General features: G+C 40.7%; 1 protein-coding gene across 3 annotated transcripts; it reads left to right on the forward strand.

Annotated features, from left to right (window-relative positions):
- Window positions 1–4,208: 4,208 nt before the first annotated feature.
- On the forward strand, window positions 4,209–88,455 carry HECTD2 (HECT domain E3 ubiquitin protein ligase 2). 3 transcript variants are annotated; one of them, XM_066239646.1, is made up of 21 exons: window positions 4,209–4,471; window positions 34,276–34,405; window positions 50,135–50,273; window positions 51,625–51,727; window positions 52,120–52,209; window positions 55,598–55,662; window positions 59,470–59,515; window positions 60,639–60,748; window positions 62,102–62,250; window positions 62,844–62,967; window positions 66,122–66,218; window positions 69,416–69,523; window positions 70,441–70,573; window positions 72,010–72,098; window positions 77,474–77,632; window positions 80,731–80,805; window positions 81,502–81,589; window positions 81,676–81,782; window positions 83,115–83,230; window positions 84,514–84,657; window positions 86,081–88,455. In XM_066239646.1, exons 1-21 carry the CDS (start codon window positions 4,328–4,330, stop codon window positions 86,199–86,201), a joined length of 2,337 nt encoding a protein of 778 aa, XP_066095743.1. In that variant the 5' UTR covers window positions 4,209–4,327; the 3' UTR covers window positions 86,202–88,455. The 3 variants fall into 3 exon arrangements, 2 of the variants coding, with proteins under 2 accessions (XP_066095743.1, XP_066095744.1); XM_066239647.1 differs by lacking the exons at window positions 80,731–80,805; window positions 81,502–81,589; window positions 81,676–81,782; ... (1 more) ...; window positions 84,514–84,657; window positions 86,081–88,455 and having other exon boundaries at window positions 77,465–77,578; XR_010726608.1 differs by lacking the exons at window positions 60,639–60,748; window positions 66,122–66,218; window positions 69,416–69,523; ... (7 more) ...; window positions 84,514–84,657; window positions 86,081–88,455 and having other exon boundaries at window positions 62,844–62,930.
- Window positions 88,456–144,179: the final 55,724 nt, after the last annotated feature.

A 144,179-nucleotide genomic window follows, 5' to 3' on the forward strand; every position in this document is an offset into this window, starting at 1 on the left:
GTGTGTTCTAGTTTCAGGCAGGACCAAGGCAGCAAAAACCAGACCAATCATCTCAGTAAGTGAAGCCCATCGTTTGAAGCATTTTTGTAACTCTCTTTAGAAACTGTCTTCAGGGACCCTAGCAAGCCACATCAAAACATCTTATTTCGTTTATTCTGAGCTTATCGAACGCCTTTCCTCAACAGCACACTCGAGTGTGTTATATGTGCAGATTCCAGAAGTAATCAGACATGGCCCTTCCTCTCTGGGCTAAGACCTATCCGTGTAACAAATGATTACAATGTAATGTAATAGGTGTATAAAAATAAGTATGTGCAATGTGCTTTGGCATCAGAACGAAAGGATTCTAATTAGGACACTAAGAAAATGGCTTTTTTTTTTTTTTTTTTTTTTTGGTAAAGAAGTCAAGTGGATGCTATACTAGGGATTTCAGAGTTTTACTTTGAAAGATCATTGTAATATTTTTAAACAAAGGACTGTCAGAAATTATGTATTTTGAAAAGGTCATTCTGGTAGCGATTGGAGCAGGTAGAATACTGAAGGCAAGACCCATTGGCAAGCTATGTAAATAACTTGGATTAGACATTTGAGGGCCTTGACTAGAAAAACGGTCAAGGGAATCCAGAGAAAAAGAATAGATTCAAGAGAGGTCTGATTCAAAATACAAAACTTGATGATCATCCGTTCTTCAGTCTTAGCTCTATATAACATTGTGCGATTAAAAAAAATAATTCATCCTCGTTAGATTTCCCACATACTGGAGGTTTTCTAATGAATAAGTTGCACAGATTCAAATAATAAGTCAGTATGCTGTTTTTTATCAAAACAAATCAAGAAGCATTATGTATGTGGATAGGTAGATTAGATGGATGACAGATAGATGCATGGATTTTGTAAAGATATAAACCAAGGTCTTAGTGATTATCTGATATTGGGTAGGATCCAGAGTTTATTTTCATTTTGCTAATCTGTATTTTCTTTTTCTATAATGACAATTTATTGTTTATGTAGTAAAGAAAAGCTCTTTTTAATAGTAAGTTCAAAAAGCTATAGTCATTAAACCTGAGGAGTTGTAACAATGTTTTGAATAATGTCAACATGGCTAAAATAAGTTTATTTCTCCAGATTTACTGCTTTGGGGCAATGCTTAAATTGAAATGTGAAAACAATGTTTTCTTTCTTTTTTTTTTTTTTTTTTTTTTTTTTTTGTATTTTTCTGAAGCTGGAAACGGGGAGAGACAGTCAGACAGACTCCCTCATGCGCCCGACCAGGATCCACCCGGCACGCCCACCAGGGGCGACGCTCTGCCCCTCCGGGGCGTTGCTCTGCCGCGACCAGAGCCACTCTAGCACCTGGGGCAGAGGCCAAGGAGCCATCCCCAGCGCCCGGGCCATCTTTGCTCCAATGGAGCCTTGGCTGCGGGAGGGGAAGAGAGAGACAGAGAGGAAGGGGGGGGGGGAGAAGCAAATGGGCGCTTCTCCTATGTGCCCTGGCCGGGAATCGAACCCCGGTCCCCCGCAAGCTCTACCGCTGAGCCAACCGGCCAGGGCCCAATGTTTTCTTTAAAAAAACCCCAACAAGGTCACTATTTCATAGCTATTCCTTTTATAATTAAGGAATTAGTTATAAAGTACTCCTAAATGCCCTGTCAGAACTTACTTTGCGATTGTTCACTAGACTGGTATTACTGTACATAATTACAATAGAATGTTACCTGTAATTTAGACCTTCCAAATACCTACTGATTTGGTCCTTCCTTTTTTTTCCATGGAAATAACCAGTTCTCTAACCTTCCCATCCCTCCTTCCCTTGAACTATTTCACACAGGTCTAGTTAACAAGGGCAGGTTTCCACGTGGACTTAGGAAGGTGCAATATTTCTCCAGCCTCACTCCCAGTTTACACTCGGATGCCATCACTATTGCACTTCTCACTGACACTTGGCATAGCTGAAAAGTATCTTCTCTACACTTTTGTAAATACTCTCTGTGCTGCTCCACAGCCCTCTCTCCCACGTGGGCTCCCAGAAACACGATGGCAGTAGCCGGGAATATGCCTCTCAAACCCACTGGTTCCCCGGGAGCCATCACTCTGCAGCTCTCCAGAGCCCCCTCCCCCCCTCCAACCCCCACCCTGGACCCAGCGTGTATGAAGGAGGGGTGCGGTGGTACATTGAGAACAACATATTTAATAGGAAGAAAACATCAACAAATTACTTATTTTTGAAATGTAACTCCAAGTGGACTTGTTTAGAAATGGATTATCTATCCTGGTTCAGTAGCAGAAATTAAAATTTCTGACTTGCTTTGTTTTGCTAATATTTAAGCATTTTTTTCTATTGAATGTACAGACAGACACGCTTTTATTTAGTCTCACACATGAAAAGAGCAAGCATAAGGCTTGGATAATTCTCATCCAAACATTTTAATCACAAATTACTAAATCTAGTTGAAAACAATAGGAAAAAGAATACTTTTCCCCCCTAGTATTCTATCAATCTAGCTTGACAGCACAGAACATCCTGAATTTTAGTTAAAGGCTTCTGTTTATAAAATAGCATGAGTTATTGTGGCAACTAAGGCTCAGAATACTGACTTGCTGAAAATGTGAAATAATTGTAGGTTTATCTGTAGAGGATGAGTATTTCAGAGGTTTAAGAAGAAAATTCTGAAAGAGAACTTAAAAAAAAAGTGAAGAGAATGCTTCCAAGTAACGTATGTGTACATAATTTCCCTCCAAGACTAATTAGCAGCGCAATAGTTTTTGCTGACTATATGGCACCTACTCCAAACCTTTTGCTAATTAACGTTTAAACAAGTGATCGCAACAACTACATTAAAACTAAAACCCCTTTATATAAATGAAAGTAAGAATTTATAATATATAAGGTAATCCTGAATACTAATTATTACATTCATTATATTGTTTGCTTCAGATCTGCTTGTTACAAATGCTGGGTTTGAAAAACATGCAACTTCATCTCATGATACATTATAATTAATACTTAGTTATGCTAATAACTGTTATAAACATCATCCTTCGGTTTGTTTCAGAGGTATTTTTGGTTCTTATATTTGGATCTACAGATCCTTGATCTGAAAGCTCACTCAACCTCAAATCGAATAACAAAACCACAACCTAAAAATCTGAAGACTTTGAATGTCTAGAAATTCCCTACTTTTAATAGGGGATACAGCACATTCTTAATCTCTCCCTTCCTTTATATCAGCAGGTGTCTCCGCCCCTCCAGTAGGCTGAGGAAAAGAAGGGGGCGATGAAAAAGGAAAGGAAATTGTCTTGATGACTTGGTGGTGATGGTGATGGTGGTGGGGGGTTGTTTTAATTTCGTGACTAAAAGCTTTCCTCTTCAGTTTTAAAGTCCTTACCCATATTAACGATCTGACATTAGGGATTATGTAGCCGAGTCTGGGTCTGTCCATCTGTAACTTTATTATAAAAAGAAAGGAACAAGGAAGGGATCGGAGGCAGCAAAGGGATGCGGGGAGAGTGAGACATAGGCGCGTGGGAACGGGAAGGGAGAGGCGGGCTTGGCAGTCACAGGGGTTCCAGAGGAACAGGAATGGAAAGTGTGGCCTGGCCGCCCGGCCCTGCGGTGGGGAAGGGGGCGCCCTCGACGTCTCCCACCTCCCCAGTCTTTTCCTTTGTCGAGGGGGCCCCTCAGAGCGTCTGGAAAGGGCCGGTCGACTGCTAAAGGAACGGCCGTCTCCGGAGGAGGTGCAGGCTGGCGGGCAGGGATGGCAGACTGGTGGGCGCGGGTGAGGACAGACCGCCAGCCCCGACCCCGCGGGTCCCGGGCGCCCAGCCCCCGGCGCCCGCTCTGGGGCGCGCTCCGCTCCCGTGCGGCCACGGCAGGCCTCGCCTCGTCGTCCCCGCGCCCCGAACCCGGACCCTCTAGGACGAGCCTTCCCCCCCGACAGACCGCAAACAACATGGCGGCCCGGCGTCGGCGGCGCCGCCTCCTCCCGGGGCGCTCGGGGTTGGCGAGGGCGGCGGCGGCCCGAGCCCCCGACCCACGAGCGCGGAGCCGGGAGCCGGGAGCCGGGAGCCGGGGAGCCGGCGGGGGCGGCGACGCGGTGGGGCCAGCGCGCCGGAGCGGCAGCGGCGTCGGCGGCCGGGCGCGCGCGGGGGCGGGGGCGGGCGGGGCATCCGGGCTCGCGCGCGGGGCCGGAGCGCGGCGGGGGCGGCGGTTGCGGGGGGAAGCGGCGGCCCAGAGCCCTCTCGCGGTCGCGGCGGCAGCAGCGCCAGCCCAGCCGCATCCCGGCCGCCGCCGCCGCCGCCGCCTCGCGCTCCCGCCGCCCGGCCCGACATGAGTGCAGCGGATCGGCTGCCCCTGCCCGCCGCGCCGCCGGCGGTGGCGGCGGCGGCGGCCGCGGCAGAGGACCGGAAAGGAAAGGAGCCGGAGCGCGAGAAGCTGCCGCCCAGCGTGTCAGCCGGCGCTGGGGCGACTGCGGTAGGTGCCGGGTGGGGGGCGCGGGGCGCCCCGACGGCGGACGACGGACGGAGGGCCAGGGGCGCCCAGGGGCCCGCGGCTAGTCCGGGAATCCCCGGGGACGCCCTTCCCGGGGCCGGAATGGGAGAGTTGTGTCTGGTGGACGGCCGCGATCACTTCTCCAGCTGCACCTTCCTCGCTCGGGAAATGGGGTGGCCGGGTCCGCTGGCTGCTTTCGGTTATTTTCTGGTTTTGGTGGGGGTTGCATTTTTTCTAAGGAAATGACCAGCATTTTGGAGTCGGCGTTATCTGTTGGATAGGATAACGTGTCCGGCAGGCGGGAGTGGGTTTTCCACTAAGCTGCCTGCCTGTCTACCTTTGGGGAGCAGAGATTATCCCTTTTTCTTCGCTTTTCTCTCCTTCCTCCTTTAGATTGAACGGACTCCGCGACGAGTTTTCGCTTAAATGTGACCTTCCGGTTGCTGTCAGAGTAGTGGGAGGTAGATAGATGCCTGGTGATGGTTTTATTACTCGTATGGTACAGACGTGTGACGTAAGGTGGGGAGGCTTCTTAAAAATCTTTTTATTTAAACTCAAGTTATTTAAGCTTGACAGGGATGATTTCCCGGCTGGATTTCCTTAAAGGATTATTTGCTGAGCGCTCTCAGGCTTCAAACTGCATAACTGCATACTGCCAGATGATGTAATGGTACAGCCCCCTTCCCTATTTTTACTGGTGGATGGCTCTGGTTACTTTGGAATACACACAAAAAAATCAACCTCTGGTTTTTGAGATAGTTTTATTTGAAATATTTAAATACTTTCTGAGAATTTGCTTCAGAACATTTAAAGACCATCACTTGTCATGCGGCCGAGGGACAAAAACAGTAAAAGTTTAGAGAGCATGATACATTTTCTTTATTCCGACTTGCAGTTCATTTCTTAAAACCTCCCTCTTAACTTAACTAAAATAACGCATACTTCTTTACAGTATTAGGAATAATGTTTTGATTAGGTAGGTTTTTCAAAAATATCTAAGGACTGTGATAACTGGAAATTGTTAGAACGAGTTCTTTATGTTAAATCAGTGCAGCAAAGTGGCCACTAATAAAATGATACATTCTAAAATAGAGGTATAGTTGATTGGTAAATTGGAGTGATGGTTCGGAATTACTTTGGGAAAAGCTCTGAAGGAATTTGTCACCCATCTTCTGGACAAACTGGTTCCTTGTGTTGGTTCCCTGTGCTTTCAGAGCTGATCTAGGGAGTTCTTAACTTGCACATAGCTACTGTTTTCAGAACAGCTATTCTAAATCAGTTGTTTAAAACAATGAATGGATGTGCTTTCAGAAACAGTTCTGTGAATGGGTTTAAGTCCCTCCCAAATACATTTATTTATTTCAATGTAACTGAAAATTTGAAGCTTTGGAATAAAAACTTGGAGACATTGGTACATTGTGGACAGAGGTCTACAGACTTTATGTGAAACCCTTGGGGCTTTGGAATTCAGAGTTTTTCAGTGTTAGAGAGGTAATTCAGTACATGTATGTAATATTCACAGTGGGGTCAGGGCTAGTTTTCCATAATCAAGCATATTAATACTTGTGTGTGCATGCTGAATGAAGTGAAGTTAGATTATAAGTAGTTTAATACCGGTTCAGATCAGGTTGGACTGTCAAAGAGCTCAAGTTAGGTCCATGTTCTGTCACCAAGTTGTTACAAAAACCTTTCAGTTTCAAAAGCTTATAGGATTTTGGAAGTGTGAATAAAGGTTTATGAACTTGTACTGCTAGTCAAACGGAAGGAGAGTTTAAAAACTTTTTTAAAATTTTGCCTTAAACCTTGAAAAGGACATAGGTTAAATTAGGAGAGCATGAGGATGAATAGTACCACGTGACATTCTGAAGACAATTTCTGGTACCTTATAAGGTCTTTCAGGATTGGTAGCGTTTTTGTTGTTACTGTTTTTTGGGGGTTTTTTTGTTTTTTTAAATGACATTCAGAATTTATGACTCTTTGAATTGACAGGTTTGTCATCAGCACTGATTTTTTTTTTTTTAATTTTTTGACAGAGAGAGTCAGAGAGAGGGACAGATAGGGACAGACAGCCAGGAAGGGAGAAAGATGAGAAGCATCAATTCTTCATTATGGCACCTTAATTGTTCACTAATTGCTTTCTCATATGTGCCATGACTTGGGAGGGGGGATTGGGAGGGGCTACAGCAGAGCTAGTAACCTCAAGCCAGCAACGTTGGGCTTCAAGCCAGTGACCATGGGGTCACGTCTACTATCCTACGGTCAAGCCAGCAACCCCTCACTCAGGCGGAATGAGCCCGCACTCAAGCTGGTGACCTCGGGGTTTCGAACTTGTGTCCTCTGCGTCCCAGTCTGACACTCTAGCCACTGCGCCACCACCATGTCGGACAGCACTGATGTTTTGAATCAGGACAGGAGGGAAATAGAATTTTTCTCAGTTTTTGCAGCAAGAGTTAGAAGAGCAAGGGGAAAATGAGGAATTTGATGATGATGATGAGTATATGTATATATGTGTATGTGTATATTGATCAAAGAAAGATTTCTAGAACTGGAATTCTGAGTTATAGCAGGAAAAAGACTAAGTCAAGAAAATATATGATTGATCCTCCAGAGGGCAAGAAAGCCAGGATACACGGATGACCACTGAGTCCACCGGTAGGTGAGGAAGGCCTTGGTGTGGGGGCAAGGAAAGACAGCTAATGATCTGTTTGGTTGTTCTTCAGCCTTCACATGGATTAAATAGAGCTTCTGAAGGTGTGCTTAGGAACATGATTGCCATCAATAGCTTTTTTCTTTAAGCCATATTAGTGATTTGTCCTTTTTACCCCAGGTTAACAAGTCTGTCTATATAGATTGAGTTTGTATCTCAAAGAATATAACCCTGCAATACTAGCTTTTTTACAAAATTTACTGTATCATTTTTTAGTGAGAGTTTAGAAAGAACTTAGAATAATAGCTCACTAAAATAAATAGAAGACCAGAGTGTGATGACCCTATTTAAACCTGAAGAGTTGGGACTATATCCTGGAAGGTCAAAGACAAGTGCAGAGGTAGAATGGAGGGTGCTGGAAAGCTGAAACCTAAAATGATTGGTCTGGAGATTACTAAGTGTGAAGGACGTCCATTCTAGCCAGGAAGTACCTAACATACTGGTGTTAATCTGACGGGTCACAGAATGACCTTGGTAGCATGTTGAAGTCCTAATTTACAGATTTCAGCCTAGAACACTGTTTTTTTCTACCTTGAATGCACAGTAGAATGACTTACAGGACCTTTTGAAGCCGTATTTGTCCAGGCCCAGATACACGCCAGTTATACCAATTTCTGGGCATGGGCTCACACACACACACACACACACACACACACACACGAAAAGCCAGGTGTAGCTAAGAATGAAAATTAACACTCTGTGTACTAAATTAGAAGCTCTGTGTAATCTGTATGTTAACCAGACTGCCCCAAGTCTACTTAGTTTATAGGGAGCAGCGTTTGAAATGGACTAGTGAAAGGTATGGAGGCCCAATGGATATCAGGTGTGGTGGGGGATGGAGAGAAACAGCAGCAGTTAATGTGGTTCTGTAGAGAGATGCCCGAGAGGCTCTAGAGCAGGCGTCCCCAAACTACGGCCCCGCAGGCCGCATGTGGCCCCCTGAGGCCATTTATCCGGCCCCCCGCCGCACTCCCGGAAGGGGCACCTCTTTCATTGGTGGTCAGTGAGAGGAGCACTGTATGTGGCGGCCCTCCAATGGTCTGAGGGACAGTGAACTGGCCCCCTGTGTAAAAAGTTTGGGGACCTCTGCCTAGAGCACTCAGAGGACTATCATTGTTTTGGTCTGGCCTTCCAGCTGTGGAAAGGTGAGGCAAGACCACAGAGTTAAGAATAAGGAATGGGAAGTCATGTTTGGGAATGAGGTCTAATGATGTAGAGTATTGACTCTGCTGAGGTTGACAGTGTACAGTGGAGCAGAGTATTATAAATTAGTTGCTGATGTAACATGAAATTTTAAAAGTTAGTGAATGGGGAACGAGAAAATGATCAAAGGAGGAACAGAAATAATAGAGACAAGAGAGAATGAGTTTGTCTGTTTCAACATTTACATCAGGTAAGCAGGAAAAGAGAGGTTTCCCATGGAATAGGGTAGCAAGGAATGAAGCTGGGTTCAGGAAAGAGCCCTCTCTTACTTAGGTCAGGGAGCTGAAGGGGAATGCAGAAAACCAGTTTTGAATTTTAAAGGGAAGTTGGCCCACCGTGAGGGCCAGGAGACTTGTCAAGTAGGTGGAAGGTGAGGGGAAGAGTGTGAGGGAACGCATAAGGTGTGTGAAGAGGGTTCGACAGGAAGTCAATAAAAAGAATGAGAAGTCTGCATGTGTTGTGTCAGTCAGGTACATATAAATGGGCTGTGGAGCCACTGTGCCCACATGTAACTACCAATTATCGAATGTCTATTATGTTTAGCCTTCCAGGTAGATGTTACAGAAAACACAAAGACAAGGGATTTTGTTTTTTGTTTATATTTTTTCGAAAAAGGTTCTAGCCTCAGAGTAGGCAGGGCTAACACATGAAAACATCACAAAGCAAAGCAGTGTGTAAAAGCCACAATGAGCCATAGAAACAATTTGTACTATAGAAGATTAGACAAAGGAAATCAGTGTGTGCAGAACTGTGCAGAAAGGCCTTGGAGGAAAGGTAGTTATTTAAGCTGGTTGGCCTTTGGAAGATGGTAGGACTCAGATGGGCGATAGAAAGGGGAAAAGCAGTTTGGTGGGGAGGCTGACCTGAACAAGGCTGAAAGGGAAGACGTGGGGAGCAATGAAGCAACCCCAGAGGAGCGTGCTGGGCATGTGTGGGAGGTGAGTAGGATTGCATGGGGGCTGGAGCCAGATCCCTAGGCAGAGAAATTTGGATATTTTCTTTCTGTGGTTAGTGGGAAGCCATTGGAGTTTCTTAAAAAAAGGAGCATCAATGGTAGTGATTAGAGGTACTGAGATGGGAGGAGGGAGAGGAAGAGTGTGAAGGAAGGAGCTTTGTAGTTCATTCCTGAGGTGACGGGTACATCCGTTGGGGTGGTGGCCAGGTGATACGGTGGAAGGGATGGGAGGGTGAAATCTAGCTAGACAACAGAAATGAAAGCCAACATCACTTCAGATAAACATATGCATGTGTGAACTTATTACATAAGCCATGCCCATCTAGGTGTCTGGAACAATCTCATCTATGGAAAATCTTGTGCCCTTTGTCCATTATATTCTAAACAAGAGGTGAGATGGCAAAGAATGAAAGCTATAGTAGCGAAGTGTTTTAAACAATTTAGTAACCACAGATATTACAAAAATACGTCTTATATACCATGGTGAGATTCAAATAATTTAACAGCTGGTTTTCTGCCCTAATGACTGTTGTTGTTTTTTCTCCAGAGAGAGTCAGAGAGAGGGATAGACAGGGACAGACAGGAATGGAAAGATGAGAAGCATCAATCATTAGTTTTTTGTTGCATATTGCGACACCTTAGTTGTTCATTGATTGCTTTCTCATATGTGCCTTGAGCGTGGGCCTTCAGCAGACTGAGTAACCCCCTGCTGGGGCCAGCGACCTTGGGTCCAAGCTGGTGAGCTTTTGCTCACACCAGATGAGCTCGTGCTCAAGCTGGTGACCTCGGGATCTTGAATCTGGGTCTTCAGCATCCCAGTCTGACACTCTATCCACTGCGCCACCGCCTGGTCAGGCCCTAATGACTGTTTTAAGTATAAAAAAATGATATGCCAAAAGGTAGTTTATTATTTCATGCATTTAGAACTTAAATAGGAACAAAGTACAGAAAACAAGATTGTTATAAGAAAGAGTTTTAAAATAGTAGTGAAAAAATATTTAATGCCTGACAAAAAACAGTAAAACTGTTATTCAAGATATTTCCATATCGCTTCTTGATTGGTGTCCTCACTTGCAATTTTTTTCACCTATGAATGGAATGAACATTACGGGTGCTTAGAATACGCTGTCGTGCAGATGAACGTTAAAAAAGAGTGAGGAATGTGAATTTGTGATTTCCACATTGGGTGGCTGCCCAGGTGCCCACCTTAGAGAGAGCCATAATTACAAGTGCCATTTTAACAACCAGTTTTCCGAACTCAACAAAAAATTAGGTATCGGTTCTGCTGAACTGGTGCGAACCAGCTGAATCCCACCACTGCATATATGTATATCTCCCTGCTTTTTCTCCTTAAAAATTTTTTTTTTATTTCTAGTGTTACAGTTTAGTTTATGGGTGAAGGACCCCTTGCATCGCAGAATTGTTAGACTCCTAAGCATTATCTGAATAACTAACTACCTGTTCCTAACTTGGTATTTGTAACTTGGTGACATTTTGTAAGCAGTCAGAAAAATACAGGGGGATTGAGTGTAATAAATGAACGTGCCTCGTAGAAATAGAAATTACTGAAATTTTACTAATCCAGTTGAATTGAAGTCAATATGAAGTTTGAGCCTAGTCATAAAGAAAGCTGGATCCCAAAATAACTTGTCTTTGATCTAGATGTTTTTATTAAAGAACAAGAAATTGATTAAGGAATTGTAACTACATCAAATCACACATTTTAAAAGTAGTATTTTACTGCATATGGAATTTATTGATATAGTTTCTTGTTTTTCTATGTTATAAATTATGTGAATAAAATCTTCCATGCCACCTTGCCTTCCTGATAAGTCTTGAAATTTCTGAGTTTCAGGACCAACATTTATTTGTTTTTTATTTATTATTATTTTTTTAAGTGAGAGGAGAGGAGATACTAAGACAGGCTCCTGCATGTGCCCCGATTGGAATCCATCTGGCAGCCCCGTCTGGGGCCAATGCTCAAATCAACCAAGCTATCCTCAGCACCTGTACGCATTGCTTGACCAGCTGAGCCACTGGCTGTGGGAGGAGAGAGAGAGAAGGGGGAGAAGGAGGGGGAAAGAAGCAGATGTGTGCCCTGACAGGGTTTGGAACCCGGGATGTCCTCAAGCTGGGCCAATGCTCTGTCCACTGAGCACACTGGCCAGGGCCCCAACATTTCTTTTATATTAAGTGAGGTTAATTTTCACTTATCTCTAAGATCAGTTGTATTGTGATTTTTTTTTATGTCAAAATTTTCTTTCAGAATCCACATCCTTATTTCCTGTTCTCCTGAGAAAGATGTGGTTTATATAACCTAAAGAAAGGAATTCTACTTGAGCTGGTGTTACTTAGTTTGGGAGGGAAGTTCTCACCTTGAAAGCAGTTAACTTTTCACATCTTACTAGCATGATGTAGAACAGTTAGCACTTCTGATTTTATAACCAAGTATGCTAATAGGAATAGGAAACTGTGAAAAAAAATACAGGAAAGGAAAACAAAATAACTTGACCCAGTAACAGGGCCTAAAATAGCGTCCTTTGTGGACTCTACGTACAATTGAGACTTCTAAGCTGATGTGGCCCTAAATGGTAGTTTAGGTCAGTTTATTGAAAAAGTTGGTAAAGCAGAGTATCTTAAATGCTTTTTATTTTCATTTAAAACATATAAATTTTTTTTTTTCACCAATTTTCTGCCACAATAACCTTTGCTCAGTATCTCAGGAAGCCACTCACTCTTTGTAAAGTACTTTTTCTGTGCATTATAGATAGTCCTTGGACTCACTGAAACTGAAGCAATGAACTTATTACCAAAATATTTATGTTTGGACTTGAAAACTAAGTTTCAGTGAAGTGTGGCTAAGTTGCCATTGTCCCTATATACACATCAGAAACACAGGAAACTCGGTTTTGATTCATTCAGACATCCTTTTTTTTTTTGTCTATAGAGGTTTGGTTTTGTTTTGTTTTCCATATTTAATTTTTTTTACCTTTCCAGCAAATCTCTTCCAAAAACGATGCAGGGAAATTGTGAGTCAGAAAAATAATTCTGTTCTTTTCCTCTAAGAGTGTATGTTGGGTTGGATCTAGTTTAGGAAATTCTAGCTAGATCACCTCTGTCCAGTTAGAAATATAATGTGAACCACATATGTAATTTAAGATTTTATAATAGTTACACTAAAAGGAATAACAAAGAGGTAAAGTTAATTTTAATAATATATTTTATATAATCCAACATATCCAGAAACTTACCATTTCAACATTTAATCAATATAGAGGCTTAATGCAATATTTTACCTCTTTTTATACTGTCTTTGAAAATTATATATTTTATACTTACTAGGTATCTTCACTCAATAGCCACATGTGGCTAATGGCTATATTACACAGTGAAGATTTAAATATCTTCTTGTCCTCCCAAGATTTCCTAAATTCATTCTTAGTTCTAATTACGCTTTATCCCAGTTGCGGCAGTACTCAAAGTGTGGTCCTTCACATGTTTTTAGAGGTCCATGAGGTCATAGACTATTTGTACAATGATACAGAGATGTTACCTGTCTTGTTTTATTCCTGCTCATTTTCTCATGAATCGACATTGTAGTTTTCTATAGGCTATACAACACATGACATTGCAGAACACTGAGTGCAGAGGTAGATATAAGAATCCAGCTGTCTTCTATTAAACCAGATATTATAAAATTGAGTTACAAAATAAAAAAAAATGCTGTTCTAATTTTTTTTTGTTTGCGAAAATACAGTTATGTTCCATAAATGGGGTTATTGTTATTTTAAAAAGAACTAGTACCAATATGCAGTTATTTTTAAGATTGTGAAGGAGTCCTGACACCAGAATGTTTAAGAATTCTGATATGTATGTTAAATTACCTTTGTATTATTACCATTACTGTTTTTAACTTTAACATTACAATTACTGGTAATTTGTATAAGTGAATTTTCCCATTAATCAAGTATGATTAGACATTTTAGAATGCCCAGTCATTATTGGTTCTATGGAACATTTTCTAAAATGCATTATGTACATTCTTCTCAAATTGAACATATTCTAGTGACTAGGTCTCTTGTGACACTTTGCATGCAGAACCAACCGAAGCAAAATGCCATCCCTCCACCTCTGCATTGTTGTGTCCTTTCCCTTTAGTAAATAAAACCTTTTCCAGTCTGACATGTCTAAATCAATAGCTAGAATGCAACATTAATTTTCACTTGGTATAATTTAAAATCCCAGCATTTCTAGCTTATATGCAAAGCTAATATTTTAAAATATGTTATGAATAGTGAATTTTGTAGATATAGGAATTCAGTTTAAAATATTTTAATTCAGAGACTCTAATACAGGGAGCTATTATGACTTTTAAAAGTTGCATTATGGAAGAGAACCAGCAATTATTCTTCTATAAAATTTGAGAGTGTAAACAGAAATGATTTATCTTCTAAAGCAGCTTTTGGGGATAGAAGACTAATAAAGTAAATTTTACCAGAATTTTGAGTATATAGAACTTGGTGTTCAATACAAAAACTATCACGGAAAACCAGGAATATCTTTCTTATTGGCATCTGATAGAAAAACAGGATATTGGCCCTGGCCGGTTGGCTCAGCAGTAGAGCGTCGGCCTGGCGTGCGGGGGACCCGGGTTCGATTCCCGGCCAGGGCACATAGGAGAAGCGCCCATTTGCTTCTCCACCTCTCCCCCTCCTTCCTCTCTGTCTCTCTCTTCCCCTCCCGCAGCCAAGGCTCCATTGGAGCAAAGATGGCCCTGGCGCTGGGGATGGCTCCTTGGCCTCTGCCCCAGGCGCTAGAGTGGCTCTGGTCGCGGCAGAGCGATGCCCCGGAGGGGCAGAGCATCGCCCCCTGGTGGGCAGAGCATCGCCCCTGGTGGGCGTGCCGGGTGGATCCCGGTCGGGCGCATGCAGGAGTCTGTCTCTCCCCATTTCCAGCTTCAGAAAAATAAAAAGAGAAAAGAAAAAAAAAAAAGAAAAAGATAAACAGGATAAAATTTAACTCAATCTTACTTAAAATTTAATTGAGAAATGGTCTGTTCCTCAATAAAAGTTGAAAGTAGAAACTCATGTATTAAAATAAAATTTTAGATAAGGTTGACAGTATTTAGTTGTATTAACAGGAGCTAAACACGTACTCCAAGTATTTGTCTAATTAATTTTGTAAAATTATTTTATATTATAATCTTAACCAATTATGTGTGTGATTATATAGTCAAAAAGACCATTGAGTTCTATGTTAGATACTTGTGAAATATGAACATTAAATTTTTCTGCTGTTTATTAAACTCATGGTCAGCTTTTGTTTAGAGAGTGGAGTCTGTTATTTATTATGCCAGGTTTAAATATTGAGTTTTTTCCCTCAATGAATTTTTAAAATGTTTCTCCCCCATGTTCCCTGGTTGTACTTATCTTCAATCTGTAATAGCTGGTTGAGTATCCTGCTACTCTATTCTTCAGCACATCCAGCCCGTATTTGTAGACAGGCCACATTCCTGGACTTTATCTGTAGTGTTCTGTGAGACTCATAGATAACACTTCCAACACTCCCAGGAAACCAGATATAATCACTGGGGTCGATACAGTTCTTAGAAGATGTAATATTCTCTAATCATTCATTTAGTCTAACGTTTGATGCCATGTTAATACCCATTAACTTCTTGATTTGATTCTCTAATTTTTAGTTAATTTACTGTTGCACAATATATTGCCTTGTTTTTACTCATAAAAATCTTAGGGTATGTATGTGTAAGTTCGTATGGGGCAACTGCTATTTTGAAGGTTTGCTCTTATTTTATAGTACACTGTTGACCCATGAAATTGTGCATGATTGATTTTATGTCATCTCAAGTATAAAGTATCAAGAGCATAGTCATTTTACAAAGAAGAAACCTACTAGACCAAGGATTTTATTTTATGTTGTTTAAGCTTTTTTGATTACAAGGAACAGAAAATCAGGCCATATATGCCTCCTGGTTGGTCATACTTTTCCATATTCCTCCATCTGAAATTTGGAACGACCTCCTCTAATTGACATCCTAAGAAAGATCAGTGTTTTTTATGCCAGGTCACCTAATGCGTGCCCTGCAGATGGCTGCCTCTCAGGTGAGTGCCCATCTCTGCCCCAATCCATGGCTATTCCTGCACAAAGAATAGCAGTGATGCCATGGGGACCACAGAAGCAAACACTGGATTTGGCGCTGTGTATCTTCTCTCAAACTGTTGTATCCTTCTGGCTGCTGGCCTTTCTCTGCTTCCGGAGCTTCTGGACAGAGCAACCCCTGCTCATTGCTTTCATCTTTTAAGTTCCTATTCATTTGCCATACATCTCATAATAGTTTCTGCCACCCCATTCCCCCGAATCTGTTGTCTCCACTGTCCCCATGATTTCATAGTCGCTCATTATTGTAGGCGCATTTGAGACCTAACAGCTCTTCATCATATAACATTGTTGACCGCTTTTTTTTCGTGAAACTTTATCTTTTCTTAGTTTTTAACACAGCACTTTCTTAGATCTTATCTCTTTGGCCATTTCACTCTTAAACTTTGTCAGCACAAATTATACATGGCAATATTTCCCATTGTTCTGACCTTATATTAGTTTTGCATAACAATTGCTACATAACCCTATCAATTAGAAAAATGTCAGAGGGAAATGACATTAGAGTAATGGTAGCATGAGAGATACCCTTGATCTCTCTTCTTGAAATTTCAACAACTACAACAGCTGTAACACAGCAAAAGAACCCCAGCTGGGCTTGCAGGCTTGCCTGAAAAGATCAATGTGTGGAATCAACTAAAGGTGGGAAGGGTTGAGAAGGGGGGCGAAAAATAAAACACACTTCAGAGAGGAGAGAAAGTCAGACTGCCTGGATTGTTATCATCAGTTGGGGCTTCAGATAAGAGAGTACCGGAGTGACTGGGTCTTCTGCGGGGAGGAACAGTGAGCTGAGGGGCAGAGAGGGATATACTAAACCAAAGCGTCAGCAAAAGGAAGGATCATGGCCAGTGTTTCTGCCATCTGCACTTGGTGTAGAGAAGGAGAAAAACAAAGTGCGGTCCCCCGCTCTCCCAGTTCATGCCTCCCTCACCTTGCAGGGTACAGGGAGTGGCAGAGACAGACTCCACAACTAGTTTCCAGATTTCCTCTCTCTCTAGAAGAACAGAGGTGCTCTGTTCTGATCTTAATGTTCTAGAACATTGAGATGTGGGGAGGAGTGTCCGGAGGCCTGAGATCGCCATTACTGAAAGCCTTAATGCCCTCAGAACATGCCCCACCCATCATCTGACTACAGTCCCACCTACATTGTTGCTACATCTCTGCCCAAGAATTTCACAGAGCTAAAACTTGTAATCCAGGGCTATCTACTGGAAGAAAACAGAAAACTTGCTCAAAACTGAAATCTCTTTTCTTTTGAATTTTATTTTCTTTAATTTTCATATTTCTTATTTTTGTGGGTTTCTTTGTTTTTGATTATTTTATGATTTCTTTTTGTTTTTTGTTTTTTTACTTTTCATTTTTAATTTTTCATTGTATTTTTTATTTTATTTACTTTTTAGTAGTTTTTTTTATTAGATTTCTTAACAATACCACTCTCAAATGCCATCAAAGAATAAGAAAACAAATACCATGGCTACACAAGAAAGAGACGTAGTTCAGAAAGAAAAAGAAAATCTCCAGAAAGCAATCTCTTTTTTTTTATTCATTTTAGAGAGGAGAGGGAGAGACAGAGAGGAGAGACAGAGAGAGAGAAGGGGGGGAGGAGCTGGAAGCATTAACTCCCATATGTGCCTTGACCAGGCAAACCCAGGGTTTTGAACCGGCGACCTCAGCATTTCCAGGTCGACGCTTTATCCACTGCGCCACTACAGGTCAGGCCGAAAGCAATCTCAATCACATGGAAATCTTGGAGTTACATAACTCAAAATTGAAGTTCTGAAAATACTCAATAAGATGCAAGAAAACATTGATCGACAATTTAATGAGCTCAAAAAACAAAATTAATGAACAAAATGATTACTTCAAGGAGGTTGAAAATTTAGAAACAGAGGTGAAGAACTCAATACATAAATTGAAAAATGAGGTAGCAGGTTTAGCTAATAGAACAGAACAGACAGAGGAGAGAATCAGTGATATCAGACAGGCAACTAGAGATACTACAGAAAGAAGAAGAGAGACTAACAAATTAAAAAAAAATGATAGAGCTCTACAAGAATTGTGTGGCTCCATCAGAAAGAGAATATAAGAATAATGGGTATATCAAAAGAAGAGAGGGAGAAGGGAATGGAGAGCCTATTCAAACAAATTATTGATGAGAACTTTGCAAGCCTATAGAAAGAGTTAGATCCTCGAATCCAAGAAGCAAACAGAATGCCAAGTTACCTCAGTCCAAATAGACCTTCTCCAAGGCACATAAAATTGTCAAAAATCAATGAGAAGGCCCTGGCCGGTTGGCTCAGTGGTAGAGCATCGGCCTGGCATGCAAGGGGTCCCGGGTTCGATTCCCGGCCAGGGCACACAGGAGAAGTGCCCATCTGCTTCTCCACCCCTCCCCCTCTCCTTCCTCTCTGTCTCTCTCTTCCCCTCCCGCAGCGAGGCTCCATTGGAGCAAAGATGGCCCAGGCGCTGGGGATGGCTCCTTGGCCTCTACCCAAGGCGCTGGAGTGGCTCTGGTCGCAACAGAGTGTCGCCCCCTGGTGGGCATGCCGGGTGGATCCTGGTCAGGCACATGCGGGAGTCTGTCTGACTGTCTCTCCCCGTTTCCAGCTTCAGAAAAATACAAAAAAATAAAAAATAAAAAAAATAAAGTAAACTTTTTTAATATTAAAAAAAAATCAATGAGAAAGAAAGAATCCTCAAGGCAGCTAGGGAAAAGAACATAACACATAAAGGAAGGCCCTTTAGACTATCATCAGACTTCTCAGCAGAAACTCTACAAGCCAGAAGAAAGTGGACCCAAACACTGAAAGTACTGAAAGAAAGGAATTACCAACCAAGAACACTATATCCAACAAAGTTATCCTTCAGTTATGAAAGAGAAATAAAAACTTTGCCAGACAAACAGATGCTGAGGGAATTGATTCCCAGAAAACCTCCACTGCAGTAAATACTTAAGGGAGTTATTCTACCAAATACAAAGAAGAAAACAAATCAAAACAAGTAAAATCTTCAACAAGGTTACAATAAAAACAAGGACAATCTGTCACAACAATAACACAAAAAGGGAGAGGATGAAGATCTTTAGTAGCAAAGGAGGATGGAGTTAGGAGCACTCATAAGACAAAGTACTCTTGTATATATGAAAAATTTTCTTTTAATAACTTAATAGTAACTATATATGAAAATTTTTCTTTTAATAATTAATAGTAACTACCCACAAAAAACCCTAATACTGAAACATGTAGCTATAAAAAGAAGAAACAGGGTAAAGAAGTATGGAATACCATAAAACAAGAACAACTGCCAGAAACACAGAAAAGAGGAACTAAAGGAGACACAGAGTTACCAGAAAACAAAACATAAAATGGCTATAGGAAATCCTCAAGCACTAGTAATTACCCTAAATTTAAATGGACTGAACTCACCAATAAAGAGGTTACAGAGTAGGGGGGGTGGCAAGATGGCAGTGGAGTAGGTGGACATTCCAACTTCCACCTCCCAGAATCAGAGAGGATTACAACTTAATTTTAAGAACAATCATCTGGAAAAACCAACTTTGGGCTAAACCAAAAGGAAACTATAACCAAAGATCACCAAAGAAGCCACATTGAGACTGGTAAGAAAAGTGGAAACGCAGAGAGGGCTGCCCAGCTCCCAGGAGTGAGTGGTCACCCAGAGGGACTCGTGTGGGAGGGGGGTTTCCCAGAGGGGGAGAACCTGGGCACCAGGACCAAAGCCCCAGTCTGCAGCCTCACAGCCTAGAAGAGGTGTACAGACAGTATTTAGCTGTGAAACAAGCCAGGATACTGTTTGTGAGAAAGAAACAGATTTCTTAGACCCAGGATTTGTCTTAAAGGGACTGCGAAGAAAACCTCTTTCACAGCCACTCACCCGGGGCTCCCAGGGATAGGGAGAGCTAAGGAGAGAACTGGAGTAGCAGGAAGAGAGTGTAAACTAGGAGGCACGGGGAAAACACTTTGAAGGACAGCCACCCTAACCCCTGGACTGAGTCACCCCCCAAATCTAAAGTGAATATTTTTCCCGGAACCAGCAACACCAGCAAAGGGAAGCAGATCACCAGCCAAACAGAAGCTCTCCTGCTGCAGTCAGAGCAAAGAATCTCTTAGAAGCAGGGAACCATCAGGGATACAGGATTGAGTACTGAGGTCTGAGCTACATCGCCACCCCCACATTGCTGAGTACCCATAGGAAGGTGGGCAGCAGCAGGACGCAGTCCCATTGGCGGAGGGGAGGAACTGGGCCAGCCACAGCTGCGGCCCAGGCAAGCCAGCACAGTCCTGTACATGGGGGCAGAAGCCCAGAGCATGCTGCAGCTGCAGACGGAGCATGCAAAAGCAGTCTGACCCGCGGCTGTGGGCCAGGCACGTGAGAGTGGTCCCTTCTGCAATCCTGCCCATGGGGCAAGGTGAAAGCCAGGAAACTGGCCAAGGCTTACAGCTGGCCACGCGAACCCAGTCCCACCTGTGGGAGTGGGATCGAAGCTGGGGAACCAGCCAAGGCTTGCAGCTGGGTGCATGGATGCCATCCTGCCCACGAGGGCAAGGCAGAAGTCAGGGCCAGCCAAGGCTTTCAGCCAGGGCAGGCAAGTGCATGCAGTCCAGCCTGTGGGGGCAGGGCGGAAGCTGAACCTGCGAAGGCACCAGGCGCGGGAAGCACAGTCCCGCCTGTGGGGGTGTTGCAGAGGCTGGGTGCAGGCCAAGGCTTGCAGCCCTGGCACATGAGCGCAGTCCCGCCCGCAGAGACAGGTGGAAGCCACAGCAATGGCAGCAGCATGCTGGCACCAGCAACGCCTGTGTCTGAAAACCCAAGGCAGTGGCAAGGGTGGCAGGACTGCAGACAGACCACACCTAGGGAACACAGAGGCCACAACCATTGGACTCCTGTGACCACACCCTTCTTATACATAGACAAAATGGAAAGCCAGAGAAATGCAACCCAAATGAATCAATAAGAGAAGTCCCCAGAAAAGATCTGAATGAGATGGAAATAACCAAATTATTGGATGCAGAGTTAAAAATAATGATTGTTAGGATGCTCAAAGATCTTAGAGCAACAATCGGACATAATGAGCACCTAAATAGATAGCAAGTATCATTGAAATAATAAAAAAGAACCAGTCACAAATGAAAAATACAATATCAGAAATGAAGACCACACTAGAAGGAATTAAAAGTAGGATGAATGAAGCTGAGGATCAAATCAGCAATTTATAGGACAAGATAAATGAAAGCAAAGAAGCAGAGCAACAAAAAGAAAAGAGGTTCAAAAAGTCTGAGGAAAGTCTAAGAGAGCTCTGTGACAACATGAAGAAAAACAACATCCTCATCATAGGGGTTCCTGAAGGAGAAGTGAAAGATCGAGGGATAGAGAATCTGATTGAAGAAATCATAGCTGAAAACTTCCCTAAATTGATGAAATAATAAGTCACACAAGTTCAAGAAGCACAGAGAGTCCCATTAAGGATGAACCCAAAGAGGCCTACACCAAAACACATCATAATTAAAATAAAATAAATTAAGAGATAAAGAATACTAAAAGCTGCAAGAAGAAACCATAAATTACCTACAGAGGATCCCCCATAAGGATGACATCTGACTTCTCAACAGAAACATTGGAGGCCAGAAGGGAATGGCAAGAAATATTCAAAGTAATGCAAAACAAGAGCCTACAACCAAGACTTCTCTATCCAGCAAGGCTATCAGTTAAAATTGAAGGAGAAATATAAAGCTTTCCAGACAAAAAACAAAAACAAAAACAAAACAAACAAACCTCAAGGAATTCATTATAACCAAACCAATGCTACAAGAAATGTTAAGGGTCCTGTTGTAAACAGAACAAAGGGGAGAAAAATCCAGTAAAAGAGGAATGTAGATTTAAAGAATAAAATGGCAATAAACAACTACATATCAATAATAACCTTAAATGTAAATGGATTAAAAGCTTCAATCAAGACACGGGGTAGCTGCGTGGATAAGAAAACAGGACCTATACATATGCTGTCTACAAGAGACCCACCTCAAAAAAAGAGATACACATAGACTGAAAGTAAAGGGATGGAAAAAAATATTTCATGCAAATGGAAATGAAAAAAAGCTGGAATAGTAATACTTATATCTGACAAAATAGACTTTAAAACAAAGGCTTTAGTAAGGACTAAAGATGGTTACTACATAATGATAAAGGGAGCAATCCAACAAGAAGATATAACCATTATAAATATCTATGCACCAAATATAGGAGCACCTAAATACGTAAAGCAGATTTTGATGGACATAAAGGGTGAAATCAACAGCAATATCATAATAGTAGAGGATTTTAATACCCCACTAACATCACTGGATAGATCCTCAAGAAAGAAAATTAACAAAGAAACAGCAAACTTAAAGGACATACTAGATCCACTGGATTTAATAGATATCTTCAGTACCTTTCACCCTAAAGCAGCAGAATATACATTCTTTTCAAGTGCTCATGGTACATTCTCTAGGATAGACCACACGTTAGGACACAAAATGAATCTCAATAAATTTAAGAAGACTGAAATCATATCAAGCATCTTCTCAGATCACAATGGCATGAAACTAGAAATCAACTACAATAGAAAAACTGTAAAACACTCAAACACTTGGAAACTAAATACCATGTTATTAAATAACGAATGCGTTAACAATGAGATCAAGGAAGAAATCAAAAACTTCCTGGAAACAAATGAAAACAAACATACAATAACTCAAAATTTATGGGAAACAGCAAAAGCAGTCCTGAGAGGGAAGTTCATAGCATTACAGGCATACCGTAAGAAGCTAGAAAAAGCTCAAATAATTTTACCCTGCATCTAAAAGAACTAGAAAAAGAAGAGCAAGTAAAACCAAGAGGAAGTACAAGGAAGGAAATAATAAAGATCAGAGCAAACATAAATGACATAGACGCTAAAAAAAAAAAAAAAAAAATACAGAGGATCAATGAAACCAAGAGCTGGTTCTTTAAAAAGGTAAACAAGATTGTGAACCTTTAACCAGATTCACAAAGAAAAAAAGAGCGAGGACTCAAAATTAGAAATGAGAGAGGAGAAGTAACAACTGACACAGCAGAAATACAGGATTATAAGAAAATACTATGAAGAACTGTATGCCAGAAAATTAGACAACCTAGGTTTTCAAATTCCTCAAAACATATAATCTTTCAAAAATCAATATGGAAGAATCAGAAAACCTAAACAGACAGATTTCACCAAATGAGATTGAAACAGTTATCAAAAAACTCCCAACAAACAAAAGTCCTGAGCCAGATGGCTTCACAAACTAATTTACCAAATATTCAAAGAAGAACTAACTCCTGTTCTTAAGCTATTTCAAAAAATTCAAGACGAGGGAAGATTTCTAAACTCCTTATATGAGGCAAGCATAATTCTGATTCCAAAACCAGGCAAAAATACTACAAAGAAAGAAAACTATAGACCAATATACTTGATGAACTTAGATGCTAAAATTCTCAGCAAAATATTAGCAAACCGGATCCAGCAATGCATGAAAAAATTCATTCATCATGATCAGGTGGGATTTATTCTGGGGAGGCAAGAGTAGAATATTTGTAAATCAGTGTGATTCATCACATAAACAAAAGGATAAAAAGCACATAATAATATCAATAGATGCAAAAGAAGCATTTGATAAATCCAGCACCCATTTATAATCAAAATTCTTGGCAAAGTGGGGATACAGGAATCATACCTCAACATGATAAAGACCATCTATGACAAACCCAAAGCCAACATCATAATCAATGGGCAAAAATTAAATGAAATCCTGTTAAGATCAGGAACAAGGTAGGGGTGCCTCCTTTCACCACTCTTATTTAACATAGTTCTGGAAGACCTAGCCACAGCCATCAGACAAGAAAAAGAAATGAAAGGCATCCAAATTGGAAAAGAAGAAGTAAAACTATCATTATTTGCTGATGATATGATGATATCGTACATAGAAAACCCTAAAGTCTCAGTCAGAAAACTACCTGACCTGAAAAGTGACATCAGCAGGGTGGCAGAATATAAAATCAATATTCAGATATCAGGGACATTTTTATACACCAACAATGAACTGTCTGAAAGAGAAATTAAGGAAACAATCCCCTTCACTATTGCAACAACAACAAAAAATAAAGCACCTAGGAGAAAATTTAACCAAAGAGGTTAAAGACTTGTACTCATAAAATTATAAAATATTGATAAAGGAAATCAAGGAAGATACAAACAAGTGGAAGCAAATACTGTGTTCATGGATAGGAAGAATAAAAATCATTAAAATGTCTATATTACCCAAAGCAATCTATAAATTCAATGCAATCTATTAAAATACCAATGACATACTTCAAAGACATAGAACAAACATTCCAAAAATTTATATGGAACCAGAAAAGAACATGAATAGCCTCAGGAATCCTGCAAAAGAAGAATAAAGTGGTGGGTATCACACTTCCTGATATCAAGTTATACTGCAAAGCCATTGTACTTAAAACAGCTTGGTACTGGCATAAAAACAGGCATACAGATCAATGTAACAGAACAGAGAACCCAGAAATAAACCTACACCTATATGGACAATTGATATTTGAAAAAGGAGTTAAGAGCATACAATGGAGTAAAGACAGTCTCTTTAACAAAAAGTGCTGGAAAAATTGGATGAGTACTTGCAAAAAAATGAAACTGGATCACCAACTTACACCATTCACAAAAATAAACTCAAAATGGATAAAAGACTTAAATGTAAGTCATGAAACCATAAACATCCTGGAAGAAAACATAAGCAGTAAACTCTCTGATATCTCTCATAGCAATATTTTTGCTGATTTATCTCCACAGGCAAGTGAAATAAAGGACAGGATGAACAGGATGAATAAATTGGAGTATATGAAACTAAAAAGCTTTTGCACAGCAAAAGACACCATTAACAAAATAAGAAGACAGCCTACACAATGGGAGAATATATTTGCCAATACGTCTGATAAGGGGTTAATAACCAAAATACATAAAGAACTTGTAAAACTCAACAGCAGGAAGGCAAACAATCCAATCAAAAAATGGGCAAAAGAAATGAATAGACTCTTCTCCAAAGAGGACATACAGATGGCCAATAGGCAGATGAAAAAATGTTCAACATCAGTAATCATTACAGAAATGCAAATTAAAACCACAAGGAGATACCACCTCACACCTTTCAGAATGACTCTTGTTAACAAAACAACACATAATAAGTGCTGGAAGGGCGGCAAGGGATATGTTGAGGGGAATATGGGGGAGAGAGGATGCAATCGGGGCAACACTAGAATTTACGTAAACAATAAATTAAATTAAAAAAATAAGTACTGGAGAGGGTGTGGAGAAAAGGGAACCCTCCTGCACTGCTAATGAGAATGCAGACTGGTGCAGCGACTGTGGAAAACAGTATGGAAATTCCTTAAAAAATTAAAAATGGAACAGCCCTTTGACCCAGCTATCCCACTTTTAGGAAAATATCCGATAAATACCAAATATCCGATTCAAAAGAAGAAATATACCCCCATATTTATTGCAGCATTGTTTACAATAGCCAAGATCTGGAAACAGCCCGAGTGTCTGTCAGTGGATGATTGGATTAAAAAGCTGTGGTACATATACACAATGGATTGCTACACGGCTGTGAGGAAGAAGAGAATTTTACCTTTTGCGACAACATGGATAGACCTGGAAACTGTCATGCTATGTGAAATAAGCCAGGCAGTGAAAGAAAAATACCATATGACCTCACTCATTTGTGGAATCTAATGAACAGTGTGAACTGAGGAACAGAACAGAGGCAGAGGTGGGATCAATGGGACCAGAGGGAAAGCAGTCAGAGGGAAAGTGAAAGAGAAGATGGGCCTGACCAGGCGGTGGCGCAGTAAATAGAGCATTGGACTGGGATACAGAGGACCCAAGTTCGAGACCCTGAGTTCGCTACTTGCTTGCGGGCTCATCTGGTTTGAGCAAAGGCTCACCAGTTTGGACCCAAGGTCTCTGGCTCGAGCAGGGGGTTGCTTGGTCTGCTGAAGGCCTGCAGTCAAGGCACATATGAGAAAGCAATCAATGAACAACTAAGGTGTCACAACGAAAAACTGATGATTGATGCTTCTCGTCTCTCAGTTCCTGTCTTGTCTGTCCCTATCTCTGACTCTCTCTCTCAGTCTCTGTAAAAAAAAAAAAAAAAAAAAAGGGAAAAGAAAAGAAAGAGAAGATGGGATCAGAGAAGGGTAAGAGATTAGTGAAATTATATAAGGTCTACTGGAAAGTTCTGTCCGTTTTTGGAATAAAACAAAATACAAATTTTTCTTACCATCAATAAACTTTATTAAATAATATAATTGCCATTATTATTAATGATTTCTTGCCAGTGTGAGGGCAATTTGTATATCCCATTTTTGAAAAATGTTTTATCTTTTGATGAGAAATAGAACCAGTGCTTGTTTGATATCTTCTTCATTTTTGAATTTTCTGCCCTTCAAAAAATTTTGTAAGGACAAAAACAAGTGATAGTTAGAGGGTGCTAAGTCCGGGAAATATGGTGGATGCGACAGACATGCTTCTGTAGCATTTCTTCCTTGTTGAAATTCGTAAAAGTTACCATGGCGTAAATGAACTTTTTCAGTAGCCATGGGTACACTATTGCTTCACACATAAGACTAACGTGAATCAACTTTGTTTTAGTTAATTTGCTACATCAGTATGTATACATTAAGTGATAAAAATAGAGAGGCACACATGCGTCAAATAAACATGCTTACGTTTCGAAACTTGTTGTGATAGAAACGGACAACTTTCTGGTAGACCTTATATATACATAACACAGCATTATAGAGAACAGGACAGCAAATCCTGGAGGGAAAGGGGAAGGCACTGGGCGGGGGGAATGAAGGAGGGTAAGGGGCACATGGGGGATGGGGGGAGATATATTCACTGGGACACTTGAATCTATGTAAACACAATAAATTAAATCATAAATTTTAAAAAAAAGAGGTTACAGAGTCACAGATTGGATCAAAAAGAAAAACCCAAGCATATGCTGCCTTCAAGAGACACATCTAAGCTGCAAGGACAAAAGTAGACACAAAGTGAAGGTTGGAAAATGATTCTCCAAGCAAATAATACCCAAAGAAAAGCCGCTGTAGCCATACTTATATCTGACAGTCTTGGCTTCAAGACATCCAAGGTAACAAGATACAAAGATTATTATTTCATAATAAAAGGGACACTATATCAAGAACACATAACATTTAATGTTTATACACCCAATCAGAAAGCACCAAATATATAAGACATCTATTACTGATCTAAAAATAGAAAGACAAAAACACAATCATACTTGGAGATAACAACACATCATTAATGACTTTAGATAGATTATCCAACAGAAAATCAATAGAGAAATATTGGCCTTAAATGACACAGTAGACCAAATGGACATTTACAGGACATTTCATCCAAGAACTTGAGATTATACATTTTTTTTTCTGTGTGCATGAAACATTCTCAAGGATAGGCCTTATGTTGGCCAATAAAACTAACCTCAACAAATTCAAGATGATTGAAAATTATACCAAGCAGATTCTCTGACCATAAGGCTTTGAAATTAGAATTCAACTCCAAAACAGAAGTAAAGAAACCCACAAAAATGTCAAAATTAACAACGTATTTTTTTAAAAAATGACTGAGTCAAAGAAGAAATAAAAGAAGAAATCAAAAGATATATTGAGACAAACAAGAATGACAACATGCCATATCAAATTTCTGGGATGCAGCAAAAGTAGTAATAAGAGGGGAGTATATATCATTGCAGGCTTATATCAAGAAATAAGAGAGAGCCCAAGTAAACAACCTAACATTGCATTTGAAAGAACTAAAAAAAAAACAACAGCAACCCAATTTCAGCAGAAGAAAGGAAATAGTAAAAATTAGAGCAGAAATAAATCAAATAGAGAACAAAAAACTATAGAAAAAATCAATACAACAAAGAGCTGGTTCTTTGAAGAGATCAATAAAATTGACAAACCTGTGGCTAGACTCACTAAGGAAAAAAGAGAAAAGACTCATATAAACAAAATCCAAAATGAAAGAGCTGAAATTACTACAGATATAGATATATAAAAGATCATACTAGAACACTATGAAAGATCATATGGCACCAAATTTAACAATTTAGAAGAAATGGAGAAGTTCCTAGAACTATACAATCTTTCTAGACTGAGTCATGAAGAAGTGGAAAACCTAAACCCATAAGCAGGTAGGAAATAGAAACAACTATCAGAAACCTCCCCAAAACAGAAGTCCAGGACCAGATGGCTATACTAGTGAATTTTACCAAACATTCAAAGAATATTTGGTACCTATCCTTCTCAAAGTCTTCCAAAAAATACAAGAAGAAGCAGCACTCCCTAACACATTTTATGAGGTCAACGTAACCCTGGTACCAAAACCTGGCAAGGACAACACAAAACAAGAAAACTATGGACTAATATCTCTAATGACTACAGATGCAAAAATCCTAAATAAAATACTAGCAAATTGAATGCAAAAATACATTAAAAAATAATACATCACAATCAAGAGGGATTTATTCCAGGAGCACAGGATGGTTCGACATATGTAAATTGGTAACATAATACACCATATCAACAAAACAAAAATCATAGGGTCCTATCAATAGATGCAGAAAGGGCATTCGATAAGATAATGCATCGATTTATGTTTAAAACACTCAATAAAATGCATATAGAAGAGAGTACCTCAACATAATAAAGGCCATATATGACAAAGCATCAGCCAATATCATACTAAATGTGAAAAACTGAAGGATTTTCCTCTAAAATCAGGAACAAGATAAGGTTTCCCACTCTCTCCACTCTTATTCAACATAGTTCTAGAAGTTTTAGCCAGCACAATGAAGCAAGAAAAAGAAATAAAAGGCATCCATATCAGGAAAGAAAAAGTACCACTTTTTGCAGATGACATGTTCCTGTACATAGAAAACCCCAAAGACTCCATCCTAAAGCTATTTAGATATGATAAACCAATACAGTAAGTCATAGGATACAAAAGTCAACAGCTTTCCTATATGCCAACAATGAAACTTCAGAAAATGAACTAAAAAAAAAAATCCCTTTTACAATTGCAACAAAAAAATAAAATACCTAGGAATAAACTTAAAGGATGTGAAGGACCTATATATGGAAAACTACAAAGCATTATTGAAAAAACATTGAAAAATAAAATACCTAGGAATAAACTTAAAGAATGTGAAGGACCTATATATGGAAAACTACAAAGCATTATTGAAAAAACATTGAAAAAGACACATGAAATGGAAAAATATTCCGAGTTCATGGATTGGAAAAATCAACATAGTTAAAATGGTCATGTTACCTAAAGCAATATACAAATTTAATGGAATCCCTATTAAAATCCCAATGTTATTTTTTGAAGAAATAGAACAAAAAAAAAATCACCAGATTTGTATGGAACCATAAGAAACCCCCGAGTAGCCAAAGCAATCCTGAGAAAAATGAATGAAGCCAGAGGTATCACACTATCTGACTTCAAATTATACTATAGAGCCACAATAATCAAAACAGCATGGTATAGGCAGAAAAACAGATATAGAGACCAATGGAATAGAATTGAGATCCCAGAAATAAAACCTCATATACTGTACATGGACAAATAATCTTTGATAAAGGAGCCAAAAACACAATGGAAAAAAGAAAACCTCTTCAGTAAATGGTGCAGGGAAAATTGGAAAGTCACATGCAAATGAATGAAACTTGACTACACCTTGTCCCCCTGCACAAAAATTAATTCAGAGTGGATCAAGATCTGAAACAATAAATTGCATAGAAAAATACATAGGTACTAAGCTTATAGACTTTGACTGCAGAGAACATTATATGAATTTGATCCCAAAGGCAAAGGAAGTAGAGGCAAAAATAAATGAACAGGACTATGTCAAAGAAAAAGCTTCTGCACAGCAAAAGAAACAACAAAACAAAATGCCAGCCAGCTAAATAGGAGATCTCTACAAACAACAGTTTTATTAAGGGGTCAATATCCAAAATATATAAAGAGCTCACAAAGTTCAACAACAAATAAGCAAACAGTCCAATTAAAAAATGGGAAGAGGACCTGAACAGACACTTCTCCGAAGAAGACATACAAATCACCAACAGATATATGAAAACATGCTCATCTTCTCTAGCTATTAGAGAAATGCTAACCGAAACTACAATGAGATGCCACCTCACACTTGTTAGACTAGCTATTTGGAGAGGGTGTGGAGAAAAATGAACCCTCGTTCACTGCCAGTGAGAATGTAAATTGGTACAACCATTGTGGAAAAAAGTATGGTGGTTCCTCAAAAACGTAAGAATACAGTGTGTCCGTAAAGTCATGGTGCACTTTTGACCGGTCACAGGAAAGCAACAAAAGATGATAGAAATGTGAAATCTGCACCAAATAAAAGGAAAACTCTCCCAGTTTCATACCTATTCAGTGCAGTTCGATGTGGGCTCACGCACAGATTTTTAGGGCTCCTTAGGTAGCTATCCCGTATAGCCCCTACAGACTCGTCACTGACTGATGGCCTACCAGAACGGGGTTTCTCCACCAAACTGCTGGTTTCCTTCAACTGCTTATCCCACTGAGTAATGTTATTCCTATGTGGTGGTGCTTCGTTATAAACGCACCGATATTCACGTTGCACTTTGGTCATGGATTCGAATTTAGCGAGCCACAGAACACACTGAACTTTCCTCTGTACTGTCCAGGTTTCAACTGGCATGGCTGAAGGCTGTTCCGCAGTATACACGGTGTTATGTCATCACCTGTGCATGCGCACATGCTGCCACATCATCCTACAGAAACTGGGAGAGTTTTCCTTTTATTTGGTGCAGATTTCACATTGCTATCGTCTTTTGTTGCTTTCCTGTGACTGGTCAAAAGTGCACCATGACTTTACGGACACACTGTAGAACTACCATATGACCCAGCAGTTCCTCAAACTGAGTATCTATGCCCAAAACTCAAAAATGGTACGCAGAGGCACATGCACCCCCCATGTTTGTTGCAGCATTACTCACAGTAGCCGAGACATAGAAACAACCGGTGTCCTTGGATAGAGGATTGGCTAAAGAAGATGTGGTACAATACATATATACAATGGAATACTATTCAGCCATAAGAAATGATGACATATGGTGTTTGTGATAATATGTGTGGACTTTGAGAATATTGAGAACATTATACTGAGTGAAATAAGTAAATCAGAACAAGTTAACTACATGTGTTTACACAGAAGTGGGATATGGGATATAAAACTGAGACCCATGGACATAGATAGAAGTGAAGTGGATACCAGGGGGAAGGGTGGTAGAGGGTGGAGAGGAGTAAAGAGGGACAAACATATGGTGACAGAAAATGATTTGATTTTGGGTGATGGGCACAAAATACAATGAACAGTTCAAATACTACAGAAATATTTACCTGAAACTTATGTACTTTTATAATTCCATGTCATCCCCATTAAACTTAATTTTCAAAATAAAATTTTCAAAGTAAAATCATATAGTTAACTTTTTCTGATTTACTTATTTCACTCAGTATAATGTTCTCAATTATTTACTTATTTCACTCAGTATAATGTTTCAAAATAAAATTTTGAAAAATTTAAAGAAAAATATTATTTTGGTATGAGGAATATGCTTGTGTCTTGACGGGGCAAGGCAGGGTCTCGAACTGGCAACCTCAGGGCTCCAAAGTTGATGCTTTATCCACTGCGCCACCACAGGTCAGGCAATTTTTACATATTTTAAATCATATGCCCTTTTTATGGCTAAATGTCAAAGTATGTCTGTTTTTCTGAAATTTGAAATTTCTATTCCACTTATTTTGGAATTTGTGGAAGGGTTCTTTGATTCTCAGCGTGCTTCACACTCAGGCCTGAGTTAGCTGTTACCGTCTTGCTGTTGCCATGGCCCAGCCTGCTTTTCCCTTCATTCCCAGTTCCTCCTTAGTTCAGACTTCATTTCTTCCAAAAGGCCTGGTTTAGCTTCTTGTGTTAACTCTCTCCAGTCTATTCCGTACACTGCTGTCAGAGTAATTTTTCTAAGGTACAGATATGATCATATCATGACCTGCTTGTAAGTCCTTACTGATTTTTCTCTGTCTATAAAATCTATAATCTATAGTCTGATGGCTTCATAATAAGGTCCTTGCCTAACTTTTAGTCTCTCACTGAGCCAGTCTCCAATTTCTATTCTATATTTCAACTACACTGCTCCCTAAATCCTATTATTGCTCAATCTTAGATAACATTTGTGACAGTTATCAATGAAAACATGACCATCACCGTGTATTTGTCTCTCTTTCCTTCCCTCCCCCAGGTAACCATTTCACTTTTATTTATGCCTATGAGGCTCAGTTTTATATCCCACCTATGTAAAATCATATAGTTAACTTTTTCTGATTTACTTATTTCACTCAGTATAATGTTCTCAATATTCTCAAAGTCCACCCATGTTGTCGTAAACACCAATATGTCATCATTTCTTATGGCTGAGTAGTATTCCATTGTATATATGTACCACATCTTCTTTAGCCAGTCCTCTATTGGAGGACACTTTGGTTGTTTCTATGTCTTGGCCACTGTGAACAATGCTGCGATGAACATGGGGAGTGACTCTGGGTGGTGGGCACGCAGCACAGTCAGCAGCTTCAAGGCTGTAAAGGTGTTCACCGAAACCCTATGTACTCTTGTTGATCAATGCCATCCCATTAAATTTAATTTCAAAATAAAAAGAAAGAAACAACTTTGATATATTAAGTTATTGTAGATATTTACAGCTAAGAAAACATGTCCAATAGAGGGATTGCTGGGTCATAAGGTAATTCTATTTTCATTTTTTTTTCTTTTTTCTTTTTTTTTTTCTTTTTTATATTTTTCTGAAGCTAGAAACGGGGAGAGACAATCAGACAGACTCCCGCATCTGCCCGACCGGGATTCACCCGGCAGGCCCACCAGGGGGCGACGCTCTGCCCACCAGGGGGCGATGCTCTGCCCCTCCAGGGCGTCGCTCTGTCGTGACCAGAGCCACTCTAGCGCCTGGGGCAGAGGCCAAGGAGCCATCCCCAGTGCCCGGGCCATCTTTGTTCCAATGGAGCCTCGGCTGCGAGAGGGGAAGAGAGAGACAGAGAGGAAGGAGAGGGGGAGGGGTGGAGAAGCAGATGGGTGCTTCCCCTGTGTGCCCTGGCCAGGAATCGAACCCGGGACCCCTGCACGCCAGGCCGACGCTCTACCATTGAGCCAACCGGCCAGGGCCTATTTTCAGTTTTTTGAGGAACCACCATACTTTCTTCCATAATGGTTGTATTACTTTACATTCCCACCAACAGTGTATGAGGGTTCCTTTTTCTCCACAGCCTCTCCAACATTTGCTATTACCTGTCTTGTTAATAATAGTTAATCTAACAGGTGTAAGGTGGTATCTCATTGCAGTTTTGATTTGCATTTCTCTAATAACTAAAGAAGATGAGCATCTTTTCATATATCTGTTGGCCATTTGTATTTCTTCTTGGGAGAAGTGTCTGTTCATGTCCTCTTCCCATTTTTTTATTGGATTGTTTGTTGTTGAGTTTTATGAGTTCTTTGTATATTTTGGATATTAGGCCCTTATCTGAACTGCTGTTTGAAAATATCATTTCCCATATAGTTGGCTGTCTATTTTGTTGTCAGTTTCTCTTGCTGAGCAAAACTTCTTAGTCTGATGTAGTCCCATTCATTTATTTTTGCCTTCACTTCCCTTGCCTTGGGAGTCAAATTCATAAAATGCTCTTTAAAACCCAGGTCCAGTCTTGGCTGGATGGCTCACTTGGCTGGAGCATTGTCTTGCAATGCAGAGGTGGCTGGTTCAGTCCTTGTCTGGGGCACATACAGAAACCAAAACCCAGGTCCATGAGTTTAGAACCTATGTCTTCTTCTATGTACTTTATTGTTTCAGGTCTTATATTTAGGCATTTGATCCATTTTGAATTAATTTTAGTACAAGGGGACAAACTGTAGTCGAGTTTCATTCTTTTGCATGTGGCTTTCCAGTTTTCCCAGCACCATTTGTTGAAGAGGCTTTCTTTTCTCCATTGTGTATTGTTGGCCCCTTTATCAAATAAAGTGTTTAACTTTTTACCTGAACTTTTAAAATTGCATCAGAAGACAACAAAACCTTCTATAAATCAACCTGTGAAGTATCACATGCATGTTTACTATTGAAAATATTTGTGGAGATCAGAAAAATAGTGTTATCTGAATACAAAGTTAAAGTAGCAGTGAACTTGAATGGAGCATGTATTTTGTGCAAGGAGCTGTGCTGATTATCTTATATATACAATCTCAGTTAAACCTCACAGTAAGTCTGTGAGAAAGGTACTCATTTTATTATCCCCATTTCCAAACTATTAATTTGTAAGTAGTTAGATGATATAACTATTTTCATTTTATAGCTAAAACAATTTGGTCCTAGAAAAGATAAGTTAATGTTATATACATGTTTTATCTACCCTACATCTATTATTAAATTAAAATCACTATTATCAATGTTTATGATTTCTGCAATAAAATAACTTAAATATAGCTAGTAAGAATTATGCTGCAATGTTAACTTTTCTGTTTTTAGGGTTTGGACAGAGGATCCAAAGGCCAAATTTCTACTTTCAGCAGTCTGATTTCAACTGTTAGCCAGAAGAAAGAAGCCGCTGAAAACAGAAGTTCACCTACACATCTTGTTTTCCCTAACATCAAGAATGGTAAGCCCTGACCAGCTGGCTCGGGTAGATTGTCGGCCGGCATGTGGAAGTCCCAGGTTTGATTCCTGGACGGGGCACACAGGAGAAGCGTCCGTCTGCTTCTCCACCCTTTCCTCTTTCTCTATATTTCTCTCTTCCCCTCCCGCAGCCAAGGCTCCATTGGAGCAAAGTTGGCCCGGGTGCTGAGGATGGCTCCATGGTCTCCTCCTCAGGCACTAGAATGGCTCCAGTTGCAACAGAGCATCACCCCAGATGGGCAGAGCATCGCCCCCTGGTGGGCTTGCCGAGTAGATCCCGGTTGTGCGCATGCGGGAGTCTGTGTCTGCCTCCCCCCTTCTCACTTCAGAAAAACTACACACACAAAAATAGAATGGTAAAACAAATAAATAATGTAATTATAATATCAAAAGTACACATAATTCATATATCTTAGCTGAAAGTATACTTTCAAGCTATTGAAAAAGTAGATTTGAATCATCATTGTTATGGTAGGTCTAGTTAATTAATACAATGAGAAAAAAAGCTGTGTAAGTATTTTCAGAAAGAAGCAAAATCATTATTTTTACATGATTATTATGTAGAGTAAGAGTGAAATACAAAGCTTATGAATAATAAGAAAGTTGGTTAGGGAGCCAAACACAATGCAAATATATGAAAACTCTATAGATTTTCTTTACTGGCACAGTAATCAATGAGAAGACTTAACAGATATATTAAATGCTTAGATATAAACCTAGAAGAAAGTGAGCAAAACCTGTGTGAGAAAAACTATAAAACTTTATCAAAAGACTAAAAGGTGATGTGAATGGAAAAAAACATAAATATTATAGAGATGACAGTTACACCCAATTTACTCTGTGTTTAATAAATTTTTCAATAGTTTTTTTGAGGAAACTTAAGAAAATGATGCTCTATTTTTAAATGTCTGGGAGGATGCAAGAAAAAAAAATGAGGGTGTTCGTTCCTCCATAGAACCACGTCCTATAGAGCTATACTAATGATAACACTGCCACTAGTGTAGCCAAGTGGAGGGAAATAGACCAGTAAAGAATATTGTATACAAATGGTATCAATTTATTAAAAAAATGGAATTAGGCCAACTTACTAAGTTTTTGAAAATACTAAGTTTAGATTTTTTTATAAAAACTATAAGTGTACTAGAAGAAATGCAGGAAATTGTTTTATAATAAAATTATTGGGATGATAACAATGCCAAAATCCATAAAACAAAAAAAAAAATCAGTAAGTTTGAGTAAGTTTAAATCAGTAAATATAAAACTTCTATAGGAGTTGTAAAAGTCATAAACAAAGTTGAAGTACAGGCATCTCAGTTGGTGAAAAACATATGCTTGACTCATAAAAATCACTAATAGTAAAATGAACATTCCAGTAGGAAAAAAGAAGGCAAAGTATATGAACAGACCAATCAACACAAAAAATATGAACAATTTTAATACACATGGAAAAGAATGCTAAACCTCACTAGTATTTAAAGAAGTACAAATTGAAACAAGTTAACATTTCCCAACTCAGTTGCAGAGAATGAAAGGATTTATATCTGTCTTGTTGTTTAAAGAGTGTGAAAAATGGCACTTTTATGAGTGGAAGGCTTGAAAATTGATAAAATCTTTCTGGAGGGCAAATTATTGATACATATTAAAATTTTTAAATGTTCATATACTAACACAGTAATTTCATTTCCAGGATTTTATTCTAAGGACATATGTAACATAGTTACAAAGAAATTTAGAAAGAATGTACATTATTTATAATACTTATATTTAAAGTAATCTAAATAAATTGGTTAAATTATGGTAATCCATACTATAAATATTATGCCCCTGCCAAGAAAAACGTGGTATGTATATAAAGTATCAAGGAGAAATGCCCACAGTGCATTGTAAAATGAAAAATGCAAGTTACACACTAATCGGTTGAATATGACTCTGCTTATTTTAAGTGTAGGTAAACCTTTTTTACTTTTTGAGCATATGAAGAGGTAACAGAAACCATTCTGTTAATGGCTTCCTCAGGAAAGTAGGGCTTGGTGTATATCATTAATATGTTCTACTTCTATATGCAACTCTGTATTGTTTTATCTCAGGAATTGTACATTACTTGCATAATTTTAAGTGTCCCTTGCTCTGTATCAAGACAAAACAAATCTGCCAAAATTTAAATATCCCTCGCACTGTTACAGAACAAAACCAATCTAAAAATATTTAAGGAGATAGTTTCTGGTAAATTGCCTATGTCCGTAAACTGCATGTGGCGTAAATTATTTCTGCACAGCTTTTCTGTTGATACTCTTGGGTTAGTTCTAGACCTGTTTTACACGCGTTCAGGTTATTATTCACCTTATCTCATTTATCAACCTTCGCCTTTTATAACTTCTTCCTTGATTTACACACAAACGCACACTTACTCTATTACCCGTCTTATTCCAACAAGGCATCAGCGCCCGTCTGTCACAGTCCCCCAACCCACAGCACAACAAACAAAACTGTAATTGTGATGCCATTATAGAAATAAAGAAAATGAGCCTGAGGTAGAAATTATTTCTCCCTTTTAAGGGTAAGAAACTTCAAGTCACAGAGAGTTGTACATAACTTGCCCTGCATGAATTTACAAAGCTAATGAATGGCAGAGGCGGAAAACAGAAATGAGATCCAAAGAACATTTTGAATCATGTTTTCTTTAAAAGGAGAGTTAATGGAAGAAGAGGAAGTGATCCCTAAAGGGAGATACGAGATCCAGGTTGTTCTATGGCATGGAAATTGAGGGAAAAGAAAATGTCAAGAAGAAGATTTCGTCAAGATTGTCATTGCTAAGAAAGGACAGGATGAGACAAAGACAAGGATTTGCCAGTTAATGTGTTGTTTATCGGTGACTTCTAAGAGAACAGGTTAGTAGGGTGGTATGAGGACAATTCAGACTGTAAGGAGTTATGGGTGGATTAGTGGTGAGGATGCAGGGACATGTCAACTCCCTGTAGACTATAGAGGAGCTGGAACTGATGGAAAGAACAATGGAATCTTGCAGAGCAGTTTGGTCAAGAGAAAAGATCTACTACAGAGAGAGAAACGACAGTTGCAGTGGGAACATAGAATGATGAAATGAACAAATAGCATAAAGAAGTGGTGTGAGGATGAGACCAAGGAAGAATACACACATCAGGGCTGAGATGTTGGCTTCAGCAAAGAGAGAAGGAAGTAGGAGGAGGAGGAGGAGGTAGGAAACTCACTTCTTGCCTTGAATTCGTAGTCTCCTTGGAGGGAGTATTAGTTTTCTAGGGCTGCCATGACAAAGTACTACAAACTCGGTGGTTTGAAAGAACACAGATTTATTGTTTCATGGTTCTGGGTGCCTGCAGTCTAAAATCGAAGGATTGACAGGATTGGTTCCTTTTGAAGGTTCTGAGGGAGAATCGGTTCCGTGCCTGTCTCCTAGCTTCTGGTGGCTGCCAGCTTCACCTTGGCTTTTACATGCTTCGCTCTGATCTCTGCCTCTGCCTCTGTCTCCACAAGGCATTCGTTCTCCCCTGTATGTCTTTTTGTGTCCAAAGTTTCTTCTTATAAGAACAGCAGTGGTTGGATTAGGGCCTACCTTAATTCAGGATAACTTCATCTTAAATTGATTACATCTACAAAGACCTTATTTCCTAGTAGGGCCACAGTCACAAGTCCTAGGTTTTAGAACTTCAACATATCTTTTTGGCAGACACAGTTCAGCCAGTAACAGAGGGTTCAGCCATTAACAGAGGGTTAGGAACCTTAAGAACATTGAAATGTCTGCTGTGGATAATGAGGAGTCTTCAAAAAAAAGGAATGGATAGCTATAACCTTCTTTGTTTGGATGGTTTGTTCAGATTCCTTAGCCTTTGATTCCACACTGATTCCTATAATCTATTCTGTCTACATGAATATCTTGAGCTCTGAACCCAGTTTGCTAATTGGTATGCCCACACCTGCCTGCCTCCTCCTGGCATGGATGTTTGACTCTGAATATGGTCCACTTACTTGAGCTCCCACCGTATGCCTGCTTCCCTCTCATTTCTGCCAGTCTGGTAGAGTTGGGCCTCAGCCCCAACTTGAAATTGGACTATTTGTGTCGAGAGGAATAGACCTCCTAGCAGACTTCCTTTACCTTACTGGAACTCCTAGCTCTTCTGTCTGGATGCCACCTAAATTCAAGTGTGACATGGAATTCATATGTCAGAGCTACTGCAGAAAGAATTCTTTTATTGAATGAGAATTAGACAAAGTCTTCCAAATGTAATATGTTTATAATTCCCTGATCTTTTGAGAAGCCTCTCTTACTTGCCAATAAGATTTTCTGAACGGTGCATCATTCTTGGCAGTTAGTACAGTTTTCCTTCCTCTCCTCTGACAGCAAGACCTATGCAGGGTATTTTCTAACAGCTTGTCTCCCCATCTGATCTTCAAGTGATATTAGAGAATCTGCAAAAGCCCAGCGTGGGCTTGCCTCACAGCTGAGGGATGCCTTTCCTCCCTGGAGATCACATGACTTGGTATGCTTGTTGAGTTGGCTGTCCTTTTCAAGATCAGCAAAGAGTAGGAGTTTTACCTACTATCACAGCTGCTGGGGATGATACATCTTCAGAGAAACAATAGACATGATAAGTAATGAGGGGAAGGTAGCACTGCATTCTCTCTGACTCTTCTGTATCCTCCTTTCAAAAGTGACTGTGTCCCTTTCAGACTTATTTAAAACATCTTTAAACAGCATAGAACATCGTGAAAAGAAATGAAGCAATTTCTTCCCAAACCTTTTAAAAATATCTTTGCACTCCTGGTAATTCAGCAAAGAGTAGGCATGCACCCTGACATTTCCATCAGGGGCCCTGTTCTTCTCCCAGCTCAGTCCATTTCAGTGGTCCCCAACCCCCGGGCCGTGGACTGGTACCGGTCCGTGGGCCATTTGGTACCGGTCCACAGAGAAAGAATAAATAATTTACATTATTTCTGTTTTATTTATATTTAAGTCTGAATGATGTTTAATTTTTAAAAATGACCAGATTCCCTCTGTTACATCCGTCTAAGACTCACTCTTGACACTTGTCTCGGTCACGTGATACATTTATCCGTCTCACCCTAAAGGCCGGTTCGTGAAAATATTTTCTGACATTAAACTGGTCCATGGCCCAAAAAAGGTTGGGGACCACTGCATTACATGAGTTCACTCTAGAAGAGCCCTGCCGTGACATAATAAACAGCGCAGGTCTTACACACTGGAGAAATATATCCTGTGAAGTAGCCAAGGCGGAAGCAGTAGTCTTCAGCTCAGACAGTGATTGGATCTCTGTATCGGGGCCTGTGAGCTATTCACAGGTGAAATATTGCCGAGTTTTCAGTTTCTCCGGGAGCAACTTGAGCGGCAGACGGGAGAACAAGCTGTTAAACCCAGCCCAGGACTTGCCATCTGGGGAGAGAACAGGACTTGTAGTAGTTTAGGATTCCTATCCTAGAAGAAGGATCTCCAAGGCCTCAAATGACCCCATCTCCAAGTTTTCTTGGATAATGAACTGATTTGGGCTCTATTCTAAGGTCTTCCCTAGGTCAGAGGGAGTACTCTGCACTTGGATTTCTTGAGCCTGTGGGAGCGGTGTCCCTATCAGGAACTTAGAATACCTTGCTGCGTTTATTTGTTTCCTTATCTGTCTCTGTTGGTCTGTAAGCTCCTTCAGCTTTTCTTTTGGAGAGGGAAAGGCCTATCCTTTTTATTTTTTTACATTAAAGTTAATTTTTTGAATAGGTAACACATTTATGTGTTTCTAAAATCAAAACTATAAAAATAAGTATGTTTCAGACATCTCACTTTCACCCTCTTCCGTGCTGTCTTTTGCATTCTGTGGTCTTTTTAATGCAAATGAAAACATAGATATTGTTACATCCCAGGAGACAGACCACAGCAAACCCAAAGTGAATTTTATAAGTTTTATTGCAAACCTGCGCAGGGACTGCAGGCAACCCATGCAAGGGAACACTGAAGCCCCGAGCTTCTAAAATGGCTCCTTTTATAGGGTGGCTATCTAGGCTGAGCAAGCAAGCAGCGTTTACAAGGGCGGGAGGGGTGCGATTAGCTGACCTTGTTCTTGGCTAAGTCTCTAGGGTAGGGGCTTCCTTGATCTGGGTACATAGAGTTCAGTGAAAAATATTGCTATATTTCTAACGGTTGTTTATCTTTTTTCCTTCAGCCATGTACTGGATGTACTCAGTTTTCATGGCTGGTGGCCTGCACCGCTTGTCCTAAGATGTCACAAATATACACTCTTGTTTTCCACCTTTTCTTAAAGAAAGGGTAATGCATACACATTGTCCAGCACCTTCTTTTTTCAGTTGATGTATCCTTGATATCTTTCTATAGCAGTACATAGGAGCCTCCTTCATCCTTTTTACAACCATATTGCATTGTATTGGACATACTATAACTTATTTAATATGATCCTATTAAAAGAAATGAGTTGTGTTCATTCCTTTGTTATTGTAACCAATGCCACAATGAGTGACTCTATACATGTATCATTTTGTTCATATTTAGGTATAACTGTAGGATATTCCTAGAAGTGGGATGATTGGATCCAAGAGTAAATGCAGTCACAATCTACTTGAGTTTTGAATTTCTCTGTGTATTTCCAGCATCCAGCTCCCATGGTGCATGGAGTCTTACTCAGTAAATGATTTACTCAATGAGGAAATGTATGGGAGGCACTTTTTCTGGGTTTCTGGCCAGTTTATCCTGTTGGAATGTCAAACGCATCTCAAGGCTATAATAAATGATCTAAACTTATGCCCAGTATAAAGCATCTATTCTATTAGAGATAACCTTCTATGAAAAGGTCTTTGGATATTTTTATAACTAGATCCATGCAAGAACATTTCATCTATGCTTTTGTTGTGGCTTTACAAGCACACACATCATTTAGTTTAGTCAAAAATACATCTCCAAAAAACCAGAGAATATACCACTTTATTTGGCTCTGATGGCTAACATCCTGTGAGTCAGTTTCATCCCCCTTTTTTCCTTTCTCCCTCCCACCTCAGTTTTATTTCTTTCCAAATGTTCAGAAAAGTCATGCTATAGACAATGATGTAAACACCACCTGTTATGACTAATCCACTCTGGTCTCTCCCTGTTTTAGCTCCTTGTTACTACTGAAATAGTCAAAAACAGTATAAAGTACTGAATTAACTACTATCAGTAACTGTCATTGTGACCTTAGACAAACTTAGCTCTTATGGGCTTTTATTTACTCATTTACAGAAAGAGAAAATGGAGCATTATTATAAAGTATCTTCTATACCTAAGTATTATGACTTAAAGGATTAATTTTTTAATACACTGATTTTGTTTGATCCTTGTTGAATTTTATTTTGTTTGACATTTCATAATTCACTAGCTCCCACTTCCATGTAAGTTTAGGGTTCAATTTTGGTGCTTTTTTTTTTTCTAATACATAGTAGAAGGTTTTCCATTATTTGATAGTGGAAATAACAGGTTTTTTAAATTAACAGGGTGGGTTTAAATCCCAAATATGTAATTTACCAGTTGTATGACACCAGAAAAGTTACTTAACCTCTCTGTGCTGATTTTCCCATCTATAAAATAGGATAGTAAAGAAGCTACCTCACAAGATATAAAGATAAGTAAAAAAAAGCATTGGGAAGTATTCAGCTCCATGCCTTGTAAAATTCAGTGAATGTAAGTGATAACATACACTGCTGAGCAGCCACCTGGTGGGGGGAGGGTTGTGGGGGTGCAGGATTGTCCGTTACTCTTCACCCAGGAGTAACTGACTGCACGCATTTTTAAAAATTTGAAACATGTCATACATATAGAATGAAGTAAAACACTTTTATGTGGTTTAAATAATAGTAATAAAATGAAAACTCTTGAACTTAGCACTCAAATTGAGAAAAAAGAGCACCACCAGGCTCTTAAAAGCCCTGGCGAACCCCCCCAGTCACACTGCCCTGCTTTTCTGTCCAGAGTTCATGCCGATTTCCTTGATTTTTAAAAATAGTTCTGTCACCAGTTCATAGACAAAGACAACAGTGTGGTGGTTACCACAGGGAGAGCGGGGGGGAGGGATGAGGAGAATAAAGGGGGTCAAATATATGGTGACAGAAGGAGACGAGGCTTTGGGTAGTGAGCACATAATGCAGTGTACAGGTTATTTATTATAGAATTGTACACTGGAAACTTAATATGATGTTATTAACCAATGTCACCCCAATAAATTTAATAAAAAATTGTTTTGTCACCTTTGTACATTTATTTCTCTGAACAAATGCTGCTGCTTACAAAAACCTGAATAGCAAGCACAAACCTGGATGTGTAAGGTACAGTATTGCCACTATAAGGTAAAGATTCTCAGGAGATGATAATCTAAACAATCTCTGAATCAAACCTGGCTCCAGCTTCCCCAAGAATATACAGTCTGTTCTGGGGATGTCAGTGGGCAAGGTCATGAGTGAGTCCTGTGACTCAAAGAACAGCTGTTGGAAAGCTGACAGACCTGTGATCAGGATTATGTATTAGATGTACAGCCTCTCCAGCTGTCAGGAGTAGCCAAGGTTAAAGCAGTCAAGTGTCCTCAGCTGATTCAGAGAGCAGAACAAAAATATGATTTCACCACCCAATGGCTAGACAAACCATAGTACAGATATCAATCAGGGATTGGCTCCCCTTTTCATTCTGTCTTCACTTAGGAAGAGTACAGAGGTAGTCAGGGTCTTGGTGATGACGAGCATCAAAATTGCAGTGTTCTACTCTGTGCACAGTACGGCTCTGATCTTAGGCCATTGTGATCCTGGTCCTTTGTATAAGATATTTCTCTACTTTTACCTCTGTCTCCATCTCTCTGGAAGCTTGTAGAACCATCTCTTTGTCTTGGGTTTTGAAATTGCCCAGTGCTGTCTTGGTCTGGGTCTGTGTTCATCTCTTGTGCTATGTATTTTGTAGGCCCTTCCCATCTAGCAACTCATGTCCTTGAATTCCAAGAAAGTTTCTAGATATTTTGTATTGATAATTCCTTCCCATCTACTTTTTCTGTCCTTGCTTTCTAGATCTTCTAGTATTCAAAAGCCAGACTTTCTAAACTCCTGAGTTTTTTATTTTTTTCACTCCTATTTTCCATTTCTTTATCATTTTGCTCTATATTTTAGATAATTTTCTCAAAACCCTCTTATTGACCTTCTATTGAATATTTAATATGCTTTTAATTAATAAGAAAAAATTTTCCCCCTATTTCTTTTTTAGGGCATCCTCTTATTTCCTGGTGGTACTATCTTTTATCTTACTGAGTAAATTTGTGATCGGTTTTATTTATTGGTTGATTGATTGATTGATTGATTCCATGATTTGTGATTCTTCCCAGTTGTTTTTGTCTATTTGTTTCAGTCTAGCTTGCATATTGAAATCACTTGAAGGCTTGTTCCCTCACATGCTATTTATAGGTTTGGATTGCAGATGGGTTTTAGCTGGAACAACTACCCCAGGCCTTTTCATTGGCTGTTTGGCTTCCTCACAGCGTGACGACTGGATTCCAAGGGGAGCATCCCCAAAGAGACAGACAGGCAGAAATTGTACTGCCTTTGTAACCTAGTTATAGAGAGTCACTTTTGTCACTTTTTTTTTAAGCAGGAAACCACTGCATCTGACCCATATATAAGGAAGAAGAATTAAATTCCATCTTTTGATGAGAGGAATATCAAAGAATATATGAAATTACTTTTAGACTATATCATGTTAATATAAAAATGTACATTCAGGAGAAGCCAGGTTTTTGATTCTTATTTCAGAATTTTTTCTGATACCATATTGTAGGGAAGGAAGTTGTAACTAAATCAGGTGTATAAATGACACATGCATGTTAAGCTTTCCTGCTTCTGCAGTCTATTATAGGCCATTATACAGTTCACTCTAATAGATGATTTTTAAACTTTGACCAGTTTTTAAGTCCTGTCCATTTTGTTCTTAAGTAGTTGTAGAGATAGAAGTTAGACGGGATTAAACCAGTGGTTTTCAAACCTATTTTTGCTATTTTTTATTTTTTTAGGAAAAACATTTTTTGTGAGACACAATTTCTCTTAAAGTCTCCTTACATGAAGCAGAGAAGAGCTGAGCTGCTCTGAGTAAGCACACCCGTACAGCACCATGTCCCCGAGGCGGCCCCCGTGAGGTTCTCTGGAAATAATGGGGATGACCGAGTTAGGGCATCTCTTTCATTTTATAATGTCAAAACTGAGGCCTGGGAGTTTCAGTGACTTGTCTAAGGTTATCAAAGTTAACCTGTCCAGCAGTAGGGCCCAGACCCTCACTTCCAGAGGGGTGCTTTTTTCATTACTCACTTAATTACAAATTTCTTAAGATGAAATTTAGGGGACAGCATTTTGCAACAGTGTCACCAGCAGCAAACCTTTTACACCAGCATTCCCTCTCCAGCAGGAGGGGGGTAAGGAACAAGGAACAGAGGCCGTTTCCTCCTGCTGAACACCCAGCCCACATAGAGACTAGCGTTTCCCTCTGAGGCTGCTGTTGCCATCTGTACTGGCTGGCCAGGAACGATCTGCAGTCTCCTAATCGTGTGGCCAGTTTCAAATGGCAGTCTTCATTTTGGTGGCTACAGTATGGAAAGCTGCATATTACTAGTTTTCAACCAGAGTCAGTTTGTAGTGCCTTGAAATTACTGAGCTGGCAAAATTTGCCGGATAATTTCACACGCTTATACATAGTTGTACTGTTATCTTTAATTTTTTAAAATATACAGCCAGCCCCCACCATAACTCTTACTCCTGCACAAGCTTCAAGTGCTTCACTTAATGTTTCTAAGCAACTAACTAAAATTAGTAACACTATATTAAAAGAAAGGGAAAGTTATTACTGCTTATCATTTTAGCACAGAGCATTCCCAAGTATTGGCTGAATGAAACCTACATGACAGATTTTCACTGATAAATATATTTTGGCCTTTTTCAGTGTGTTACAATGTTCTATTCTATATTGCATTAAAAGCTGCATATGATAGAACAAAGATCTGCTTGTTCTATTTATAATATTAGTTTGAGTCTTAATTAATCTCCTATCACCACAGTTACTGATTTTCTCTTTTGAGTTAGATTTTAATAACCATCTGGGAGAACAGGCTGAAAGCCTGTCTCTGGAAACAATGCCTTCATATTCAGAAACATTAGAGCAGCAATGAGCTGTTATCCTTCCTTTCTTAGTAGCTGAATGTCACATCCTGTAGTTTGGCTTTCATTCACTAAAGTGAGCAAAGAATTCTGCTTTTATGTCTGGCTCCAGTTCATTAACATATTACATTAACATTTGCATTACTCTTCGTTCCAAGTTACCCTCTGAACTGAAATCCCCTCGGGGCCTCTCTGGTTCTAACCTCATCCTGTAATCCTCTTGGCCTAGGCCCGTGATGGCGAACCTATGACACGTGTGTCAGCACTGACATGCGTAGCCATTTTCGATGACACGCGGCTGCATGCGACCGCATACCAGAGAAGTATGGGGCTTCGGGCTGAGAAGGACATTTCATCCTCGGCTCCTGCAAGGCCAGGTGCAGTAGCCGAGGATAAAACATTTGCTGTAGTGTAGACACTCTGTGCCGGAGGTCTGTAGGCCAAAACAACAGAACTCCGGCACAGAGCGTCTAGTTCTGGAACTTCCGGTTAGGCTTTTAGGGGATCTTTGACCTCACTTCTGGCCAGCGGAGCAGGGAGCAGCGGAATGCCGTGGGGGACACATCTCTGGGGGCCCTGTGATTGCCATTACCAGCAACCACATAACCACAGCAACCATCATCCAATCTACTGTTCTGGGGTGTCGTGGATTTCTAATTGACCATCATTACTGAGATAAGTGAGGGGGAGGCTGGGAGAGGCAGGGCCTGTGCTATGGGTACCATTTCCCACCATTAGAAATAGCGGCAGCCATCTTCATTTACATAAGATGCAACTTGCAGAATTTCAAGACAGCATCTGAGCTCAGGTGTTTGTCGACTTGAGGTCAAAGTTTGAGAATCTGGAAAGGTGCCGCTTTGGAGAATCAAGAGGAGTGCCACTACGAACAGGAAATTTGGAGTGCCTGGAACCGATTACCAGACACTTTTAGTACCCTGAAAAATATAGCAATGGCTTTACTCACACTTTTTCCCTCTACGTACTTTTGTGAGACCTTATTCTCAGCATTAAATAATATCAAAACCAACAAAAGAAACAGATTGACAGATGTAGTAGGGCTTGCTTGGGCTTGAAGTGTACAAAATACCAACCTTCAATTGAAGATTTAGCCAATGAAATTCAGCAACAAAAAAGTCACTAATAGGTTAAAGAATTCCCCCTCCCTCACTTATCTTAGTTCCCGGCACCCACACAAGTTAAATAATATCAAGACCAACAAAAGAAACCGACTGACAGATGAACAAAGAAGTCACTAAGCAGGTAAGTTAAATAATTAGTTTTTGGTTTATTAAATACAGTTATATATTACAATTATACATTTTTATTATTTAAACTATAAATATCGTGAAATTGTGTTTTTTTTCTCGAAGTGACACCACCCGAGTTTTGCACGGATTTTTGGCAAATGTTGACACACCAAGCTCAAAAGATTGCCCATCACTGGCCTAGGCATTGCTGTTTCTCCTGCATAAGAATCTTGGCACTCTCAGGCTTTACCAAAATCCAGTTCTCCTTCTAATTAAATTTCATTCTTCCACCTCAGCATGATATTAATAAAAATGAGTGGGTATAAAAGTGTGTATATGGCCTGACCTGTGGTGGCGCAGTGGATAAAGCGTTGACCTGGAAATGCTGAGGTCGCCGGTTCGAAACCCTGGGCTTGCCTGGTCAAGGCACATATGGGAGTTGATGCTTCCAGCTCCTCCCCCCTTCTCTCTCTCTGTCTCTCCTCTCTCTCCCTCTCTGTCTCTCTCTCTCCTCTCTAAAAATGAATAAAAAAAAGTGTGTATATGCTCTATGAGCGAATAACTTAATTTATATTTGAATGAGTGTTTGTATCTTAATAGTGGGTGTTTATAGCCAGGTTGGGAAAGGTGTGTGAGAAGGGATAGAAAAGGATGAGTGATGAAGAGGAAGAGAAACTGTAGGAGAGCCTCAAAAGGTAATAGTAGCAAGACTGGTTTGTGTTGGAGAGAGGAGACTTTATCCTCTAGTTCTCATTAATAAAGATTTCTAAACATAATTCATAAAGAATTATTTGTGGAGCTAGTGAATTTACTTGCTATTAAACTGAACTTATGTCCAATTTGTGCTTAAAGTACAAATTACTAGAAATTGGCTATTTCTGTATTTAATAAAGGGTATAAAAACCAATTATAGAACTGAATTAAAGATGTTTAATTATCTGTTTTATATTGTAAAACTGATGAACAGTGTTTCTCAGTGTGGTTCTCAGATTAGCCACATCAGCATCATCTGGGAAGATGTTAAAAATGCAAATTCTGGCCTGACCAGGTGGTAGCACAATGGATAGTGTCCACTTGGGACACTGAGGACCCAGATTTGAAACCCCAAGGTCACTGGCTTGAGCGTGGGCTCATTTGGCTTGAGCACAGGCTTGCTGGCTTGAACGTGGTGGGATCATAGACATGACCCCATGGCTGCTGGCTTGAAGCCCAAGGGCTTAAGCAAGGGGCCACTGGCTCAGCTGGAGCCCCCAGTCAGGCACATATATATGAGAAGCAATCAGTGAAAAACTAATGTGCCACAACTATGAGCTGGTGCTTGTCATCTCTCTCCCTTCCTATCTCTCCTCTCTCTCTCTCAAAAATAAAAAAGAAAGAAAGAAAGAAAGAAAGAAAGAAAGAAAGAAAGAAAGAAAGAACAAGATAAGCACAGAATAGGTAAATACAATAGACTTTCCTCTTCTTTTTGTGTGTTTTAAGATATGGTTTACAGTGGAAGCATTACAACACTGGTGTGGTTCTACATGTATGTAAAGAAAATACTTAAGATGATTATAAATAGGGAGAGGAAAGAGATGTAAAAAGATAGCTGATAAAGGATGACCCCTATAGACTCTGATAAGTTATCTGGAGCAGCTTTCAGAATCACTGCAGATAAATCAAAAACGGTTCTAAGAAGTGTTCAAGTAACCCATAGGAAGGCAGGAAAAATAAGAGAAAACAAAAGTAAAATGACAGACATAAGCCCTATCATACCAATGATTACATAGAAACAGGCTAAAAGGATAAGCAGGACAAATGACCAAAACCATTAAGATCTCCATGATGTTAGCCATGTTCTGGGCAGCTGTAAGCAGAAGGGAGCATGTGGGCTATTTGATGGACATGAGAACAGGAGAGCTGCAAAATCAGCAACAGATATTCATTGGAGAGCTCAGGACCATAGTCTAACAACAAAGGCTGAGACTGGGAGGGGTTCTACCAAGAGCTGAGGAATGCAGATGGCCCATCTTAAATCTGAAGAGAGCATGTAGCCCCTGTGAACTCTCAAAACTAATCAGAGCCCCCTTCCAGGCTGGGGCCCTATACTGTGATTAAATTTAATCAATCTGAACAGCACTGGGACAGCAGAGGTTAAGGAATGGGGATACATGGATTAGAAGCAGAGGAGGAAAAGAGGAAAGGAAGCTACCATATATTTGAGTTCAAAATAAAAATAACCAAAAAGGGAGCTAGCTACACCGCCTTCTAAAAGTTTGGGAAAACTAATTTCAAATAATATTTGCAACAGAAAAGGAGCAAAATCAAATTCTACAATTTTAAATCACAAAATTTTATTGTAATAAAAAATATGAAACAATAAAAGCTATTCGAACACATCAGAAACATATTCACAAAATACATAACCTATTTCAAGATGAGCTAAAATTCATTAAGATGACACTTGAAAGAACATAGACTTGTAAAAACTGAGAAATGAAGTGACAATAAAGAATTATAAATATTTTTTAAATAAACTAATAGGAACAGAAAAGTAATCAAACATAAATTAAACCATAAAAGAACTAGAAGATACAAAAAGGAAAGTTTTAAAATATAAAAAGAGATAAGGAAAGACAAAGGATTTGAGGAAATTAAACTGGAAATAAGCAGAGTCTATCCAACATATGGGAAGTTGGAGCAGAGGGGCTGGACACACTATTCCTTGACTTGTTCGTGGTGTCAAAGGTGTCTGCCTTGTAATAATGCATTAAGTCATATGTTTGTTTTATGAGATTTTGTATATGCATTTTATTTTATAATTAAAAGATTATGATGTGCAACAAAAAGACAAACAATGAACTGGAAAATATTTGCAAAATGTAAAAATATAAACATTTCATGCAAATTGATAAGAAAATGCAAAACCTCTGATAAAGAATTGCCACAAATGCAAATAAATGACTTGGGCATTAAAACATTTAAAACATTGAATCTCACTGAAATAATCCCTAAAAGACAACTTTTGGGCAAAGCGCAGGGGAAAGACACTCTGTGTTACATCTGTAAATAACTTGAATGTGAGCTGTGGGGGGAGTGGGGGGAGGGGAGGAGGTGCTCCTGTAAGTGCCTTTCACTGTGGTAGGCCTTTCTGTCATATGACCCCAACATGAATGCAATACGAAATAATTCATTTGCTTTCTGTTCATGTTGAGTTAGCCTGGCTTTTTATAATTTGGGAACATTTTTATGATTAATTACATTGAATGCTTTTTTATACTTCACAGTGAGAGACCTACCACCAGGCTGCCTTGATGTTAGACAAAAGCAGCGTAACTCTACGGATGCTCTATCCTCTGAAATGAAGGCCCCAGTCCCTCCAGAACCAGCCCTTCCTGTCCAGCCCAAAACTATGAAAGACTTTCAGTAAGTTTCAGCTCACTATTATATGTAGACATATAATCATCTACATGTTAGTACTTTGTATAATTTAACATTTTTGTGTGAGAAACTGAACTTGTGGATCATTATAAGGTATTAGCCAAGAGTGAGAACACAAAAGATTAGATGTCTTAAGTGGGGAAAACAAATGTGTAAGAAACAGGTAAGTGGTAGATAATGTTCCAGCAAAAGAAACACTAAAGAGAATATGAGTCAAAACAGGAGGTAGAGATAGTGATAAATAGAATGCATCCTTTTTAAAAATAAGATTTTATCTATGTGATGTAAACTATAAAAGCTATGTCACTACTAAAAGGAATCCAATTGGATATCTGAAGGACTAAGGAATAATGAAAAAGAGACAGTGTAAACAAAATCTCTCAAGGAGTTTGGCTCTGAAGTGAAGAAAAGAAAGAGTAATTGTAAAGACATGTCAAGAAGAACTTTTTAAAAAGCAAGTAATGGGAAAGTTGAAGCTTGATTAATCTTAGTTTAATTATCTTAAACTAAGAATTATAAATCCATGAACCATATTTACATTAACTGGAACATATTTCTGTATGTAGCTTTAGTATTTCTTTTTGTTTTTTAAGTGAGAGGGGAGGAGATAATGAGACAGACTCTCGCATGCGCACCAACCAGTATTCCACCCAGCAACCCCTGTCTGGGGCTGATGCTCAAACCAGTCAAGTCACTGGCTGCAGGAGGGGAAGAGGGAGCCAAGGGGGAGATGGAGGGGGAGAAGCAGATGGTCACTTCTCATGTGTGCCCTAACTGGGAATCAAACCCCGAGATGTCCATAAGCTAGGCTGATGCTCTTATCTACTGAGCCAGCCAGCCAGGGCCGAGCTTTAGTATTTCTTTCTTTACTTATTTTTTTTATTAAGTGAGAAGTGGGCGGCAGAGACAGACTCTGGCATGTGCCCCAAAGGGATGCACCCAGCAAGCCCCCTACCAGGTAATACTCTGTCCATCTGGGGCCACTGCTCTGTTGCTCAGCAACCAGGCTATTTTTAGCACTGGAGATGAGGCCATTGAGCCATCCTCAGTGCCTGGGGCCAATCTGCTCAAACTGTTTGAGCCATGGCTGTGGGAGGAGAGAGAGAGGAGAGAGAAAAGAGGGGAGGGGTGGAGAAGCAGATGATTGCTTCTCCTGTGTGCCCTGACCAGAAATCAAACCTGGGACTTCCACATGCCAGGCTGACGCTCTACCGCTGAGCCAATTGGTCAGGCCTAGTATTTCAAATTGCATATTTGGTTACATTTATTTATAAAGAAGTAATGCTCTTTTATCTGAATATTTCCTTCTATTATGATTAGTATGTTTTTATTTTAGGGAAGATGTAGAAAAAGCTAAGTCATCAGGAGATTGGAAAGCAGTACATGATTTTTATCTAGCGACATTTGATTCTTTCCCAGAACTAAATGCGGCATTTAAGGTAATAATACATATAACACATTTTCATTTTCAAAAAAAGATGATAAATTTATGTCTTTTTCTACAAAATTGACTTAACTGTTTAAAATAACATATTAACTTCTGAAATTACTTGTGTCACAAATAAATCTTACTTAAGTGATATCTTAAAGACATTTTATTTGTATTAAATGTTAATGTTTGACTCCATCCTTTCACTTTTAAGAAAGAATGTTATTAAAATAACTCTTATACATTCATTTTTAGTTTTAGCAGTTTTTCCCCTACAAGTTCCTTTTTTTATCATTATACTAAAAAATAATAGAAATTATGAAGGAACAGTTATGGTTCAAATATTATTAAGAACAGTCCTTAAAATGTTATATAAACCTAATTCTTTAATTGAATTTGCAGAAAGATGCTGCCACCTCACTTAATACCATTGAAGACTCTGAGATTAATGCTAAATTTGTGAATGCTGTATATGATGCCTTACTTAATACTGTAAGTATTGTTTATGAACTTGTGCAGATAGTATAATCTTTGTCTCTTCTGTATTTCAAAAGCAGCTACACAAATTATAAAAGTTATTTACATATTATAAAAATCACTCTGATAAAACTTTATAGTAAATTTAGTTGGAATTCTCAGGAAGTTAGGTTTTTTTATTTTTATAACTAATTGAGAAAGCAGAAAATACATTTATATCCAGTCCTTGTTTACGAAGGCTTACTAAAGTAAAATTATGTTACACTTACTTAAGCAAAGGAGATAAGTGATTTGATTATATTGGCATTGCACTGTATCAATAGAGGAGTGGTTGTCAAACTTTATCATGTATCAGAATCACAGCAAGGGCTTTTTAAAATACAGTTTCAAACTCCAAATGTCTGGGATAGAGCCCAATAATTTGTGTTTCTAACAAATTTCCAGGTTATGGTGATGTTCCTAATCCAGGAACCGCATGTTGAGAACCCCACTGCTATAGATCAGTTTGTGAAGAATTGACATCCTTTTGACCTATGAGCATATAGTATATCCCTCCAATTATGTAAATCTTTAATTTCTTTTGGTGATATTTTGTAGTTTTCTGGGTAAAGGTCTGACTTTGACCTATTTTGTTTCATTTATTTCTAGGTACTTGATTTTTTTTTTTTTTTGCTGCCTTCGTAATTTTATTTTCTAATTGTTACTAGTATATGGAAATACTTTCTTATGTTACTTGTATTTACCTTGCTAAGTTCATTCATTAACCTAACAGTACATCAACTTTATTTGGATTTTCTATATAGACAATCATGTTGTTTGTGAAAGTGAGAGTTTTACCTCTTTCCAATCCTTGTATGTTTGTATGTATGTGTGGATTGTTGTGTTTGCCTTATTACAGTGGTGAGAATCTGTTGTACAGTTTTGAATAAAGTAATAGCAGACATCTTTGCCTATTCCTAATCTCATTACTTCACTATTAAATATATGAAATGGTACTTAATAACATTTGTCATCAGAAAAATGTAGGTAACATTACATATCCATTCAAAATTAGTAAAAAAAAAAAATGTCAAGAACCTTATCAAGAATTGGCAATATGTGGAGTAGTCAGAACTTTCATAGGCTGATTAAATATAAACTAGTACAACCACTTCGGAAAACGGTTTTGCATTATTCCTAACACTAAGCACGTACATACATTGTGACCCAAAAGTTCTCTTCCTACGATACTTCTCTGACTTTATGACTTGAAATGATGTTAATGTTTTATAGGCACTAAATTAAAAATCTGGCCCTGGCAGTTGGCTCAGTGGTTAAGCATTGGCCAAGTTTGTAGATGTCCTGGGTTCGATTCCTGGTCAGAACACACAGGGGAAGTGACCATCTACTTCTCTACCTCTTCCCCTGCCCGTTCTCTTTCTTTCTCTCTCCTTTCCTCCCACAGCCATGGCTCGATTGGTTGGAGCACATCAGCCCGGGCCATGAAGCCTTCACCTCAGGTGCTCAAAATAGCTCAGTTGTGAGCATGGCCCCAGATGGGCAGAGCATCAGCCCCAGCTGGGAGTTGCCAGGTGGATCCCAGTCAGCACATGTGGAAGTCTCTCTATCTCCTCTCCTCTCACTTAGAAAGGGACGGGGAAAAAAAACTACAACAAAACTCTCTAAAATGTAATACAAAAACAAAAACAAAAACCCTAGCCATACTTCAAATGACTACTATAACCACACTTAAAAAATCTAAGCCAGGTAATTTTTATACACAGTACTTTATCTATCTTCAGTCTAAAGATTTTTAAAAATCTGTAAACAAAACAAATCTTCAATTTTTTCTAGCTTTTGGTATTAAGGCATCATAATGAACTCAAGGATTTTAATAGATAGATATTGTGTGTGTGAGGGTTTATTTTATAACCCTATTACTAAAAGTATTTAGAAGCAATAAGAACAAGTAGCGATGAGCACTTTAGCATGGTTTCTAAATACCATTCCTCACAAAAACAAGTCGGAGCACCCTAGGGAAATGGCTAATATCAGGACTGAGCTAGGAAAAATACAAGATGAATTCATCCAGTTTTTTTTTTTTACCATGTAGGGGTTTTGTAAATGTTCTTTGTCAAATAGAGGAAATTCCCCTCTATTCCTAGTTTGCTGAGAGTTTTTTTCATTATATGATTTTTCTTCAGCCTGTTGATGTGATGAATTATATTAATTGATTTTCAAATGTTGGGTCAGCCTTGCATACCAGTAATAAATCCCACTTGGGAATGGTGTATAATTCTTTTTATACATTGTTGAATTTGATTTGCTAATACTTTGTTGAGGATTTTGACATCTGTATTCAGGAGAGCTACTGATCTGTAATTTTTTTCTTGTAATATCTTTGAGTTGAGATTAGGACCTCATAGAATGAGTTAGGAAATATTCTCTCTGCTTCTATTTTTTGGGAGAAATTGTAAAGAATTGGTATCCTTCCTTTCTTAAATTTTAGGAGTTCACCAGTAAAATCTTCTGGGCCTGGTGTTTTTGTTTTGGAAGGTTATTAATTACTTAGTTTAATAGGTATAGGTCTATTCAGATTATCTGTTTGGGCCCTGGCTGGTTGACTAAATGATAGAGCATTGGCCTGGTGTATAGACATCCTGGGTTTGATTCCTGGTCAGGGCACACATGAGAAGCGACCATCTGCTTCTCTTCCCCTCCACCTCCACCTTCTCTCCCTCTTCCCCTCCTGCAGCCAGTGGCTCCATTGGTTTGAGCATTGGCCCCAGGCGCGGAAGATAGCTTGGTTGGCCTGAGCATGTCAGTCTCAGGCACTAAAAATAGCCCGGTTGATTTGAGCATCAGCCCTAGATGGGGGTTGCTGGGGTACAGTTCCACAGTCTCATGTGGAAGCCTGTCTCACTATCTCCCCTCCTCTGACTTAAAAAAAAAAAAAAAGAGGAAAAAATTATATTTTTCTCCCTGTGTGAGTTTTGGGAGATTTTATCTCCCAAAGAATTGGTCCATTGGTTTTCAACTTACTTTGGTTTTGATTTCCTATTTTGTTTTAATTTCCTACTGCTGAAACCTTAAATTGTTGATTTTAGATCTGTTTTCTAATATATTCATTCACTGCTTTTGCTGTATCACACAAATTTCGGTAAGTCGTATTTTCATTTTCTTGCACAGCTAAACACAGGGTTACAGTATGATCCAGCAGCTATGCCCTAGTTGTCTACCCAAATGATTTAAAAATGTATGTTTATCTAAAAACCTGCACACAAATTTTATAGTAGCCTTATTCAAAACTGCCAAAAATTGGAAGCATCCCAGATTTCCTTCAATAGGTGAACAGATAAACAATCTTTAAAAACTCACCTACAGTGCTAATTCTAATTATCCCGTGATTTTCTTTTGCCTACAGCCTCAAGACATCCAGAAGACAGTATTAAAGGGAATCATTAACAGCCTGTTACGAGAATGGAAAGGGTAATTGTAACTAATATTTAGCTAGTTGATATAGATGATTAATTTATACATCTCATAAATCCTTAATATATATGTATTTTAACCTGAGTCAATTTTAGTTGTTGCAATAAAAACATAGATGAGAAAGAAGTTTAAAAACCATTTATAACAAAGTTTTTTTAACTTGAGATTTCTGAATTCTCAGGAGGGTCCATAGGTGGACTTCAGAGGATCTCTGAATCCTTTGAAATTGTATATACAATTTGTTGTATGCAGACATACATATTATCCAGATATTGAATGGGTACTTACATGTAGCCTAGAATGAAATAATATGGGCTTTAAATTTAGCCTTGGGCTTTCTGGTAGCCAGAGCAAAATTTTCTATTTCTAATACAAGGCGTGTAGATTTAGCTACTGAAATATTTTTTCTTGGAACTAAATATTGAATCATTATGTAAGAAATGATGGGCAAGGCAATTGATAATGTTTTGAACTGGGAATATGTAGACACAAAAAATACTTATAAAAGTATGTATTATTTAAATTGTACTATTTAAACAGCGCTATAATTTAAACAATGGCTTCTATTAAAGCTATATGAGTATCATTAAATTATAATTGAAATGTTTATGTATTAAGCCCAGTTTACATATAGTACCAAACTAGAATTCTTTAATGTCAAATGCACCCTATATCTTTTAATAACATTGTTCTGATTTTCAAAGAAATTTCTGGTTATAGGAAATTTTAAAGAAGTCAAAGTAGTATTAAAAAAAGTTTACATTTTGCAATTTTTGTCCAGTCATCTTCTAAAACAATTTGAAATCATAATGTATAATTTCATGTGGTTTTTTAACTTAGTGTTTTTCCTAATTTATCATTCCAGTACTATATTTGCATTTTCCTTGAATTTTGTATTTCTGGTTGAACACATAATGCTTCATTAAAAATGGGAAAAAAATTTAGAATGTAAAGGGAAGCTTCAGGAAAGTAAGGGAGTCTCGTGGTCCCTAACCGACTGGATCTCAGTCTGCTCTCGTACGCAAACCCCCAGAGCTTCTCTCTCGGCTCTTCAACAGTGTGTCCGAGACAGATTAAAATAATAACTTGACATGACTTATGTATCAGAGGGCATGTAGTCTTTACCTAAAAAATCTTGTTTTATTTTAGATATATTATAGCAACAACAAAATCTAGTTTACTGACTTGCCTTCCTTACAATTAAACATGTATTTCTCATTGAATTTTTACTACAATCCTATGAAATAGGTAATATGATTATTTTCATTTGACAGTTGAGAAAACTAATTTACAGAGACATTAAGTAAATTGCCAAAGTTAAGTCCCTGAGTAAGGATTAGAACCCAGGCAATTTGGCATAGTTTCTATACCCAAAACTATATACTGTACTGAAATATTAGTGCATAGGACAGAAAATTGGAAATTATAATGGCATAGCTATAAAATGGTAAGAAGTAGGACTCTGCTATCAGCAGGAATTTTAATATTTATGAATTGCTTTGAGTGTTTTAAAATATTTAAAAATATAATTTCTAAAATAAAACATTGGTCCCTTTCAGAAAATAGTCTGTAACTGACTGTGAACAATCAATTGAGATAACTCACTACCTTCAGACCAGCCTCAGAAAATAGTCTGAAAATTTTGTAGAATATAATAGACAAAAATAGTATAGATTTGGTTTAAAACTAAATAATTTAAGTCATTATTCAGTTGAGATAATTTTTCTACAAAGAAATATTACTAATTAAAATATTTTATATAAAAGTGTGTACATTATTTCTAATTTTAATAATATATAATATATATTTAGATTTAGATTATTTGGCTTTATATTTTGTAAAAGTCATCTGATACATTTTGGGCAATGATTTATGTATTCATATTTATTTTGTAACTATAACAGAAAAGTGTGTCTTTATTTGGTCATTTTATTTTATTTTATTTTATTTATTTATTTATTTATTTTTTTCATTTTTCTGAAGCTGGAAACAGGGAGAGACAGTCAGACAGACTCCCGCATGCGCCCGACCGGGATCCACCCGGCACGCCCACCATAGGGCGACGCTCTGCCCACCAGGGGGCGATGCTCTGCCCCTCCGGGGCGTCGCCATGTTGGCGACCAGAGCCACTCTAGCGCCTGAGGCAGAGGCCACAGAGCCATCCCCAGCGCCCGGGCCATCTTTGCTCCAATGGAGCCTTGGCTGCGGGAGGGGAAGAGAGAGACAGAGAGGAAAGCGCGGCGGAGGGGTGGAGAAGCAAATGGGCGCTTCTCCTGTGTGCCCTGGCCAGGAATCGAACCCGGGTCCTCCGCACGCTAGGCCGACGCTCTACCGCTGAGCCAACCAGCCAGGGCCGGTCATTTTATTTTCTTAAAGGTAATTTAAGGATATACTTGGAGGTGAACTATATATTTTTTCCCAGCATCTAATTTTGAAAATTTTCAAACTGCAGAAAAGTTAAAGATAATGAAAACTCATTCACCCTTCACCTGATTTACGAGTTAACTTTTTACCATATTTGCTTTTGTTTTCTCTCCTCTGCATGTGTTTTTTTCCTTAGTAAATGGAAGATGTCATGACACTCCCCCCTTAATGACTTCAGCGTGCACTTCCTGACATTTTTCTCTGTAACCATAAAACCATATCACACCGAACACATTCAATATTCATTTAATAATACTCTCTAAAATGCAGCCCTCATTTAAATTTCCACAATTGTCTAAAAGTTTCTTTAATATCTGGGTTTTAGTTTTCAATCCAGGATCCAGTCAAGGTCATGAATTGCATTTGGTTATCATATCGGAGTACCATTAGTAATTCAGGAAGTTACTTCTGAGTATTTGTGAGTGTATTTTTTTTTAAATAAATTTTTATTAATGGTAATGGGATGACATTAATAAATCAGGGTACATATATTCAAAGAAAACATGTCTAGGTTATTTTGTCATTAAATTATGTTGCGTACCCCTCGCCCAAAGTCAGATTGTCCTCCGCCACCCTCTATCTAGTTCTCTGTGTGAGTGTATTTAATAGATCTTGAGAGGGCAAGTAATATTCATCAGCTTTGAGAATAACAAAAACTTGGTCAAATTTGATGTGAAAATCCAGAATTAACATGGAAAAATAAAAATTTAGTTACTTTTCAGAGGTATTCAAAATATTCTTTTAATTAGAACTATACATAGATGTATTCAAAGTGTGATTTGATTTGCAGACATTTCTATAATACTTCAGTAATAGACCTATAAACATAAGCATATTTTTTCAATACATAAATATTTTTGAGATCTCAGTTCTTTATTACAGAGGTGATAAATGGTGATGGATGAGGACTTGACTTGAGGGGTGAATACACGATATGATGCACAGAGATGTGTTGTAGAATTTCGTTAATCGGTATAAATTTATTAACCAATGTCACCTCAATAAATTCAATAAAAGGAAAGTAGACAAAAAGTAAGTAAATAAAAGCTTTTTTGAAACTCAAACCCCCACAAAAACATGTTTTCTAAAATTGTTATTTATTTTTCAGATTCTTAACTGTTTCTAGAGTTAGTCATGATATTTACCTCATAAAATGTAATAACCTGGTTAACTCAGTTTTTAGGTATCTTCTGAAGCACCCTAGAGCAGGCACAGAGGATCCAAATTCTCAGTATACTATGGCTATGTTGTTGTCTCAATAGTAATACATAGTAACTGAAGTCTAGTTTTTGGCTTTTATCAACTCAGTTCTCACAGAAACATTTACTGATCATTCTTATTATATACCATGATCTCTAATCAGTTATGCTTCTTTTTCAGTCCACGAACAAAAGACGATCTTAGAGCATATTTTATACTTTTACAGGTAAGAAAGCAAGAATTTAGTTGTTGTCTAATTCAGAGCTCAATCTGTGCATGAATAAGTGAAATAATAAAAGAAATTAAGTATTATTTTAGCAACATTATTGATAGGTTTTGGATTACAGTTACTTGTACCAGAGAATTAAAGCTGTAACAAATAAACAATGGGAAGCTAAATTATCTCTGGGATTAAAATTTTAATCACTTCTCGCCTTCCTGTTGTGGTGTTCGGGAGCAAACAGAATGGAAGTGCATCTTCCTCCTCCAGTCAGTCTCTTTCTTGTAAATAGGGTTAACGGGCTCCAAAACTTCTATTTTCTAGGTAGTAGGTTTCCAATTTCTCTGTGTATTTTCAATAAATGCTTAAGTTAGAATACGAATGAAAAAATTCAAGTGCTGTTTATATTTGCAAAAGCAAAGATAATGATATTTTTCTGTTTGAGAGCTACAGATTCATAGATAGAAAAAATAAGTTAAGACCCAGACAATTGAAAAGTAATTTTTAGTTTTTATTACTTTTAAAGAAAGAATCATTACCATACCTAGCATACTTACATTAATGTCATTCTTTACAATTTAACAAAAGGTGCTCTGTATATTATTATCTCATTTAAAAGTAAGGAAAAAATATTTTACATAAGATCTGGTATTTAGTTCAATATTGTGTTCAATAAAAGGAAATATGCAGGGTAAGGACAGGGAAGGGGGGAAGAAGGGGAAAAAAATGGAAAATGGGAAAAAGTAGACAGGAGGTAGTTGAGAGATGTAAAGAGATTTTAAAATAAGGAGGAGGAAAAATGCAAAATTAGAAAAAAAAAAGGAAATATATATATGTAGAGATAGTGAACGCTGGAAAACAACAGGAAGCTCAAGTTTCTGCGTGTTATAGTAGAAATAAGCTCCGCCCGCCAGACCCAGATCTGTCTTCAGTCCAAAGCCCGCTCTCTTTCCACTACCCCGTGGAAACCAAGTCTCTGTAATAGATTACTGTTCTCAAGAATTTCACCTCATATTTCATAACCTCAAATTTAGCTTCCTGAATTTACCACTTAGTTCACTAAACTTAGTGTCTTTCTTTTTACATGTTAACAAAATTTTAACACAATTATCTTTAATATCTTTTTCAGAATCCTCAATTTAATAACACATCTACGTATGTCATCTATGCTCACTTGCTACGACAGATAGCTACCTTAGTGGAAGCTGACCATCATTTCTTAGTTCACTGGTTTAAAAAGTAAATCATTCTATGATATTATGAATTTTATAATCTTACAGTGTTAAGTTTGATATTAGTAAAATATATGAAATGTTTTCAAGTCTTTAGAAATGATACTTAAATACTTCACAGTGCCTCAAAAGGCAATTTTAAGCATATACCTTAGAACTACATCGAGGATAATTAAAAACATGTTTCTAATGTAAGTAACCATTCTGCTTACGAGGGCTATTGTTGAGATTTCTGTCCACTGCTCGTGCTTTTATACAGCACATTCCTGCCATTGGTTTTTCAGATATTTCAAAGATGGTGACTGGATTTGCTCAGACATTAGCGTTTTAATTTGTGTCTTTTTATTTCCTATCTGTATGTCAATATAAATTTCACTATTATTTACTTGGTGCCTTTTCTTACCCCAAAAATGTCATTATTCAATAGGTTAGCTGTCAATATCAATTTATAAAGGTACCATACTTTTTCATAGAACTGTAGTCACATTCACAATAGTACATTCTGTAATATTACTGCAAACAATGAATTAGTGAATGCTAAACTATTGCTCCTAAAGGCAATAAGGGTTAGGCTTCTGTGAGCTTTAGGTCAACATTTTCATCAACTAATACATAACCTTGCTTTATTTGTGTTTTTATTTAAAGATGTCTTATTTAATATAAACTGTTGTTTCATTAATATTGAATTGACAGCCAACACCACTAAGACTCATGTCTGAATGAATTTTATCTAACACAAGTATATTCACTGCATGGCATATGACATCCTTTTTGTACTTCGGAAGACTAAACAAAACTTTAGCCCTACTTTTGGGGGCCATTTTAAAACAGCAAAATCACTAACAAAAAGCACAAAAATATGAAAAATGACACTAAAGAGATTATAGGCCACATATTTACAGTGTGAGAGCTAAAGAAAGAGGCAGAGTTGCCTTTTCTGACTTCAGCTGGGAGTATGCACACTGGCAGCTGAAGTTATTGCCACTGTTTGCGTGTCCACAGAGGAGCCTGAGAAGTCCCACTGTTGCTGATTTGGGGGTTACAGTTCATTTTAGCAAGCAGGCAAACTTGCAAATACAGAGTCTGTGAATAATAGGGTTGACTGAATGTGGTAAGCCTTAAAAATTAAATGCTTAATATTAACTTCATAGTAATTTTAATGTTTATTTCTTATTTAATTAAGAAACAATTTTCCAGGTAAGATCTTCTATCTTTTTACATGTTTGGCAGTTTAAAAAATAGAATTTGGGAGAATATGTTTAAAGTTTATGTATATAGAATGCACTTTACTATCTCACGAATATACTGCCAAAATAGACAATGTGAATTTTGATTGGAATTATTTCAAAATCGTTACTAGATTGTCCCAGAAGAGGTTCAAACAGTTGGTAGAGAGACTGCTGCAGTTCATCTCGTTACGGCTGTTTCCTGCAAAGCCTGAAGAATTCCCACCTGTAACCAAGTGTTCCTGGTGGATCCCGTCAGCGTCCAAAGTGTTGGCTTTACTTCGTAGGTTTCATTCTATCTTTACTTTTCTTTTGTTAAATATTAATACATTTCTATAAGAATCTCAAAGTACTGTAGAGGAATTCTTACATTTTAAACCATTTCTTCAAAGTGAAAAGTTGTAATTTATTTTGTTTTGGAATGGAGTTTACGGTTAATTAATAAACATAAAAAAGCCTTATGTTTTTATTGTATTGGGCAGTATTCTGTGTGATGGTGATCAACTGCCTATAACCTATTAAGTAGTGATTCCTAAGAACACGAAAACATCCCTGAATTCCTAGAGAACACACTTACACGGGCATAGAATGAGTACCCAGCCATCTGCGCACTCCTTTTCTATATACTACTGTATTGTAATCCCCACCACAAGTTCCTCGGAAAAAAACAAATTGTTGGCTTCGTTTTAACCACAATTATAAGACTACCTTTTCCACTTGAAGCTAAAGATGGGAATGGGCTATTTCCATTGGTAGCTACAATTGCTTAAAATAGGAATAGATAAAAGCTACCTGGTAGACATTGAAATGTTCTTATTATTGAGTTAATCATGTATATGTTGGGAAAGATCATTATATTAGAATTTATCTTTACAGATACCGCAAACAATTTGGTTCACCCTCCCCTTATTCCTTATACTGATTTCTATAATTCTACCTTGGATCACATTGATCTCATGGAAGAATACCACACCTGGCAGAGCTTTGGAAACTCTCACAGGTATAATCAGAAGTTCATTTGATTATTCACCTGTATGAAATACTATTCAAAATAACGATTGGTTTTTAAGTTAGTATAAATACATTTAAATATACCCATAGCTTTATATATAAACTTATAAATATAGTTTAAATATTCAACCTTGAAATATTGTATTTGTTAAAACATTTCCTTTTTCTGTTACATTTTGAATTTATAATATATATTAATTTGTTTTGGTTTGATTAATAACATCTTTTTAAGAAGAGAAAGGTACTATCTAAATATGCAGTTTCTTATAGCTTCTTATTCTATATGCTATGATCCAGAACAGAGATAAACAAACTTTTTCTGTAAAGTACTAGATGGTAAATATCTCTGGCTCTTTGGGCTTACAACCTCTGGTCTATTGCAGCACAAAAAAACCCTTAGACAATATATAAATGAATGGGTTTGTCTGTTTTCCAAACATCTTTATTTAAAAATAGAGGTTGTAGACCATATTTGTTCCATAGGCATAGTTTGCCAGTGCCTAATCTAACACAGTAATCACACACTTTTGCAATACACACATACATTCACTGTTTTTCTCCCTTACACTGTAGAAAAAAATGGTTGACCTTTACATATGGTATTTAAAAAATGGATGTTAGAGAAAGGGCTTTACCACAAAAGATTCTAGTAAAGAGACAGGTTTTCAAAACACCTGAAACAAATTCTTTAATACACTGCACCTTATATCAAAACCCTAGATTGCCTGACTAGGTGGTGGCGCAGTGGATAGAGCGTCGGCCTGGGATGCAGAAGACCCAGGTTCGAGACCCCAAGGTCGCCAGCTTGAGCGCGGGCTCATCTGGTTTGAGCAAAAGCTCACCAGCTTGAACCCAAGGTCGCTGGCTCGAGCAAGGGGTTACTCGGTCTGCTGAAGGCCCGTGGTCAAGGCACATATGAGAAAGCAATCAATGAACAACTAAGGTGTCACAATGAAAAACTGATAATTGATGCTTCTCATCTCTCTTCATTCCCGTCTGTCTGTCCCTATCTATCCCTCTCTCTAACTCTGTCTCTGAAAACAAACAAACAAACAAAAAACCAAAACCCTAGATTAGTTCATAAATTGGTTCAAGCTTCCAGGGACCCTTTCTACCAGAATTGGTCTAAAACATAAAATGGCCTTCTATACATATCTCAGTCCATCTATGAACACTCAGAACTGAATAACAGTTCAATTTCTGAGGACCTCAGTCATCTGAAGGATATCTTCTTGGGAAAGTTTATTTTACAAAGATGCTTTTTCTCCCACTTTAATATAATTGCAATGTGGTAGACAAAACCACAAAACAACTCCAGGAGTTACTGTGTGTATTTCAGTGACAGCATTTAACACAGAGCTCCTCCAACCACTGTATCATAGCCTGGTACCAAGAATGAATTCAAGTTTTGATCCTATGACCCCTCCAGCCTGTGGGGCACCAGCCTGGACCCAGAGGGAACCTGGAGCCCTGGTGCAAGTCATCTCTGGTCAAGTGTAGCCTCATCGTCTGTTTATCTGAATATGTCATACACACAGTATCATTTTTCTATGTGCATGACTAGGGAATGGTTGAGGTACAGCATTTTAAAGTACATCCTGCTAAGTTCTTTACACTTCTCTTGTTTTTAGTTAGCACATAGTGATTCAAAATTACTACATGTTAGTACTCAACAACAATTGCAATCCAAGAGGAAACTCTCACAGGTATAATCAGGTGGTATATCCCACCAGTTCACACTCGTGCCACCTCTTTCATACCACTCAGTGGTTACAGATGCCCCGCCAGACAACACTCGGCTGGGTTCCAGTGACAACTGATGGGTTTATCGCAGCCACTTCTGATGGGAGAACTCCGGAATGGTCACCGCTGCCACACTAGCTCTCCCCAAATGCCTTTCTGTGCAGCTTGTGGCTTTTTTACATAATGCAGAATGAGCTCTGATCTAGGAAAAAAGTTATTTTCATAACCTTTGATCGTAGTGTACCTTGACAAATACATATAATTTCATATCACTACACCATTCAGTACAGTACTAACAGAAACATTCTCCCTGACTTTCATTTTTTTGGTCTTAAATTTATTACTTTGATTTTTACTACTAGAATTTTTGTAAGATTTCCTCATTTCTGAAGCTCACACATCAGAAATATCCATATACTAATCAGTTCTTACATTAATTTCTGTACTTGAACTTTCTGTCCTAATCCTCCTTCATCAACACTTCTACCTCTTGGTTCTGGCGTTGGCCCTATTTTTCACAGGTAATGATGTACAAGTGATTATATATAAACACTGAAATTATTTGTAAAAACAATATAAGCGGTTAGCATATATTTCAGAACATTACATGTAGCTTCCTCTAGAAAATAAGGCCCTGGCCGGTTGGCTCAGTGGTAGAGCATCGGCCTAGCGTGCAGGAGTCTCAGGTTCGATTCCCAGCCAGGGCACACAGGAGAGGCACCCATCTGCTTCTCCTCCCCTCCCCCCCTCCTTCCTCTCTGTTTCTCTCTTCCCCTCCCGCAGCCAAGGCTCCATTGGAGCAAAGTTGGCCTGGGCGCTGAGGATGGCTCCATGGCCTCTGCCTCAGGTGCTAGAATGGCCCTGGATGCAACAGAGCAACGCCCCAGATGGGCAGAGCATCACCCCCTGTTGGGCATGCCGGTGGATCCCGGTCGGGTGCATGCAGGAGTCTGTCTGACTGCCTCCCCGTTTCCAGCTTCAGAAAAATGAAAAAAAAAAAAAAAGTACGGCCTGACCTGTGGTGGCACAGTGGATAGGGCGTCGACCTGGAATGCTGAGGTCACCAGTTCGAAACACTGGGCTTGCTCTGTCAAATCCATACGAGAAGCAACTACTATGAGTTGATGTTACCTGCTCCTCCCCCCACCCCTTTCTCTTTCTCTCTCTTAAAAAAAAAATCAATAAATAGAAAATAAAAGTACTGCTCACCTAGTAATGACACATACTTCACAGGGCTATGGGAATTAAGAGATATGATGTACATAAGATCATTTTGTAAATGGTAAGACACAACTTAGAAGTAATGTTTTATATTGTTAGAATGGGTACCTTAGATTCCCTTAGGGTAATTTTGCTAAAAATACACAATTCTGCTTTTTCTGTTTTCACTTGTTGGGCAGGTTTTCCTTCTGTCAGTACCCATTCGTTATTTCTATAGCTGCAAAAAAGATCATTATTCAAAGAGACTCAGAACAACAGATGATAAGCATCGCAAGGGTAAGCCAGCTATGTAAACGTATTTATACTGACTATAATCAATACAGTAAGTAACTTAATAAATAAATGTCTTGTGAATTGTTCTAGCATAATTAGAAAGTGTTAAAAGTAAAATTCATATTCTGTTTTCCCCCAAAAGTGCTGAAACCTGTTTATGATACAGGAAAAAGATACCCCTCATCAACTTCTCATTATGTTATAAATATAGCCAGAAGATTAAATGCTTCTCAGAAATCCAGAGTACTGGGAACTTGTTGGACATAATTTCTAGACACCATATTCTAGCTTTAGTAACAAGCAGAGCCTGGTGAAAACTACAGTGAAGGCGAAGAGTAAGAGCAACCACTAAAGTGTTTTCTTGGTAAATCAAATAGAAACAACCAAAAAATTAAAAGATGTAATAAAGAGTGTAATCTTGGAAAACTGAGAAATATGTCCAAAGAAGGTAAAAGATGTTTTATTGATTCTTAGGAAGCTAAAGTGCACAGCCCATAGAAACTGGGGCAGCAGTCAGGCTGGCTTTGGGCAAGTTATGGAGCGGGGCCGAGTTCATCTCCAGACCCGTCCTCAGCGCTCCCTACCACTGTGTCTCAGCTCAGTACAGCACAGCTCTGGACTTACCTACTAGAGATTAGACCGAGTGAGCTTGCCTTTATTAGGGCTCTAGACTATACATTTAAATACTCATATATTTTGAGTATCTGATTTTGTGGCATGATTACCCACAACTTCAGAAATTAGAGGAAAGGTTGGTTGTAGTCTTTTTAAAATAAAGAACACAGAGTAAAAAGAAACGGTTTCCATATCTTGTCCAAGAATATAAAAGGAATGCTAAAGTGTAAATTATACATTACTTCTAAATAGCATAAAAGATAAGAATTATTTATTCTTCAGTAATTCAGTTCCCAGAAGGTATTATTTTATGTCACAAAGCTGTACAAAAGATTTGAGTGACTGGTGACATCCTAGAGTCAGCTTACTCCATGTATGGGAGTTTTAGAAGAAATGTTATTGCCTGTATATACCAAGGGAGTTCCATAGCCACGCTGCCTCCTCTGAAAAATACATTTCAGTAGGTATATTTACTACCAGAATTCTTCATCCTGGGTAGATTTTGGCTCAAAATTACATAGCTAGTAATTTTGTCATTTTTTTATTGCATTTATGCAATTTCATATACCTTTTTAGTACATCTTTTTTTACATTGGGCTATGATTTTTTATATTTGTAAGAAAATATCTAAAGAAATGGTACTACCTAAGTTCCTCAGAGCAGTTTTCAGCTGTCACTCACATTTTTAAGCTACCAAGTCTCTTCGTTGGTAGACTTTTCTTCCCATCAGAAGGAGAGAGGCGGCTGGAGACTGTCACAGGCTGTCTGCCCCACAGCATGGATACGAATCAGAAACTGAAGAGTCAAATGGCAATGCCAGCTCTTATGGGTGTTTCCCAACAGTTTTAACTTATAAATTGCCATAGCACTTGGAATTAATGACTGGTGGATATTTGACATAAGGATAGCCTTACAGGTAGTTACTGTAAGAAAGAGATTATATGGTGTAATCTAAAGTTGCAAAAGAGATTCCCCAACCTAAAAAGAACTTTCTCATCAGACTGCATCTGAAATGAATTCTACCAGTTATTTCTTTCATTTGAAGCACTTTTTATTAAATATGAATTCCTGATGGGAGTAGCCACAAAGCTTTGCCTTCCAGGAGCATCCTAGTATAAATGTGTATTGGGCATTTACAGTGTGATGGCTCCCCAGGATGTCGACTGGGAACAGAAATGGGAACGGGTAGGAAAACAGGTAAATGCTACAGAATACCATCCTGGAAATATATGTCTGTTTGAACATGAAAAGGAGGACCCAGGACTATTGAAAGCTTTTAGAATTGGATATTGGAGAAATGAAGAAGGCCTCTGAATTAGTGTTTTATAATAGCAATTTACCGAATTATGAAAGAAGGCTTATTAATATAGGTTGGGTAGCCTGACCTGTGGTGGCGCAGTGGGTAAAGCGTCAACCTGGAAACGCTGAGGTTGCTGGTTCAAAGCCCTGGGCTTGCCTGGTCAAGGCACATATGGGAGTTGATGCTTCCAGCTCCTCCCCCTTCTCTCTGTCTCTCTATCCTCTCTAAAAATAAATAAATAAAAAAAAATTAAAAAAAAATATATAGGTTGGGTATATTAAAATTTTATGCTGAATGTATTTAAAATGTCTGAACTGATAGTGTTTAATCAGTACAATAATTCATTTTGTTTGCTACCAAAGAAGATGAGGTAGTCTAAAAAAGATTTAGATAAATTATGTAAGCATGTAGACTTTATATGATAAAGGATATTTATATATTCCTTATATTTTTTAATGTGTTGTTTTCCATATACTCATTGCTTATATTTTGGAAAAACAGAAAAAAATAGTTTTTTTAATTACCCATGTTTTCATCACCCGTACATAACTATTATTAACATTTTGGTAAATGTTCTTTTAAATTTTTTAACCTATATTATCTTTTAAGGGCAACAGAGTTCAGTATTATTTGTCCCCTGCTTTTTTTCAGTTGGGCCTTCCTTAAGCATTTTCCATGTTATGTACATACATAGCTTTTATGATCATTATTTTTGATAGCTGTTTTCTATTAGATAAATATGAATTTAGGATATTTCTAAAGTTTTGCTTTCATAGTAATGCTATGATGAACATTTCACTGTATGAAATATTTTCTGTCTTTATAATTCCTAGAAGCGGAATTATTGGGACCAAGGATATGAACATTGTTAATGTTTCTGATAAATACTGACAAACAACTGTCTAAAAATAGAGTATGCTTTGAGAGTTAATTCTGTCTCTGAAAACTTTAAGCCAAGTTTATCATCAGAAGTATATAGCTTGTTTCAAATGTTCCCACTCTATGTTTGTATTTAGTAAGTGGAAAACCTTGCTATTTAAAGATGAGACTATGGAAACTGAAATATAACACTCTTTACTATAGAAGCCAGACTCCATTTTGGATCCCCTTTGGTTACCATTGTTCCAAAATGAAATAATAAGGTATTTTCATAAATCGAAATTTGTATAACTGAGTTTACAAAATTGTTTATATGAGAAGAGGAAGTGGTTCTTAATAAAGTGTTTAAATGTTTTAAATGAAATTACCATTTAATTTCATTTTTATTGCTTTCTTTTTTAATTAGCAAAGTCTGGTGGACAAAGTATCTCGAAGACAGAGACCCGATATGAATATGTTATTTCTAAATATGAAAGTAAGGAGGACACATCTGGTTAGCGATTCTCTTGATGAGGTATCGATCATTGATTCCAAACTGGTATTAATTGATTAAAGCTTTAAGTAAATTCTATAATTCTAAAATCTTAGTAAGCTGTCTTTTATTTCTTTACGCTATAGTAAATATATGCTTCCTTATATTTTGATACCATAGTTAAAATCAGTTCTGTATTCACAATTAAGCCTTATGCTCATTTTTATGTTTGTTAATGGTTTGGTTTGTTATTAATTCCCCAGAAAGGGATTTTTTTATAGAACAACTTTAAGTAATTCATGTATATGACTATGTAACCTAGATCATAGACCCATCTTTTACACTAGTTGTGTATGTAACAAGTCATTTTAACTTCACCAAGCCTCAGATTACTCATCTAATAAAATTAGAGGTCTAATCAACAAGGTATATTGGGTCTTTTTAGGGTCGAACATACTTTAATTGTATGTGTGTGTATTATAGAACTTATAGAGCTTCATGCATGTATAGTTCTTCAGCCAGATCTGCATGTGGCTATTATATGATAAAGGTTGATTTAATTATGTGATTATTTTTTAAGTTTAATATTGAAGACAAGTTACAGAAAAGGAAATTATTTTATATTGTAATCAGCTAAATTAAAGTCTTGGAGACAGTAAACTTGGGAGGCAGTAACTTTGGGCAAATACCTGGCCTCTCTAATTCTGTTTTTCTTGATCTATACAACAAACATAATGACTAGTTCGCACAGTGTCTGGCAGATTTATTGGATGGATGGACGGACGGACGGATGGATGGATGGATGGATGGATGGATGGATAGATGTGTGTGTATGTGTGTATACGTGTTTTGTGACATTGTAACTAAGATACTGACTGCCCAACACATTTCCCATAATTACAAGTTACTTTCCTCTTTCTGTCACTTATTCTCCTCTACTATATAATTTCTTCAAATAGTTAACCCGGAAAAGAGCAGACTTGAAAAAGAAGTTGAAGGTTACATTTGTAGGGGAAGCTGGTTTGGATATGGGTGGCTTAACTAAAGAATGGTTTCTTCTTCTAATTCGCCAAATTTTTCATCCAGATTATGGTGAGTATTAATATTTATGAACAGTATTTCATTAAAATTATAATTTTTCATAATTCATAGATTCAAGTAATTAATGTAATTTTTAATCTACCCTATGTTTTTACATATTTTTTTGTCAACCATAAATCTTGAATAGTTTTTTTAAGGACTGTTATTTATATTTTAAGAATTTACCAAATTGACGATCAAAATGTTCATGATTGTGTTGGGAATTCTACACAAAATGTATAAAGACTTGAAAGTATACATTTTTAGGGAGCATCCACTTCTTTTCTGACTAAGCCAACTTCAGGAAAATTTAATTTGTTGTTGAAATAAAGAAAATTTGATTATTAAAAAACAAAACTATCGTTTGCTCTTCACTAATACTTGAAAATTCTGTCATTTAAAAATAAACCCTTTTAATAAGAATTCATTAAAAAACAAAACTATCGTTTGCTCTTCACTAATGCTTGAAAATTCTGTCATTTAAAAATAAACCCTTTTAATAAGAATTCATTAAAAAACAAAACTATCGTTTGCTCTTCACTAATGCTTGAAAATTCTGTCATTTAAAAATAAACCCTTTTAATAAGAATTCATTAATTTCTAAGACAAAAATAAACCATTGAAATTTAAATTTGGCTTTCCTTCTTTAGAGCAGTGGTCCCCAAGCCCCGGGCCACGGACCGGTACTGGTCCATAGGCCATTTGGTACCAGTCCGCAGAGAAAGAATAAATAACTTACATTATTTTCGTTTTATTTATATTTAAGTCTGAACAATGTTTTATTTTTAAAATATGACCAGATTCCCTCTGTTACATCCATCTAAGACTCAGTCTTGACGCTTGTTTGGTAAGTTCGACAATTATATTTAAAAATACCACAGTTTTTACGCCGGTCGCATAATTTTATGTTGTGCATTTATCCGTCCCACCCTAAAGGCCGGTCTGTGAAAATATTTTCTGACATTAAACCGGTCCGTGGCCCAAAAAAGGTTGGGGACTACTGCTTTAGAGAATAACATCTATCTAATTAATTTTGGTTAAGTGTTTTTCTTCAGAGGAAGATTTTGTTATTTATTTATTTTTATTTTGTATATGTGTATACATATCATCTTTATGGTAATAGGAATTAAAGGTGACATTAATAAATTGAATTATCCACATAAAATTAATTTTGATCATAACTAATAAATTGTAAAGCTCTAGTTTTTATAAAAGAAAATCAACTGATTTTCTGAGTTTTGGTCTTTTTACCCCATATTTCCACCCTTGGATTTCAATGAACAGTAAAATGTTCTTGTATGTACTCTGTACAAGTATTTGAGATATTTTAACATGAAAGATATTTTGTAATGGAACTATTACTGAACTGTTTTGTTCCTAACAGATGAGATGTCAGGTATATTTTTACCATTGATTTTTTAATTAATCAAATTGTTTCTTTTTTTCAGGCATGTTTACATATCACAAAGATTCACACTGCCATTGGTTTAGCAGTTTTAAATGTGATAACTATTCTGAATTTCGATTGGTTGGAATTGTATCCTTTAAACTTTCCACTAGGAGGTGCTAGTAGACTAGAAATTTTTTTTAATTTTATCTGAATTTTGGAAAACTGTTCTCATTAAGCATTTTATTAAAATCAGATATTTTTTTATTGAATTTTATTGGTGACTGGTTAACATACAGGTTCCAGGTGCCCAAACTATAGCATATTTTATACACCGTATCATGTGTTCACCCCCCAAGTCAAGTCTGCACCCATCACCCTTTATCACCCTTTATCACTCCTATACCCTCCTCTAGCTCCCCCTGTCTCTACACTGTTGTCCAGCTCCGTGAGTGTGTTTGTCCTTTGGTACTCTGTCCCTCCACCTCCCTCAACCACACACACAGCTGCCAACCTGCTCTCTGTGTAGGAGTCTGTCTCTTGTTAGTTCATTTTGTTCATTAGATTCCACATGTGAGTGAAATCATAAGGTAATAGTAGACTAGAGATATTTTAAAATTTTATCTGAATTTTGGAAAATTGGTCACTAAACATTTCATTCAAATCAAACATTCTTGTCAAATTTACTAATAGATTTTCAGTAATCTTTATTATTTGTACTATCACAGCTATCTAATGTCAACAGATTTAATTAGTTGAAAGGAATGATTGAGTTTTTTATATTTCTCTCTGAAAACTTTGTCTCAAAGTATTAATAAAAATGTTGATTTTTCTATTTTATATATTATCTACTTTATCAGGAAATTAAGACTTTTTAAAAATCAAAGTATCTTTTCTATTCATAATGAACTATTTTTCTGTTAGTTCTAAGTACAAAGTAAAAGAAACTAACAGAAAATAGTTTATTTCATTCTGTTTACTAAATTGAAATTATGGAAATTAAATCTAGGTCTTTAATATGACCCTCTAATCCCAAGGTATTTAATAAAAATTACAAATTGAAAGGGATAGGAATAAAATATATGGCATTATCTTACAGTGTTTTAAAATAATATAAATGCACCCTCTGATCCCTCTCAGGGGTGCTGGAGAAATCCCTCATGTATTGGGTGGAAGACTGGACAAGACACCTTCTACATTAGCTTTTTAATTCTGAGAAATATAATTGTGGGAGAAAGGATGGGAGAGTAAATAAACCAGCAAGCACTGGCATACATAGGTTAAAAAAGGAATAAAAGTTCCACCTTTAAGGAGTTTGTCATTTAGATGGGCAGGTGACCACCAATGCAAGGTAGTCTGTTCTCAGAGTCAAATGACCATTTGACATTAAGAGCTAAGAAGTTCTGAAAAGGAAAAGATTCAGTGTAGTCTTCCCACAGAAGGTAGTCATTTAAAAATGGAATCATTCTATCTGATTAGGACAGGGCTGTAGAGAATAGAACTAGAGTGGTAGAGTGACTAGGAAAAAAAAGGCTGCATTGTGTTGGACCTGTTACAGTGCAATGTGTAGGTCCAACTGAGTGAAGCAGAGGGCACACTGAAGTTAGGGAAGATACCTTCAGTAGAACGTGGCCCAGCAAATGTACATCCCGGGTTCGATTCCCAGTCAGGGCACACAGGAGAAGTGACCAAGTGCTTCTCTCCCCACCCCTCCCTTCTCTTCCTCTTCTTCTCCTGCAGCCAGTGGCTCGAATGGTATGAGTGTTGCCCCAGGTGCTGAGGATAGCTCCATTGGAGCACATCAGCCTCAGGTGCTAATAGCTCGGTATTACACCTTTGGCCCCAGATGGGGTTGCCCGGTAGATCCTGGTCAGGGTGAGATCCCCTCGTCTCACCTAAAAAAAATTAAAAAATAAAAGAAAGATCCCTAAGAACAAGAGTTAAGAGCCATATTATGGAGGGCTTTGAATATCTAGCTTTGTTACATTTGTTGGAATAACTCCTGAGAAATGTATATGAAAATCGAGAAACTAGATGGAAGAAAAGGTTATAGAGACAAAAACTACACATTGATATGATAAACTTAATTTGAAACTATATATATATATATATATATATATATATATATATAGTCATGTCTGAAGGTCCAAAGTGCTAAATTCCACAATACAGACCACTTAACAGTTCTTAGGCTTTTGTTTTTCTTATTTACAGTAATCATTTGTTGAATGTTTCAATTTCATTGGAAGCCTGAGTCATTGATGCTTCTCACTACACTGTGAGATATTTGGATTTCTTGATAAATAATGTTTGTCATACTTTATATTCTTATCACAGCTTAGATTTGGGTGACATTGTGACTTTCTGATATTTTTATTGCAGTATTAGATCTTACTTAGCTATCACATTATTAGAAGTACTATACGTAAAATCATGAACTTGCTAATATTTTTGCAATAGACATTAGTTTATATTCAGTCATTTCTCAAAAGAGCATATAAAGCATATTTACATATGTTGCATATTTCAAGTTAAACAACTACAGTAAGTTTTCACTTAACATTGTCAGTAGGTTCTGTGACTTTAAGTGAAATGATATATAGCAAAACCAGTTTTACCATAGGCTAATTGATGTTTAATAAACAAGAGTTAAGTTCCTGCAGCATCTCATTAACATTATAATGAAAACAAAATTGAATGAAATGATGTTATTTTTCAAGGACATGCTATAAATCTAAAGTCATTAAGGCCATTACCTCTCATTGTTAATGTGTATTTATCTAAAAAAAAATTAACTGTAGAAAATAAGACTGATGCCCCCAAAGCATGATAATATATGTATAAGAAAATTGTGAGATGATGTTGGGTTGTGATCATGTAAGTTTGAAAGATCTATTGAAGGTGAAGAGAACTAAAAATTGAGAACAGAGATGATGGCTGGGAAAATTTAGTTGGTTCTGTACGTATCTCCAGTTTTTAAATTTCAGGATAAAAAATTTGTTTCTAATACTTCATTTTTAAATATGTTAAGGTCTTTGGATTTACATAAAATGTATAGTGAAACCTATAATAATAAGTATAAAGGCCTGACCTGTGGTGGTGCAGTGGATAAAGCGTCAACCTGGAACACTGAGGTCACTGGTTCGAAACCCTGGGCTTGCCTGGTCAAGGCACATATGGGAGTTGATGCTTCCTGCTCCTCCCCCCTTCTCTCTCTCTTTCTGTATATATGTTTCCTGTAGCAGATCCTGTGCACCTGCTTCATCTGTTAAAAACGCACCTTCACAGTTACAATGAAAAGAACCTCTAAAATAAAAAGTGCTTAGAACTTGCCACTATAGTAAATGATCATAAATGGTAACTATAATAGTATTGTGGTTATTGTCATTATTTCTGTTATCACAATTATAGAAGTACTATAAAGACTTGCAGTACTTTTTTTCTCAAAAGCTCACTTTCTCATCTAGCAGTGACTTAATCCTTTTTTGCCCATTCTGCAGATTTTTTGTTTTAATTGAGGTATATTTACATAACACAAATATAACACATTAAGTGACTTTTAGTCCCTTTGCAGTGTTGTGCAGGAGTCATCTCTATCTAGTTCTAAGACCTTTCTCCACAAAAGAAAAACCTGTACCCATTAAGCAATCTCTTGCCACTCCCTTATGTGTGGGCCCTTTGACAGCCTGACAGGTGAGCTTAGAAATAAACAGAAATTATTTCTTTTGGGACATAAATCTCAGCCAGAATGCAAAAATTACCTTTTAGAATGGCTATTATTTTTTTAAAAAAAACCCTAAAAATAACAAGTGCTGGTGAAGATGTGGAGAAATTGGAACCCTTGTACACTTCTAATGGGAATGCAAAATAGTGCAGCTGCTATGGAAAACAGTATGGTGGTTCCTTGAAAAATGAAACAATTACCATGTGATTCAGCAATTCCACTTCTGGATTCATACTTAAAAGAACTGGATGTAGGGACTTGAATTTGGTGGGGATTTTTTGACAGTCAATACTTTATATGAGTTTCAGGTGTAGAGCAGAGTAGTTAGACATTTATATAAAATGCAAAGTAATTCTCCCCAAAGAGAAAAAAACAAAAACAAAAAAAAATGTGCCTTCACAGTTACAATTAAAAGAACTTTTTTAAATGAAAAGTGCTTAGAACTTGTCATAGTAAAAGATCATAAATGGTGACTACAGTAGTAGTGTGGTTATTGTCATTGCCATTATCATAATCATAGAAGTATATTAGAACTTCTTTTCAGGATCTGTCCCGTGAGTACATGGCTCAGTCTCTGTTAATATGGTTACCTGTAAACAGTATGTTTTTTCCTGAGGTTATCACCCTCATTCTGCCTTAGCAAAATGAAATACTGGCTATCTTCTAATTTTTAAAATTGTTTCCAGTAATTTGTCCAGCCCTTATGTTTAGATTTTTTTTTGAGCCTATGAAATGAAGGACTTCCTTAATAACTTGATATAATAATTTTATATGACAGTTGAAATACAAAATTTGTTCTAAAACCCCTCTTTTAGCAAATGGATGTTACATTCTGCCATATAATGGATAAATTGGGCAAATTTTATATATATAACATCTGTAGCTTTTAACTTTAACCCTTTGAGTAAACTCCAATAAAGGCCTTTCAGCTAGAAGAGTCGGTGTTCTGTCAGCTTATCAACAGTGTTTATGTATGATTGTGTTTATGTGTTCATATATTTATTCATTCAGCTCTCTTTTCTTGGCATAGTCTGTATTTAATTTTAAAATAGTTTAAATGATCACCAGAACCAATAGTATGTTCTGCAGTGAGTGTTACTGAATAAATTGCTGCGATTATAAAATCACCTTCTTTGTTTAAATTTAGAAAGTGCTTTTTATATGTTAAATAATTTATATTGATAGATATGTCTGAAATTGATATCTGTTGTGATTTTTTTGTTTTTTGTTTTTTGTGTGTGTGTGTGACGGAGACAGAGAGAGGGACAGACAGACAGGAAGGGAGAGAAATGAGAAGCATCAGTTCTTTGTTGTAACTCCTTAGTTGTTTGTTGATTGCTTTCTCATATGTGCCTTGCTGGGGACGGGGCGGGGGGCTACAGCAGACCAAGAGTCCCGTTGCTCAAGCCAACGACCTTGGGCTCAAGCTGGTGAGCATTGCTCAAACCAGATGAACCTGCGCTCAAACTGGCGACCTTGTGGTCTCGAACTTGGGTCCTCCACGTCCTAGTTGATGCTCTATCTACTGTGCCACCACCCTGTCAGGCTCTGTTGTGATCTTAAATAAACTTTTCTAAGGAAATCATTAAGTACTATCAACTGGGCCCCTCCTTTTTATATGACTTGGTAATCAAGGAATTATATAAAATAAAGAGGAAATAAAAGAAGGGAAAGTATGTAGGATTAATTAAAAAGTCAGTATTAGTTCTGAAAGAAGTATGCAAGAAATTGACTGATGTATAATTTAAAGTCATTTGTTGTCAAGGATTTTATGTTAATACTTAACATTTAGTATGCATAGCTTATGGGACTAGCTGTTTATAACAGCATTACCTTGGATATTCGCTTCCCCCCCTGCTGTTACAAGAAGCTGTTGAGCCCTCCCATCGTTCCTAGTGATCAAAACACACCAGTAGGCATCTGCAGTGTTACCACTGATGACTTATGTCAAATTATGCCTGTAAGTATAAAATGACTATATTTTATTCCTTAATGCTAACATCTACCTGCACAGTCTTTCTCCTTCTAATCTGGTTTCTCTCTACTTTTGTAACCCATCTCCTTTTTATCTAGCTTTCTCCTTGCTCATGGAGACACAGCACCCGTTTTGCATCACTCTTCAGCTCTTATAACATAGTAGAATGGGCTTTGAAGTCAGACAGATTTGAATACAACCTTTGCCACTTATTAGCTCTGTGAACTTGGCTAAGTTGTTTCAAGATTCTGAGCTCTAGTTTCCTTATGTGAACAATGAGAGAGTAAAACTCATGTATTAGGTAGATTACATGAGATAAGAAAGCACTTAGTAATTGATTACTTCTGTGGATCCTTATTAAGATGATACTGTGCAATATCATTAACTGTGTAATAACAGCATCTCTTAAATTCAATACAACATGAATTTCATGGGATTATCTCATAACATTCCTCAGTTCAAAATTAGATTTCTTATCAAACTTAAGGTTAAAATTTAGTAGAGAAGTTCTGATCCTCCTGACAATTCCTTATAATGATATATTTTACTGCTTGCAAAATAGAGCAGACTCGGATTAAGAAACTGCAAGATCTGTTTTTTACAGTCTTGTATCTGCAGCATACTTAGCTGTGACCCTGGATGATTCACTTAATTTTCCTATCTCTAAAACAAAAGGAATAGACTAATCTCTGAGTTACCTTCTCATTTTAGATTTTTGTAATTTTTTTGTCCCACTTTTTGCCACATTTTTTACCAATAAATTTCCCAGTTTTATTATTGACTTTTGTCAATAAATTGCCTAATTTTATGATTAAAGATTTGAATTTGACTTTTAGATCCAGTTTTTTTTTTAGTTATTAATGGATATTTTATAAATGACTATGCCATACGTTTTATATTATGGCGCTGAAGATTTCACCAACCTAATATTCTTTTATTAGCTCTTTAATGAGGAATCCAGATTGTGTGTCTACTATGAGATCAACTACTGAAAAAACGTCAGTTTCTGTACGGGCATCAATGAAGCCTGAAAGGAAGCAGGGAAAGGGCTGCCGTGTTATGATGATAGATTGTGGGTACTTTTTTTTTTTTTTTTTTTTTTTTAGCAAGAGAGACAGGAAGGGAGAGATATGAGAAGCATTGACTCATAGTTGCAGCACCTTAGTTGTTCATTGATTGCTTTCTCATATGTGCCTTGACTAGGGGGGTCCAGCCTCACCAGTGACCCCTTGCTCAAGCCAGTGACCTTGGGCTTCAAGCCAGCAACCTTGGGCTCAAGCCAGTGACCATGGGGTCAGGTGTATTATCCCACGCTCAAGCCGGTGACCCCGCACTCAAGCTGGTGAGCCTGTGCTCAAGCCAAGGACCTCAAGGTTTTGAACCTGAGTCATCAGCATCCCAGGCCAGTGCTCTATCCACAGCACCATCGCCTGGTCAGGCTAATGTGGGTAGTTTTTAAAAAACATTTTATACATGGTTTATTCATTTTTTAATAAATAGCATCTATTAAAAATTGGCACCTAATTTCCATTTCATGTATGATAAAAATATATCCTAAAAATGTTTAACTGCTTTTTATTCAATTCTTTCCCATATGTATTTGTATACAGTGTTTTCAAGAAGATTGTGCAGGAAAGTGAAGAGAAGTATATAGTAGATAAGTTTCTTAATTTAAAGACATCTGTGAATATAGGACAAAAAGTACAGAAAGTAATTAAAATACTCCTCAGTGGAGCCTTCAATATGGTGTTAGTAACTGCAATAATTTTCCATGACCATGTTAATGAATACGGCTTCCCTCAGAGGTGATCCATGAATCAAAGCACCAGAATTATCCAATAACAACAATAAGAAATCTTTCCAACAGTCTTGTGAAAGTCACACTTGAGGGTTTTGTTGAAAATAGAGCAGAGGCAAGCATAACTTAGAATCAGTAGCTATACTATCTTTTTTCCTCTGCTTAAACCACTCACATATGCTCTATTAAATAAGACCAGGTATTCAAACTATGCAAACACACTACTTTGTATCTTCACACACTATTTAATTATAGGTTTATAAAATCAGAAAAAAGTTTGATTGTAAAGTAGTAAGTTATAGATAGCATATCACAATTAAAAGTCCAAGACAAAGTATCAATAAAGACAATTCTCAACAAAAATTGGGGTTTGAAAATACAGCGACTGGAATAAAAGGTCTACTGTCCTAATTAAAGCAGATCTGAGTTACAACTTCATGACCTATGACATTGTATTTCGTCATCAAGAATTTAGTCTCTGAAAGGTGGTAAGCCCTTTCTCTTGGATTTACCTCGTAGTCCCTGGAGTTCTTAAACCAGAAATCTCCCAATTATAATTTTCAGCATCCATAATTTTTATTAGTAATTGCAAATCTATGCTCATCTGAAGTTGTATAAAAATTTGTTTTTAATGGGATGGAAAACTTACTATGTATGTAAGTATTAAGATTCTAACCATTCTGTTATCTTTTAATAATTTGAAATAAATTAAAATTTTTTTCATAAAACCTGAAAAATTTTTAAACATTTAGTTAGTTTTTCTATTTGTAAGTCTTTGCTCCTTGATAACATGAGTTGTAACCTATTCAGGAGAATGTTTTTTCCAGTGCTCTCAACTTCTTGGGAAAAAGGGCATTGTGACTGAAATATCAACCCCGCTTATCTGCTTGAACTCTGTGATTTTAAATGTAAAATATGTATCCTGAAACAGCATATTTTTAAGAAAATAAATTGAAAATGAGAAATGCTACACCTTTATAAATAGTGCTGCAGACAGCAGCGAGTTATGATGAGAACTATGCCTTAGCTTGCTGCGTAAGAATAGTCACCTGGGTGTCTTCCTCCCCTGTGAACTTTTCCAATGAAAGGTAGGTGGCAGAAATCAATAAGAAGCGTTTTGTGTTCTAGAAAATACATCTCAGATTTTACCTTTATTTCAGAATCTGAAAGTTTCTCTGCTCTTTCTCACATGTAAGTGAGCTATAACAGATCTGACTGTTTTAGGTAATACCTTTTGGTTAAAAAAAACAAAACAAAAAAAAAACACATAACTTTTTTTTTATAGGAGCTGGCCCGTGGATTAAGTGAACTCTTGTCATATGAAGGCAATGTTGAAGAAGATTTCTATTCAACATTCCAGGTACTGTTAAGGGCAGATAGCTTTCTGTTAACCATGTATTTCATATATGACAAAATGCCATTTGTTATGAAACACTCATTATTTGAAAAGATGAACAGGATTAATCAACACATACCATCCCTATCTTAAAGGATCTGAACCTGATAAATTAGACAATGCAGGTAGATACACATAAAAGAGCAACAATGAAAGTACTTAAAGAAATTCACCAAGGGTGAGGGTATTTCTCTGCTCATTTTAAAGGCAAGTAGCACATTCCCTTAACTCGGTTACTTTCTCAGAGCTTTTCAACTTTTAAAAATAGCCTCTCCTGTAGCTTCAGTACAAGAAGTAAGCAGAAACTAGTGGATCAGACCCAAACCCTCTCATTTCCGCTCCCCTAACAGTAATTGGGAGGTGGGAATTAGCGCAATCCACATAGCTCCAAAAGACCTGAATGGCTTCATGAGTCTTGTGAACATCGGCAGGGTGTTTAACTGTATTCAACGGGAGGATTAAGTTAAAGACTTATTTTTTTACCTCACAATATTTTTATGATATCTCATTCTTCTGATACAAATATTAGAAGAAGCTTAGTATTTCTGTGATTTGTGTATTTAGGGGAAAACTGCTTTTTAAACTTTACAAACATGTTCTCTGAAACCTGTTAGATATCAACCATACTAATAAATATCTTGTGTTGGAATCTCCCATCAGGTTTTTCAAGAAGAATTTGGAATAATTAAGTCCTACAATTTAAAGCCAGGTGGTGATAAAATTCCAGTTACCAATCAAAATAGGAAAGGTACGTTAGATACTATTTCTTAATTAAAATGCTTTGGTGTTTACCATTTACTTTTACTATATAACAGGTGGAAAATTGCTTTTCAGAATATGTGCAACTTTATATTGACTTCCTTCTCAACAAATCCATCTATAAGCAATTCGCTGCATTTTATTATGGATTTCATAGTGTATGTGCTTCAAATGCCCTTATGGTGAGTTTAAACCTTTAAATTATACTTTCAATTAGGTTTTGTAATATGATAATAACTAAAACCAAGTCCTTAAATATTTTAGTAGATAAGCTTTTAAAATAGAAAATGGTAGAGCTAGAAATAAAAAGTTCTCCCATTTCAGCCTTAACTCTTTAAAAGGAAAAAGACCACTCAACTCCATTTTTCTCCCTTGTGCTATGTCATATACTATATGTTTTAAGCCTTTAAAAACTTTCTCCAAGCAGAGTGGATAAAGAAATCCTATTGGCTCAAGGTCTTAATACTGAGAGACAAAGCACAGAAAACAATTAGCATATAAGCTTCTGGGCAAAAGCCACCTGTTACTGGCTAAGGAACTTATTTATAACTCTGTAAGTCGGAGCTGCCTTTTACCCATAGGAAGTAGTTTGTCTTAGAGTCATGATGGACTCTGTTTGGTTTGACTTATGCGAGCCATGTGAGTATGTGTCAGCTGCTGTCTAGACACCATGCTGAGAATATAAAAGTACAGTTTTCTGAAGAACTGGTGCTCTTCACCCCTGCTATCCAAAGCACACTCTATCACAGCTTCGTTATTTCCCCTCAGTTTTATTATGAAGGTTTGGAGTTAGGCCTTTCATTTGAATTGTTTTTCATAGGAGAGAGCCTTCTTTAGAGTAACCTGTCACAAAACTACCTTTGAAAACAGAGCACTTTATTGAGCTCTAATTGTGACACACTGGTAGCAAAATATCTCACCATGGTAGAAAAAATATATGTGGAGATTTTTCTTTTAAAACATGGCTTGCCTGACCAGGCAGTGATGCAGTGGATAGAGCATCGAACTGGGACTTGGAAGACTCAGGTTCGAAACCCCGAGGTCGCCGGCTTGAGTGCAGGTTCATCTGGCTTGAGCAGGGGCTCACCAGTTTGAGCTTGGGGTTACTAGCTTGAGTGTGGGATCACAGACATGATCCCATAGTTGCTGGCTTGAGCCCAGGGTTGCTGGCTTGAAGCCCAGGCTCACTGGCTTAAGCAAAGGGTCACTCGCTCTGCTGTAGTCACCCCACCCCCCAGTCAAGGCACATATGAGAAAGCAATCAGTGAACAACTAAGGAGACTGAGGAGCCGCAATGAAGAACTGATGCTTCTCATCTCTCTCCCTTCCTGCCTGTCTGTCCCTATCTATCCCTCTCTCTGTTTCTGTCACAAAAATAAATAAATAAATATTTTTAAAATGGCTTGATTTATGGTAAGAGAAGTCATGATTTTTATAGTTGGATTCAATGAAAATAGTTCCAATTTCAGTTTAAATGATGACTTTTATCATTTTCATTAAATGATTATTGGCAGCTGCTTCGTCCAGAAGAGGTTGAAATCCTGGTGTGTGGAAGTCCTGAACTGGATATGCACGCTCTGCAGAGAAGCACTCAGTATGATGGCTATGCAAAAACTGACGTGACTATCAGGTGAGACTTGATACTTCTGACAGTGTGGTTGCAGAAGAGGGAATGAGAGAGAAGGTGGTTCGTTTATTTGTGTAACTTACAACCTTGGAATCAAGTAAATCAACTGAAATCCTGTAGAGTTCCACACTGCCTTATTTTATTTCTAAAAAGTAATGTGAGAAATTAAATATGAAATAACTTAGCAAAGCAGTCCCCTTGGGAGAGAGTGATATACAGTATAGAAATTTCTACAAAAGTATAGAGGTTTTACTTTTTTAAAAATGCTTTTGTTCTAGAACTTCAGGCATGGTACACAGATATCATTTTAATAGCACTGTGTTGAAAAATGAGAAAAATTATATAGGAGAAAAAGGGCTGCTGTACTTTCCACTGTTGGGCTATCTTTATAATTTTATAAAAATGTATTTTTATTTATTTTTATTTTTTTATTTTATTTTTTTCTTTTTTGCATTTTTCTGAAGCTGGAAACAGGGAGAGACAGTCAGACAGACTCCCGCATGCGCCCGACCGGGATCCACCCGGCACGCCCACCATGGGGCGATGCTCTGCCCACCAGGGGGCGATGCTCTGCCCATCCTGGGCGTCGCCATGTTGCGACCAGAGCCACTCTAGCACCTGAGGCAGTGGCCACAGAGCCATCCCCAGCGCCTGGGCCATCTTTGCTCCAATGGAGCCTTGGCTGCGGGAGGGGAAGAGAGAGAGAGGAAAGTGTGGCGGAGGGGTGGAGAAGCAAATGGGCGCTTCTCCTGTGTGCCCTGGCCAGAATCGAACCCGGGTCCTCCACACGCTAGGCCGACGCTCTACCACTGAGCCAACCGGCCAGGGCATAAAAATGTATTTTTATAATGTTAGTCAAAAATATAATTCAGATAAAGAAGCTTGCATTCCTTAATTTTAAAGGTACATACATGTATGCTAAGGAAAGTTTTTTCCTTAGAGCTTACTTTATATTACTTTATTCCAGCGATTTCCAACTTTTTGCATCTCATGGCACACGTAAACTGATTACTAAAATTCTGCAACACACCAAAAAATATTTGTTGCCAATCTAACAAAAAAATAGGTATAATATTGATTCATTCACACCATATGGCTGCCATTGTGTTGGCTGTTACATTTTTTTATTTGATAGTCTAAGGGAAAAGAGGTCAGTGCCCCTGACTAGTCAGGTATTGCATGTTTTAAAAATTCTTGCAGCATACCAGTTGAAAATCACTGCTTTATTTTGATCTGCACGATTTTTGTTAGGACATTTTATGTAAATTTCCTTCTGTGTTCTCTAGATATTTTTGGGATGTTGTGCTTGGATTTCCTCTTGATCTTCAGAAGAAGTTGCTACATTTTACTACAGGAAGTGACAGAGTCCCTGTAGGAGGAATGGCTGATTTGAACTTTAAAATCTCAAAGAATGAAACTTCTACTAATTGGTAAATTTTTAGATTATAATTGTTTTTAATCAATAAGTTTGGCTAATATATTTCATTCTGAAGTCATCTTCATAGAAAAATCTCAGGAGTAAACATGGCCTTGATATGAGAAAGGCTGGCTTAAGGTCCTCTATTAATTTTTCAGACATACAAATACTAACTGAAAATTCCTTTCCATTAACTTTTTGTTTTGCTAAACCTGCTTTGTAGTCTCTTTTAGAGCTAGCTTGCTTTTTAGTAGTATATTATCTAACCTTCATTTTTATTTAAAGGTGATTTTTATTAAAAATACAAAGGTGGAGGTTTTGGCTGTCATAATTAGTACTAGATGTCCTCTAGTACAAGAAATGCATCTAGTATTAAACCTTTTTTTAAATCTAGTGCTCTTTGCATATAAAAGTGATGATGATGATAATGGCTTTAAATTATTTTTCTAATAATGTTGATAGATTAATGCTGATCTACTTCTTTTCCTGAACTTGTAATTTCTCAAGCTGATTTGAGAAGACATTACTTTGATTATAATCATTTTCTCTGCTGCCCAATATATTCCCTGAGTTGTCAATTCTTCTTTTCATTTTTGAATTGGAATTTGTCCTGTCCTTTCCCACTGCTACCACTGAGAGCCATTTTGATGGTGTGGAGTTCACAGAGACTGAAGGAAAAGGGCTAAGGAACCTGTAGAAATCTTGAAGAAAGATAACAGTGTCACCAGGTAGAGGGGTGGGGGAGCTGATCTAAAGGATTCAGAGGATGAGTGTTGCATGTGCATTGAGGGCAGCAACATTAAGTGTGGGTAACAAGTGTCTCAGAAATATATTCTTTTTTATAGTCAAGACTGAAATAATAGTAACAGTCATACTATCTACTCTTCTATTAGGTGTTTTATATAGATTGCTTTTAAATTTTTTAAACAACCCAATTGATAAGTTTACCCCAGTGATTTTTCAACCACCAGTCTGGACCTATAATCTTCAAACAGCATCAGGGTGGTCACCTCTTTCGCAGACCAGCACTGGTCCACAGACTGGCGGTTGAAAAACACTGGTTTACACTGTCATGGTGATGAGGAGACTGAGATTTAGAGACATGGAACCACTTGAACAAGGTCCCACAGCTAGGAAGTGAGGGAGGCAGTATTCAAATTCAGATTGGTCTGAATCCAAAAATAATGTCACCAGAATGAAAGTTTCATGAGAGCAGAGACATTGACTGTCTTGTCTGTAAACCTGGCCCCCTGTCTGGAAATGTGCTGATGCATAGTAGGTACTTCATAAGTATTTGTTCAACAAAGGAAAAAATGAGTCATTGCTTGGAAAAGTGAAAGAGATTTGAATGTGTGTGTCCTGGCATTTTGAAAATTGCTTAGCGGTAATTCTCTGTATGTTTAAGGGTTTAGTGTCTTTTTAAAATTTTTCCCTAGGTTGCCTGTGGCTCATACCTGCTTCAATCAACTTTGCCTTCCCCCCTACAAGAGCAAAAAGGACCTGAAACAGAAACTGATCATTGGGATTTCAAATTCCGAAGGTTTTGGACTTGAGTAACCTAAGACTTGAAACATATTTTATATGTAGCATTCACTTCCCTCTTATTGTGCCTTTAACCTTTTCATGTTTTTGTCTCAAAACACCTTGACAAAGCTCACCAACTTTAAAATACTGATTTAAAAAAAAACCCAGATATGAAGTATGTTAGTAGAGGCATGGTTTTCTATAAACACAGACACTGCCTGAGTGGAGAAAAGCCCAGATGGCAGAGACAGGTGTGGGTTCAGTCCTTTTTTATAGCACTTTATCATTCTCCATGAATAGTGTGTCACAGGTGTTCCACTGGGGGGGCAATGTGCAGTAAAGAAAGCATTGATGACATAGGGAACCCAGTGACAGATTGTGTGCTGCTAGGATACAATAGCAACACAGATAGCTACATTATCATTAATTACATCATTAATGTAAGGCATGTAGCCATTTTTTCATATAGGGGTAAACAACAGTATAATTGCAAATGCAATTTACAGGGTTTTTTGATATACTGGTTTTGGTCCAATAAGATTCTTTTCAACTGTTGCTGAAAAGCATGTAAATACCTAAATAACAGCGTGAGAATAATGGGATTTTGATAGTGCCATTTATTGCTAAAGATTTATTTTTACAAAGTAAATTCAGGGTTTTAGACGTGTATACAGATTTTACAAATAAATAATGATGATTGTATAAGAGTGTAACTATGTATTTTCAGACTAATTGGATTCAGGTTATATTCTTTTAAGTATTGTTAGTCTGCATGCACATTGGCAGTAGTTACTTTGAGTACTCTGTAATATTTGTATACTGACCATTTCTTTTTAAGGGTCGGCTATTAGAAAGGAAATCGGATAACTAATCCTTGGTAAATTAAGTCAATTACAAGCACAAAAGAAAAGAACTGTTTTTATATATACTTTGATTGATGTACAAGGCTTATTAGAACTGTTTTTATATACACTTTGATGTACAAGGCTTATTTCTAATATTTTTGATCACCAGTTGTATTGAAACACTAATTTTTAGAAAAGGTTAGGATAAGTTATTTGACAAAAGTGAATACAGTAATAACATTTATGTCAAAATGACATACTTGGTGTTGAAAAATCAAGTTCAACATTTCAATCAAAATGTTTGTTTTTCACTGGATTCTGAATATAGTAAATTCAAAAGTACTCTTTAGAGTTTCTAATAAAATAGCATGTAGAAAGAAACTATTTCAAATCAGTCAGACAGTAAATGGTTTTCTTTTTAATTACAGCAAATGAAGCAGTTTTATTAGCATGCTACAAATATTTCCTAATCAAGACTTCTCTATTATTCTTTGATAGTTTTCCTTCAGAAAACTCTGAAGATATATTTGCAATAATAATGAAGCCAGCATTTAGTACCAGCATATGGTTCACATGCAAATAATACTTTCCCACAATTCTTTCTGAGCTACCTTGTTTTCTTACTGCCGAGTCCTGCACCCAACCAGCAGAATTCTTTCAGGGTGGAGCGACCAATCAGCTTGTTTTCCTGCAGTTCTGAAGCCAGCCCACAAAGCGTTAAGGAAAAGGAGTTACGGTTTACTATTCTATTTGTAACAGAAGTGACTCTGCTTTTTCATTTGGATATCCTATTTTAAGTATTTTCTTAAAAACCTTGGAAAGCCTAAGAAAGATAAAGGCATGTTGATTTTGTTCTGTTTGTGCTGTTTTTAATCCGTATGCAAATAAAACTGCTTCTTTTACAACGCTTGAACTAGAAAGTAAGATGTTTAATGTAAGTTACTACTAACTAATAAGCACAGAAGAATCATATATAAGAAACCAGATTTAAGTGTTTTAAATAAAATGTAAACAATGTTTTTATTTGGTAGAGATGGAAAACTATATTGGCTTGGTGTGCATGTTTAATGATGTGCTTGTATATTGATAGCTATGTCACTTTTAAATAAGAAGTACACAAGCAAGCCAGATTTTTAAATGACAAAGTCCATAAATAACTGGAAATTTTTTTTCTGTCTGTTAAGTTGAAATTTATAACCATTTATCACTTAATTGCACATTGCCTTTATTTATTCTGTTTTTTGGTTTACAGTGTAATAATACCTCATTTTTTAAAAAATGAAAACCACTACTGTTATATTTCGTTACTTTAAACAGCTAAAATTCATGTAGTTGCTTTTTTATATACTCTGTTAATGAATTCCTGATTTTTGTATCTTCCACAGTAACTTAAAGCATTGCAAATATTTATCAGTATTTACAAAATGTCCTGTCCTTTTTTAATCTTTGCTTAGTCATATTTTTGTCTGTATGATCAGAAGTTTTTAACAGTCCGTTTTTTGTACAAATCTGTCTTGTATTAAGTTGTTAACTTCTGGATAAAATTTTTCAAATATTAAAGTTATACAATCAGTCAGGTTTTAGTTTTAGGCAACTTCTTAAAACCGTAAGTTAAAAATAGAATGGCACACTATTCTCTTTGTTATACTGTCTCTTAAATGTAGTGATGAGGGAAAGTACTAATACATCTAGCTTCAAAAATGTGTGTTGTTGACACCAGATACATCCTGTGTCTGGGTGGTCACCAGAAATGAGTTAAGTATGACATTTCATTGGATGTAGATAGACAACTTCAAATCTTAAGTATTTCTCCCCAAAATTATTAGTTTGGTCTTTTTTTACTCACTTACATTTCCTGTGTTTAAGGAGAAAACAAGAGATGAAGAGAATGTAGGAGAAAATATCATTAATGGAGAAGACAGGCAGCTGGATGAAAGACAGACTAGGGTGGATTTTCACAGGGGAGGGCACAGGATCAAGTCACCCAATGGCCACACAGGGCAGTGGTGAAGAGTTCTGCTTTGGAGCAGACTGCATGGGTTGGTTTACTGTTTCCTTGGCGCAGTTACTTAATCTCCCTGGGCCTCAGTTATCAAATGGAAATAAGAACCTACCTATTTCATAGAGAGGGTTGTAGGAAGGATTAAATGCACGTGTGAGAAGTACTTATATAGTAAAATAATACAGTGTGATGCAAGAGGAATTGGTGCGAATGTGAGACCATCTATGGTCCCTGCCTCTGCAGCCTCTGGAGGTCTGAGCAGCAGACACTGGGTGCAGCTCAGGGAACAACGCAAACTGCATGTGAAGCATTACAATTGTGTTAGAATATTTCTTACTTGAAACAGTGCTCAGCTTCCAAAATTCCTTCAACCAACCTATTGAAGTAGCCTTCAACGAAACTAGACACGCCAGCTACGTCACATGCTCTCTCTGAAGAGAAAGAAAGAAAGAAAGGAGAAACATACAGAAACAGAAACTCCTGTTCAGCACCTCGGCTGTCCACACCGGGTGACATGACTGGCCCGGGCTACCTTGTCCATCCAAGTTTTCTTTTTTCCCTGCTTTTGTTTTGCTGCTGTCATTTTGAAGTATTTCAGTTTGAAAAGATTAGCTCTGGGGGGAAGGGGCTTCCAAGGTTTTCGTTGCCAGGTTAGTCTTTTTGACCCGCATGTAATTAGTTTTCCTCGCCCCGATTAAGTCCCGGTCCCTTCAGCTTCCCTCGGAGCAGCCCGAACTGGAGTGCCGAGTGGCACGCTCCGCTCGGACATCATGTGTCAGGGCATCGTGGTTTCCACACACCTGACACTGTGGCTTCTAAAAATAGTTGAGTCTTTTCTACCTATTCAGTACTCTTAAAGACAGGAATGAATAAAATGGATTTAGGATTTTTGCTTTCTTTAATAGTAAATGGCCTCTTCTTGCATTTCAGCACAGCCTTGCAAGCATTCTCTTGATTCTTTCCTATCCAGTGTCTAAAACTTTTGAGTACATTGTTCTCTGTAGATTTGCACCAGTGTTTTATTAAATTGTTAACATTTGTTTATTCAGTGCCTATTATATTTAAACTGGAGGCTGATCATAGCTCCGTATATCACTTGCTTACTATTGATATATACAAACGTGAGCAGGTATGAGTCTGAACACTTAACCTTCTGAAGCCCTAAAATGTGTACCATTGCATGAAAATATCCCTAGGATTTTCATGACTATTATACACCTCAATGTTTTCATGCCATTTAGACACTACATCTCTGAATGCATAGGTACACACACAGTCGGAGCATTAGTCACCATTGAGTTAAGCTGCTGGGTCTTTCTGCAGCCTGACTTGACTTTTCTATGTGCACACAAACAAGCAAACTACAACAGGAAAAACACAGATTTACTGCAGTAGGTTTCCTGAACACAGTCTTGTACTGCATTGCCACTGTGTCCAGGCGCTACCTCTCCGTGTAAGACTCTGCACGCCTTCCTTGTCTGGTGCTGTCATTGGCAATCTTCCTCTCCTGATGCATGGCTTGTCAGCACTGATCTTACTTTGACTTGTCCTTCCTCAACCCCACGTCAGTAAGCTGCTGCTTTATGTTCCTTCTCAGATGTGACCCGTCTTTCTACTCCATCCCTGCGGTCTCCTCTTTGGTTCGGACACTCAGCCCTGCATGACTGACTGGCCTCCTTGAATGCACTTACTCTTACCCCAATCTTCCTAAGGCCCTACAGATAATCTTTGTAAAATTCTGTTCTTATCATGTGCCCTGCTCTCCAGTTGTCTTAAGATCTATCTGGTGCTTATCTGATCACCTTCCAACTCCAAAGCCTAGCATTTGTGCCACATTTTTTTATTTTTGCCATTGGTTTTTTTTTAATTCTTATTGAATTTATTGGGGTGACATTGGCTAATAAAATTACTGTATACAGGTTCCAGGTGTACAATTCTATAATACATCATCTGTGTATTGTATTGTGTGTTCACCCCCCCAAGTCAAGTCTCCCTCCATCACCATCTATCCCCCTCTCCTCTCCTCCCACATCCCCTTCCCTCCTGCAGTCCCCGCACTGTTCTCTTTGTCCATAAGGGTTTTTTCTATGCTTAATCCCTTCTTTTTCACCCCCCCCTCAGCCCCCATCTCCTCTGACAGCTGTCAGTCTGCTCTCTGAACCTGGGAGTCTGTTTACATTTCGTTAGTTTATTTTGTCCGTTAGATTTCACATAGGAATGAAATCATACAGTACTTACCCCAGCATCACGCTCTGCGGGTCCATCCATGCTGTCACAAAAGATAATATTTCCTTTTTCATGGCTGAGTACTATTCCATTATTTTACATATTCCCTAATACCGATTTCCAAAAGGTCTCCTGAACAACTGTGCTCATCCCGTTCCCTGCTCAGCCTAGTGCTCCTGAGGAGCTCTTCCTGCTCCTCTGCGCCCAACCCCCTCCTCCCTCCACTCTGTCCCAGTCCAGCTCAGGTCCTCTGCCCCCACAACCTCCCTGGAGCAGAATTCTCTTCCCCCAGCCAAACCTAGCCCTGAACCACCCAAAACAGAAAAGCTGCCTTTTTCACACACATCCACCTATCTTCTTTCCTCAGGGGGCACTATTTTCAAACTTGTGTATGGTTCAATGTGTGCACATCAAAGGCTGGAGAACAGAGGTATTTCCTGTGTCCCTACCTAGCAACCACCAGCACAGTACTGCGTCAATAAACGCAGATGAAGTCCTACGTTACTTTTCAACTTGACAGTGCAGGTGAGACACTCATCAGATCAGTGCGTGGACCAGCCAGCTGCATGGGTAAATGGTTTCATCTTTAACTAGCAGCCTATTGCCCTGCCTGACACCAACCTGCTCACACACTTCTGTCAAGACTTCAGTGTGTCACTTACCTAGCCACCTAGCTATCCATGTTACTGAAACAACTTAATGATTCCATTGTTGGGAGAATCTTGCTCCTCTTCCTACATCTACCAACTTTGACCCACACAAAAAGGCCTTTGACTCACCTCTCCCCTCAGGAAGTGTTAGAATGAGAACCTGCGGACTCTCCGCTCTCTGGCTGCTGCCCCAAGGGAGGGCGGCTGCTTTCCGACTGATGAGAGCATGGTAGCTCTGGGCTCCGGCCACGTTCCACTGAGGGTGGGTCTATGTACAGAAAAGCTGTCCTGGCCTTGCTCGTCTCTCTAACTTTCCAGAAATTTCTGCCCTGCTTGAGCTGAGGCACAGTGGGCACGTGAACTTCCGGTCCCCCCTGTTCAACAGCCACCCCCAAAAGCGACCCACTATTCCCTAGCTCAGGGGTCCCCAAACTATGGCCCGCGGGCCATATGCAGCCCCCTGAAGCCATTTATCCGCCCCCCCCCCCGCACCACCGGAAGGGGCACCTCTTTCATTGGTGGTCAGTGAGAGGAGCATAGTTCCCATTGAAATACTGACCAGTTTGTTGATTTAAATTTACTTGTTCTTTATTTTAAATATTGTATTTGTTCCTGTTTTGTTTTTTTTACTTTAAAATAAGATATGTGCAGTGTGCATAGGGATTTGTTCATAGTTTTTTTAATAGTCCGGCCTTCCAATGGTTTGAGGGACAGTGAACTGGCCCCCTGTGTAAAAAAGTTTGGGGACCCCTGCCCTAGCTCCTCCATTTGTCTCTGGGGAGGGAGGTGAGTATGGGAGAGAAGTCAGGGAAGATGCCCCAAACTCGGTGGCTTTGTGTGATAGTTCATTTCTAACTCACTGAGCAGTTCCCAGGAGGATGGTGAGGTCAGCAGGGCTGCTCTCCCCGTCATGATGCCCTGGCTCCTTCCACTCGTGCTTCTGCCATCCCCGAGGCTTCGCTGACATCTGCACCCCACGGGCTGAAGGGGAAAGCAGGATGCGTTACCCAGGAGGTTCTCATGGGCCGGAGCTGACAACCACACATTGCTTCCGCTCGCCCTGCCCCAGAGAGAACTCCGAGTCGTACACTGGACCGTCAGGAAGTAGATGCTGACATGAAGTTCGGGGTACACGAAATTTATTAGGAATCATTTACCTGGAAAAGGAAGGGGAAGGAAACAGAACTGGGCAAAGGGGCAAGTCAAGCTGTGACACAGTCCTGACACAGCAATGGCCAGACCAGTGGGGAGCTCTAGAGCAAACTGCCTGTCGCAGTCTCCCTCTGCTGTGCCAATGGTCAGTCCTCTCTGTCCTGCCCCAGGCAGGCAGGCGGAAGGCAGTCACACCTCGGGAGGGCGTGACATAGGGCGAGGCGACTTTCCGCAGCTGAGGACTACCCTGAAGGAGCTGACAGCCAGAACCTCTGCTGACTGCACTTCCTGTCCCAGGGCGGCAAGGCCTTCCTTGCGTGAGGCACACCCGCGTGTTTACCATACCTGACCACACCTAACTGCAAAGGAATCTGAAAAATACAGTCCAGCTCTGGGCCTGCGGAGAGGGGTAGGCAGTGTGGTGACAACTAACCATCAGAGATGAGTTCAACATCCTTGCCAAACGGGTTTTACCAAGGAGCCTGTACGTGGCGGTTAAAGAACACAGCAGACAGCCTGACCTCCGTTTAGCCCGTGTGTTCAGCACACCTGCTGCCACAGACCCACAAGGGGAGCGGCCTGACAGGCATAGGAGCCTCACCCGAGCAGTAACGCCCGTCAGCTTCCTGGACTGCAGGGCCTGGGCAATGGGGCTTCCATCTCCAGGTTTATTGCTGACTTGGGCTTCTTTGAAAGTATGAACAGCCCAGCTCATAAGTGCCCGGTGAAAAAGGAGGGGTTGAAAATGGCATCTGAGAAGTCAAGGCAAAGATAAATGAATGGGACTACATCAGACTAAGAAGTTTTTGCTCAGCAAGAGAAACTGACAACAAAATAAACAGACAGCCAACTAAATGGGAAATGTTATTTTCAAACAACAGCTCAGATAAGGGCCTAATATCCAAAATTTACAAAGAACTCATAAAACTCAACAACAAACAAACAAACGATCCAATAAAAAAATGGGAAGAGGACATGAACAGACACTTCTCCCAGGAAGAAATACAAATGGCCAACAGATATATGAAAAGATGCTCATCTTTATTAGTTATTAGAGAAATGCAAATCAAAACTACAATGCGATACCACCTCACACCTGTTAGATTAGCTATTATTAACAAGTCAGGTAATAGCAAGTGTTAGAGAGGCTGTGGAGAAAAAGGAACCCTCATCCACTGTTGATGGGACTGTAAAGTAGTACAACCATTATGGAAGAAAGTATGGTGGTTCCTCAAAAAAACTGAAAATAGAACTACCTTATGACCCAGCAATCCCTCTACTGGGTATATATCCCCAAAACTCAGAAACATTGATACGTAAAGACACATGTAGCCCCATGTTCACTGCAGCATTGTTCACAGTGGCCAAGACATGGAAACAACCAAAAAGCCCTTCAATAGAAGACTGGATAAAGAAGATGTGGCACATATACACTATGGAATACTACTCAGCCATAAGAAATGATGATATCGGATCATTTACAACAACATGGTGGGATCTTGATAACATTATACGGAGTGAAATAAGTAAATCAGAAAAAAACAAGAACTACATGATTCCATACATTGGTGGGACATAAAAATGAGACTAAGAGACATGGACAAGAGTGTGGTGGTTACCGGAGGAGGGGGGGAGGGAGGACGCGGGAGGGAGGGAGGGAGAGGGGAAGGGGGAGGGGGAGGGGCACAAAGAAAACTAGATAGAGGGTGACAGAGGACAATCTGACTCTGGGCGATGGGTATGCAACATAATTGAATGACAAGATAACCTGGACATGTTTTCTTTGAATATATGTACCCTGATTTATTAATGTCACCCCATTAACAATAAAAATTTATTAAAAAATAAATAAATAAAAATAATAATAATAAAAAAAAGAAAATGGCATCTGAGTTACACAACTATCCTTGTTTATGCGTGGCCACATCGGCCTTGACCTCTGAGGTGCTGAGGGCCTACGACCCCTTTCAAGTTCCAAGGCAGAATCTGGAGACCTAGAAAAGAACACCCAGCTTTGTACAAAGTAACCTACTTTTCTCTTTTAACTGTCACTTTTGAGGTCCCATTGGTCAAAATAAAAGTTGGGAAGCTCACTGTGCATGTCATAGCTAAGAACACAGCCACCAAGCCCTCCTCTCTGACCCTTCACATGAAAGCACTGGGAAATCCAAAGCAAACACAAGAACTGACCAGCCAGGGAGCTCCTGGTCATCTGGAAACACGGGGAACAAGGACTGGGTACCCCCCACTTCCCTGAAGATGGGTGACTGCCTGCCAGGATGGGTGAGGGTCAGGAGGGTGCTATGGAGGGCCTGGCTGGATAGGAAACTCTGGGCCCACCCCTTCTCCTCCTGCTGCCCCTCAGTGATGCCCAAAGCCTGATATTCCCTTTAAAGAACAGAAGATCTATCAGAGAACAGAGGGTAAGAGGTGATATCAGCTCTGCTCAGGTACTGGCCCACTCTGTGACCTTGGGCAAGTGACCTCACAGAGCCTCCAGGGTGCAGCCATTAAACAGGGCAAGAATATCAAGTCCACCCACCTCTCTGTTGGCTTTTTAAACTTCAGGTCTGTGGACGTCCAGGATCCATGTACATCCTCCTGAAAACCAATAAGCTCCCCTCTGTTGTTTTTCTTTTGGATTTTGATAACCTAAAATGACTTCCACAGCTAACTCTGGCTTACCCCAGGGCCATGTTATACTGAGTCCTGGGTTAGTTCCTGGACATCTGGAGCCACAGCTGTGTCATGATTTTAGGCAGTATTTGTGTTTGGATCCAAGGAAGTCCAAATGGCATCTCAGCATACAATACCCATTAATGAAGGTGGACTAGTTGTTACTGCTGTAACAAATCACCACAAACTTAGAGGCTTAAACAACACAACTTTATTATCTCACTGTTCTGGAGATCACAAGTGGAACTGGGCTAAATTTAAGGCGTCAGAGGGCTGCCTTCCTTCTAGAGGCTCAAGGGGAGATTCTGCTTCCTTGTCGTTTACAAGCTTCTAGAGGCTGCCCATCCTCCTTGGCTCATGATCGCCTTCCTTCACCATTAAAGTCGGCTCTGTAGCATCTTCTAATCTCTCTGCCCACCTGCTCCGTCTTTCACTTGTAAGAGCCCCAGTGGTTACAACGGGCCCACCCAGATAATCCAGGATAATCTGCCCATCTCAAAATCCTTAATTTAATCACATCTGCAAAATGCCACTCACCATGTCAGGTAACACATTGATAGGTGCCTGGGATTAAAACATGGACATCTTTAGGGGCCACTATTCTGCCTACCACAGAGTTTTCCATTTGTTCAAACAGAACAGAAGGCAAAATGGGCATAATAATAAAAAATGGTCAAAACGGCAAAGTGAATCTTTTCCACTTATTCACTGATTTCCGATAGCAATCCAACTATCATTCCTGTGGTTTTTATTTTAACTATATCTGAAGTATTTGAAAAATAATTTTAGATATTGTCATCCTAAATGCAGCAGAAATAATACTGAAAATAAAAGAAAGCAAGCTTTATAGATTTCCTGGCTCCTCCCTTTTCTAGTTTCCTCAATACAAGCAAGATCTCTTCTTATTGAAAAAAATCAAGTAGATAGGCATGTACTGCCAGGAAAGATGTCAAATATGTGGTTGAGTACGAAAAGCAACCTCTTCGCAGCATGTTTCGTGTGATCCTATTTCCATAAAATAATAGATTTATGTTTGTTACCATGTAGAAAATACCCACAAGAATAGAAACCAACCAATAAGAGTGTTATCCTGAGGGCTGTGGGCAGCAGAGAGGAGGCTATAGGATTCCAGGAGATTTTCAATTTCTAAATCATAATTTCTGTAATGTCTGTACTTACATATTACATAATATATTTTTATATAATTGTTACTTTATATATTATATATTATATTTATTTTATATATAAATATATATATTACATATAAATAATATACATAATAAACATATTTGTAACCAATTTAAAAAATAGGACAGTACTTATGTTTAAAGACTAAGGAGCTCATCTAAAATACAGCTGTTGCCTGACCGGGCGGTGGCGCAGTGGATAGAGCGTCGGACTGGGATGCGGAGGACCCAGGTTCGAGACCCCGAGGTCGCCAGCTTGAGCGCGGGCTCATCTGGTTTGAGCAAACATTCCAGCAGCTTGAGCCCAGGGTCGCTGGCTCCAGCAAGGGGTTGCTCAGTCTGCTGAAGGCCCGCGGTCAAGGCACATATGAGAAAGCAATCAATGAACAACTAGGGTATTGCAACGCGCAATGAAAAACTGATGATTAATGCTTCTCATCTCTCTCCGTTCCTGTCTGTCTGTCCCTGTCTATCCCTCTCTCTGACTCACTCTCTGTCTCTATAAATAAATAAATAAATAAATAAATAAATAAATAAATAAAATACAGCTGTTTCTGGAGAACAGCGTCAACCAAAACTTCAGGATTCTGCCCAATCTAATCGATGTGAGCCTTAGGCCTTACCTCTGAGGACTTCCTATCCCCTCCTTAGAAATCTTAGATCTGCCCCGTCATTGCAATCACAGGAAATGTAGGTCAGGTAATAAGTAACCAGGGTTTATTTGGAAAATACTCAATACACTAAAGCAAAATGGGCCAGTTCCCATTTTTCGGGGAAAAATCCTAGAGCTTTGTCCAGGGGAGGGACTCTGAGGTCACTGGAAGCAAGCCCCTCGTTGTACCTTGAGGCCCAGTCCTAGGTCACCAGCTAGTAAGCAAAAGCGCTTGAATTCAAGCCAGTTCTGTGGGACTCCTGACCCATGTTCTTGCCACTTGATAGTCACCTACTGGACACAGTCCATTCCTGGGATTCCAACCTAGGCTCCAGAGAGCTGACAGGGCCCAGGTGTGCAGTAATGGCCCCACCTGGCCTTGAGCGGGGACACTAGTGACCATGGAGAGCAACTGGGAGCATTTGACACTGGAACAATTAGCCCAGAGATATGCATGTCACAGACAGATCAGAGGTTTTCAGGGGTGGAGGGTGCTGCTCCTGCTGCAAAGCGGCGCCCCCTGCATTAACACTGCAGTCTTAATGATTTCTTAGGTAGCTTTGGCTGGTTAAATGTGGTTTACAACCAGGCCATTCTCTAGAGTGAACTAAATGTGATATGACTCTCAGAGCTCAGAATGGTTCTGGCCAGTGAGAATATCAGTGCCAATAAACGGGAGCAGCTTCCAAAAATGACTGGAAGCATTTACAGCGCCACCAAGCATCAGGGGAGCTGGAAGAGTCTCATGCGGAAAAGCCTGAGATCCACACAGAGGGTCAGGACAGAAGGTCCCAGTACAGCAGCATTTGCCTGGGGCTCCACAAGGAGCAGGGGTCCAGGCAGAAAGGCAGCCCAAATGGTAACCAACCTAAAAATACTGCCTGGCATTTTCTTGGCAGAGTCTTTGCTGATGTTGGTGTGGCCACCATACTTTCCCCCAACGAGGCGGGGCATGCAATAGAGGATGGTGAGGACACACAGCATTGGAGAGCAGGGGAGAGCACGCAAAGCATGACCCAGGATATCACCAAACTCAGTCTCCAAAGACCTTGATTCCTGGTGTCACACCATATAGATCCACCCCTGCACTGCTCCACTCCCTGGAAAGCTGAGAACAGATGCTCTTTCTACAGGGTGAGACTGAATAAGAACTGGAGCCTCTACTTTGATTCAGCATCTTTCACAACCAAAACCTCTCCTCCAGAGCCATCTCGGAGTGTCCTTCTCATCAGCTTCAACTCTCAAGGACTAACCAGTAGGGGACCGCAATCAGCAGTTCCCTGTGTCAGAGGGGTGGTCCTAGTCCGCCCCACAAAAGCACAGAGAGAGCCTTGAGAAAGAAGTCGCTCTCCCCGCCCCACCACCGACATACCGGGTATGAATGAGCCTGTTTGAGAAGTGGCCTCCATGGAGAACCCTGTTTGGGATGGCAGGTGTGTTGGAGTGTAGGGTGGATGTGAAACCAGATCTCAGACATCAGGAAGCTCTATCTTCCAAGTGGAGGCATTTTGTTCCTTCTGAGTTCCTATGTTCAAACGCCTGGAGACTATAGTGAGGTGATCTACTCACCAGCTAAGCTTGATCTGTTAAACGCCTGCTTCTTGCCTCTCTTACTGTGTTCAATTATCACAGCCTGGCTGCAAGGGAGGACGGAGACCACAGAACCTGGAACCTTCTAAGCTGGGTCAGACCTCAGGAGACCACACGGAGGGTTCGGAGTCACACTATCGGGGGCTCTGTACGCAAGGTCACAAAGGTGAATAATCTTGGGGGCCCCAGAGCTCTGGGAGTCATCATCTCAGGAGAGTACCTGCTTTGCTCCTCAGATTTTCAGTTTCACTATCCAGGGTGTGCCAGAAAGCAAAAAAAGGCAGGCAGTTCAGGGGCTCAACAGCCTTGGCAGTCTTCCCTCCCTCCTCCAACCTCTGGAGTGGAGTGACTCACCCCAGCACCTCCTTTCCTTCTTCCCAAAGCTTGAAGATTCCCCGTGCAGGGAAGGGAGCTCTGACAGGAGCTCCTGGCCAGGGTAGGAGGCCAGGGTAGGGGAGGACAGGCGAGGAGGAGGACAGGGAGAGCAAAAGGACGAGGAGACAGAGGAGAGTTCATGCACCCACCTCTTTATCATCTATAGTCTGAATTTTGGATATATCAGAGCGAAAGCACCGTAAAGAACTAAGTAGACGCTCTTCACTGTCACGTGCGTGCATGCGCAGAAGCGTGTGTGTCACATGCGTACGTGCACACATCATTGTGTGTGCGTGCATGTGGACTCATTACCAGAGGGAAAGGGTGATAGGAGGGATGTTTCCACTCTCGCAAGAGCAACCTGGCTTACACAGGCAAGAAAAACCCTTTCTGCCAAGTACAGAAATCAGCTAAGAGAGAAGCTACTTTGTTGGACATTGGCCACCTGCCTTCAAGCTGGCAGTGCCGCCAGTGCCTATTTGCAGGGTCTCAGTGCTTCCAAAACTCTAAGTAGAAACAGTCACCCATCCACGCCAACTCTCATATGGACCAGCTGCAGGAGGAGCCTGCCTAGCGGGGAAAGGGGATGACCTGCCCAACCCTTTAACACACCTGGTTGGGCCAGGCAGGGCTCTGCACTGACTTCTCTTGCAGCTCGGTCTTGATCAAGACACTCTTCCTCTTCAAAGTTTCTTGAAGCTCTGACAGCCATGTCAACGAGCAGGAAGGCCTATGGTTGCATCATGACAGTTTGTGAAAGGTTTGGCACTCCTGGCTTCTCAGAACCGAATGGGCCAGAGATGAGGCACATGATAGGGATGGAGACCTCCTTCTGCTTCTGCTCACTGTGCCTGATGTCTCTAACCAAGCTACTGCACAGCACTGACAAAACACTCTGTGGCCACAGGGGTGATGGAGGTAGGAGAGAGGGTGACGGGGGCCAGCAAGATGGTCTCTCTGGTGTCCCTGAAAGGACAATCCAAACAAGAATATGGGAGCGCTGGATGTGTATAATGCATTCAAGACTTGATTATTGCTTGGTATCAGCTATCAGAGCCTCTTATACCTCTTACCCCCCTCACTGACTTCCTTACTCCTCTCTAGCCCTTCTCCAGGCAGTTAATACCTAAGGCACTAGGATCTCCACCCCTCTTCCATCCACTCATAGGACCTTTGTTTCAGTTCACCACCCTTTGCCTGTAGGATCTCAGGATCCGTCCTGTTAACTTCAGCCCCCAAAACTCTGCCCAAGACTCTATAACCAAGCTTGTCTATTGTCCAGCTCTGGACTGCCTTCTCTGCTCCCTTGGCACATGAGCATGGAAAACACAGCAGTGATTTAAGACCCTAGACTCGCCCTAGCAGAGCTCTCCACCTGATGGTAAGGAGGTAGAATCTATATGCACTTGTCCCATAGAGTTTATGACACCAGAAGAAGCTGTAGGAAAGAATCCTCAAAGAACCATGGAATTCCAAGAAAGGAGCCATCATTTCTAAGTGAATAGATATGGGATAGCTTTGAAAGGCTAAGAGGGTAAAAAGATGATGAGCAGGTACTCTTGGGTCAGGCAGACTCAGTAAGTCTTCCACTTCCTGCTGTGTGACTTTGTACATGTTAACATCTCTGAGCCCAGTTTCACCAGGAATGTGGGGATCATACCCACCTCACAGGGTTATTGAAGACTTACTGAAGATTGTGTACTTGGTGCTTGCCCTCTTGTGGATGCCTAATAGGCATTATTTCCATGGAGAAAAAAACATTATAAACTCTCTGAGGCTAAGGCCTATAGTAGAGTTTAGGTCATGGACTGTGGAGTCAGAAGAACTGAGTTTGAATTCTGACAAAGTACGTGGCCTTCCTAAACTTCTGTTTCCTCATCTATAAAACAGAATGATATGCCCTGGCCGGGTAGCTCAGTTAGTTAGAGTGTCGACCTGATACGCCAGGGTTGCAGGTTCAGTCCCCAGTCAGGGCACATACAGGAGTCAGCCAATGAATGCATGGATAATTGGAGCAACAACTTGATGTTTCTCTCTCTCTCTCTCTCTCTTTCTCTCTCTCTCTTTTCCTCTCTCTCTAAAATCAACCAATAAATAAAAATGAAAAAATAAAATAAAATGGAAATGATGCCCTGGCCCATTAGTTCAGTCAATTAGATCATCATCTGGAAACATCACGGTTACAGATTCAGTCCCTGGTGAGGGCTCATATGGGAGGCAGCCAGTGAGTGCACAACTAAGTGGAACAATAAATGAATGCCTCTAGCTCTCTCTCTCCCCCTCCTTTCTCTCTCTAGCGCTCTAAAATCAATCAATAAATAATAATTTTGGCCCTGGCCGGTTGGCTCAGTGGTAGAGCATCAGCCTGGCATGCGGATGTCCCACATTCAATTCTTGGCTAAGGCACACAGGAGAAGTACCCATCTGCTTCTTCACCCCTCCCCCTCTCGCTTCTCTCTCTCTCTCTCTCTCTCTCTCTCTTTCTCTCTCTCTTCCCCTCCTGCAGCCGTTGCTCTATTAGAGCTAGTTGGCCCCAGGCACTGAGGATGGCTCCATGGCCTCCACCTCAGGTGCTAAGAAGAGCTCAGTTGCTGAGCAATGGAGCAACACCCCAGATGTGCAGAGCATCACCCCCTAGTGGGCTTACAGGTCGAGGTGCATGTGGGAGGTCTGTCTCTGTCTCCCCTCCTATCACTGAGTAATAATAATAATTTTTAAAAATTAAAATAAAATGGGAATGATAACACAACCCAACTTAGAGGCCTCTTGGAAGGCTTGGAAGGACTAAATGGAACAAGCTTATAAGAAAATTAGTTCAGGGACTGGCATTTAATAAGCACTTAATAAATGTCAGCTACTGTCACAGTTTATGGACTCATGCAGCCTGGGCAACTGCATGTTGTTTACTGGCCCAGATCTCAACTGGCCTATTGGGGGGACATGTTGTAAAGGTCTCTTGGAGGCCATGGGGAGAACAGACACTACCATGGGCTTCTGAAGGGTTCTTTCATAAAGAGACCATTCTGCCAACGTCACACAGGCTCACCGTCCTGCCTGCTGGCTCCTCTGTCCCATGAATTCCAACTTGTTTATCTGAAACTTTCTTCCTGACGGATGGTTTCTAAGTTCAGCTTTGAGTAATCAATAGTACCACCAATATAGTCTACCCACCCTTCATTAGTCACTCTAAACACCAGTCATGTTGGACTTTGATATTGCCTCTGAGCTGTTAGATAACACAGTGGTAAATAATGTCTGTCCAGCATATGCAGCATTTTTGCTACCTGCTGTCGCACTTGATCTTCACAACAATCCCACGAGATGGAGGGGGCAAGGATGGCCCACCAGGCTCAAAGTAAATGGACCTTCAGCAGTTGCTCTGGTTTTTCTACATTGTCATTGCTTTGGATTAGCAATCTGGAGACAGGATTATTCCTGAAAATTGATGTACATAGAAACACCCTACTGTGGGTTGGTTTGGAGGTGGCTTGGGAAAGTAGTAGCCACCCCTATTACTGGTAGGACCACCAGACTTTCTATATCATCCTTTTCAACTTTCTATATCATCGAATTCAACTTTCTCACTTTACAAATGGGAAACGTTGAGACTCAAAGAAGGAAAGCATCTTACTCACGGTCATAAGGCGGTCAGTGCAGAGCTGGAAACGGGACTCTAACATTTTGTTGATCATCTAGTAGGTGCCCAAACTGAATAAAATCTAAAAGGTTTCTTTATTGCAGAATTTGGTAGTCTTCTTTATGATAATTTGCGCTGATTTCTACAAGGAAGATTATTTTTTAAAGTTCTTCCAAAATTTAAGTTCTTTTTTTCACACCAACACTTATTAAGGTCTTGATAAACTACACAGGTAGTGTTGGTGTCATCTTGCCTATCTAATTGCATCTATAAAGAAATAATTGCTTAAGCCAAATATCAATCATGATTAGGATAAAAATAGGAACTTTTTTTTTTTTGGCAAGAGAAAGAGGGATAGGCAGGGACAGACAGACAGGAATGGAGAGAGATGAGAAGCATCAGTTTGTTGTTGTGGCACTTTAGTTGTTCATTGATTGCTTTCTCATACGTGCTTTGATGGGGGGGGGGCTTCAGCTGAGCCAGTGACCCCTTGCTCAAGCTAGCAACCTTGGGCTTCAAGTGAGCGACCTTGGGCTTTAAGCCAGTGACCTTTGGGCTTAAGCCAAGGACTATGGGGACATGTCTATGATCCCACACTCAAGCAAGCAACCCCACTCTCAAGCTGTTAACCCTTCACTCAAGCCACCTCGAGGTTTCAAACCTGGGTCCTCAGTGTCCCAAGTTGATGCTCTATCCACTATGCCACTGCTTGGTCAGGTGGGACTTCTTAAAAAGAAAAAAATTAACCCCAAAGAAGATTCATATGAGCATGAGATTACCTTGGCTGAAGGTCCTTCCTCCGCACCTAATGCCTGCAACCTAGTTACTGAGTATCAGCTGGTAAAGCTTGAGGGAATATGCCAGATTATATTTATATCTTTAAAGATGGCTACAAAAATATCTCTTGTCTCTACACATTCTCCTACAAAGCAACCGTGTCACGTCCTATCAGAAGGCAGAGTTAATTTCCCTTCCCTTGAACCTCAGTGGCCTGGTGGCTGCTTTAACCAATAGAGTATGGCAGAAATAACACTAAGTGATTTCTAGAGCTCTACCATAAAGAGTAATGTGGCTTCTGCCTTGCTCACTGGCATACTCAGGGCCATGTAAAAAGTCCAACTACCCTGAGTCTGCCATGCTGTAGGGAAGCCCAAGCCACACAGAGCGGCCCATGTAAGTGCTGTGGTCAACACTCTGGGTCTTTAAATAATAGCAGCCAAGGCACCAGATATGTGAGGGTAAAGGCACTTGCAGATTATTCCAGCCCTTACCTGTCTAGTCACCCCAACCTTTGAATCTTCCCAGCTGAGGTCCCAGGTGTCATGAAGTAGAGACAAGCCATTTCCTTTGTGCTCTGTCTAAAATCCTGACCCCAAGAATCTGTGAGCATAACAAAAACAGTTGTTGTTTTGAGCCACTAAGTTTTGGGGTAGTTTGTTATGCAATAACAACAACTGGAATAGGGGGAGTGTGTAATATGGGCATGAATGAGCATATTTAAGTTGAGGGGTTAGTTGACATCAGTACTGTCTTTAATATCAATAAGTGATACTCTCCTGTATGCTTTTTTGATTGGCTTCAACCTTTTAATTGCAGACTCATTTATTCAACAGTACATAATAAAGATCCAGTTATTTGTAAAGTCAAAGGGACAAAGCACAGATGTGATACCACCTCACCATGGGTTTCTATTCCATGTGGACATTTAATCAAATGCTGCTGTCACACAACTGGAAATACTCAACAGGACGGAGCGACTGGGGGTGAGAAAAGGCAGAGAAACCCCTTGGTAACCAAGAGATAAATAAAGCTCTAGATGCTCGAAGCCATGGAGACAGTAAGTCAAATGGCTTAAAGCCAGAAACGGTTATCCAACCAGCTATGAATTTGAAAATCCCATATGAGGTATAACATTAAGCTGCTATTTTAAATTCTTTCATCTTTTTCGGAGGCATCTCAGGAACCCTTCCTTCCTCTCGGAAGGCAGCCAGTTCTCTGCAGAAATCACTTCGTCAGCAGGAGCGAGGGCATTTACGCACGCAACTATAATTCTGGAAATGTAGCTTAAAAAATACTCTCCTTTTAGTGAAGAAAGAAACATCACAGAGCAGTGTTTCTGTAAGCACCAGCTGGGAAGATTTGGATGCACATTTTTTCCTCCTCCTTTCCCCTTTGAAATGTCTGAATCTTAGCACCTGCAGGTGAGTGAAATGCAGCATTATTGATTTCCTTAAAAGAGTGATGATTTCACTTCTGAGTTACTGGGATTTTTTTTCATTATCCCCAATGTCCATGGCACCACTAGCATCCTCTTAGATGTTCCACTGAACTTATTCTTCACTGAGTGTGTGAGACACCACACCAGGAGTTGAAGATGGAGTAGTAAACAAGGCAGTCATAGTCTCTGCCTTTACATAACCCACACTCTAGCAGGGACAGCAGACATTAGACCAGGGGTCTCAAACTCAACTCAGCATGTGGGCCGCAGAGCATGATCACAGCCGTTTGGCGGGCTGCACTAGGTCTACAAAAGGCAACTGTTACGCAACACTTTTCAGTGTCACAAAACGACCAGAAACTGTAGTTCGCATCACAACTGCTGTTAACTAAGCTAATATCTAGCTAGGATGCTAGAGAACTGAAAAATACAAGTAGGCCCCTAGGCTTACTTAATTTTATCCAAAATATTTTGAACTTCGTGGATTAGTCTGCGGGCCGCACAAAATTGTTCAGCGGGCCGCGGCCCGCAGGCCGCGAGTTTGAGACCCCTGCATTAGACGAACAATTGTGAGAGTAACAGGGACTACAAAGGGAGAGGAAAATGCAGGGTGCAAGCGGGGCCCAGGGATGTTCTCTCTAAGCAGACCCTAGAAGAAGGAGTAGGAAGTAGCCGGACGGAGGGAGGAAGCAGAGCTGGTGGAGGAAAGAGCATGGCCAAAGTCTAGCCACTAAAGAGAACTGGAGTACTGAAGGAAGACCCCATGGAGAAAACAGGAGGGGCAGCAGGTAATAAGGGTAGGGTAGGCAGGGCTTAACCCAGGCTGAGCCTTTGGGGTGTTATCTGAAGCACAATGGGACAAAACACTGATGTATTTTAAACAGGGCAGTGGTGTGAGCACACACTAGTGTCTTAGGAACACCACTCTGGCTTCAGTATACGCTCTGAGTTAGAGTGGTGTAGAAACCCATGGAATAGAAACCCAGGAATAATGTCAGGCCAGGTAGAAGGCTACTGTGATCGTCCAGGTGAGAGCTGTGCTGGCCCAGGCTAGTACAGTGCCAGAGGAACTAGAGGGTTTTGAAACAGGAGATGGGAAGGTAGGAACCCCAACTTTTATTTAACAAAATACTCTAATGAGCCTTTTCATTGTATTAAGAAGTGTTTCGGGCCTGACCAGGCGGTGGCGCAGTGGATAGAGCGTCGGACTGGGATGGGGAAGGACCCAGGTTCTAGACCCTGAGATCGCCAGCTTGAGCGCAGGCTCATCTGGTTTGAGCAAAAAAGCTCACCAGCTTGGACTCAAGGTCACTGGCTTGAGCAAGGGGTTACTCAGTCTGCTGAAGGCCCGCAGTCAAGGCACATATGAGAAAGCAATCAATGAACAACTAAGGTGTCACAACGAAAAACTGATGATTGATGCTTCTCATCTCTCTCCGTTCCTGTCTGTCTGTCCCTATCTATCCCTCTCTCTGACTCTCTCTCTGTCCCTGTAAAAAAAAAAAAAAAGAAGAAGAAGAAGTGGTTCGGCCTGAGCAGGCGGTGGCACAGTGGATAGAACATTGGACTGGGACGCGGAGGACTCAGGTTCAAAACCCCAAGGTTGCTGGCTTGAGTGCGGGCTCACCAGCTTGAGTGCAGAGTCACTGGCTTGAGCATGGGATCATAGACATGACCCCGTGGTCACTGGCTTGAGCTCAAGGTTGCTGCCTTGAAGCCCAGGTCACTGGCTTGAGCAAGGGGTCACTCACTCTGCTGTACCCCCTCCCCCATGCCTTGGTCAAAGAACATATGAGAAAGCAATCAATGAACAACTAAGGTGCCACAACAAAGAATTTATGCTTCTTATTTCTCTCCCTTCCTTTATGTCTGTCCCTATCTGTCCCTCTCTCTCTCTGTCTCTGTCACACACACACACACACACAAAGAAGTGGTCCAGAGGTGGAGGAGTCAGACCAAGGGAACTAGATTCCTGGCCTAACAACGTAAGAAGTTCAAATCTCCATGGGCAACAACCTCAAAGGAAGGGGCGAGTAAGCACAAGAATGGGCGAATGTTGGCACAATGGGAATAGAGGGAGCCCACAAGATGGCAAGAGGTTGGGATTCTGGGGAGAAGCAAAGACCAGAGAGAAGTCTCAGGTGACAGGGATAGCAGAGAGGCATTTAAGGATGTGGTTTTTGTACTGTGTTGCTGTACTTGAATGAGTTCTCCGCCCACACCACCCCTGCTTCCAATTCCCTCTGAATCCCCCGAGAGCTACGTGCAAGTCGCGTTTCAGAGAAATGAAGGGAAGCAAGCCATGATCCACGTGTGGGTGGGCACTTAAGGAAAAAGGCAAGTGGCCTTGAGAAGAGGATGTTGAGACTTCACAAGAGCAGGAAACTGGAACAAGAGGTGACCAGTACTATCCTGACAAAGGCACAAGAGACACAGTGGGTGAAAGGGGGGGGGTTTAAGGCATTTATAGTCAGATACCACAGGTCAGACAAAATTTTAAATTATACTGTGGTTGGAGACTTGGGATTCTGGTTTGAAAACCAGCTATGAAAAGTAATTGATTTTCCGGCAGCGGTGAACTGCCTACGAGCCCATGCCTGTCAGAGGGTCGCCTTCACACTTCTATCCCTCTCCAGGAGAGCAGAGGAAACACAGGGAGGAGAGCCTGTGCAGAGGCCCAGTTCTTTGGTCAAGGGTGTGAAATGCCTGGATCTATCAGGTCACCAAGACTGTAGCCAGCACAGACAGGCGCTTGGCGCGCTGGCTGCTCCACTCTCTGCCAGGAAGGGGGCACCGAGCAAGGCTGACAGAAAGATGCCCCCTCAGACAGAAGCAGCACTACAGACGCCCTGTATCAGATGAGTGGGAAACCATCCAAAAACACACATTTTGGAGATAAATAGATATATATGCCATTGAGACAGAGAAATTTGAATATAAACTTGATATTAGTGAAATTTAAAAATTAATTATACTTATGTGATAATGACATTGTATATGGATGAGTTGTTTTTTGTTTTGGGGGGTTTTTTGGTTTTAGTTCTTTTCTGTTACAGGCATATACTGAGGTATTTATGGGTGAAATAATATACAATGTCTGGGATTTGCGTTTAAAATGTCGGGGTGGGGGGCACATACACAGAAACGCCTACATGGCTTCTCAAAGAGGTTCCTACCAACCCTTTAAGAACGGGTCATTGGATCATAAGGGCCAGTGGCCGCCGCCGGGGCCATGCACGTGCAGGTTCCCATTAGACTCAGGCAGACGGGAAGGGAACTGTGGAGCCAGTAAATGGTGGGCCATTCTGTTTTCTAGCGCCTCACAATGGCGCCCGAGCAAGCAGTCAGGGAAGACCGCTTCCCTCTCCTCAGGGCTCCCAAGCCCTGACTCGGTCTCAGGTTCCACAACCTGGACTCATTCTCCAGACTCACAAAGTGGACTCACAAGTTCCCACCAGCCCAGCAGGGTTCCTGAGTCCCTCAGCACTCTCCTGCCAAACAGGCCGGCCTGAAATCTCAGGGCTCGCAGGCCCCTCAGCACTCCCTCTCCCTCCCTCCATCTCTCTCTCTCTCTCTCTCTCTCTCTCTCTTTCTCTCTCTTTAGACCAGGGGTCCCCAAACTTTTTACACAGGGGGCCAGTTCACTGTCCCTCAGACCATTGGAAGACCGGACTATAAAAAAACTATGAACAAATCCCTATGCACACTGCACATATCTTATTTTAAAGTAAAAAAACAAAACGGGAACAAATACAATATTTAAAATAAAGAACAAGTAAATTTAAATCAGCAAACTGACCAGTATTTCAATGGGAACTATGGGCCTGCTTTTGGCTAATGAGATGGTCAATGTCCGGTTCCATATCCGTCACTGCTAGCTGTAACAAGTGATATGACGCACTTCCAGAGCCATGACGCGTGTGTCCCGCGTCACCGGAAGTAGTACTGTACGTGAGCGACGCCGCGCTTTGCGGCACTGCCACATACAGTACTCCAGGGCCACAGGATGCATCTGCACCAGTGAGCCCAAGGTCACTTCCTCTCACTGACCACCAATGAAAGAGGTGCCCCTTCTGGAAGTGCGGCGGGGGCCGGATTAATGGCCTCAGGGGGCTGCATGCGGCCCACAGGCCGTAGTTTGGGGACCCCTGCTCTAGACTCTTTAGCCGAAAACAGGCTGGGGGGGGGACGGACCCTTCTCCAGCAAACAATAGCAAACAATTACCCCTCCCAAGCAGGAAGGCAATCCGCAATTTACAATCTGCCACCCAGAGGGCAAGCACCAGCAGCCTGCCATAGACTACACAAACAGGCCGCTGCCCCAGTCCAAGCGAGCAAAACAGAAAACACTTGTTACAAACTTGTTTTCCCAACAGCAATACTATGAAGAGGTATTCATTTCATTTTCACCACAACCCTATGAGGCAGGTAGTATCCTTACTTCCCACATGAAGTCACTACGTCACAGAGACTGAAGAATCTAGTCCGAGGGCACGTAGTTGGAGACCATGGAAACATTTGAAACCAGGTCAGGGCTGCCACATATGCTTCTTGTGAATAGCACCCTCTGGAGTCGTGCAGTACAGAGCACAACCTTCAAGAATGTTCGTGTGGGCCTGCCTTAATCACTATGCTATATAGCCTTTCATAAATAAATAAATGAGTGAATAAATGCAATGAATGAATGAATGCTCTTCTTTGCTTCTTACTAGTTTCATTCTCCGCAGACGGGTTCTCTAAATCCTGCCTTTTCTAAAGAGTGCTGAATGCAGAGGTATCCATGCCAAGACTGCAGTGATTTAGTTCCAGCAACTTCCTTGCTAACTCTGCTTTACTGCTTGGGAACAAATCAATTGTCAAAATTGCCTTTTGGGAAATGAAGTAATGTTGGCCTGGTTCCTTTCGGCTAACCTGGCTTCCTCCAACTGAGAGGGACAGTAATCAACCTGTCAGAAACCCTGGCCTGAGATCAAGGAAAAAGCCACCAACACAGAGGGGTACAAAAGAAGCCAGAGACCTACCCACCCCAAATTACTTACCTCCTTGGACTTCTTCTGTGCTTGAAACTTTTGCCATTGGCTTCTCTTGCCTGGATTAAGGCCCAGTCAAAACAAAATGTCCATCTGTAAACTGAGGGTAAGAGCACACAGATAACCCTTGGTAACGCTTGCACACGAACACAGATTTCTTCATCAATGAACTAAGAGTAGGACTGAGAGGAGTGGTATCCAGATGGGTATGATGTGAGGAGAGAGGAACCCCAAAATGTCTCAAGTGTGGAGCTATTTGTTGAGGGAAATCTGCATCTGTTTGGTGCCGTTTTGGAGGGGGGGGGGGTGGCCTGGGAAGATGGGACCAGGGTGCATGTGGACATTGGAGACCAACAGAAGAGGATCTGGGAGACTGGGAGCTATAGGCAGAGAGGAGACAGAGTTGTGATGGATGTATTGGTATTTGTTTTGTATGTCCAGCTCACTCTCCCATCGTCTTCCATTTGGATTCTTGAGGAATTCCTCCCCATTTCATGAAGTCCCTGGTGAGACTGTCAATCAGTATCTGACCTCATCTCAATGAAATGAATATGTGACCAGGCGGTGGCACAGTGGATAGAGTGTCAGACTGGGATGCCGAGGGCCCAGGTTTGAGACCCCGAGGTCGCCAGCTTGAGCGTGGGCTCATCTGGCTTGAGGAAAAAAAAACAACTCACCAGCTTGAACCCAAGGCCTCTGGCTCGAGCAAGGGGTTACTCGGTCTGCTGAAGGCCCGCGGTTAAGGCACATATGAGAAAGCAATCAATGAACAACTAAGGTGTTGCAATGCACAATGAAAAACTAATGATTCATGCTTCTCATCTCTCCATTCCTGTCTGTCTGTCCCTGTCTATCCCTCTCTCTGACTCTCTCTCTCTGTCTCAAAAATAAAAAAAAAAAAGAAATGAATATGTGATCCAGGCCAAACAATCTTTCATGACATTACTACATGGACGTTGAGAAATAAAGGTCTGCTGTTAACACCATTTTGGGTTAACTTTTAAATTTAAAATTTCAGAACAAACGTCTGGAAAAGTAACAAAAATAGTACAGTGAACTTAGTTTGCCCTTTGCCTAACTTAACATTTTGCCAAAATTGCTTTATTATTCTCTTTCTCTCTTCTCCTTCTCTGTATATTCTATTCTAATCTATTCTGTGATATTATAGTATTTTTGTTACTATTGTTTTAATTATTACTATATTTGAGAGTTAGTTGCAGACATCTGGATCCTTTATCCCTATGTACTTTACATTTATCTCTTAAGTAACACAACATTCTTTTACATAAACACAATACAGAAACCAAATTCAGGAAGTTTAACAATGAAGTAATATTATTACCTAATATACAGTATATTTATTTATGACAATTTTTTCCCATCCTGGATTTAATCCAGGATCCAGATTGGCATGTTGTTGTTTTTTTGTTTGTTTTTTATTTGTTTTGTTTTTTTTTGTATTTTTCTGAAGTTGGAAACAGGGAGGCAGTCAGACAAACTCCCACATGCACCCGACCAGGATCCACCCGGCTCTGCCCATCTGGGGCGTTGCTCTGTTGCAACCAGGGCCATTCTAGCACCTGAGGCAGAGGCCATGGAGCCATCCTCAGTGCCTGGGCCAACTTTGCTCCAATGGAGTCTTGGCTGCAGGAGGGGAAGAGAGAAACAGAGAGGAAGGAGAGGGGGAGGGGTGGAGAAGCAGATGGGCGCTTCTCCTGTGTGCCCTGGCCGGGAATCAAACCTGGGACTCCTGCACGCCAGGCTGATGCTCTACCACTGAGCAAACCGGCCAGGGCTATGTTTAGTTTTCATAAATGAAAATGAGAGTCCTTAGCCCTGGCCAGGTAGCTCCATTGGTTAGAGTGTTATCCTGACATGCCAAGGTGTGGGGTCGACCCCCAGTCAGGGCACATAGAAAAATCAACCAATGAATGTATAAATACATTCAAAACAACAAATCTCTCTCTCTCTCTCTCTCTCTCTCTCTCTCTCTCTCTCTATCTCCCCTTTCCTCTATCTAAAAAAGAAAAAAAATCAATAAATAAATAAATTACTTTTTACAAAAAGGAAATGAGACTCTTTGGCCTTGTTTAATTTGAAGAGCTCCTTAGCTTTTCTCTGTCATTCATAACATTGGCCTTTAAAAACTACGCAGGCCCATTGTATTGTAGGATGTTCCTAAATTTAGGTTTGTGTGATTGTTTCTTCATGACGGCTTCACCTTTGGCAGGAGTAAGCAGCAACTTTCTCGACAGTCAAGTACGAAGAGCCAGCTGGAGGAATGAAGCCTTACAGAGACAAGGTAAGCAGAGAGGCAGAGAAAGAAATCCCACCCGGATGAGCCCCCTGACCCATGTACCTGAAGCTACCTGCAGCTCTGGCCATTCTAGTTACAGATGTCAATACATGTGTTTGTTTGCCCTTTCTCTTTCTTCTTCATCTTTTTCCCCCCTTAATCTGAGTTGGGTTTGTGGCTACTCTGACTAACTCATACCTTCACCAATGATCTTGGGCCACACAGTATCCTCAGCAAGCCCCCAAATCAACAGGACCAAATGTAGTCTGACCAGGACAACCCAGGCATCCCACATGAAATTGGCCATTATCCCCTGGAACAGCTTAGAGGCCACACAGCAATGACTACTTTCACTTGATTCCCACTGAGAGCCCTTGCTCCTAGAGAACCCCATAACCTGCTATGGTCTGTCCAGGACCTAGTGACACAAAGAGGAATCTGGCTGATCTAAAGTCCAGGGACGGCCCTGGCCAGTTGGCTCAGCAGTAGAGCGTCGGCCTGGCGTGCGGGGGACCCGGGTTCGATTCCCGGCCAGGGCACATAGGAGAGGTGCCCATTTGCTTCTCCACCCCCCCCTCCTTCTTCTCTGTCTCTCTTTTCCTCTCCCGCAGCCAAGGCTCCATTGGAGCAAGGATGGCCCCAGGCACTGGGGATGGCTCCTTGGCCTCTGCCCCAGGCGCTAGAGTGGCTCTGGTCGCAGCAGAGCGACGCCCCGGAGGGGCAGAGCATCGCCCCCTGGTGGGCAGAGCGTCGCCCCTGGTGGGCATGCTGGGTGGATCCCGGTCGGGCGCATGCGGGAGTCTGTCTGACTGTCTCTCCCCATTTCCAGCTTCAGAAAAATACAAAAATAAATAAATAAAATAAAATAAAGTCCAGGGACATGTTCTTTCTCTTCTGTCTCTGCTTCTTCTCCAGGAGCCTCCCTCTCCTGTCCTTTGTCCACCAACCCGTGGTCATCATCAGATGTCCTATCTCCATTTACCGCCCATCTCATAATGTCTCATTACTATCGCATTATAGTTAGCACCATTATACAGAAGCTTTAGCCTCTGGAAGATGAGATTGAATGGGTGTCGCCCCCTCTCCTCCAAAGGCATTTGGTTAATCTATCCTCTTGTCTTACCCTATTGGGTCCTTCTCCTGCCTGAGAATTGTACGTGACCCCTAGATCTGATTGTTTTTCTAAGTTCTTGCTTTTTCAGTTATAATTTCTATATTTACCCTTTTCACATCCATCTATGGGAAGTATATTAGTTTTTTAGGGCTTTCATAACAAAATACCACAGACTGGTTATCTTTACAGAAATTTATTTTCTCACAGTTCTGGAGGCTAGACGTCCAGGACCATGTTGTTGGCAGGTTTGATTTCTTCTGGGACCTCTCTCCTTGATTTCTTAATGGCCTCCTTCTCTCCACGTTCTCACATCATTTTCCCTCTATACAAGCTTCTGTCTGAATTTTCTCTTCTTATAAGGACACATGTCATACTAGATTAGAGCTCACCCTGGCAGCCTCCTTTTAACTTAATCCCCTCTTTATAGGCGTATTTTCAAATATAGCCACCTTTTGAGGTATTGAAGTTTGGGGCTGACACACATAAATTTTGAAGGGACACAAATTCAGCCCATAACAGAGACCATTCTTATATGACTTAAGAATGCATGTAACCTACATTCAACTTAATCCAACTAACAATTACATGTGCAGTAAAGGCATCTTACTACCTCACAACAGAAGAAGTATGGATATGTTTCATTCCCAGAATGGTGCAATGGTCTAAAGATATTGCCAAGGACCCAGTTTCTTTTCCCCTATCCCTATGCTACCTTTGATGGGCTGGGGTTTTGTTCTTGCACTTGTCACAAGATGGCTACCACAGCTACAGATATTATCATGGACTCTCTCCTTACAATTTATTGGCTAGAACTGGGTCACGTGGCTCGTCATAGCAGCAAGGGAGGCTGACAAAGCAAATATCAAACAAAGATGAATAGATAATATGCAGAAAAGAGTTAACAGGCTTGAGATTATATTCTTAGGAAGGCCTGACCCTGGGTTAACATCTAGGAACTTAAATTTGGAGAGGATTCCCACCATTCCCAAAACTTATTAGAGTGACTCACCATGTTCACTGTGCCAGAATTGTGTGTGCAGATACTATGGTTTATGCTGAACACCTGCTTTCCTTCTGAGAGTCTGGAATGTCAGTATGTGCTAGGCAGAGATTGCCTATGTGACCAGCCCCCAATAAGAACCCTGGGTGCCGAGTCTCTAATGATCTTCTCTAGTAGACCGTATGCCTCATATATTGTCACAACTCCCTGAAGGAATTAAGCATGACCTATGTGACTGCACTGGGAGGAAACTCCAGGATTCCTCTGGATTTGGCTTCATGTGCCTTTTACCTTCGCCGATCTGCTTTGTAGCTTTTCACTGTAATCGATCTTAGCCATAAGTACAACTGCATGCTGAGTTCTGTGAGTCTCCCTAGCAAATCACTGGGCCTGAGTGTGGTTTGGAGGCCTCTGACACAGACAGCCGCCGCAATCTCGGACTCATTGCCTGATGCTGGCCACAGCTTCGGGAGGTTTGTCAGTGGAGAAGAGGATTAGAATGTCTGTGGGGTATGACAACATTATCTATCAGATATATTGATATTTCATCAACACATTACTTACTTACTGGAAGCACATGGACACCTGAAGACATCTGTAGAGTTTTTGTCACTTGTGACCAGATTCCTGACTCATTATAAAGATACATGTGACAATTAGAACAGAAATCTAAATTGTAAGGAACTTAGTGATAATATCATTCAAATATGCCTTCTTGACCTTTTATTCTATGGAAAGAAAGGCCACCGAATCATCAAAAGGAAGTATAGAAGAAAATTCTACACGCCAATAATATGATGACCAGGATGTTACCCCATTGTAGGCAGGTCTGCACTCTGAGAAATGGTGAATGGTTCCTCACTCGTAAGTATTAAAGGTCCAAGGATGGCCTTAAGAGGCACAGAGCTTCTGGTCCCTGAAATTGGCTGGCAGTTCAGTAATTAATTCTTACATCACAGGATAGTCAGGAGAGATGACTCCTAAATCTGTTTTCACTCTGACATTTCCTGACTCTGAATAACAACCTGGGCTATGTCCTTGTGAGAAGGAAAAAATAGAAATGACTCCATACAACTGAACATCCAAGTATTTGCCACAGTGCTGGCAAAACCAACCATGACCAAATGTGAAAATAGCCACAGAAAATGACATTTGGCTAACAAAGACCTCGGAGGAGGATTATTCAAGAACTCTGCCTCCCCCAAGTCTCTTTGGCTATAGTCTTCCTATTTTAATTAATTAATAATCCCAGTTGGGTTTGGGACAGAGATGGAAGAAAGTAAAAGGTGTGGTCTGTGCCCTCACAAAGCCTGCATATAGCTGGGGACAAAAACAATTAGAAGCAAAATTGTGGGTTTTCTGAATTGTATATGCAGTGGGGGTCAGGGAATGGGGTAGTCAGAGTGTACTAAAATGACCAAGTAGGCTTCCTGGACACAGGACTTGAACTAGGTCTTGAGAGATTCATTGGCTTCACCATTTTTTGTTGTTGTTGTTGTTGTTGTTGTATTTTTCTAAAGCTGGAAATGGGGAGAGACAGTCAGACAGACTCCCGCATGCGCCCGACCGGGATCCACCCGGCACGCCCACCAGGGGGCGATGCTCTGCCCCTCGGGGGGGGGGGGGTCGCTCTGTTGCGACCAGAGCCACTCTAGCGCCTGGGGCAGAGGCCAAGGAGTCATCCCCAGCGCCCGGGCCATCTTTGCTCCAATGGAGCCTCGGCTGCGGGAGGGGAAGAGAGAGACAGAGAGGAAGGAGAGGGGGAGGGGTGGAGAAGCAGATGGGCGCTTCTCCTGTGTGCCCTGGCTGGGAATCGAACCCGGGACTTCTGCACTCCAGGCTGACGCTCTACCACTGAGCCAACCGGCCAGGGCCCAAAGAGATTCATTGGCTTCAGACCAGCAGAGGAGGGATGGGAATTGTGCAGCAGCAGAGCAAGGCCCAGAGGCAGAGATGAAGTCAGTACATTCAGGGCTCACCAGGAAGGCCAACTGAGGGCTTCCATGAGGGAGGAGCAGGAAACCTGGCAGGTAAGTAGGATGAAGCTGGGGAGGGAGGATATTAAGAACAGATGGAGAGCTGGCTGAACAAAGAATATGAATCTGATGGGCCCTGCCAGCCACACAGGCAGCTGATACAGGCTCCTGGCAGGGGTGTGGCTGAGGGGCAGCGGAGTCCGCGGGGAGAACTGGGGACAAGGAGAACCACTGGGGCTTCCCCTGAGCCCACAGCAGAGGCCTGGGTTTGGAAGACTGAAGGGGAGAGTCAGCCAGAACTAAGAAGATGGGCAGATTGAAGAAGCTCTAAGAAAGGCAGGAAGGACAGAGCTCCTGCTCTGGGCACAGAGCATAGACACAGAGACCATAGGGCCTGGCTCCTGGACTCTGCCGCCAGGAGACCAGAATGTCCCCTTGTGCAGGCTTGATCTCGCACACAGCTGCTCCCCATCTGCATTAAAACTCACATTTAGGCCCTGGCCGGTTGGCTCAGCGGTAGAGCGTCGGCCTGGCGTGCGGGGGACCCGGGTTCGATTCCCGGCCAGGGCACATAGGAGAAGCGCCCATTTGCTTCTCCACCCCCCCCCCCTCCTTCCTCTCTGTCTCTCTCCTCCCCTTCCGCAGCTGAAGCTCCATTGGAGCAAAGATGGCCCGGGCGCTGGGGATGGCTCCTTGGCCTCTGCCCCAGGCGCTAGAGTGGCTCTGGTCGCGGCAAAGCGACGCCCCGGAGGGGCAGAGCATCGCCCCCTGGTGGGCAGAGCATCGCCCCTGGTGGGCGTGCCGGGTGGATCCCGGTCGGGCGCATGTGGGAGTCTGTCTGACTGTCTCTCCCCGTTTCCAGCTTCAGAAAGAAAAATTAAAGAAAAAAACTCACATTTACACCCTGGGGCGGTTAGGAAATGGCTTGGCAAGGGCCCTCTCGGCTTTTAGAAGCCCCTCTGAGAAAATGTCTGCTTCCCCTCCCCACTCCACCTTCCCATCATCCCCACTGCTCTCTTCCCTCATCCTTCCCCATCCTCTTCGTTCCCTTTCTCTCTCCTCTAGCCCTCCTCCTTCCCTCCTCCTCTTCTAACTCTCCAGCTTCCAGGGAAAAGCGGCCACAGTTTCCTCCCACTGTGCCTCCATTTCCTGGAGGGCAGACCCGCCCTCTCACAAGGCCGGCATGTCTGCCTACTGCTCCCACCAGCCTGGCCCCAGCCACCTCATCCCCACAAACCCTTCCAAAGGAGAGGGGCCAGTGGCACAGGGACCCCCTATTCCTTTGCAACCAGCTTGGGAAGAGAGGGGACACAGCGGCGTTTAAGGCGGGAAGGACATCAGCTCACTAGGACAGCTGGCTTCTGTTGCAAAAGGACCAAGAGGTTCTGATCTCATAAATATTTTGTTTCTTGTTCACCCAGTGAGTATTTCGGGAGGCCCTGCAGTCTGGCAGGCCTGTGCTGGCTGCTGAGGAGGACACAGAGGCATGACAAAGCTCTTGCCTTGAGGAGCCATTGATCTCACGGCTCAGAAACCTGTGGCCAGGTACAGACAGCACAGCCCTCTGTCAGTCTTGGTATGTCTCCTCAACGGGGCAGGGCTGCCTCTCCTTATATGTGTTTGTGCAAATGTGCGTGCACACACACGTGCGCATACACACACACACATACACATGCACACACACATACACACTTGTACACACACATACACACAAACACATACACACATACACACATACACATACACACATACAAATGCACACACACATACACTTGTACACACACATACACACAAACACATATACACAAACACATACACACATACACATACACACATACACATGCACACACACATACACACTTGTACACACACATACACACAAACACATACACACTTGTACACACACATACACATACACACACATACACACATATACATGCATACATATACACATGCATACACATACACATACACATACACACATATACGCACATACACATACACACACAGTAACCCACCCAACATTAGGGGAAAATCATTCTAATGCCCGTTGGTAGGAGTGGACTCTCATAGCGCAAGATGGGAACCTAAAACTCCAAGTCAACATGGAAACCAGCCACACCCACTTCACTGAGCCACAGTCAACTCGATGAATAAATCATGGTGCCTGTGAAAGCCTGGATCTCAAAAAGAGTGAGAGCCAGAGGAAGGGGGAGGTAATGGTGAGGGCAGTGGTTCTGCCTGTATAGGCATCTGACCTACATAGGCTGAGATTTCTAAGCCCTCTCGTTTGTGCAGCCGTCCTCCCAGAAAAGGCCATTTCCTACTAAACACAGTGGCCTCTACTCCAACCTCTGCCCTTTGCAATTTATACAAAGCCATTTGGTTAAGCTGGGAACCCTGAAACATCCCGAACTGCAATGCAGTTGATGTTTATTTCAAAACTTTCGAATAAAGAGCACATCCTTTTTTTTTTTTTTTTTTTGGCCAGAGACAGACAAGGACGGAGAGAGATGAGAAGCATCAACTCGTAGTTGTGTCACTTTAGTTATTCATTGATTGTTCTCAAATGTGCCTTGACCAGGGGTTCCAGCTGAGCCAGTGACCCCTTGCTCAAGCCAGCGACCTTGAGCTTAAGTCAGCGACCTTGGGCTCAAACCAGCAGCCACGGGATCATGTCTATGATCCCACACTCGTGAGCCTATGCTCAAGCTGGCTGAGCCCGCGCTCACGCCAGCGACTTTGAGGTTTTGAACGTGGGACCTCAGCATCCCAGCTCCATGTTCTATCCACTGAGCCACCACCAGTCAGACAACAAGAAAGATGTACATCCTTGAGGGTTCTTTCCAAAGTTCAAGAGTTGGAGGATGTGACCAGTATCTGGACTTGGCACCAAAAGTATTGCTCTTCCTTGAGACTTCCTCTCCAATACATACACACGCGCACACACACACGCGCGCGCACACACACACACACACACACTGAGACACATATGTACATGTGTACACACATTAACATTCACAGGCACACATAATGACATACACTTTCTCCTTTTCTATTTTATATAAGTTTTTTATAATTAGGTAACAGGCTTTCTGACATAAAACAACTATTACAGAAATAATGCTTTAAAGTAATCATCTCAATCCCTTGATGTAATCAATGTTAGTACTATGGGGTGTATCTTCTGTATCTTTTCTCTGTATCTTTCTCAAACATATAAATATTCATCAAGGATTTTTAGATCTAAAAATAAGATCGTTACCAAACTTGTTTTTTCAGTAATTTGCAGCTTTAATTTAATACTATATTTTGGGCATTCCTTCAACACAGTACATATGGATCTTAACTCTTTTCAGTGGCTGCACACACGCACACCCTTAATTCACATATGCTATGCTAATAGAGATGTATGTATAATTACACACACTACACACACACACACACACACACACACCACCCCACACCACCCCCAAGGCTATTCACGCGGGCACTGCCCCCAGTCTGCCAAACATGAGGTCACTGCCGTGTGGTTTCCCTCTTGCAACCACCTTCCGACTCACTCTCATAGGCGGTAAAGGCGCTCCACCTGGCCCAGGCTGAGCATCTGAACAGGCTGCTCTTGGATCTTCCCAGTCCCTATTCAGACTTCCAGGGGTAAAATCTTTTGCCTGGGAACATAGTCCAAGGTCAGGGCCAGGCAAACACATTTGGAGGCTGCTATTGTGATGGGAGGGAAGAGAGAAAATTGGCCAGCCCAGTCCGAAGCAGGGGACCTCTCTAGAGTAGGAGCTGACCCCCAAGCCTACGGATCAGAAACCTGGGTTCCAGCTCTAGCCATGACTTTGATTCACTGTGTAACCTCCAGCAAGCCTTGACCCTCTCTGGGCCTGTTTCATCTTCTATAAAACAAGGGTGTTAGCACTGATGGACATTCCTAATGCTCTTCCAGCACAACCACTGGGTTTGGTCAATGAGTCCTGCTTCTGTGCCGGGAGCTCCCTCTAACATCTTTTCCTCCCTGGTACTCTACCCCCTGCACTCTCAAGTTGGAAGGGCACTGGGAGGGAGCTGGCGAGGCCAGGGGAGAGGCTGGCAGAGAGCTGTCCTGAAGGCCAGAAGCAGATGAGGGCTTCCTAGGCCAGGGCAAAGCCTCACCATCTCCTCAGGCAGGCAGAGCTCTCGCTGTGCTTCGGAAGCACACTGAACAGTAACTATACCTGATGACACCACGTGCTTTTTCATCTTAACTTAAAAAATAAATAAATAAAATAGCCTGACCAGGCGGTGGCACAGTGAATAGAGCGTTGGACTGGGATGCAGAGGACCCAGGTTCAAGACCCCGAGGTCACCAGCTTGAGCGCAGGCTCATCTGGTTTGAACAAAAGCTCACCAGCTTGGACCCAAGGTCGCTGGCTCGAGCAAGGGGTTACTCGGTCTGCTGAAGGCTCACAGTCAAGGCACATATGAGAAAGCAATCAATGAACAACTAAGGTGTCGCAACGAAAAACTGATGATTGATGCTTCTCATCTCTCTCCGTTCCTGTCTGTCTGTCCCTGTCTATCCCTCTCTCTGACTCTCTCTCTGTCCCTGTAAAAAAATAAAAATAAAATAAAATAAAGATGATATTTCAGCAAGCACTGAGCATTTTCTACTTTGCTTAGTGAATGCTTCTCTGATCTTCCCTTACTGAACTGCGGGCTCCTTTAAGTGCAGCGTCTACTGCTTGTTCATCTCTGTGTCCCCAGGGTCTAGATCGTTCCTGAGATATACTGAGTGAACAGTAAATATTTCTGTCTTACTAATTTATCTAATTACAAATATGATACACTCATGTTGTTAAAAAAAAAAATCCCAACAATACATGAATGATTAAACTTAATGTGTGAAAAGTTTTCCAAACTCTCTCTTTCTCTCTCTCTCTCTCTCATCCACATAAATTAAAATTTCTGTTTTTATTCTCAGTCTTCTGTGGCCATAGTCCACTCATTAATTCTTTCCTTCACTCACCAAATAGTCATTTATTGCTTACTATGTGCTAGAACTATGCTCATAGCAATACTTAAAGTATTAAACAATAACTAAATTTTCTACCATTGCCCCCTTTCACAGGTATTTTCAACCCCTAAAATGAAAGGAGGGAATAGGAATGACTCATGCCTGGATTCAGACAGGTACACCCTCATTTCCCACCAGCACAGACCAGTTCCCTCCCGGTCACACCCCTCCATCTGACTGGCCGCCATATTGGGCTAGGAGAGGGGAAAGGAGCAGGACAGAGAAGAGGAAAAGGAAAAGGTGTTGCCTGGTGACCTTGGCTTTCCTTGCAGTGGACCGCTGGAATAAACTCCACCCAGAAAGAGAAGGGCTGTGGGTTCTCTCAAACCCACCACATGCAGCACCCCAAATGCCAGACCCCCGCAGGAAGTATCTGAGTACTTTGTGAGTATCTATCTCCCAGGTGGATCTAACCCCAGTCTTGCCCAACTGGTCTCAGCCTTAACTGTTTTTCCGGGCTGGTCTGTGAGCAGAATCCGTGGCCGCCCTCAAATCAGGTTACTGGCACAGCCTCTGAGTATCACCTGATTCAAAGATTACAGTTGAGCAAACAGGAGTATGTTAATTTTTAATTTCCCTTTGTTGATTGAGGGTTGGGCTTCCTCTTTGTCCTGTGACCTATAATTACCTGGGCAGAAGAAACATGCAATCATTGCCCTGCAATGAAAGTCCACCCGTCTGGCCTTCCTGGTCCAAACTGGATTTTTTAAAGCCGCTTCCATATTGTTTTGGCCTCAGACAACAGAGAGTTAAGGGATTTCCTTTGACCCATGCCAGCAGGAGGCTCCCTGAAGATTAAAGAGAAATTCCCAGTGGGGCTCTCTGAGCTTTGGACTGTAGGGTAAGGATGAGGCCTTTCTTCTAGCAAAGGAGAGAATGTGACAGAAATGTTTCTCTCCATGGCCCCCAATTAATGATAAGTCGCCACCTACCAGAGAGACCCTCATTTCCTAGAGTCCCAGTTCTCGGGGTGGCTGCCACACAGCACGGCATGAGGGCATTAAACAGCAACGATGTATCTATCTCCCCCACCCTCGCAGGAGCGCTGCTGTTCACTCTGTCCCCTAGTTCGCTGTGGTGTGGAGGAGAAAGACAAGGACACTTGGCCTGCCCGAGGTTACGCAGTTGGTCAGATCTTCAGGGGTCGCAGTCACTAAATGCAAAGCTCTGCCACATATTTTTCTCTCCTTTTCCCCCTTTGCTTTCTTTTTTTTAATCTTATTTTTATTAATTTTAATGCAGTGGCATCGATAAATCAGGGTACATATGTTCCGAGAAAACATCTCCAGATTATTTTGACATTTGATTATGCTGCATACCATCACCCAAAGTCAAATTGTCTTCTGTCACCTTCTATCTGGTTTTCTTTGTGCCCCTCCCCTCCCCCTGTCCCCTCCCTCTCCTTCCTCGCCCCCTCCCCACCCCTCCACCCCACCCTCTGTTACCATCACATTCGGATGTGGAGAAAAGGGAACCCTCCTGCACTGCTGGTGGGAATGCAGACTGGTGCAGCCTCTGTGGAAAACAGAATGGAGATTCCTCAAAAAATTGAAAATCGAACTGCCTTTTGACCCAGCTATCCCACTTTTAGGAATATACCCCAAGGACACCATAGAACTGTTCCAGAAGGAGAAATGCACCCCCATATTTATAGCAGCATTGTTCACAATAGCGAAGATCTGGAAACAGCCCCTTAGCTTTCTTTTGAGCCAAAGTGGTTTCAGTTTGAAAACTGTGGTGAATTTAACATAAATCAAGAAAAGCTGCAGAAGCAATTTTTCCCATCTGAGAAGAAATAGATTCTTCTATTTTGTGCCATTTGTCTACCCTGTCGCTAACCACGGAGAAAACATTCTAACGCTGTCCTTTGTAGCCTCATGCCATTTCCCTGTAGAACTTAAAAAAAAAAAAGTCAGAGAAATGAAAAATGTGGTCAGGCCCTGAGTAAAACTTAACTGTTCATCGGAGACCCACTGTAAAGCCAGTAGCCAGGGCCACCATCACAGCCGCCTGGCCCATGCAGGTTCACATTGGATTCGGACAGTCCAGTCCGTAGAGAAACAACACAGCCAAAAACTGATGGGCCATCATCTTTAATCCTAGCTTGTGCCTGGTGGGCAAGTAAAAACATACACTGGGCTCCAAAACTCACTCACATTCAGTGCTCACAAAGCTACTGACTTATCCGAGTTTCCTAGAATCAAAGGTTTCTAGCTCACCAGACTTATTCACCTCTGTTCCCCATCTCCTTCCTTCTCCCTGCACAAACTCTGCACAAACTGGCCTCTCACTCAACATTCCACCATTATGGCTGCTTCTCCTGGCCTCCTCCATGTGGCCTTTCTCTGCTCTCTGCTCTCTCTTCTAATGCTAATCTCAGGAACTAAGAGAGCAAGCTTCCGTTCTGCCCCCATTTTATAGTGTAGAAATCAAAACCTTTAATCCAATATACAAAATAGGGAAGTCTCTAATACAAAGTCACTTATCTGGGGCATAATGGGATTGCACCACCTCACATCAAAAAGGGTGGGAAAGGCTTAATCCCAAAACCAAGCCCCAGGCTACAAGGATCCTGCCTGCCCACAGCACGCCCCCAACACACATTAATATCACCTGGACGATGGCTTCCATGTGGGCAGCGCCATCTTTAATAAAGTGAGCATAATAAATTTTATTTGCCCAACACCCACTGAGCAGGGACTCTCTCAGTTGCCTACCTTAAATAATTTAGTCTAGAGAGCACATGTGATACACACACACACACACACACACACACACTGTAACGTGCCAAAAGCTACAGAATTAATATTAATATTTTAGGAAATTTAAAGAACATTTTTATTAATTTGGGCTAGGCGTGCAGAAAGATTTTGTAAGTGTGATTTCTATGCTTGTGTGATTAGCACAAGACCAAGATGGCATTGTGTTGTAAATGCAGAAAGAGGAAGGAGACTTGGATTCCCTGACCTTCCCCCATACTTATGGGGGAAGGGTCAATGGCTAGCCAGGTGTAGGAAGAAAAGAATTAAATCTTTTCTTGGGCTGATGGATCATTTGCAGGCATTTGTTTCCATGGAAACCACCTCTCCCCTCCTGAAAGCATGTAGTTAATGTATGTATCTCTAAACAAAAGGTATAAACTTATGCCGTGATGTCAGGTTTTCCCCTTCCCATGTATAATTAGGAGTATATAAACAGCCCCTGAACTGTTTTAGGGGCTGGACAATTTGGGTCTGTTGCTCTGTGTCAGCCATATGCGGCCGACATATTTAATAAATTTCCTCTTTTTTTTTTTTTAAAAGATGGTTCTAATTTCTTTTTTTATTTTATTTTTTTATTTATTCATTTTAGAGAGGAGAGGGAGAGACAGAGAGAGAGAAGGGGGGGAGGAGCTGGAAGCATCAACTCCCATATGTGCCTTGACCAGGCAAGCCCAGGGTTTTGAACCAGCGACCTCAGCATTTCCAGGTTGACGCTTTATCCCCTGTGCCACCACAGGTCAGGCAATAAATTTCCTCTTTAATAAAACTTTTCAAAAACTTATTTGGACTACGTATCTCTACAAACACCCACGGATTTGTGGATTTAGATACTTTACAACATACATACACACACATCTAACTTCAGCTTTACTCACAGATGTTGTAGAATGTAGAGTGACGAAAAAGGAAGGAAATTTTTGTTCAATGTTCAGAGATGAATGTACCCAATTATTCAAGCCCCACAGAATTTGAGAACTGAAAAGAAATCTAAGAAATCAGCAGAGTAAGCTAGGACTTGTAACCTTTTCCTAGAGAACTACTACTGAGTTTCCTTGAATTTTTTTTTTTTTTTTTTTTTTTTTTTTTTTTTTTACAGAGGCAGAGATAGACAGGGACAGACAGACAGGAACGGAGAGAGATGAGAAGCATCAATCATCAGTTTCTCATTGCACGTTGCGACTTCTTAGTTGTTCATTGATTGCTTTCTCACATGTGCCTTGACCGTGGGCCTTCAGCAGACCAAGTGACCCCCTGCTGGAGCCAGCGACCTTGAGTCCAAGCTGGTGAGCTCTTTGCTCAAGCCAGATGAGCCCGCGCTCAAGCTGGCGACCTCGGGGTCTCGAACCTGGGTCCTTCCGCATCCCAGTCCGACGCTCTATCCACTGCGCCACCACCTGGTCAAGCAAATTTTATAATCACAGGGACGAAATTCTTGGTGTGGCTGGAGAAGGAAAAGGGGGAGCTTCCTGAGCACATAATGCTATTATTTACCTGCTTTGAAGTCTCACAGGTCTCCCCACTGTGTATGGCAGCATTTCTTTGGAACGACAGTCTACAAAGGTTCGCATGGTCACACATGTTTGGAAATGCTACATTTCATAACCTTCTCTTGCATATTTGCAATACACACCCACAGAATAAATACTGTTGCCCAGAGAAGTCCTGAAATAAAGGAAACTTCGTTACCTTTATATACGCCAAGCCCTCAATCTTATTCTACGATTATATCAGGTCAAATACAGCTGCAAGTGACAGAGACTCTGACTTCATCCAAACTGGGATATTTAAGAAGATAGTGATACGCAGAAAAGAATTCCGCATGTGACTAATCTAGGGTTAACTTCCAATAATTTGTCAAAAGGATTCGTGATACTTCTTTACTTTTTAAAAAAATTTCATTATAAAGATTTACAACTTGGCCTGACCTGTGGTAGCGCAGTGGATAAAGCATCGACCTGGAAATGCTGAGGTCGCTGGTTCGAAACCCTGGGCTTGCCTGGTCAAGGCACATATGGGAGTTGATGCTTCCAGCTCCTCCCCCCTTCTCTCTCTCTGTCTCTCTCCCTCTCTCTCTCCTCTCTAAGAATGAATAAATAAAAAAAATAAAAAGAAAAGATTTACAACTTCTGTACTCGTCTGTACTCGATATGAACTGTTTGACGTTTAGCGGCGATGTGAAACCCACATTCTTTTAGGCGGAGTTTGCCAGTGCGCACCCAAGCTCAAACAATTCGTTATTTTTGTGGTCAAGTGTGCTGAATCAAGTGGCATGTTAGCATAGACAATAGCTGCAGTTGATAACTGAAAACGTGTCCAGGCTGTTTGTAAACAAAATAATTGTTTTATTTGTGATATAACCCCTTTAAGCTCATTCTATTAATTAAATATTGTTCTGATTGATTATGATATAGTTTGGATATTTATACGGTATGTAATTATATTTTTATTAAAATAATATTGTATATTAAAATTTTTTTCACTCACATTTATTCATAAACAAATTACATAATAAAATTTTGTTTACTTAAACAAATCGTTTTTGTACTTAATTTTTTAAAATTTTAATATTTTCTCCGGCTGTGAAAATGTTTTCTTTCTAATCTGGCCCGGGGGCAAAAACTGCTGGCCACGCCTACCTTAGAGCAATTTTCTCCCAGTCAGTGAAGGTCCTGGCTACCCCAGACTAACCCCATCAGATTCCTTTCAGATCCAAACTTTGCAAAAGGAGGTTGTGCTCCTGTTTGTTCTTACCCAGAAGAACCATGGGCCTCATCTGCAAGTTAATCCAAACTGATTCAGAGTGCTGCAAACCAAAAAGAGACATAGCTGCCATTAAACCACAAAAGAAAGCCCTGGCCGGTTCGCTCAGTGGTATAGCGTTGGCCTGGCCTGCGGGAGTCCTGGGTTCGATTCCCGGCCAGGGCACACAGGAGAAGTGCCCATCTGCTTCTACACCCCTCCCCCTCTCCTTCCTCTCTGTCTCTCTCTTCCCCTCCCGCAGCCAAGGCTCCATTGGAGCAAAGTTGGCCCGGATGCTGAGGATGGCTCTGTGGCCTCTGCCTCAGGCACTAGAATGACTCTGGTTGCAACAGAGCAATGCCCCAGATGGACAGAACATCGCCCCCTGGTGGGCATGCCGGGTGGATCTCAGTCGGGCACATGCGGGAGTCTGTCTGACTGCCTCCCCGTTTCCAACTTCAGAAAAATACAAAAAAAAAACCACACACACACACACACAAAAGAAAACAAGTCCCCATTACACTTTTCTCCCAGGCCAGTAGGTGTCTGCTGTATTTGCTTAATTAAGAGACACCAATTGGCTAACTCTTCATGAACCAAGGTGACCATCTGGGCTCCCCTTCTCAGGGACATGCTGGCAGCCTTCCATTCCAAGGTGTTTTTTAGTTTGCTCCTACCTAGTAACACATCACATTGCCAGCTCCTGTCTTATCCTTAAAGGCTTGAGAGATCTAAAATAAAGTTTCTCTTCTAAAATTCCTAATGTGCTTATACACTGCTCACAAAAATTAGGGGATCGGAGAACATGCAGACACTCTGGTACTTACAGACTTTTGTACAGTGCATTTTCACCAATGAAGTAAAAGTTAGTTTTGCATTTCATTTGCATAATTGAACAACTTTCTTTGACTTGTCGTTTGCTTTCCTGATGGTCTTGTTTAATAAAAATAATCAAATGCTTCTCTTTTTTATCGCTTCCTATTCATTTTTAAATATCCCCTAATTTTTGTGAGCAGTATATATCATCTATTTCTTGATTTCTTCATTTATTGAACAAATATTTATTGAGCATCAACTGTGTACCAGACCCAAGCATTGGAAATGCAAAATTAAAAGGGCCACAGCTTCTGCACCCAGAACCTACCTAGCAATTGGATCTTATATTGGCCTATGTTGGTCAGTTTGAAAATTGCCAAAGCCCTGTGCCCATAGCTGCAATTGCCAGAAGGTCACTCCCTCTATTACAGTTAATCTGGTGGATGCTAGATAAGGTTGCAGCTTCAATTTGCAGCCCAGCTTCTGCCTACCTGTGATCATTAATATTACCTCCTTCCGCCTAGCCCACCCACCCCCTCCAGCCTATCAACACCTGCTCCATTTGAAAGGACTGTGGAAAAAGATTTCCTACCATCCTACAGAGATATTTGCAAATGACAAGGCTGAAAGCATTTTAGCTGAGATCTACATACTCAGAATTGGGTTGGATTTCTGAAAAGAATATAACCTGGTATATTCATCAAAAAACTAATTCAATTTCACAAATTTCTATAGCAACTGCCATACGGCTTGATGAGTAGTCAGTTTCAATCATCCTATTATACATAGAGTTGTTTTGTAAATATAAATTCCTCTTTGAGGGAAGCAGAAGTAAAAGAAAAAGCAATACCTCGGAGTAAGTGGGTACCTACTTGCAAAAAAAAAATAGCTGTTTGTAGTTGAGTGAGATGCTGGATAAAACTTTGGCCAGGCTTGGGGGTCCAGGTAGAAGAAACATTACAGGCTTCTGCATGAGTGTAGCATCCAGGAAGAAGGACCAATAGCACTTAGAGGCCACAAAAGAGCTGGACTCATTTCCAGCCAGAAAGAACAGGTGTCAGTTTCACCAAGAGCTGGCCCTGAGAAAACACCCTGGCCAATGAGTGGAATGCATATAGCCGAGCCAAGCTGGGCTCTGAGACCTCAGAGCGTATCTGTAAATTGCCTGTTTACATATCACATATGCCAGGAAATTCCTCACAGGGGAGTCAGATTTAGCTCTGGAAGGGCCACGTACTTTAGATGACTCACCGCAAAACAGTTCAAGGGAGAAAGAGGAACGAGGAGTCACGTCTCAGTTCTCGGCTCACAGGCGAGAGAAGGAAAAGGTCTCAGTTCCTTTGGGGCTGGAAGTGACCAACACTGAAAGAGGTAGCCTTCCATCTGAGGGGGGTCCCAAGTAACATTGTCATCCAGGAACTGGCCAAGAGCTAAGATAAGAATTGTTTGTCTACTGAAGGAGGGACCACAAGGTCTCCGCCAAGGGAGCTGGCAGGTGAAGAGCAATCACGCTGTACACTTTGGCAGGGCCCTGACTGCAGCCTGGCTCTCCTCTGATGGAGGCTCCCGGAGATGCCCACACGGCCCCGGATTGACTGGCATCGGTGGGCCGAGAGTGAGAACCTGCCTGCGCAAGCTCTGAGGCAATGCACAGTTCTGAAATCTTAGCTTATTGTCAAGGTGATCCTCCACAAGTGACCTGAGGAGCCACTGCGCCACTTCAGCCGCAGGTGTTGTAAAGTAGCAAAAGCTGCAGAATTAATATTAATATTTTAAGAGGCTTGAAAAACATTTTATTAACTTGGGTTAAGGTGTGCAGAGAAAGTGTGAGAATAATCTCTGTACTGTGTGATTGGCCTAAAACCAGGACGGCCCTTGGCATTGTATTGTAAATGCAAAGGGAAGGAAAACATGGATTCCCTGACATTCTACCACACCTGTGGGGGAAGGGGTAAATGGCTAGCTAGGTGCAGGAAGAGAAAAGCCAAAATAAACCTTTTCTTATAGTAATGAGCCATTTGTGGGCATTTGTCCCCACGGAAACTACCTCTCCTATGTGAATGCATATAGTTAATGTGTGTGACTCTGGACAGAGAGATGGCGGATAAACATTAGAAAATATAGGAATGCCTTTTAGTATGTAAAGAGACATCTTTCTACCATTGTGTTGGCTTGTAAATTTTGTTTTCTCCAAAATGATGTATGGCTTGCAAATTGAACGTGGTCCTATCATGTTAAAGGACATATGACTATAACCAATAGTGGTAAAGGGCACCTAATTGCAATTTTTGCTTCTGTACTTCCCACTTACAAAACTATAAAAACTAAGTAGAACAAAGGGCCGCCGCGCTCTCCCTCAGATTTCTGTCGGAGTTGCCGCCGCCTGGCCAAGCTAGACAATAAAGCTCTGGTGTGGAATTGACAAATTTTGTTTGTGTCTTCAATGTTTCAAATCCCTCCGGATTAGGCTTAACATGACCCTTGGAGCAAGGATTGACCAGGACCTGCCTCAAGCTTCCATGGAGCCCTGACAATAGGAAGAAGCCACTTTTGCCCAGAGACATCATCTGGGATAGAGAATGGGCCAGCTTTTTCAAGGCATTCGGAGAATTAAAAGAAAATTTTCTAAGGACATGACTGGTGGATGGGTTCTAAGGGCAAGAGATCAGAGTATTAGACGGGGAAGGGTTAAAAAGTAACGATTATGGACTATCTACTATGCACTAGCTGTTTTATGTGCGTTAACTGTCATAGGCCTGAAAAAAATGCTGTAAAGGAAATGTGAGTTCTCTGCGTTTGACAAAGGAGGGAACAGACTGAGGAAGAGAGAACTGCCCACAGATGCTAGTAAGTGGCCGGGTCACGATGCAGAGCCTGCTCTCTTTTTTGAAGAGCCTGTGTTTTTCCCAATTAGACTGAAATTCTAAGTCAACAACAGGAACAAAAATTACATGCCTACTATTTAATAAGACCTAGAGCTGGGCCCTATGGGCACATAACAATATGAACAAGACATAGTCCCTGCCCACAGGGTAATGGGAGATGCAAAACCTATCATTACAATGGCTGGGAACTAAGAGCTCTTAAAGCAGTCCATAGTAACAGATCCTCAACCTCAATCTTGCACTCGTCTCTCCTGGGGGACTAGGTCAGACTGACCGGTCTAGGCTGGCTGGTCCGCACAAGTCTGGCTCACTCCTGCCTCGGGGCCGCTGTGTACCCTTCCCTCTGCCTGTCCTGAACTTCCCAATTCATGTCACTTTCTCAGAGTCCTTCCTTTATTGCCCTGGCCCCCTACACACACACACACACACACACACACACACACACACGCCCTCACTCTCTTTCTCGTTCTTGGCTTTAGTTTCTTCCTAAGACTCAAGTGCAGGTTTTGAAATCTTACTGTCTGGATTCCAGTCCTGGCTTCATCACATTCTAGCTGTATGATTTAGGGCAAATTAGTAACTCTTTGAGCTGCCGTTTCCTGTCGCTGAGCAGAGAATAATTGTACATAGTGCAGAGCATTTTTGTGAGTACAAAAGAGAAGAATTAATGAAAATACTTAGAGTAATGACTGGAGCAGAGAATCTGTTTACTATGCGACAGCTATTGTTGTTATTATTTGTTGGTTTATCTGTTGTGTTTCTTCCGCACTAAAATATAAGCTCCATGAAGGCAGGGATTTGGACTGTTCACCACGATATCTTCAGGGCCCAACATGTATAACAATACATAGTTATTGAATGAATAGCTAACTTTCTGTGTGCCAAGCATGGTTTATCCAATTTAAGCTTCATGATAACTCCATAAGGCAAGAACCATGATCATCCTTGTTTTACTGAGCAGACTCAAGAAGGTTAAATACATTTTCTGAGACCACGTAGCCAAAAATGATGAGCCAGGATTCAGACCAATCAGCCACACTGTGCAATGTCACTGACCTCCAAGCCAGGGAGGCCATGGGAGTCCAATGAGAGAGAGAGAGAGAGAGAGAGAGAGAGAGAGAGAGAGAGAGAGAAAGAAAGGGTGGTAGGTGCCCAAAGAAGAGGGAGAACTGGTTGCTTTGTGACCTTCAATTTAGATGTCCAGGCAAAGCAGGGCGGAAAAGGAGGGTTCTGAGTGGGTCTCTGAAAGACAGGTGACACACAGGTAAAGACTAAAAGGAAAGCATTTCTCGAAGAGACAATGAAGCATGGGGGTGGGAGACAGGCCTGAAAACAGGAAAGCTCTGAGCATGCTTAAGAAACAAGAATGTTGTCTGACCGGGACATGAATGTCCTAGGGTGTGACATCTGACTCACTCTTGGCTGTGGTCACTGATGGAGTTAATGCATATTTGTAAAGGGATGCCTGGAGGTAGAATTATGTGATACCTGCCCCTTCTATGTCCAGAGGTGGAAACAGAAAGTTATCTTGGAGCGGATTTTTATATTTATGAGAAAAATGACTTGAGTGACCTTTTGCCCAGGGAAAAGAAGGAACAGGAAGTTTTTCCTGGAGTCTAGCCAAGACTGCCCCCTTCCCTCCTCTTTGTATGTAGAGTCCTGAGGCATTGGGGCCAGAAATGGATGAGAAGCAATTTGTAAAGGAACCCTTCATGAAAGGAAGGGACCACAGTCACACCCCTCTTCTTAGAAAGGAAGTGTAGAACCGAAGAGCTCTGACGAGGGCCCCCGAGAAGGAAAGAACACCAATAGCCCCTGGAAGAACTCGACACAAGGTAAAGGGGACCCTGGGCTGATGTCCTGAGATTCACACAAAGTTAAGGTAGTTGGCATGTCTCAGGTTGAGGACACAGGACACAGAGTCCCTCAGACCCCAGCCACCCTGACCAGTGTCATGCTTTGGAAGCACTCACTGAGCCCATGAGAAAACTGAGAACCATGACCCTGGGTGCAAGAACGCTGTCCTACTGAACTCTCTGCATTGTCTACTGTGGTTCTTCCTCACTAAATTGTTGGACCAACCACCGTGGTCAGTGAGCGATAAAACGCTGTAACCGAAACAGTGACACTATTAGAATAATAGAGCACTCCAGTCTGTGTGCCTAGATCTGTAAAGGGTATTGAGAGCTGCTTGAGGTTTCTAGCTCATTGCGAAGGAGATGAGCATCAGAGGGAAGATACTCGACTTTCTGCTGCCGAGAGCAGTGTAGCTAGAGCAACGCACTGGAAAAAAAGAAGTTGAGATGGGATCGTATTTGCACTTCAACTCAATGATGTGGTTAAGGCGTTCCAGAAATGAGGACATTCCTTAGCAGTGTCCTACACAATACAGCAATAAAGCAGGTGGCTGGCGAGATGCAATATGGTAGGAAAAGGCTGCAGGAAAGGGGTCTTGGCCGCACAGGGTGCATCAGGTGGGTGTGACCCCAGGGTGAAGAGCAGTGTCAGGACAGCAGGAAGGGCCCTGAAAGCAGGCTGATGTCACTGAAGAGACCCTTTGTCTATGCAGAGAACCTCCCCTAGCCATCAGCTATTCTCCATCTTTTTTTTTTTTTTTTTTTTTTTTTTTACAGAGACAGAGAGAGAGTCAGAGTGAGGGATAGACAGGGACAGACAGACAGGAACGGAGAGAGATGAGAAGCATCAATCATTAGTTTTTCGTTGCACATTGCAACACCTTAGTTGTTCATTGATTGCTTTCTCATATGTGCCTTGACCATGAGCTTTCAGCAGACTGAGCAACCCCTTGCTTGAGCCAGCGACCTTGGGTCCAAGCTGGTGAATTTTTGCTCAAACCAGATGAGCCCACGCTCAAGCTGGCGACCTCGGGGTCTCGAACCTGGGTCTTCTGCATCCCAGTCCAACACTCTATCCACTGTGCCACCACCTGGTCAGGCTCTCCATCTTCTGCTTCAAAGTTTATAGAGATATTTAAGACAGATCTAAACTGCCACTTGGGGATTTAATGTTTATATAAGGCAGATTATCCTAACACAGATTATCTAGAAAGGTTGTGAGATTGCATTCCATGAAGATAAAATAATGATAATAATAAAACAGAAAGGTTGTGAGATTGCATTCCAGGAAGATAAAATAATGATAGTAATAAAACTGACTCTCGCTGGTCATCAGAAAAGGTTTTGGTAGGGCAGTGGTTGTCAAACAGTCTCAGTCACAGAAATGTTTATGGAATAAAATCATACATAGAATTTCAATATGTAAACCAGAGGAAGATGAGCGGTTTGGAGGGAATCAGAAGCAAGATCCACCGAGCTATAAATAACAAAACCTTCCATTACCCCCCCCCCCATCCCCTGCTACGGTGGCCCTGAGGGGCCTCCTAGGGATACCTAGGGCTTTGCAACATACAGTTTAAAAGCTAGTAGGGTGGGAGATGTAGTCTGGCGAAATAGACCCTAAGTCTAAGTCCCTTCTTTCTTTGCTTCTAACACAGGTTTTCGAAATGCAATTGCTCCTACGACAGAGAAGGTCCTTGTCCTCAGATGCTGTCACTGGCCCAGCTAGAGTAATGGGTCACAAGTCTCCCGCGGGGCCCCTCTCAGGCCACTTGCTCATGACCATATGAGCAATCCCATGAGGGTTGTTCTGAGAGTCCGCCATTTCTTGGCACTGGTTCCCAGCCTGCGTAATACCCTTCAGTGACCGGCAGACTGAAGTGGCGCCCCTCCTACACATGAACACCTCCTGCGGCCACGCTCCTCTTGAACTACTCCCAAAGCTTCCTCAGAGAAGGAACCTCTGCCCAGTTCCACCGTGCCGAGCGCCGTAGATGCCGTCCCCGGGATGACTATGAAGAGTCAGGCTTGCCCATGGAATAATCAGAGACAAAGCGGACAGACGTCAGCGTTGACCCCATTAAAGGCCCAGATGAATGTCCAGTAACCCTATCCTCACAGTGGCCTGTTCACCATTGGCTGTCCAAGCCTGGCACAGTCTTGGCGCATGTAGATGCTCAGCGGATGCTAGCTGAATGAATAAAGAATCACTGAGTCAGGAGACTAAGCTTTTCTTTGACCCTGTCATTAGTTAACATGTGACTCAGGGAAGTCACTTGTCCTCTTTGGACTTCAATTGCCCGCTTAAAAAATTAGATAGTGGGATCACAGAATTTGTTCTATGGTACTGAGAGTTCCTCAAAAAATGAAATATTGTTCACTAAAAAATTAATTTTTAAGTTCCCTGGGATCCACTCCTTTTTGTTATTTGGGTATAAATTTGAAATTTGCTTAAGTTTGTTTTGAAACTTTATTTTCTGAACTATTCTTAGCCTATTCCAAAGGGATGCTCATGTTAAACTAAAAAAGCAAAAGTAACTGCTACTTAGTTTTTCCTTCAGGTGAAATTGTGACAGAGGCTAAGTAAGGTAGGTGTCGATCCCTTGTTCTGACACCACCCACCCTTGGACACACTATTGTGTTGGACCGATAAACAGCTGGAGCATAATCCGGGCACACACCTCCACACTAAATCTGTTTTTCATCATATCCCCCAAAGAACCTATTATGTTAACTAATCTGTTGGATTAACCAAGTCATGGTAATGCCTTAAAATCATAGGGCTGGTAACCAAGGCCCAGAGCAGGAGAGGATTTGCCCAAGGCCAGAATCTAAATCCAGGTGTCGCAGTTCTCAAGCCAGGGTTCTTTCATGAACCAGTACTTCATATCTTAGATCAGGGGTCGGGAACCTTTTTGGCTGAGAGAGCCATGAACGCCACATATTTTAAAATGTAATTCCGTGAGAGCCATACAACGACCCGTGTACGTTATGCATCATCCAATAAAAATATGTGTTGTCCCGGAGGACAGCTGTGATTGGCTCTAGCCACCCACAACCATGAACACGAGTGGTAGGAAATGAATGGATTGTAATACATGAGAATGTTTTATATTTTTAACGTTATTTTTTTTAATTAAAGATTTGTCTGCGAGCCAGATGCAGCCATCAAAAGAGCCACATCTGGCTCGCGAGCCATAGGTTCCCGACCCCTGTCTTAGATTATAAATGAAAATATCCTGGAGGGTTTTGTAAAGTACTCTATTCAGGCTCCATCCCCAGCGTCAGATCTAATTTGTCTAGTTACATCCAGGCATCACTAATTTTTTAAAAGATCTTTATCAGCCCTGGCTGGTTGGGTCAGTCAATTAAGAGTGTCTTCCCAAAACAAGGCTGTGGGTTCTATCCTCAGGGCACATGTGGGAAGCAACCAGTGAATGTGCGACTAAGTGGAACAATGAATGGATCCTTCTCTTCCCTCTCCCTTCTCTCTGTTTCTATCAATGAATTTTTAAAAATTAAACCCTGGCCAGATAGTTCAGTTGGTTGGAGCATTGTCCCAGAGCACGGAGGTTGCCAGTTCGATTGCCCTGTCAGGGCACATACAGAAGCAGCTTGATGCTCCTGTCTCTCTCCTTGCCTCTCTCTCAAAAAAATAAAATATTTTTTATCCAAGTATAACATAGATACAGAAAAGTGAACACATTATAAATGCACATGTTAATGAATTTTCAAAACACCCATGAACCTACATCAAGAAACAGAAGATCTCTAGCACCCAAAACTCCCACCAAAAATAATTTCTATCGTGACAGCCAACACATAGATAACTTTATGTAATATACAGAAGGTCCTCTTTTATGCTTGATATCTTTTGCTCAGAATTGTGCTTGTAAGATTCATCCATAGTGTTTCCTATGGTTATAGTTTGTTTGTTTATGATGTGAGTATACCATAATTTGTGATCCATTTTATTGCTGATGTATTCTTACATCAATACATTACATTTGGATAGTTCCTAGTTTGGGGGATATTATAAATAGTGTACATTCTAGCACATTTTTTTTTTTTTTGTATTTTTCTGAAGCTGGAAACGGGGATAGACAGTCAGACAGACTCCCGCATGCGCCCAACCGGGATCCACCCGGCACGCCCACCAGGGGCGACGCTCTGCCCACCAGGGGGTGATGCTCTGCCCCTCTGGGGCGTCTCTGCCGCGACCAGAGCCACTGTAGTGCCTGGGGCAGAGGCCAAGGAGCCATCCCCAGCGCCTGGGCCATCTTTGCTCCAATGGAGCCTTGGCTGCGGGAGGGGAAGAGAGAGACAGAGAGGAAGGAGGGAGTGGGGGGTGGAGAAGCAAATGGGCGCTTCTCCTACGTGCCCTGGCCGGGAATCGAACCCGGGTCCTCTGCACGCCAGGCCAACGCTCTACCGCTGAGCCAACCGGCCAGAGCCTCTAGCACATATCTTTTGATGAACATATGTATGCATTTTTTGACTGTGTCCTTAGGAATGGAATCGCTGTGTCATTTGGTATGTCTATGTTCAGTTTTAGTAGATACTGTGATTGTATCTAAATTATCTAAAGGTATCATATCAATTTATACCCCTAACTTGAATTTTATGAGAGTTTCAGTTATTTGTATATCTTCACCCATACTTGGTGTCATCAATTTGATTGTGTTGTCATTCTGGTGAGTGTGTGAGGCGAACGTGATAACCACTACACTACGGAATCAACTGCTTCTGGTGAGTGTATAAGATTTTAAGTTCCCCTAATGAGAGACAAAGGATCAGGACCTCCACCTTATCCCTACACTCATGACCACTTGGGATTTATGAAAATAAAGCTCTGGCTTTTATAACAGTGTCTCTCTGATATTCTGTAAGCCAACCCAAAGTGTTAGGGCACTAAAATAAAATTTTTTTAGAAAAACTCTTCCTAATGTATAAAAAAAGAAATTGGAGGATAAATTTTTTTTTGTTTAATTCTAAGTTCTCCAGTAAATTTTTAAAAATATTTTTGGCATTCACCGCTGATTTCCACTAGTGAATGCTAGCAGTCAACAAAATAAACAAACAGGAAATGAAACAATAATCTCTTCCATGGAATTCTAAAATATGCAATTTGCTCCTGCAAGGTTTTTTGGGGTTTGGGGTTTTTTTTGGGGGGGGGGGTAACCACAAGCATTTCCTGCTAAGTGCACAAGTTTTCCTGTGAAAAGGAAAGTTTTCCTGTGAGAGGCCTTTAGCGTCCTTCATCTTCCTCTTCAAGAGTCCATCTACTATCTCACAGCTAGAAAAAGGAAGCCCCTATGTGATCCTCTCTCAACTATAGTTGATTGGCTCAAGAGTAAACACCTGACTCAAGTTGGACCAATCAGATCCTCTCTCTTTCACAAATTAGAAATTAAGATTTTAGAGGCTGAGTCACTAATTTGGAACCATACAGCTATGTGAAATTGGAACTAAAATTGGCACAAATTACTTGAAATTCACATAAATGCTGATGCAACATTAATATGAGCAGAACTTAGAAACACACCTACAAGAGATCTTCAGAGAAAAATTAAATATTGAATGTACAAAATAATTTTAATCTCAAAAATCTAAATTATTTTAGTTCTCTGTTACCATGGCACAACAAGGGAGATGAATGTCAGCCACTTTTTGTTACTAAATCAAAAAGGCATGGAGTCTGAAAGAGAGGACCAGACTTGGAGTAAAAACCTTTTGGCATGTTAAGAAGAGTAATCCTGAAGAGATCTTCTTAGGTAAGGATGACAAATGGAAATTAATGCTTCAGACGCCACTGATAGTCATTTAATATACATTAAATATCATTGGTTATGGTATTTGGTATCATTAAATATCATATATTACGATTTTGTCATTTACATTGTCTTTATGATCTATTTTTTTTTTTTTAACCGGGACAGAGAGAGAGTCAGAGAAAGAGATAGATAGGGACAGACAGACAGGAACAGAGAGAGATGAGAAGCATCAATTATCAGGGTTTTTTTTGCAACACCTTGTTGTTCATTGATTACTTTCTCATATGTGCCTTGACCGGGGGCCTCAGCAGCCCGAGTAACTCCTTGCTGGAGCCAGCGACCTTGGGTCCAAGCTAGTGAGCTTTTTGCTCAAGCCAGATGAGCCCACGCTCAAGCTGGGGACCTCGGGGTCTCGAACCTGGGTCCTTCCGCATCCCAGTCCGATGCTCTATCCACTGCGCCACTGCCTGGTCAGGCTCTTTATGATCTATTTTAATGAATGTAAGGTGATTCATAAGTTTTCATTAGCTCATCTACAATCATTGTCCATTTAGTGTCGTTTTTCCTGTGCAGTTCTAATTCCTTCAAATATGAATTCTCCAATCATGTAACTACTAGATACTAGACCTCCAAAGTGGGAGGTAGTGAATTAACAGAAAAGTTATGTGAAAATCAGCAATGGTCCACTTAATAGCTTATTGCTTTACTGTAGATAAGTGTCCGTATCAGTCAGGATAGGCTAGATTTTGCTATAACAGAACTCCAAAAACATTAATGACTTAAACCAGGGGTCAGGAACCTGTGGCTCGTGAGCCAGATGTGGCTCTTTTGATGGCTGCATCTGGCTTGCAGACAAATCTTTAATAAAAAAAAATAATAATGTTCAAAATATAAAACATTCTCGTGTATTACAATCCATTCATTTCCTACCACTCATGTTCATGGTTGTGGGTGGCTGGAGCCAATCACAGCTGTCCTCCGGGACAACATCAAATTTTTATTGGATAATGCATAACATACACGGGTCGTTGTATGGCTCTCACAAAATTAATTTTAAAATATGTGGCATTCATGGCTCTCTCAGCCAAAAAGTTTCCCGACCCATGGCTTAAACAAACAAAGATGTGTTTGTTGTTCACACTACATTTGATGTCAATTGAAGAAGAGCTATACTAATCATAGCAACCCCAGAACTCTGGCAACCAGAGCTGCATCTCAAGATAGACTTCCACAAAGACTGCAGCACAGGGAAGGGGAAGTGGAGAATCATACACTTGCCTTTAAAAGCTCCCACTCCCATTTCTTTGACTAAAGGATGTTATATGGCCACACCTATGGTAGGCAATGGACAAGGGCAAGTTCATTGTGTGCCTGAAAGAACCAGAATGTGTGTGACTATTCTTAACAAAATGTGAGTGATCACAATGTTGTACTGTGTGCTGATCATACAGGCAGCTTTTCGGATGGTAAAGTTGCTTCTTATTTGTATGACGGAATTAAATCAATAATTCATGATGTTCCACAGGTGCGCTGGCACCTGAGTTCATTTGAACACCTCTGGCCTAACCCATGATGGGAATTCCAGTTAGATGGGATGTTATTGGGGGCTGGCTGAAGCACAGGTGTATCGCACCATACAGGCAAGCCTCTCTACCATGCCTTAGGCCAGTCTACTTTCCAGCCCACAGAGTAAATGGCATACTGCAAGTCTGGTCCTAGTTTGGAGTTTGGTGAGTTAGAACTAAAGAAATAGAGCAAAAGAAATGGGCGCTCTGAGGGAAGAGAGTCCAGTGAGGTGTTTTGAGTCCTGTTGACCTACAGTACCACAGTGCCAACACACCCATGGAGTGGGGGAGGCGGTGAACACTCCAGTGTTATGTTGTAAACTGCCTGTAAGTCTCAAAAAGTCACCTTCCCTTTTTTGAGATATTAAATGAAGAAGTTGGAAAAGAACGATTTTTAAGTACATAACCCTTTATAGAAATGAATCATATTCAGAGTTCCAGGGTCTAAAATCTGTACAGAGTGCTGGTAAATGCCATTGAAGGACCAGCCCCACCTATTTATACCTCACAACAAACAAAAGTCCCTGAAAAAGCCGTCACATAAAATCTTCAGAGCTCCAGGGAACATGACATGAAGACGTCAGGATTATGCAACCTCAAAGATCCATTCCTGCTATTGTTACTTTAATTTTAATGGCAGCACTTCCTGGTCCCAAACCTAAAGAAACTGACAGCACAGAATCCTTCTCCCCTGGTCCTGAGCTGGGCCCAAGCCCGGACCTGGCCTCTTCACTCCTCTGTACATCAAACAGCCCTCTCTTGCCTATTCCTCATGTCCTAAAAACCATACTGCAGGCCCTGGCCGGTTGGCTCAGTGGTAGAGCGTCAGCCTGGCATGCAGAGGTCCCGGGTTTGATTCCCAGCCAGGGCACACAGGAGAAGCACTCATTTGCTTCTCCACCCCTCCCCCTCTCCTTCCTCTCTGTCTCTCTCTTCCCTTCCCACAGCCAAGGCTCCATTAGAGCAAAGATGGCCCGGGCACTGGGGATGGCTCCTTGGCCTCTGCCCCAGGCGCTGGAGTGGCTCTGGTCGCGACAGAGCGACGCCCCGGAGGGGCAGAGCATCGCCCCCTGGTGGGCAGAGCGTTGCCCCCTGGTGGGCGTGCCGAGTGGATCCCAGTCGGGGGCATGCGGGAGTCTGTCTATCTCTCCCTGTTTCAAGCTTCAGAAAAATACAAAAAAAAAATCATACTGCAATCCTAAAGCTCTGTCCCCAAAACTGCCAACAATACTGACATCTTTTGTCTCTCCATGCAAGAGGGCAAGCCATGCCTGTGACTTAGAAATCCCACAAGCCAAAGGTCTGCTGTTTCTGTGCCCGGGTTCCATTTTCACTTCTTTCCTCATCAAGTGCAGCTTTTTTGTCATCAGTGTCCTGAGGATTGGCGAATTGCTGTGCCAGGAGGCTCCCGTTCCATCTGAAAACCCCTTGGTAATTCTCCAGGTAATGAATGAGGATTCTGGGAGACACTGGGGATGCCTCTGGAATGTTAAACAAAATGGCTTTTGTTCTGGCTGCCTGGCTGCTGCTGCTTCCGCGCCATGAAGGGGCTGATTGTGCTGTTGACGGGTGTGTCTGGAACATCCCTTGCCAACACGCCCAGGCCTTCCCTTGGCCTGTTGAGTTGGTCTCATGTCAGGGTGTTTCTGGTGGAAGAGGGACAAGACCTTTATTTTAAGACTCTCATAACAATCAGAAACACTCTTTCTAGTCATTGGGGCATTTAAAATGCTATGCTATTCGCCAATGAGCCTTGTCTTTTATCTAGGTCATTGGCTTTGTCTTTATCTGAGACATTCTCTCGCTGCTTGTTATTCACTCAAAGACTGGTCTGGATCAATAGGCATCACCTGGGAGCTTGCTAGAAATGCAGAACCTCTGGCCCCTCCCCAGACCTACTGGGTCAGAACTTGTCTTTTAACAAGATCCCCAAGTCACCGCTCTAGAAAACAAAAGTTTGAATGATTTAGTCAATGGTGAGAACCCATCTCTTTCAGAAAAGCACATTGGCACAGAGGGTACTGGTCCAGGAGTCAGGAGACATGGCTTCCTTCTTACTTGGCCACTAACTCACCTAGTGACCTTGGCTGTGTCACTTAACCGGGATGAAATCTTGGATAAGCTGGACTCCTGACTCTCCAAGTGCCTGCTCTGAGGACAGAAAACAGGAGGTTAAGTTTTCTCCCATGTGCTGATGATGTGGTTTTATTGCTAAACACTTAACAGAAAATTGTCCCCAATATCTAATTAGTACCAAGAAGAAGAGTCCAGAGCTGCTACCATAGTAATTTTGTTTTGTTAACTGTCCCTTAGCATTTAATTGGTTTTGTTTTCTTTGTGTGTGTGTGTGTTTGTTTGATTTTTTACAGAGACAGAGACAGAGAGAGGGATAGACAGACAGAAATGAAGAGAGATGAGAAGTATCAATCATCAGTTTTTCGTTGCTACACCTTAGTTGTTCATTGATTGCTTTCTCATATGTGCCTTGACTGTGGGCCTTCAGCAGACCAAGTAACCCCTTGCTCGAGTCAGCGACCTTAGGTCCAAGCTGGTGAGCTTTTGCTCAAACCAGATGAGCAAACTGGCGACCTCGGGGTCTCGAACCTGAATCCCCTGCATCCCAGTCCAACGCTCTATCCACTGCGCCACCGCCTGGTCAGGCTAGCATTTAATTGTTTTATCACATGCAAGTCTCTCTAAGGCAACTCACTTTATTCGGTTTCCTGAGAGTACCCTTCATCACCTCTTTGCAGTTGAGCCTCTCAGCTTCGAAAATATGAACAATCATATCAGCCCTGCCTGTCACACAGGCTGTCATGAGGATCTGTTGAGAACGCACCTTGAAAAGCCAGAGGTGCTGCCACACACACTGCAAATTGACAGAGACTTTTTGGGAAGCTCATTTGGTGATATAAAAATTTACAACCTCTAAAACATGCATACTCCTCCCATTACATCATCCAAGAGGCGTAGACCCTGGGAGTAAATCACAAATGTGTGAGAAGGCTGTTTATCACCATAACATTAATAGTGAAAAATTGTAAACAATTTAAATGTTCAACCACAGAGAACTGGTTAAATAATAAACCAGTAATAATAGAAGTAAGAGTAAGTAGTAAATTGTGGCAGCCCCATGATAGAATTCCATGAGCCATAGAAACAAATAATGCTGACGATGAGTATCAAAAGATATGGATAGCCTGACCAGGCAGTGGCACAGTGGATATGGTGTTGGACTGGGATGCAGAGGACCCAGGTTCGAAACCCAGAGGTTGCCAGCTTGAGCCCAAAGGTGGCTGGCTTGAAGCCCAGGGTCACTGGCTTGAGCCCAAGGTTGCTGGCTTAAGCAAAGGGTCACTCTCTCTGCTGTAGCCCCCTCATTCCGTCAAGGCACATAGGAGAAAGCAATCACTGAACAACTAAGGAGCTGCAATGAAGAATTGATGCTTCTCATCTCTCTCCCTTCCTGTCTGCCTGTCCCTATCTGCTCCTCTCTCTGTCTCTGTTATAGATAGATAGATAGATAGATAGATAGATAGATAGATAGATAGCAGTTGATTCCTCACTGATTCATGAAAATATACCTAAAACTATAGTATAAGGGATGATTATATTATGTTTAAAAATAAACTGTACAAATATCCGTAGGATAAAGACTGAAGCCAGTGGTAATGGTAGGAGAGGTCGTAGCATTGGTACTAATATGTGCCAAGTATTTTGCCTGAATGATTTTAGTTAAATCTTCACACACTCCTATGAGATTGGTAGAATACTGAAGGAGGAAACCAGGACTCAGAGAAACATGGAGTACTGGCCCACAGTCACCTAGTTAGTGAGGACTGAAAGCTGGATTCCGACTAGGTTTGTTGAACTCCAAAAACCCTTCCTTCTACTCTACCCCACTAGGAAATTAAGATGCTGTTAGTCCC

Source organism: Saccopteryx bilineata, chromosome 7, assembly GCF_036850765.1.
Source record: "Saccopteryx bilineata isolate mSacBil1 chromosome 7, mSacBil1_pri_phased_curated, whole genome shotgun sequence".
Classification (NCBI taxonomy): domain Eukaryota; kingdom Metazoa; phylum Chordata; class Mammalia; order Chiroptera; family Emballonuridae; genus Saccopteryx; species Saccopteryx bilineata.

Bases quoted from the DNA above. Each gene is read 5' to 3' on its own strand.
- HECTD2 (XM_066239646.1), top strand. From the start codon at position 4,328: ATGAGTGCAGCGGATCGGCTGCCCCTGCCCGCCGCGCCGCCGGCGGTG. The intron at 66,219-69,415 runs GTAAGCCAGCTA...TTTTTTAATTAG, and splicing joins AGATGATAAGCATCGCAAGG to CAAAGTCTGGTGGACAAAGT. The intron at 81,590-81,675 runs GTACGTTAGATA...ATTGCTTTTCAG, and splicing joins TACCAATCAAAATAGGAAAG to AATATGTGCAACTTTATATT.